The sequence below is a fragment of the Scardinius erythrophthalmus genome, assembly GCF_964197995.2.
Source record: "Scardinius erythrophthalmus genome assembly, chromosome: 19".
Taxonomy (NCBI): Eukaryota; Metazoa; Chordata; class Actinopteri; order Cypriniformes; family Leuciscidae; genus Scardinius; species Scardinius erythrophthalmus.
Genome location: NC_138239.1, coordinates 11,221,429 through 11,365,607, shown reverse-complemented (window position 1 = coordinate 11,365,607; position 144,179 = coordinate 11,221,429). Strand labels below are relative to the sequence as shown.

General features: G+C 37.0%; 11 protein-coding genes across 14 annotated transcripts in view; 8 read left to right on the top strand and 3 right to left on the bottom strand.

Annotated features, from left to right (window-relative positions):
• dnajc27 (DnaJ (Hsp40) homolog, subfamily C, member 27) overlaps window positions 1-5,348 on the top strand; it is a 10,193-nt gene extending 4,845 nt beyond the window's left edge. Inside the window, exons 7-8 of one of the 2 annotated variants that reach the window (XM_081394238.1) lie at window positions 2,777-2,905; window positions 3,238-5,348. In XM_081394238.1, coding sequence (XP_081250364.1) covers window positions 2,777-2,905; window positions 3,238-3,268 — 160 coding nt within the window. In that variant the 3' untranslated portion in view covers window positions 3,269-5,348. The remainder of the gene's footprint in view (window positions 1-2,776; window positions 2,906-3,237) is intronic. The other variant, XM_081394239.1, reaches the window with a different exon arrangement.
• A 1,817-nt stretch (window positions 5,349-7,165) lies between these two features.
• On the top strand, window positions 7,166-18,367 carry LOC308707652 (adenylate cyclase type 8; the record flags this gene model as incomplete). The annotated part of the gene is made up of 18 exons (XM_081394268.1): window positions 7,166-8,041; window positions 8,376-8,525; window positions 8,606-8,736; window positions 8,829-8,940; window positions 9,168-9,295; window positions 9,765-9,923; window positions 10,009-10,240; window positions 10,860-11,048; window positions 11,132-11,232; window positions 11,340-11,541; window positions 11,628-11,720; window positions 11,842-12,014; window positions 12,672-12,753; window positions 13,662-13,820; window positions 14,033-14,179; window positions 14,414-14,506; window positions 15,764-15,878; window positions 16,488-18,367. 18 exons carry the CDS (start codon window positions 7,166-7,168, stop codon window positions 16,892-16,894), a joined length of 3,549 nt encoding a protein of 1,182 aa, XP_081250394.1. The 3' UTR covers window positions 16,895-18,367.
• A 4,300-nt stretch (window positions 18,368-22,667) lies between these two features.
• xdh (xanthine dehydrogenase) lies at window positions 22,668-43,443 on the top strand. The gene is made up of 36 exons (XM_081347201.1): window positions 22,668-22,825; window positions 22,972-23,029; window positions 24,060-24,156; window positions 25,030-25,138; window positions 25,326-25,452; window positions 25,555-25,616; window positions 27,095-27,172; window positions 27,555-27,650; window positions 27,750-27,891; window positions 28,384-28,476; window positions 28,703-28,854; window positions 29,320-29,413; window positions 29,908-30,017; window positions 30,386-30,570; window positions 30,672-30,846; window positions 31,882-31,971; window positions 32,047-32,216; window positions 32,439-32,565; window positions 33,651-33,773; window positions 34,808-34,904; window positions 35,691-35,815; window positions 36,636-36,769; window positions 37,433-37,520; window positions 37,608-37,694; window positions 37,803-37,994; window positions 38,069-38,214; window positions 38,945-39,026; window positions 39,106-39,201; window positions 39,319-39,447; window positions 39,866-39,940; window positions 40,331-40,383; window positions 40,535-40,649; window positions 40,780-40,845; window positions 40,929-41,117; window positions 41,203-41,370; window positions 42,068-43,443. Exons 1-36 carry the CDS (start codon window positions 22,745-22,747, stop codon window positions 42,116-42,118), a joined length of 4,062 nt encoding a protein of 1,353 aa, XP_081203327.1. The 5' UTR covers window positions 22,668-22,744; the 3' UTR covers window positions 42,119-43,443.
• A 1,434-nt stretch (window positions 43,444-44,877) lies between these two features.
• LOC308679630 (Golgi resident protein GCP60) lies at window positions 44,878-50,794 on the top strand. Its single transcript, XM_081347199.1, has 8 exons — window positions 44,878-45,167; window positions 45,458-45,599; window positions 46,631-46,771; window positions 46,870-47,028; window positions 47,402-47,564; window positions 47,665-47,830; window positions 48,839-49,111; window positions 49,193-50,794. Exons 1-8 carry the CDS (start codon window positions 44,954-44,956, stop codon window positions 49,405-49,407), a joined length of 1,473 nt encoding a protein of 490 aa, XP_081203325.1. The 5' UTR covers window positions 44,878-44,953; the 3' UTR covers window positions 49,408-50,794.
• On the bottom strand, window positions 50,749-59,593 carry ect2l (epithelial cell transforming 2 like; the record flags this gene model as incomplete). The annotated part of the gene is made up of 21 exons (XM_081394321.1): window positions 50,749-51,465; window positions 51,619-51,791; window positions 52,027-52,115; window positions 52,291-52,356; window positions 53,290-53,446; window positions 53,532-53,605; window positions 54,221-54,473; window positions 54,772-54,977; window positions 55,048-55,146; window positions 55,236-55,339; window positions 55,427-55,603; window positions 56,392-56,484; window positions 56,612-56,740; window positions 56,986-57,154; window positions 57,230-57,314; window positions 57,444-57,562; window positions 57,844-57,947; window positions 58,097-58,349; window positions 58,515-58,677; window positions 58,774-58,886; window positions 59,423-59,593. 21 exons carry the CDS (start codon window positions 59,591-59,593, stop codon window positions 51,335-51,337), a joined length of 2,928 nt encoding a protein of 975 aa, XP_081250447.1. The 3' UTR covers window positions 50,749-51,334.
• ccdc28a (coiled-coil domain containing 28A) lies at window positions 59,423-64,371 on the bottom strand. Its single transcript, XM_081347200.1, has 6 exons — window positions 64,089-64,371; window positions 63,320-63,482; window positions 63,059-63,222; window positions 62,836-62,990; window positions 62,242-62,264; window positions 59,423-60,661 (listed from the first exon to the last, which is right to left on the bottom strand). Exons 2-6 carry the CDS (start codon window positions 63,463-63,465, stop codon window positions 60,607-60,609), a joined length of 543 nt encoding a protein of 180 aa, XP_081203326.1. The 5' UTR covers window positions 63,466-63,482; window positions 64,089-64,371; the 3' UTR covers window positions 59,423-60,606.
• Window positions 64,372-64,666: 295 nt separating this feature from the next.
• LOC308679629 (synaptosomal-associated protein 23-like) lies at window positions 64,667-75,544 on the top strand. Of its 3 annotated transcripts, none has more exons than XM_081347197.1 (8): window positions 64,667-64,830; window positions 67,238-67,352; window positions 69,761-69,802; window positions 69,936-69,984; window positions 70,095-70,212; window positions 70,414-70,587; window positions 72,532-72,676; window positions 74,050-75,544. In XM_081347197.1, exons 2-8 carry the CDS (start codon window positions 67,296-67,298, stop codon window positions 74,107-74,109), a joined length of 645 nt encoding a protein of 214 aa, XP_081203323.1. In that variant the 5' UTR covers window positions 64,667-64,830; window positions 67,238-67,295; the 3' UTR covers window positions 74,110-75,544. The 3 variants fall into 3 exon arrangements, with proteins under 3 accessions (XP_081203323.1, XP_081203324.1, XP_081203322.1); XM_081347198.1 differs by having other exon boundaries at window positions 64,694-65,104; XM_081347196.1 differs by having other exon boundaries at window positions 64,698-65,021.
• Window positions 75,545-77,368: 1,824 nt separating this feature from the next.
• Window positions 77,369-83,708, top strand: LOC308679677 (synaptosomal-associated protein 23-like). Its single transcript, XM_081347275.1, has 7 exons — window positions 77,369-77,993; window positions 78,337-78,378; window positions 78,545-78,593; window positions 79,520-79,637; window positions 80,867-81,019; window positions 81,142-81,286; window positions 81,790-83,708. Exons 1-7 carry the CDS (start codon window positions 77,937-77,939, stop codon window positions 81,844-81,846), a joined length of 621 nt encoding a protein of 206 aa, XP_081203401.1. The 5' UTR covers window positions 77,369-77,936; the 3' UTR covers window positions 81,847-83,708.
• A 3,273-nt stretch (window positions 83,709-86,981) lies between these two features.
• rin3 (Ras and Rab interactor 3) lies at window positions 86,982-101,978 on the top strand. Its single transcript, XM_081348009.1, has 10 exons — window positions 86,982-87,285; window positions 88,666-89,326; window positions 89,996-90,110; window positions 90,984-91,056; window positions 91,156-91,247; window positions 92,149-93,579; window positions 94,571-94,879; window positions 99,590-99,721; window positions 100,453-100,616; window positions 100,701-101,978. The coding sequence occupies exons 2-10, from the start codon at window positions 88,727-88,729 to the stop codon at window positions 101,025-101,027; spliced, it is 3,243 nt and encodes a 1,080-aa protein (XP_081204135.1). The 5' UTR covers window positions 86,982-87,285; window positions 88,666-88,726; the 3' UTR covers window positions 101,028-101,978.
• Window positions 101,979-106,692: 4,714 nt separating this feature from the next.
• On the top strand, window positions 106,693-107,705 carry pth2 (parathyroid hormone 2; the record flags this gene model as incomplete). The annotated part of the gene is made up of 2 exons (XM_081394290.1): window positions 106,693-106,802; window positions 107,339-107,705. 2 exons carry the CDS (start codon window positions 106,693-106,695, stop codon window positions 107,703-107,705), a joined length of 477 nt encoding a protein of 158 aa, XP_081250416.1.
• Window positions 107,706-110,791: 3,086 nt separating this feature from the next.
• Window positions 110,792-111,742, bottom strand: tmem121aa (transmembrane protein 121Aa; the record flags this gene model as incomplete). The annotated part of the gene is made up of 1 exon (XM_081394256.1): window positions 110,792-111,742. The coding sequence occupies one exon, from the start codon at window positions 111,740-111,742 to the stop codon at window positions 110,792-110,794; it is 951 nt and encodes a 316-aa protein (XP_081250382.1).
• Between the last annotated feature and the right edge of the window lie 32,437 nt (window positions 111,743-144,179).

The following is a 144,179-nucleotide window of genomic DNA, read 5'->3' as shown; positions in this document are numbered from 1 at the left end:
ATCGTAAATATCGAGATATCGCCCACCCCTTTTTTTCCCTAAACCTAACTATTCTGGGGCGTCTCCAAATCGACACCCAATTGATCTTACTATCTGTGGCGTCTCCAAATCGACACCAATACCTTTATCTATGGAGTCTACAAATCGACACCCAATACCTTTATACTCTAGCTCTTGCGTCTTCAGTCGACAACTGGCAGAGTCCTACTCTAACTAACTCGCTTTCCTGACTTACTTGTTTTGTTGCTGCGCAGCATAAATTACAGACAAACTCTAGCAATTGTCTTTTAAATGCATTAATTACGGCCAGGAGAGTTTCTCGAGCAGTTCTCAGAGAAATCTCAGCCATATAGAATAATACATCAGTTTTTATAGGATAAAGACATGACACATAGAAACTAAATTACATGCCTAACTCATGACTTTAATATTGTCACCTATTAATATGAAGCAAGCCCCGTCCTTTTCAACCTCTGTTAGTGGCCTATGCAAAAATAACACAAGTAAAGGGTTAAGTTTTCTGTTGATTACTCAATATGTCATGGGACAAGATACAGTATATTTTTGATTTTGTTATAGTCAGCACTAGACAATTTTCCATAACTCAAATAGACAAAAACAGAATGTTTTAGTACAATGTGTTTCCCAAGTATTAGAATGTTAGCCCTGAAAAGAGGAAGTAAAGTTTATGTGTTATTACTGTTAGAATCATGGTTAGTTTAAAATAGTTTTATTATTTTATTCATTAATTTTCTACCACAGTATCTACTATGTATATATGCATTTGCCTGATGCAGCATATTGACAATGTTTAAACTTATTTATTGTATCATTTCTGATTTATTGTATAATATAAATTTATTTGATGGTAAATGCTTTGGAATATAGACGTAAGATTGGTCTTGTTTTAAAGAAGACATTTGCCAGTTTTTTTAGAAGTGAAATAAATTTAGAAAGTGAAACAGAAAAAAAAGTTATAGAAGTTTGAGTTTATGAAAATGTACAATGTGAAAATTTAATTATTCATATTTTATATAAAAAAAAATATTTTCAAAACAAGTTGGACTCTAAAACTGCAAGAAAATGAAAGCCTAAAATCTGAACAAGTTGTGTTTCAAATTTTAGGTTGATATCTCAAAAAATTAGCTTTCGGTAAGATTTTGTTTGGGCGCAGTACCAAACTTTTTCACTATGTGACAAACAGACTCCATTACTGCCCATATAAGGGCGCCTACATTTCCATATATGTTTTGAGTGATCTTCTGAACCATATATTTCCACAATTTTCATACAATTTATGAAGTAGACATCCTATTCAGAAGTAGTATGGGAAGTTTGGCAGATTTTGATATGAATTCAACCTCTAATAAACACTTAAAAAGAACATGTATGTGATTTATAGCTCACTGTCACATCACAAATGGTGAATCTATTATTTTTTTCTTTATATTTAAAACATTTTCAGGATGTTATCTTATGAACTCTTTCCATGAAAACAAACTGAGATTTCTTTCATGATTTTTCAAGTTCATTACCATTTCAAAATAAAGGTCTGAACACGCCTCAGGAGTATGAAAATATTCTTGTTGCAAATTGATAAATTACTACTCCTCTGTAATTTATTTTGAAGATCAGTCAGCAATTGTAAGCTTTCAAATGATATATAGTTTGTCAAGATTAGTTTAGGTTTAGTATAGGATATTACTGTTTTAAATATGTAATGCCTTTGGGCCCACTGGTGGGCCGGTGACACTTAAGGTAGAATAAATAAATAAAATGATAATCAATTTATTTAAATAAATGGCTAATTAAATGTTATGTTAAATTCAATTTTAAAATTAAATCAAAACTAAATGTTAAATATATTACTGTATTCATATTGGCCACTGGGGTTTGTTCTGTAAAGTTGTTTAATCAGTCCTAAACAGCTGTGTTGGTTGTAATAAACTAGACTTTATGCAGTCAAAAATCTGGCATGCGGCATAAGTAACCAAATATGAAATATGATTGTTGAGCAATCATTTAAAAATAGCAGATATTACTAGTGCAAGCTAGCCTGGCTAACGTCAGACCAAGTCTCATTTGAGACTTGGTCTGGGAACCACGTGCTCATTTTCTCGTATTTGAGGCGTGGTTTACGAATGCCCAGAGGTTTAACTTTTGGCCTTCTAGTGATTGAAAAACAAAACAGCATGCATTTTGCGGAAGAGTATTGTTTTGGGTTTGCTTCAGCTGACTGTGCAGATGAATATGATCATCTTACTGCTCATAAATCATTCACTACTTGGCTTAAACAACAAAAACACGTCACGTGTAATGACTCATTAGTTAAAGAAAAAAAAATTACATAGTGTACCTTTTAAGAAAGCCAAAGCTGTTTTCTAGAATGTTTAGTAGAATGTCAGAACAAACAGTTAATTCAGTTTGATACACTTTTTTCCCCATTTAATTATAGTGTTTCAACATGATGGTTTAATCATGTGGGTCACGATCATTAGAGAATACCTGCAATCCAATTACCATCCCTAAATCCTCTCCTGCCAGCCTCTTTGAGATCTCCCCAACACCCTGAGAAGCCAATCATGAGCTTGTGTCATTCCTCGTGCCTGACCAATCACAGTCCTTGTACAGGCCCAAGCCTATCTTCATTAGCTGATTCTTCACTGTGATCCCTCTTTAGTGAGACCACAATGTTTTGCTATATCAGCATTTTAAAGGCCTGTTTGATGTGTGGAAACTGAGACTAATAGGTTTTTTTCTCATTCCGTCCTCATAGGGAGGAAGTCAACAAGGCATACAGGAAATTGGCTGTACTGTTGCACCCGGACAAGTGTGTGGCCCCAGGCAGTGAGGATGCCTTTAAAGCAGTGGTTAACGCTCGCACGTCCCTGCTCAAGAATATCAAGTAGGAGCGTGTGTCCACACACAAGTGCATCTCACATGGTTTCCATTACAAACATACTCCTCATTATGTCTGAGATATGCCATAAAACATATTTTTTTATCTTCATTGTGCCATTGAAACATTATTTATTTCAAATTTGTTTATTAGATTGCTTATACTGTGGTGTTTTGTTTGTTGAATTTGTATTATATATTTATTTATTTATAATTTTGATTATTAATTGTGCTTTAAAAACCTTGCGTGAGCCAGGGCAGTTTAAATATGCTATCACAATATTTGAAGTACAACATTGTAACACCACAAATGTGTTTTGTTTGTTTTTTCGCCTCAAGATTTCATCAAAAACCAACAAATGACCACTAAGACCCTTTAAGGCTATCATAAACTTAACCATGTTCCCTTGTTTTAAGTTGATCAGCTTCACATTGCCATTAGTTGGAGTTGGAGAGTTACCTCGCATTTGCAGAGTTCCCTTCTCAGTGAAGATTACGCTTAAGACACACGGAGAAGCCTCTGGACTCCAACAAAGACTCAGTTACAGCTGAGTTTGATGTACAGCTATGACACAGTCACCACAGTTGTTTACTTTATAATGTAATATACATGTTCATGTCAAGTTGTAATAGGGAAAAATGCTCTCAGCCCAGATCATATGTACGTCACATCACCTTAGAGCATGAGAATGACTTTGGTGTGGACCCTTCCTTTTCCCAGTCTGTCCTGTGACATCTGACTGTTGTGCTGCTTTGCTCCCATAGACGTACAGTTGAAAGACCTTTTATTTTCCTACTTATTTGTGAGTCAGATTTAGCATTCAAATGCTGTTGTTTAATCCCAATGCATCTTGCAAGGATACCATAACTTACATGGGTGATTCCCAGTTTTTCCTCTGCTTCACCTTAGTTCACTCCAAAGAAGAGGAAAGCACCAAACATGTACTGTAACTTAACCAATATCTTTGCTTCAGTGCAATTTAACAGTAGAGCTGGGTTTTATAAAAATCCCAAGTCATATTTGATGCTAGATTCTGCTAACAAGTCTTTTGAAGAGAATCAAATTTCATACATTTAAATCAACCTGTTCAAGAAACATGGTATGTCATGCAAATGCAATTTGTTAATTTGACTAAAATTATGTACTTTTGGGTACTATATAGGCTATAGATTTTTTTTTAATAATGGATTTACCAAACATACACTACCGTTCATAAAGTCATTACATTTTTTAAAAGGAATTAATTAAGAAAGGATGTGTTAAATTGATCAAAGGTGAAAGTATATTTTACAAGACATTTACATAGTTACAAAAGATTTCTATTTCAAATAAATGCTGTTCTTTTTAACTTTCTTTTCATCAAAGAATCCTAAGAAAAATGTTTCATGGTTTCCACAAAAATACACTGGTAGATATTCAGCTTTTTTTCATCACAGGAATAAATTGCATTTTAAAATATATTCGAATAGAAAACATTTAGCAATTTACTGTTTTGACTGTATACTGGATCCTGGATCAAATTAAATGCATCCAATACTTTTGAACGGTAGTCTATGAAATGTTGTGGTCACTAGTGCCAAGACTATATTAGTGTATAAGAGTACCGTTTACCAGTCTTTACAAAACCTTTGGGGGGTTTTGCAAAAAAGATTGATTGCTGACACATATATATGGTTGTTTTCTCTACTCTGAACTGTATTAACCATGAAAGGGACTCTCTGTGAATCTGTCACAGTGATGGTATCTGATCCCAGGATAACGTAAGAAGAAAGGAGCTTTGTTTACACCAACATTGGAATAGATAAAAATAACGGAGATAAAACTGTTACATTAGCAGAGCTGTGTAGATGTGCCAACATGCATTAGTTCAACAATGTTTTGTTTGGCCCTTGTATATTAATAATAATCAATTTAATGCAAGTATATCAAATGTTGTATTTTTTTATGGAACCGTGGTGTTTACAACATGATGTGGGTGTACATGTGCAATCTAACCATTATTTATATTTTTAAACAAGTTCACGTTTTTTCCTCTATTTCGTTTTTATTTTGAAGGGCATTTCATAATGTGCTGCCTTATTCGCTATGTTGGACTATGTAATGTATCTGAGCAATGTTTGACTTGCATCATCTGTAGATGTGAAAAGATGAGTTGTATTGCTAAATGTTTCATTAGCCACCCTTACTACACAATATTGAACCTTTTAACTGGAATCACTTTTGTTTCCACCTTTTGTTTCATTGTGTGACATTGATATGTCTGTGTATAAAATGTGTTAAAGCATGAATAAGAAGCATGTTTGTGATTATGCAGAATAGAAAGATGAGGCCAGTGTAAATGAATGCCAAGGCCACTGCTCAATGGGGAAAAGTGTCTCTGTTTTATGCACAGAAGCATTTACTTTCTTCATTCGGCTTATATAGCGTAATAAAGGAATAATTTTAAATCACTTTTGGTCCCTTTTGATTTTCAAAATTGCATTATTAAATCACAACATTACAAACTAATCCAGTTTCACAAAAGCAACAGAGTTATGGACCATTAATACAGAAATTATTTTGCGTTTAAAAATAGAGATGCGTTTTTAAAAAAGTTGGACTTTTTTTTACCTTTTAACTAAAGCACCATGTTTTCAGAATGCTGTGTAATGTGTGAGACACTTCAAAAGACGCGAACGCAACGGTCAGATAACTAGAAAAAATAGAAAAGCAGAAGTGGAATGCAAAAACGCGTTCTGTGTGAATGGCCCCTGTTGTACTACTGTATATAATACTACAAAAATTAAGCCAGTGTGCAAATGCAACTCAACATTGTTTAGCCCAAGTCATCCACTAAAGTGACGGAAACAGATGGTTCAGTCACTTTCTGACCTGGCACATATTGTTGGTAACCAGATCAGTGAGAAGCACTTTATCCAGCTTACTTCCCACATTCCCTGAATCAGCGGCCCAGCCTGCTAACTAAAACCCTGCACTGTGTCTGCTCAAAAGCAGATATCAACCAATCACAAATGATCGCCTTTTCTTATTATTAATTCTAATAATGTATCTGGCCAAGATGGACTAGATATTGTGAAAACAAAAAAACACTTTTAATCAACTATTTGAAATATGGAATAAACAAAACGGGGCTTTCCAAAAATAAATTTCCAGAGCAATTAGATTTTAACCTAGCTCTTGCCTCCACACATGAACTCACCTGCCATGGACATTATCCTGTTAGCTGTGACCGTGAGGCCTTAATGGATCACGTGCGCTATTGCTGAGTAGATAATCCCTTATATTTCAACCTATTACTGTGTGTGTATATCTATGTGCATCTGCATCCCAAACTCTTCTTTCACTGACTGTGCTGAGTTCAAGTCCACTTATTTTTGCCTCTAAACATATCCATCAAGAGTCGAGATTCTTCCATAGGATAAGCAGATTGTGCTCTGCTACCTCTGCGAAGGTTCAGGACAGCTTTTCAGACCATCTGGCAGAGCAATCACTTCATTACCTGAAGACAACACTACTCAGCTCTCAAGACAGAGTCAATCATCCGCAGACAGGACATCATTTAAACTGGAGTGAGGTTGTCTTCATCCAATGCTGAGGTGATGGATAATATGGTTGAATGGTAACATAATAGGACAAGTCATTTACATCGCTATGCTTTGCATAGTTATGGTGAATAGCATGGCAGAAGGGAAAACTGTCAAAGAAAATTCTGCACTCAGCTGCTGAGCATTACACCACTGAGGGACAAGAATGTGCCATATTAGATGTTTGCTTGTGTCTGGATCAGTACCTGGGCTACTGTTCATGGCGGAGCAGATGCATGCATTGATACAAGATTTATCAAGCTTGCAGCACCATATCAATGGCAAGTATCCTTCCATTTCCATTTTTGCATGTGTTTACGTAGTTTTAATCTATTTTGTTCTTTGCAAATTTTTATTATTGAACTCATTTTGGGGATATTGAACTTGTTCTAGGGGTATTTTGGGGGGTATTGAACTTGATTTGGGAGTCTTTGAGTGTATTATTTTTTTACAGTCTATGTATTAAACATGTTTTGGATGCATTTTGAGGGCATGTTATGGGTAATGTGCTTGTTAGACGTGCATTGTCATTTTACATGCAGAGTTAAATCATTTTAATGTTTGTTTTTGAGTTTCATCAAAAGATTAAAAATGTATTCTCTGTTGTTTCAGGTTTGTGCAGTTGATCGAGGTCTTTATCTGAGTTTTGGGATCTAAAGCCTGTTCAGATAAGATTCAGAAAATGGCTTTGAGTTCTACAGAAGTCACTGCTCCACCTAAGGTATGCACATCTGCGCCTCCCCCACTCCACCTAAAACGCAAGCAACTGATGTGGCAGAATGCGGTACGTCACATTATCGACCAACGAGGAATGCACCACGAGGGACGAGCAGCCAATTCTCACAAAATCATTGTTACTGATGCCTACATCGATGACATCAACAGGCAGATTCGTAACAAAGCTGCACGGGGCAATGCTGGCATGCACAAGCGGCGCTCCTCTGCGGCCCGCATCCATCCATTACGAGAGCGCAACTCCACCTCCACTCGGCAGTCCACCGACTCGCTCAGTGACGCAGACTTCTTTGTAAGCTGGGGCTCCACGGTGCGTGGAGTCTTCCTTCCTGCTCTCCACCACAAGTTTAAATCTCATGATCTCGAGCGTCTGTACCAGCATCATTCATCTGGTCAGCGCCGAACTTCCCTTGTAGTCACTAATGTCATCGATATCCTTACCAAACTCTATATTCTCTTCATATACCTGGCAGTGGCCCCTGAGATGGTGGACCTTCAACAAGGATGGTTTGCTGGGCTCTTCATGGGACTTGGAGCAGTTATATGCGTCTTAGTTCTGACCTATAAAGGATTGATGTGTCCAGATTACCTGCGCTATGCTGGGCTGGCGAGTTGGCTGTCCCAGACTGTTCAGGCACTGGGTAGTTTGGTATATGGATTGGAGAAGGACCAGTCCTGGTATGTGCTCTTCACCCTGTTCGCCACCTACACGCTATTGCCCCTACCTCTTCTGTGGTCCATCTGCACAGGGTTCCTCACCGCTGCCTTGCACCTTTTGGTGGATGCCCTTAGGAACCACAATGACACAGCCATTGTAAGAAAGGTAAAAAGGACTCAAGATCAAAGCTCATCAAACTTAAAAGTTCACTTTTGATTTTCACCTTAGGGTCGAAAAGTAAAAAGACATTAATGCCTAATCGAAATTGAAGATGATCACGAGAACTATCCTTGAGATTTTGAGTCAAGTTTGTGTTTTTTTTTTTGGAGTTGTGCTTGGTCTTCCTTTTGATAAACGCTCCATTATTATGGCACAAGAGCACACCAGTATCAGAATCTCAAGACTCTTCAACCACTTGTCGACTTGAGAGATCAACTAATGAATCTTGTCTTGTTCATTTCAGTTACTGTGCTAACTTTTACCCTTGGTTTTCATCCAGTTACTAGCGAAAGGTCTGTTGTACATGGGTATGAATACTGCAGGACTGTTCATCCACTACTTATCGGATCGTGCACAAAGGCAGGCCTTCCTTGAGACGCGGCGTTGCATTGAAGGACGAGTCAAGATGGAGCAAGAGAACAAGAGACAGGTTTGTGATTCTTGACTTAATATGATATTCATAGATCATTAATATGAAACCTCAGGAAATGAGAAATCATTTTGCGTTAGGAACGCTTGGTGATGTCCATTCTTCCTCGGTTTATTGCTATGGAGATGATTGGTGATATGACTTCCATGGATGATGAATCACTTCCTCAACAGTTCCATAAGACCTACATTCATCAATACAAAGACGTCAGGTACACACTGCTTCCTGTGCAGTACTACCTTCCAGCACATTTATACCGCGAGGATGGTTCATGAAATGAACATATATGTGCTCTTGTCTCAGTATCCTGTTTGCTGATATAAAAGGCTTCACCTCTCTCTCCATGACCATGTCGGCTCAGGAATTGGTGCGCACACTCAATGAGCTGTTCGGTCGCTTTGATCGCCTTGCTGAGGTGAGAGAGATTAACCTTTGAGTTTTACAGGCAGTTGGAGAAAAGGGTTTTGGTCAATGTGTGCCCGACTGTAATTTACTGTATGAGCTTAGGAATCATTTTGTTGTAACTACTGTAAATATCACAACAGTCACAATTAGTTTTAGTGTCAGATGTGTTATTTTATGCCAAAGTGTAGAAATGTGTAATGTTAGAAGATTATTAAAAGATATCTTATGATATTTTAGGAGAATAACTGCATGAGGATAAAGATTCTTGGAGATTGTTACTACTGTGTGTCTGGGGTCCCAGAGCCCCAAACTGCACATGCTCGCTGCTGTGTGGAGCTGGGTCTGGCCATGATAAACACTATACGGTGTGTATTTTACGTGTTAGACACCCCCACCCCCAACCCAAAGGGTTTGTGTCTAATTCTCAATATTTTTCCTATTCCAGAGACTGTAAGCAAGCCATTCAAATGTTGATTTTCCCCCAAAGACTTGCTCTGTCGTGTCACTAAATTTGTTTGCAACAGTTTCTAATTTTGCTCTTGGAGGTCCACTGTCCTGCAAAGTTCAGCTCCAATCCTAATTAAGCACACCTGAACCAGCTTGTCGAAGTCAGGATTACTGAAAGTTTCATGTTGGGGCAGGTTTGAGCTCTGTTGGAACTCTGCAGGACGTTGACCCTCCAGGAGAAGGACTGGACACCCCTGATCTTTTGGAACATTCATATTCTATTATTTCCAAGTTGCTCTATAGCGATTTAAGTCTATTTCTGCTGATGACATCAAAAGAGATTATCAAAAATCCGAAAAATGTTATTCTTCCCTCTCATTTTGTCAGTTATGTAAGTAAGGAGTTGAAGACAGATGTGGACATGCGTATCGGGATCCACTCCGGCTCGGTTCTGTGTGGGGTTTTGGGTCTGCAGAAATGGCAGTTTGATGTGTGGTCTTGGGACGTAGATGTTGCCAACATGTTAGAGGCTGGAGGAGTCCCAGGGTAAGTACACGGATCATTAGCATTGTCATATGTTTAACTAAATGCAATTGATATTAGAATAATAAAACAAATTGTATAATATTAGGAGGATTCATATATCACAAGCCACCTTGGACTGTCTAGAGGGTGTATATGAGACAGAAGAAGGTCAAGGCCATGAACGGAATGAGTTTTTACGCAAACACAAGATCGACACTTTTCTGATCCGCCAAACCCCACAGGAAGACAAGGGGCTTCCTAAAGTCCGACGAACCAGCAAAGTTGAGACTACATGGAGTGCTGAGCTTCCTTTTGACAATGTCATTGGAATGAACTGCGTGAGTCTGAGCTGGCCTCAAAACCTTACATAATCTTACTTCTCTTTCTAGTTAGTGATAAGATGTAAAGTTATCAAGCCTGTTAAATAGTGCCATACTATGTTATTCATTGAATTCTTTAGTACACTAAAGGAATGTTCCAGAATGGATACAAGTTAAACTTTATCACCAGCATCAGTGGCATGGCAGATTACATTAGAAAATTATTTATTAGAGACTAATCTCTTATTTTTAAAACTAAACAAAAATCATGTTAGTAAGCATTTATTATGGTAGTCTGTGCGCAAGGCAAAAATATGTTATTTCTAGGGGTGTAACGATACCCTCATGTCACGATTTGATACATATCACGATACTGAACTCAATATGATAAATAAATTAAAAATCTCCAATTTTGGGCAAAACCAGACATCAGTTCAGTTTATTTGTCCCCATAGAGAAAGTAAGTTTGTTGCATATTCACAAAGACATTTTAAAAAAACGCAATTTGATATACATACATACAATACATGTGTATGTGTATGCCAAGTACATGATACAGGTCATCCATCTCTTGGATGTAATAGTTGTAATAGATTTTCTTTTCACTTGCTGTGCTTTTTGTATTGTCATCTTTTAGATCTTAGCCACTTTCACCAATGGCTCCCTGATGCAGTTGCCCAATCAGATTATTCCCCATTGTGCCGGGTCTCGAGAAATCAACAAGAGAATCGAGCAGGCCATCGAGGTGCGCAGTAGTGAGCGAATGCGCAAGGAGCACATCACACCCTTCACGTTGGTCTTCAAAGACACACACATTGAGGGAAAGGTATGGACTGCAGAGGAACAGCTTTTATACGTCATAAAGCACTTTTGCTTACAAGTAGGCCCACACAAAATTTGCACTTTCAGTTTTCTCAGATGCGAGATGAGATGTTCAAGTCCAACTTGGCCTGCTCTTTCCTCGTGCTCCTCTTCATCATGGCTGTTCAGGCCCTCATCCCCTCACCACAGTGAGCTATTATTATTATTATTTCAAAGGCCTAATGTGGACTTTCATTGAATTTTAAAATGTGTTAAATTTTCGATATATCGCTCTGAATGCATGTGTCCCCCACAGAATCTGTCCTATGGTAATCCAGTTTTTAGTATTCCTGTTTGTCTACATGCTACTGCTTCTGGTCACACTGGCTGAGGAATTTAAGCGCTCCCCACCATACTTACAGCATCTGTGCTGCTGGATCCACGAGACCAAGAGCATCCGTAATCTGCTCACCCTCACCGCTATTACTATTAACTTCGGTGTGGCCTCCTGTGATATTGTGAGTGCCAGAATTGATAGTTTCTTGGGCCAAATTAAAATGCTTCTCTTAACCCAACTATTAATTATAATTTTTTTGCTGTACAGTTGTGGTGTAACACAGTTGGAGAGGATGAGGAAAGCAACAAGATCTCCAAACAAAGCTCACAGTTGACTGTGAACATCTGCACCCATCCTGAGGTACGGTAGATACATATTAAATACAAATGTGTCATTAATGCTTAACCTGGTACTTTTTCATGAATACCATTCCTGTGACTACACTATAAGGCATACTATAAAACTCTCTGTCTTTCTGCAGTTCTTTGTTTTTAGTGGTGTGTTGGCCATGGTGACGTGTGCTGTGTTCCTCAGACTCAGCTGTCTGTTGAAGCTGGCAGTACTGATGTTAGTCATTGCAGTTTACACATACCTCATTGAGGTAGCCTTCCATGTGCTCTTTATCCGCCAACACCAAAACGGCCAAATTCAGAGGTACGATATTTTGCTTTATCGGAGAGGCCATATCATACCAAGTTTCTGAATGTGGTAATGTGTTTGATTTTAAGACACTTAGGCACTTCAATGATGAATAAGCCATTTTTGCAATGTTTTTATTATTATTGTTGTTGTTTAGAGTAAATTTACAGTTTTGAAAGTAACAGTATATTTACGTCAAATTTAAAATATAACAATTATTATTATTATTTTTTATTTTTTACTTTTTTTAATATGAAAAAGCAATATTAGTTGAGACTAACACAAAGAAAATTTGGTAATTTTCATAACTTGGTGATATTTATAAATTTAAAAGTACATATTAAGAATTTTTTCTTTTTTGATTAATGTGCATTTAAAGTGTAAAGGATTTTTTTTATAAATATATATACCTTTTTAGAGCTTTTAAATTTTAGTAACATTTGAAATTGTACAGACATTTTTGTTAAATGTAAAATTGCATATGTTTAAAATGCAGATTTTTCCTTTTCATCCTCTTGGTCATCATTGTTTGTCACTGACCCTTATATAGTACATTCAACTTTTTTTAGAAAGTCAAGAACATTTTTCATGACATGACCCCAACGAATTACTTCCTGGACTGTTGAATTGTTGTAGCCCCTCTGATGTGTGTATATGTGTGTTTTTGCCCAGATCTCAGTACCTCAGACGCAAAGGCATTTCTGTGCTGCTAATGGCCATGTTTGTTGTGGTCGTCCTTTACAACAGTAGACAGGTAGTATATTAACATCCTATTAAAAAAAAATATTATAGGAATGCACATACTAGTGATTTAAATAATAATATAATAATATAAAATGATTACATATTTATTTAACAATTAATAAATATATTTATTTTTAATTATATAAATAAATAAATAATCAAATCACCACTTGATCCCATTGTAAAATAACTGAAACAATCAAAGCTGACATGCAATTTTTATTTTGTGTTTTAACCCTCATGTTGTTCCAACCCCGTAAGACTTTCGTTCATCTTCGGAACACAAATTAAGATATTTTTGATTAAATCTGAGAGCTGGATCACTCCTCCATAGGCTTCTATGGGATTGAAACTTGCCGGCCCAGAAAGTTAGTAAAGACAATGTTTAAAATAGTCCAAGTGACTACAGTGGCTCCATTTTAAGTTTATCAAGTGACGAGAATACTTCGCTTCTGGGTTGTACGTCAAAACGTAGGCTCACTATTGGCCAATGCTGGTCATGTACAACCCAGAAGCGCTGCACTGTTACACTACATGAACTCACTCAGAGGCCTACACAGAAGAAAATTAATAGTTGAATAAAGTCGTTATTTTTGTTGTTTTTTGCGCACAAAAAGCATTCTCACGCTAAACTTAAGGTTGAGCCACTGTAGTCCCTTGGTCAATTTTAAACATTGTCTTTACTAACTTTCTGGGCCGGCAAGTTTCGATCCCATAGAAGCCTATGGAGGAGTGATCCAGCTCTCAGATTTAATCAAAAATATCTTAATTTGTGTTCCGAAGATGAACGAAAGTCTTACGGGGTTGAAACAACATGAGGGTGAGTAATTACTGACAGAATTTTCATTGTTGGGTGAACTAACCCTTTAAGTTATATCAGTATGATTCAAGAAATTATTAATGCTTTTGAACCTACAGTTAGAAACTACAGCCAGGCTTGACTTCCTGTGGCGTCTGCAGGCCAGACAGGAAGTGGAGGACATGAAGGAACTGAGGGAGCATAATGAGTGTCTGCTGTACAACATTCTTCCTGGCCATGTAGCTCGCCACTTTCTCGAGAGAGACCGGAACAATGAGGTAGTTGCGTAGATTATTAATGACAGACCCTAATAGTTTAAACTTATAACAAATAATAATGTAAGTAATAACATTGTCAAGCTGTTTTCAAAATGAAGGTCTATTTGGTGCATTTCAATTGTTCCAGCAGCTATGCACTAATCTATGCACTATGCACTCTTCATTAATCAAGTATAACAGTAACACAACTGTATTAACTCTTTGGCTTCAAGGACCTGTTCTCTGAATCGTACGAGCGAGTTGGGGTGATGTTTGCTTCCATTCCAGACTTTACAGATTATTACGAGAAGAAAGAGTTGATTCATCAAGATGTGGAGTGTCTGCGTCTTCTTAATGAGATCATCGCTGACTTTGATGAGGTACGTGGATTTGTGCTTAGTAATCCTCTTTGTAACAAATGTCGTCAAAAGTCCAAGCCTGGACATGCTCAGTGATTTAACGGCTAATAGCAGCTCAGATGTTAATAATGGAATGTATTGGCTATGTGCAAACACTCACTTCTTTTATCATTAGTCATTGTTATAGTGAAATATTTCAGAGACAGGCTTACTTAATCTTTTTTTTTTTTTTTTTTTTCTCGGTTGTCTCCTTAGCTACTGGAAGAGCCTTACTTCCAGGACATAGAGAAAATCAAAACCATTGGCAGCTGCTACATGGCTGCTTCTGGACTGTCTCCTGAAAAACAGGTGAGTGACACCTTGACATGTGATTTCAAAATGTATGCCTGCCAAATATATGCAGATGCATGAAATATAGGCTACTGGTCAGCCATATTTGTTGTTAATACTATCCGCACCAGTTTTATTAGGTCAATATTGGAATCAGATATAAATATACAAGAAAAAAATATATAATATAATAAGAATACAGTTCAATTTGAAACTTATTTACTCATAAGTTTTCATAGCCATTGTAGAATGTGCAACGTATTTATTTTATTTAGTACTGTCCTGAATAAGATATTTCACATAACAAATGTTTACGCATTGTCCACAAGTCAGAAATAATAATTGAATTTATAAAAATGACCCTGTTCCAAAGTTCCCACAGCTCTTGTTTTGTGATGATTGTTCATAAGTCCATTGTTTGTCCTGAGCAGTTCAACTCAGCTTTGTTCTTCAGAAAAAATCCTTAATGTCCTACACATCCTTTCCATCATATCCTGAATATTTGACATTTTTCCAAAAGTGCGGCCTTGAGCATCAGTGAATGTTTTTGTAAAAGTTGTGTACAGTCCTGCGGTTGTCCTCAGTGTGTAAAATGGATTTCAAAATCGTACAACTGCTTTTGGAAAGGTTTGCAACATGCAGAAGATCCAAGATATGATGCAAGATCCAGATGTTTTTCATGTTTTTCATGAGTCATTTGTTTTCGGAGCACTCCCCTTCAGAAAATTCCACAAGGATATTGCAAAATTTTCTGAAGGCGAGTGCTCTGAAAACAAGAGACTCATGAACAACATCACAAAACATGTGGATCTTGGATCATCCAGAAAATAACACACAGTATTAAGATTCAAGGGTATACAAACTTTAGAACATCATTTTTATACATTCAGTTATTATTTTATCTTGTGGACTATATGTAAACATCTGTTATGTGCAATAGCTTATTCAGGACAGTACTAAATAAAAAATATCCTGCATTTTTTATGATCCCTCTTATTTTGTTAAAATTATTACCATTTTGCATATTCTGCTAAGGGTATGTAAACTTATGAGCTGAACTCTAAATTATAAAAAAATAATAACATTTTAATTCTGACCATCATGTTGGTCAGAAAGGATATAACAATCCTTTTAAATAAATGAATAAAAACATAATAAATGTTAAAAATTCAATAATATGAATTCATAATAATTAATAGTAATTAAATAGTTTAGTAACTGAAAAGTTGCATTTTTGTAAATTAAGGCTCAATTGTATTTGTGTGTATTTCATAGGAATGTGAAGACGAGTGGGCTCACCTCAGTACGCTGGTTCTGTTCGCTTTGGCCATGCAAGAAACTTTGAAAGAAATAAACAAACGTACCTCAAACAACTTCCAGCTGCGTGTCGGTAAGATTGTGCTTTTCTCATATAACTTCTCTACTAGTAATACACAAAAATCAAGTGCTTAGATTCTTCTTATTTTAAAGATAAGAGTATTTTGTATTCCCAAACAACTTTTCTTAAGAATTTTCTTGTCTTTTTTATTAAATGTAAAGGACAAGCTTAAGAAGCATATTTCCGAAAAGAATGCTCTTAAAAATCATCATAAATAACTTCTTAAAGTTAGGATAACCTCCATCCTGTCATTTAGGCTGCCTACAACACTAGCTACATATAATACAAATTACTACTAGGAATGTGGACGAGTAGGCTACACTGAAGTGACACCGTTCGATCATGAAAATCAATACTCTAGCAAGAACTAGCGAGGCAGAACGCACAGATGAAATAAGATGGAGCGCAAATTAATCCATTAACTCCAGTATATAAAAATGAAATAATACAAGCTTTCTGGACAAAAAAAAAAGTATAATTTTAGGGATGGATTTGTTACAGAATGCGAGGAGAGGATGAGAGTTAACTTTTGCCTTGTAATCATTGCAAAATGTTGTAACAACATTAGCTCTTCTTCTGAAAGACCCTTAATGTGCATAAAACTGCTCCTCTATCACACAGGTATTTCTCATGGGCCTGTAGTCGCCGGGGTGATTGGCGCCACTAAGCCCCAGTATGATATCTGGGGCATGACTGTGAATCTTGCTAGCCGAATGGACAGCACAGGGCTCAGTGGGCGTATTCAGGTCCCGGAGGGCACGAGCCGTATCCTGGCCGACCACGGCTTTGTGCTACAGCTTAGAGGAGATATCTACGTCAAAGGGGTTAGTGAGCGGCGGGGAGGGGTCCGCACATACTTTGTTAGCAGCAGGGAAAAGAACTCAAGCTACGGCGAGAGGATCACCAGCAGAGGGATCTCTCTCGGGAGGAACACCCTCGCTGCTGTGGTCTTTTCCCTGGTGCAGGCCCGCAAGAAAGAGGAGTTACGAGAGGCCAGTGGAGGCTTTCATCTCATGGAGATAACATGAGTTTTGATTGAAAACTGGACAGGAACCACATTCAATACCTCTTTTAGAGACTCATTCCTCTAAGTCATTGCCTTTAAGTGATTTTCCATTTTCTCTGTATTTCTTTGTAAATAGTAATAATTTTATTTCTCTTGTGGGATTTCTTCTGATTTCCAAAGTCGTGTTCCTTTTGTCCTGAAATGGCCCGGTTTCACAGACAGGGCTTAGATTAAGCCAGGATTAGGCCTTAGTTCAGTTAGTGCATTTAAGTAGCTTTTATAAATGTGCTTTAGAAAAAAAACATTACTGGTGTGCATCTTGAGACAAAACAATATATGACATATTTTAAGATACAGTGCAAGTTGCTAGACAGCTCAAACATGCATTTTAGTCTGGGACTAGGTTTAAGTCTTGTCTGTGAAATTCCTAACTTTAACCCCAGGTTTCAAAGGGTCAAAATAGGCAGAGCTGCAAATTAAACATCCCTCATCTTGGAACAAGACCAAAATAGTGTACAGAAGCTATAAGGAACTCTGGATTCAACTTATCAACTTATTAGACTGATTATAACACTTCATTTAATTGGAGGTCATATTCATATGCGCTCTGATGCTCAACTGCCCTGATTCAGAATAAATGTGCAAATGAAGAGTAAAGTACGGTGGCCGGTAGTGCACAACACAATGAAATTTAAAAAGCAAACATACGTTCACAACACAGCGGAAATGAGCCACAACACAAAGGAAATTGTTATTGTGCCACAACACAATAGAAAATAAGCCACAACCCAACAGAAATTAGGCACAATAAAACGGAAATGCTCCCGACCACTAGAAGGCTTTCGGAGCGCGGTAAAGTTAGTTTTCCTTGCCATTGTTCAATAAGAGTCGGCAGTCTTAATATATCAATACCACGATTACTTTTAACAGTATGCAACCATTGTATATCGACATAAAATATACTTCAAAATCACCTACTTGAATTATTTATACTCGAAAATGCTTTGACGCACAACCACACTAAGTAACACAGGCAATTCCACTAAGTGGTTAAAACGTATAATTTTTTATAACTAGTGCAAAATGCCCGTGCAAAATCAGTTTTTAAGTGTGTTTTTAGTAATTGTTGGTTTGGTGTGTTTGAGTGCTCATTGTTACAATTACACAGCAAAAGTTCAGTGACATTTTTATTTGTGCATGCTAGAAAGCACAAAGTGAACTCACAAAGTGAGTAGGCTACTACAAATGATGGCCACGAAAGAGAATGTGAACGCATTGAAAAGGATATGTTTAGTTGGTGAATAGCATAGGCTACTATTACACAGTAGTGATAACGTTAAGCGCACCAGAATGAAATATAATATTCAGAAGTAAACAGCATAGCTGACTTATAGATTCAGTTTACATCCACAAATGAATAAGCACGTCGATTCAGGGAGCAGTGCAAAGTGCCCGTGCAAAATCAGTTTTAGGGAGCTGATCGCCGTCAAAAAAGGTCAGGAGATATTTCTTAGCGATGGCTGATTTCAACAGTTTCAATATGATAAAAAATAACTTTTATATTGATTCAATGGATTAATTGCATTTTGAAAAAAAAAAATGTCATGAATTTATTGCATTTTTGGGAAAAAATAATCCGTTTTTATAATAAATCTTTGAAAATCAAAATCTGGATTTGAATTTTTTATGTTATTATAACCTAAAGATGCTATGTGAAAGTTTGAAACAGAAAATAGTGGTTTTCATCTTGCCACTTTCTTGGTAAAGAAAACACATTTTTACTCAAATTAATCAAAATGGATTTATCACGTTTTGGAACCAAACTATAATATTCAGAAGTAAACAGTGTAGCTGACTGAGGCCCCGTCCACACTACTGCGTTTTTGTTTAAAAACGAAGACCTTTTGCTACGTTTGCACCTCCCGTCCACACTAAAACAGCAAAAACGGAGACCCAAAATGGAGAAGTTTAGAAACGCTGCCGACCCGTTTTTCGTTTTGAATCTCCGGAGGGCGTTTTAGTGTGGACGGGTCAAAACGGAGGACTTTAGAAACGATGGCGTAGTACACATAGACATCATATAAGTAGACGCCCTATCGACCGCTACTGCCTATTGGCACGGACGAGCCGTGGGGCCGCCATCTTAAACCGGTCAACCGCTCCGCTCAGTGTAATCTGTTTGCCAGGTGTCAGCACATTTAATTAATCATATCTCACTGAATACCGAACCGATTTTCACGCGGGTTTTTTTGCTGCAAACGTCATACATGTAGCTATGATACAGGACACATTGAATATTTTATTCACAAAATACAATCAATAGTACGGTAATGTTAAATGTTAAATCTAACTTGTGAAAAGTAATCCCAGAGCGATGGTCCGCCGATTTGAGCAGGAATATGCTGCACAGTGCTCTGGCGTCTACTGCTGCTATGCAACGCAAATAGGAGTATGACCGGTTTAAGATGGCGGCCGCATTTTTTGCGCCCAGCGGCCAATAGGGCGTCTAGCTATATATGATGTCTATGGTAGTACAGGCTCACGCTCGGCTCTATGATTGGGTGTCATCAGTCATGGCGTATATCTTTGCTAGCAGCTGTTGTCCAAGTAACACTGTAGGTGATTTTAAATTAATAAATGTTGACATACAATGGTTTGCTACATACTGTTAAAACTAAACGTGTTGATTTATTTTTTAGACTGCTGACTCTATAGAGAGCCTAAGTCCCTCCCCTTCCGGTCGACCACCATGGGACCTTATTTCGGAAAAATATTGTATGGTAGTCAATGGCGAGAGACAACAAATATTTTGATCTCGTTTGAATTGTGCCCTGATTTACACATATGATGTTTATCAATTTAAAAGATACATTTTAAAGTCAAGAAAGTCGCAGCTTGATGTAAAACTGCTGAGGTATAAGACTGTGAAAATACGTAATTAGAAAGACTACAAACCCAGAAGGCGCGCATGCGACGTCATGCCTTTTCTCTCAATGAATGAAGCTAACTTTACTGAAGCTAACGTCTGTCATTTTTTCTATAGTCTTACCTTATAATCGTAACGCAACGCCGTCATGCCTGAGTGTTTTGAGCCAGAATACACACATACGAGCAACGGATCTTGTGAGGTACATAGTGCGAGACGAGAGATGTAGTTCATTGAGCGATTTTCACATAAAACTAAACGTTACTCTTCTGTTTTATGACAAACTGCGACTTTCTTGACTTTCATAATTACCTTTTAAATTGACAAACATCATATGTGTAGTTCAGGGCACAGTTCAGACGGAATAAAAAGATAAGTTATCTCTCGCCATTGACTTCCATACATATTTTTTCCGAAATAAGGTCCCATGAGCCGGAAGCGGAGGGGCGGGACTTAGGCTCTCTATAGAGAGCCTAAGTCCCTCCCCTTCCGGTCGACCACCATGGGACCTTATTTCGGAAAAATATTGTATGGTAGTCAATGGCGAGAGACAACAAATATTTTGATCTCGTTTGAATTGTGCCCTGATTACACATATGATGTTTGTCAATTTAAAAGATACATTTTAAAGTCAAGAAAGTCGCAGCTTGATGTAAAACTGCTGAGGTATAAGACTGTGAAAATACGTAATTAGAAAGACTACAAACCCAGAAGGCGCACATGCGACGTCATACCTTTTCTCTCAATGAATGAAGCTAACTTTACTGAAGCTAACGTCTGTCATTTTTTCTATAGTCTTACATTATAATCGTAACGTTACGCCGTCATGCCTGAGTGTTTTGAGCCAGAATACACACATACGAGCAACGGATCTTGTGACGTACATAGTGCGAGACGAGAGATGTAGTTCATTGAGCGATTTTCACATAAAACTAAACGTTACTCTTCTGTTTTATGACAAACTGCGACTTTCTTGACTTTCATAATTACCTTTTAAATTGACAAACATCATATGTGTTGTTCAGGGCACAGTTCAGACGGAATAAAAAGATAAGTTATCTCTCGCCATTGACTTCCATACATATTTTTTCCGAACTAAGGTCCCATGAGCCGGAAGCGGCGGGGCGGGACTTAGGCTCTCTATAGAACAGTGGCATGGAAAACTAACTTTATCGCACTCAGAGAGCCCTCTAGTGGTCGGGAGCATTTCCATTGTGTTGTGGCTTTATTTTATTGTGTTGTGGCTTTATTTTATTGTGTTGTGGCTTATTTCCGTTGTGTTGTGGCTCATTTCCGTTGTGTTGTAGCTTAGCTAACTTAATTGCCTGATACATTTGTATTACTAGTATTAGTAGTATTAGTATTAACACTCTGGAAAAGCTATAAATCCCAGGATTATTGTTCCAACATATCTGATTTTCTATGAAAAGCAGGTAACGCATAATATTTCAACATTTTGTAAAATGTTTACATGGTGATAAAATGAGAATGCCAAAAAAAATTGTCTCTCTCTCTTTCTCTTTTGTCAGTACACTTAGATATTTCTGGGACACACTACAACATGTAGGCCACCAAATGATGTTGCAGTGTTTCTAAATATTCAACATTGTTTACAATTTTGGAATATATATATATATATATATATATATATATATATATAGGGATACTTAATATATTGGTGACGGGTTCATAATATCTTCTAAAATTATTTTCAACATTTGTCTAATTAGGCCATTATTGAAAGCAGATAAAAACAGACAAACAATTGAAAAATGTTTATAATACTAAATCATATTAGTTTTTGGCCAACATGAAAATAATTCTTTGTTATCTGCATAGTGAATATGTTTATGTCTATATATTAATGTTTATGAAAGGTGTATGTTATAGGAATGTGAAAATAAGTCATATCTCAGTATGCTTGTTCTGTTTGCTTTGGCCATAAGCGACTCTGGAAGAAATAAACAAAAATATCTCGAACAATTGTGTGGTGGTAAGATTTAACTTTTCTTGTTACTTTAAGGTTGATGCCTTCTAAAAACAGTAAAATCATTGTAAAAAATAATTGTAATGTATCTTTGAATCATAATGTTTTCTTGGGGTGACTAGCCTACATTTATAAAACATCACCTTTTCATAAAAAGTTTCAAATAAATACTATTTAAAAAAAAACAAGCTGCCAACGTTTGTTACACTATAAGGACAGTAACTGTTTAATACAGAGAAAACCATCATCACCTCGTTTATAGATTCGCATAAATGTAATATAATGCAAATATAAATTTAAATCGTGTGAAAGTTGAAGCTTGATTAGCTAATCTACAAAGACAATGTTGGGTTACACTTATACAAATATCCTACTACTGAGTAGGCTAACATTAATTATCAACATACATAGCCTATATATATATATATATATATATATATATATATATATATATATATATATATATAAATTACAAGCAAAGCAAGTAAACCTAAACATGTATACTTAATTATATACCTAAACATATAAATGTTTAGGGTTACTTGCTTTGCTTGTAATTAAGTATAATTTATGTTATTACTTGTTTAGAAAGTACATGTAACAGAGACACTGTAAAATAAAGTGTTAAAAGTGTTACACAATTACAGACAGAAAATTCAGTGTAGTAGCCTAACGCCTGTCATTTCATGTTTCAAATCTATTGCACTTACTCAAGGTTTCAAAAATTAAACGTAAAGTAATCAATTCTCTTGACTACTTGTGAGCTGAAACAAAAATGTTTTTATTGTTTTATTTTTTAACCAACCTTCCCAAATGTGATTCTCCATACATGGGAATCATGTATTGATAAGAATCTGGTCACGTGACGCAGCGCTCATAGTTCGTCAGCTCATAACAGTGACAGTAGCGCTCATCTCGGATTTGATCTCAGGATACTGGGGGAAACACTGGGAATTAAAATGTCGATAACAGCGGACGAGATTAAGAATAAATTACATTCTTCAGGGGACGACCTCGTTTTCTTCGTTAATGGAAAAAAGGTAATTTGAGAAATGAATAATTAGGCTACACTGTTTTATGAGTTTCACTACGTATTTCAACTTTTTTTGCTTCTGCTTTTTCCCCTGGGTTAAAGTTGTCAGCCAGTACGGCCAAACATGTGTTTTTCATAATTAATTCTGTGCAGATCACTGAGAAGAATGCAGAGCCTGAGATAACCCTCTTGACATATCTGAGGAGAAGCTGTATCCTTTTGATCTGTTGCTCTGCGTAACAGTCTCTGTGTGTTGAAACTGAAAGCTTTTTGTCCTCAAATTTGTATTTTTTATTTTTACATTATTAGACCATAACCCCAGCATATTTCTGTCTTCTGGAGCTATGTTTTTGGTTAAACTGAATTGTTTGCTACCTGCTTGGGATAGCATCCCTTTGACTTATTCATGAGGTTTGCTCACATCACAGTCGGTCAGTTTATTTCATTGCATCACTTTCATTTTGTCGTCTTTGCTCATGAAAAGTGCTGATTTGTTTCTATATGTGATCAAGCCTGTCCCTTATTCTTATTTCTATACAGATTGTATAAAATACTTCAATAATGGAACTTTTTGAGAGAAATTTAATAAATTAACAGTTGTGGGGAATTTTGTTGATTTTATTCCCCCCTGCATTTTGGTAAAAACTCCTACATTTAATTAATATTACGGAATATGAATCAATTAGATTTTAAAACAACAAAAGTACTTAGTAAGAGTCAAACCAGGTACACTGTAAAAAAAAAAAAAAAAAAAAAAAAATTAAATTAAGTTTCTGCCTTTTTTTATTTTAAGTACAAGCAACTTGAATGTTTAAGTCATTTTAACTTAAATTGTATTTAACTGACTTTAAAAAAATTAATCTCGTATAACATAAAAAAGTTGAAAATTACTTATTTTGCATATTTAAGCAATTTTAAAGCAAATGTTGTCAAAACTTATGGATCATAAGTTTTTACAGTGTAGAAATAATCTGTAACAGCATTTTTTCAGCATTAACCATTGGTTAATTTTTGTTAACTTTATCAATCATTTACATTACACCACTACTGATGCAAGTGAGATTTATTGATCCAAACATGTCATTTTGGACTAAAGAGACTCCCATCTTATTGACCTTGAAATTGTACATTACCAACATTTTGTACATTGTAGTAATTTTGTACTCATTTAGGCCTATACTGTTTTGGTAAGACTGTTGTTTTTTCAGTGTGACTGTTTTCCTTAGTGTTGATGCTTGCAGTGGGTCTGACAGGAACCAAACTGGGATGTGCTGAAGGAGGTTGTGGAGCCTGCACTGTAATGGTGTCCAAATATCATCCACATCAAAACCGGATTATGTATCTTTTTATGTTCTCTGTGGTAGATTTTTCCCCTATGCACCTGACTTAAGTTGAACCGAGTGTCCCTGACACCTGAAAATATTATACTCAGTTGAGTTCACCTCTGACCTCTCGGGCTGACACCTAAGTGTAGCTATTCTGACCCCATAAAATGCCTAAGAATTATAGTTACCTGACCGTATTCTAACCCCGCCCAAGAGTCTCACAAAGAGTCGAACGACGTCGAACACTATCACTTGGGAATAAGGTCTAGTGTTCTTAACCCGCTCCACACTATCACTTGGGAATAGAAAGATCATTAGTGTTTTGCTAAATAGCTTGTTCCACTAACTAACTTGCTGCGCAGCATTAACTATACAGACTCCAGACAATGCCTTTTAGGATCTCAGACAAATATCAGAGAGAATCCCACCAGCAAAAAGAATACAACAGTTTTTCTAGAATAGGAGAATGGCAAAAATGACATGATAAATTACATCATTTCCCTACAATTTGATTGGTTCTTCATTTGCAAACCCTTCTGTTACTAGGAAGGAGCAAACTTGGATCTCAAATCATAAAAAAAGTTCAGTTGATTACTCAATATGTCATGAGGCTAGTATATTTTTGATACTATCTGATCAGCATCTCAGAATTGTCCATCGACAACAACATTTTTCAGAGAAAAATGAGAGAAGTAAGGGTTTAGAAAAGAGAAGTAGGTTTAAATGTTAGAATTATAATTAGTTAAAAAATCTGTCACAACTCCCATCTTGCAATAAGTTGGAATCTGTAACAGATTCATGATGATAACTGTTAACAATTTATACATAATTGTTAAAGGATTCTGAAACTTATGCCAGAGTTAAGTCCTTAATGACACTCTTTAAGTCACTATGCGGTTAATGCCTGTTTGGCTCCTCTATGCTCTGTGCATCACTGTGCAATAACAACCGTGGAGGGCATCGGCAGTGTGGCAAGCAAACTCCATCCTGTACAGGTCTCAATTTTATCTTATTTTCTCAGATAATAATGAGAGAAGGATGTCAGATTACATAACATTATAACCACTTTTCCTTCCTCCATTCATTATAGTTTCAACATTATCTGCGTAACTTGATATATTGCTGTTCTGCTCGCTTGTGGTGTAGTATCTCTGACAACAATAATCTTTTCATCTACTGTAGGAGCGAATTGCAAAGACTCATGGGTCACAGTGTGGGTTCTGCACGCCAGGAATTGTGATGTCTATGTACGCTCTTTTAAGAAACAATCCTCAACCCACCATGCATGACATTCAGGAGGCCTTTCAAGGTATATCAATAGGCATAAATTCTGCATTTTGTTAACTTTTATCCCTTAAGGTAATATATTTTTTAAATAAATCTTTTTGTTTTTAAAATTGGTTGCACACAGGCAATTTATGTCGCTGTACTGGGTACAGACCTATTCTGGAAGGCTACAGGACATTCACGAAGGTAAAATTAATAGTTTGTGGGAGTTTATGGGTGTACACTAAAAAATTATGTGTATGTGTTTGTGTTATGACGTATGTGTTTACATTGCTTTAACTCATCAATATATAATTTGTTTTAAAGTTGTACAAGATTCAACTAATTTTTCAGTCAGTTTAATGAAATTTAAGTTGATATGACTTAAACATCCATGTTGATTGTACAGGGTGGGCCATTTATATGGATACACCGTAATAACATGGGAATGGTTGGTGATATTAAAGTCCTGTTTGTGGCACATTAGTATATGTGAGGGGGCAAACTCCTCAAGATGGGTGGTGACCATGGTGGCCATTTAGAAGTCGGCCATCTTGGATACAACTTTTGTTTTTTCAATAGGAAGAGGGCCATGTGACATATCAAACTTATTGGTAATGTCACAAGAAAAACAATGGTGTGCTTGGTTTCAACGTAACTTTATTCGTTCATGAGTTATTTTCAAGTTTCTGACCACTTATAAAATGTGTTCAATGTGCTGCCCATTGTGTTGGATTGTCAATGCAACCCTGTTCTCCCACTCTTCACACACTGAATGGTCCCCAAGGTCTCCCGATCTGACCCCCTTAGACTTTTATCTTTGGGGTCATCTGAAGGCAATTGTCTATGGTGTGAAGATGATGTGCAGCACCTGAAACTATGGATACTGGATGCCTGTGCTGGCATTTCTCCTGCGGTGTTGCCATCAGTGTGTGAAGAGTGGGAGAACAGGGTTGCATTGACAATCCAACACAATGGGCAGCACATTGAACACATTTTATAAGTGGTCAGAAACTTGTAAATAACTCATGAACGAATAAAGTTACGTTGAAACCAAGCACACCATTGTTTTTCTTGTGACATTACCAATAAGTTTGATGTGTCACATGGCCCTCTTCCTATTGAAAAAACAAAAGTTGTATCCAAGATGGCTGACTTCTAAATGGCCACCATGGTCACCACCCATCTTGAGGAGTTTGCCCCCTCACATATACTAATGTGCCACAAACAGGACTTTAATATCACCAACCATTCCCATGTTATTACGGTGTATCCATATAAATGGCCCACCCTGTACTTTTTTTGTGTGTGTGTGTGTGTGTGTGTGTGTGTGTGTGTAAGAACTATCTATTTTGACATATATCCAAATGATAATTTGCCCCAGAGTGCAGCTAAAAAGGGCTTAAAGGGATAATTCACCCAAAAATGAACATTCTGTCATAATTTACTCACTCTCAAGTTTTTCCAAACCTGAATGAGTTTCTTTCTTCTGTTGAACACAAAAGAAGATATTTTGAAGAATGTTGGTAACCAAACAGTTGACGGTAGCCATTGACTTGGCTTATTTCAAGTACAATATTAATATTTCCAGGTAGTCTGAGCTGATTTAAGGAATATTGCTGTAAAATAATCAGAATTACCATTGGCAATATCTTTTGTTTAATATCTGCCTCTTTTAATTTCAGGATGGGGGATGTTGTGGTGGGAAAGGACAAACAAATGGCTGCTGTATGACTAATGGATACACACAAGAGCATGTCAATGTGAGTAGAACAGGCATCCAGACACTATGCTCTATTTTCTCTGAGCACAAGCACGTTTTTGTCCTTAAGTCTTTCCATTCATGATAAACATATAGCATAGTTGGATATGAAATCAATGACATGGCAGCCATTGCATTCTCATAAGAAACCAGTCACATGTTTGAACTTGCACTCATAAGCATGTGAGGTCAAATCTACAACCGTGAAACAAACAGACACACTTCAAGATCACTGTTTCACAATCACAGTACTGCCTATCAGTGCTAAATGTTATCTAAGGACTTTTCATCTGCAAGGTATATCTCTATTAGGGATCTGAGTGGCGCCAGTTGCCCGTTTGTACTTTCACAAATATATTTTACATTTCTTTCTCTATTTTTAGGACAATTCAACACTTTCAGATCAAAAATTGTATGACCAATCAGAGTTTATGCCACTGGACCCGACACAAGAGATCATTTTCCCGCCTGAGCTCATGGTGTGTATAAAATAAGTTTGAATGACCATCATAGTAAAATGGCTGATAACTGCATTAAATGGATGCATCAACAGTTTAAGTTATATTTGTGCTCTACAGAGTCTGAGTAAACAGCCCCAAAGAGAGCTGAGGTTTATAGGGGAAAGAGTGTCTTGGATTCAACCCAGCTCCCTCAAGGAACTCCTGGAGCTGAAGGCGACCTATCCAAACGCTAAACTAGTGGTTGGGAACACAGAAGTTGGTGAGGCCCACATACATTAAGATGAAAATAGTATAAATTATACAGTTAGTTCCGGTCCTTGAATTTGATTTTATAGTAGTATGAATGTAATCTGGATGTACTTCATTCGTCATGTTTTCATTGGCACGTGACCTACAGTGTCAGTTGCGTCGCTTCACTGCCATTCACAACTCCTCTTCTGTAGCCTCAAGTGTCCATCAGATGCGTGCTTCAAAATCTCGCCAGAAATATGTCCAGAAACCATTCTTTCTGCATGTTACATTGTTATGCCAGTAGGTGGCGACAAGTGACTATTTAATAGTGAGTCATTTAATCATTCACTGTTTTGTTCAAAATGTTGATTAATTCGGAAATAAAACAAGTGTCTTAGTTATTCACTCGACCGCAAGGCAAGGCAAAAATACACACATTATTTCTTTGTGCAGTAATCAAAGAACTAAATGCAAAACATTATGGGATCAAGTTTTTAATTGTTTTGAGTCTCTGTTCTAGGCATAGAGATGAAGTTCAAAAACCTCCTTTACCCTGTGATTCTGGCACCAGCTTACATCCCAGAACTGAACATCATCCAGCACACTCAGGATGGTAAGAGTCATAAACCTAATGGGATGCTGTCAATGTATGTTGTTCGATAATTTGAAACAAATATTATTTGTCAATACAGTGCATTATGAGAGATATAAGACATTATAGAGTCAGAACTGTATGTGCATTCATCTGTCTTCAATCTAGTCTTGCAGTGGCATTTCACTGCTTAGGTTAATTGATAGTTGATGGTTAATCTCGGCTGTAACAAGCATGTGGTTCACAGGCATCCAGGTTGGCGCATCAGTGACGTTGACTGTGTTGGGGGATGTGTTGCATGCAGCGGTGAAGAAGCTGCCCGCTCAAAAGACGGAGATCTTTAAGGCTGTTCTTGAGCAGTTGCGCTGGTTTGCAGGACAGCAGATCCGAAATGTTGCGGTATGTCATGTTCCTGAAAACAAAAAGTGACACAGCGTTGGTTACACTTTATTTTGATGGTCTCCTTTAGACATTCTGTTGACTGTAAGTAACATTGCACCTTCATGTCAAATAACTGATTAGAGTATTAACTGATTATTAGTTGGGTGGGGTTAGGGTTAGTAGAATAAGGTGAAATGTACTTGCAAAGATACTTATAGTCAGTAGAATGTCTGTTCGGGAACCATCAAAATAAAGTGTGCAGATATTAAGCATACAGTCTACTGATACTCTACTAATACATCAAAACAAAGTTACTTAATGGCTGTTTAACTTAATGAAATGCCTAACTTGAACAATAAAACATAAATGATTATGAATGTATAAGTCACATGGTTGGTGAATCATGCTTTAATCATCCAACCTGTGATTTAAAGATATCACTGATTCATTTCAGTTACTTAAATATAATTTTAATGCTTTCAGGCTGTTGGTGGCAATATTATGACAGCGAGTCCCATTTCAGACCTCAACCCTGTGTTTATGGCTGCTGGCTGCAAACTCACGGTGATGGCCAAAGGTACAGCACCCCACCCCCCACCCACCCCCTGATCGAGGATCAAAGGTTGTAAAAGTTCTAGATCTGATACAGAATACAGAGAACAGAGAAAACATTCAGACCCAGTCTATGGAAATATTCTATTCCACTCATTTTACATGCATTCCGACTGGAGTCTGAATGTTATGGTGTTAATTACTGTAGTAGTCAATAGCAATTCTATAGGAAATTAGAGATACTATCAAAAATGTACAGTTTCCCAGTGTGTGGTATCCGATTTAATGGTTGTGGTACATGGGGCAGGGGTTAAGGATACTGGAAGCTAAATAGGACTTTATGACAGTCTAGTTTATGAGTAACATGTACTGTAGGGTGTTGAACTTGTATGTTTTCTTGACATAGTCCATGTTCTTTGTTCTACAGATTTTATGATAGCAAAAATACATTTTTGTATGAACTTAACTTTTAATGTATGTTTTAAAAATTCTACAAAAACCTTTTTCTGATGTTTTAAGGGGAGAAACGTGTTCTTGAAATGGATGACAAGTTCTTTCCTGGTTATAGGAAGACCGCTTTGAAGCCAGAAGAGATTCTGTTGTCCATTGTGATTCCATACACAAAAAAGGTTTGCAGATTCTTTTCAAAATAAATGTTTTAATTGAAAGTATGATCATTTTGTCATCTATTACTCACCCTAATGTTGTTCCAAACCCATAATATGTTCTATCCTCTGTGGAATACAAAAGAGATTTTGAAGAATCATGGCTACTCTTTCACATAATGAAAATGAATTGTGATCTGGACTGTCGAGCTCCAAAATTTATCCATATGACTTGTTCGCTATATTGGAAGTTTTCTGAAGTCATACCAGAACAACTCTTCTGCTTTTGTGTTCAGCTGAAAAAAGAGAAAGTTATACTTTGGAAAGACATATTGATATTGATGTCGGTATCTCAGTGTGATGAATCAGGCATTCTTTCAATTCATTTTTAGGGCCAGTACTTCTCAGCCTTCAAACAGTCCCCTCGCAAGGAGGATGACATCGCCATTGTCACATGCGGGATGAATGTATTCTTCAAGGAGCAATCCAGTATAGTGGAGAGTATCCGGATAAGCTATGGAGGAATGGCTGCTGTGACTGTCCTTGCCACGGCCACATGCGACAGGTTGCTCAACAGGTAGAAGAAATTTTTGAAATTACTTTCTGACAATCAGCCTCATTCCTGAATCATGAGCAGAATGACTGCATCATTTTCACAGAATTATTATTTGATTGCAGGCAATGGAACGAGGAGCTTCTAGAGGAAGCCTGCACCTCATTGGCGGAGGAGATGAGTCTGTCTCCCTCAGCTCCTGGTGGGATGGTGACATACAGGCGCACACTGACTATCAGCCTCTTCTACAAGTTCTTCCTCACTGTTCAGCACAAACTGGCTCTGAACCTGCAGATGGAGGTTTTTTTGTTTGTTTGTTTTTTGCACACTTACACATTCAAGACAAATTTCAAAACAGAAGTACCGGTAATTTAAATTTATATTTTGGGCCTTTTTATACCTTCATTGGATAGGACAGTGTAGAGATCAGACAGCAAAACAAAGGATGGAGAGAGGGGAATATGATCGGCAAAGGACCCCAAGCCCGGAAACAAACCCGGGTCGTACATTACTGTATATAAGTCGGAGCGCTGCCCACAAGGCTATTGGCTCCGACGTAATTTTAATAAATTACTAAATAAATCAATCATTTAAATACAAATTAGTGCTGTCAATCGACAAAAAAACAACAACAAATTAATCTCACATTTTTCTGTAATTAATTGCGATTAATCGCACCTAACATTCAAATGTTAATTATAATTATATTTTTTGTATAATTTCATATTGAAATGTAGAAACAACATAAAGATGGTATATTCTATACTGAATAGAATGAAGGCCAGTATCACAGATACCAATAAAGCTACTGATGAAATGGATTTTTCTCAATTTCTGTGGATGAAATGAGTAATTATAGCCATTCAACATTACAGTATGAGTGAGAGCCTTCATTTTAACATTTAATATGCTTTAAAATATATAACAACTTTTAATTTAATCCGATTTTTACCTGCTGTGCCGACAATTATATATATATTAATCCTTATTAAAGCTACAAAAGTGAATCAGTCAAGAGCTGTGAGTTATTTTATTTTTGTCTTTTGTTGTTTGATTAACATTAATGACAGACAGCAGCAGGAATATTAGGCTGCCGTCACTTTAAGAGCTGATGCAAATGATCCAGATCTGACACACATCTGATGTTCTCACAACTCTTTGCGGTTATTTAAGAGGCTGCAAGAGGGAGGGGAAGTTATTTTGATTAAAGAATATGAGGGCACATGAATTAAAAATAATAATAATGATGTGCACGGATAAATAATTTATAATAAATTCTGTAATATTCCATAAAAACCAAGAATTTTGATTTAATTGTAATCTGTGTCTCCACAGGGTGTGAATGTGGAAGACATCAGGCCTGAGTATGCTACTGCTACTGAGCTCTTCCAGTTGGACTCACCATCCAGTGTACAGCTCTACCAGGTACATATAAATAAAGCTTTGCTTTATCTGTGTATTGTTTTGGCAGATTGCTTAACTTTATTTCTTTGTTTGCAGGCAGTTCCCCCTGGTCTTAATAGTGGTGATATAGTGGGGCAGCCGATCATGCACCTCTCCGCTCTTAAGCAGGCCACAGGAGAAGCGATCTACTGTGACGACATACCCTGTTATGAAAATGAGCTCCATTTGGCTTTGGTCACAAGCACTAAAGCTCATGCCCTCATAAAGTTAGTTGAAAAAGGACACACGTCATGTTTTGGAATGATTTAATATTGAGTTAAAACCATCTATATGACTTATCACATGCACAGTGATGATGTTAAATAGAGCCTACGTTGTTTTTATGAACCTCATGTCATAAAAAGGTTCAGTTCTGAACTAGATTGTTGTTATCTGAGACAATGTTTATCCAATATTGTTAACTACATGTGTACCTGTTTTTAATGTAGGTCAATTGACACCTCTGATGCAATAGCGGTTCCTGGAGTGGTTGCATTTATCTCTGCCAAAGACATTCCTGGAAGTAACATGACAGGACCTGTCTTCTATGACGAGACCGTTTTTGCAGATGAGAAGGTGGATTAATCTATATTTTAGTGCATTTTCTGTGCAATATTTCTAATGAGAGACGTATTGTTTGCCTCTTATATAGAAGTCTGTTTGTTATGATGCAGAGTAAATCAGGGATTAGGCCACCATAGGACAATTGCTTTTACATTTCTCTTGCAAAACTGAGTGTATCATTCAGAAGTTGTAGCAAATGACGTCATGCACATGTGACAGACGTACAGTATAGTAGATGGATCCCCGTGCAAAATGTTTCTCACATGCATCTCATTTGATTGCAGACTGGCTTGGCTATTGTATGATCAAGCGTCTTTTAACGGCATAATCATTTATATTTGCTGTTACACTTTGACATGTTCTTTAATGGTTAAGCAACTTGGACGTGGTACAGTAATAAAATGGCAGACATTTGCAGCAAAGACCTTTATTGGCTTATAGTGAAAAACTAAAGTTGTTTTTGAGGTAAAAAAAAACAACAACAAAAAAACAGTCACAATTATGAAAAATTACATTGCAATTGTTATGTTTCACAATTATCTTTTTTTTTTCTTCCACACACTTAACGACTGTTAGACCGATTATGAATGTAATTGGATACTTATGACTGATCATATGTGTCATTTGACAGTATACACTACAGTAAGATTTACAATTTAAAGAAATTAATACTTTTTACTGAGCAAGGACACATTAAATTGATCAAAAGTGAAAGGAAAGACCTTTTAAACACATTTCTATTTCAAATAACTTCTTTTGACGTTTCTATATAGAGGTATCACGGTTTCCACAAAAATAAATCAGCAATATTAGAATGATTTCTGAAGACTGTAATGAGCAATAATGCTGAAAATTCAGTTTTGTCATCACAGGAATTAATTACATTTTAAAATATATTAAAATAAAAACATTTTTATTTTATCAAATAAATGCAGCCTTGATGAGCATAGCTTTCTGTCTAAAAACATTTAAAAAAATCATACCTGCCTCAAACTTTTTATAGTTAGTGTGTGTTTGATTAGTGTGTGATATTTGTCACTATTATTCATTCATGAAGAGTTCATGGTTTTCTTCCCCACATTGATCTTTCGTGCTAGGTCACATGTGTTGGACATATAGTGGGGGCCATTGTGGCAGACACACAGGCTCATGCTCAGAGAGCAGCCAAAGCTGTGAAGATCAGCTATGAGGAACTGCAGCCTGTGATTGTCACTATTCAGGTTTGTATTTATGTGCGCACATACACACAATAGAGTTAAAGAGGTGACTTAAAGGGATAGTTCACCCAAAAATTTTAATTAGCCCATGACTCGCCCTCAAGTCATTCTATGTGTATATGACATTCTTCTTTCAGACGAATACAATCGGAGTTATATTAAAAAAAAATTCCTGGCTCTTCCAAGCTTTATAATGGCAGTGAATGGCTGTTTCTGTTTTAAAGTCCATAAAAGTGCATTCACCCATCATAAAAGTGCTCCACATGGCTCCAGGGGGTTAATAAAGGCCCTCTGAAGCGAAGCGATGCGTAAAATAACTAGCTTCGAACATACGGATTCGACTTAAGTCTAAACAAGTAATGCGACGTACTGCTGCTATTTACGCTACACCATGAAGCACTACGCTACTTCTGACGTCATAAGTTTCTTAAGTTGCACATTAGGCGTAAGTAGACTGCGTATAGCCATTTGGCTGGAAGCTAGAATTTTACTTTGTAATATGAATATTTTTCTCACACAAACGCATCGCTTCGCTTCAGAAGGCCTTTATTAACCCCCTGGAGCCGTGTGGAGCACTCTTATGATGGATGGATGCACTTTTAAGGACTTTAAAACAGAAACAGCCATTCACTGCCATTATAAAGCTTGGAAGAGCCAGGAAATGTATTGCAATATACTGTCATATACACCTAGGATGACTTGAGGGTGAGTAAATCATGGGCTAATTTTCATTTTTGGGTGAACAATCCCTTTAAAGTTGCATATTGTACAAAAGTAAATGTTTAAAATTTCACCTCATTGGCAACAGCTCACTTTTGGTTTTCGACCCAGTACCACTGATCTACAATATTATTGCAAAACATTTGGTTATGTGATCTGACCTCTCACCATTACTTAGCGCTTTTCCTGCTGTCATCATTACATAACAGGATTTTTTAAGGTTTTCAGAGCAACAAGCTTGTAAAGTTTTTTTACACAGCGCATAAAGATAAACTTGACTGGTTTGCTAACATGTTTGCGTTCACTCTTTCAAACAGGATGCTATTACCAACAAATCCTTCTATCAGCCGGTGAGAAGTATAGAGAGAGGAGATGTTGCACAAGGATTCAAAGACTCTGATCACACACTGAATGGTATAACCATGTTTCTATTTAACCCTAATTCTCCTGTACTTGTAACAAAAGAGTTCCTCACGGGTCAAAATAACCCAAAGCCCTAAAAATGTAACTTTTTTTATATATATATATATTTTTGGTCCAGAAAGCTTATTCCATTTCATTTTGATAATATTTTTTCTATTTTTAATGTAAAAATTTTAATTTTAATTTTTTTGTTCAACAGTGGATGTGATTGGATATCTGCACTAACCAGCAGACTAACCACATCACAGCATCTTGAATGTAGTTTTATTTCTTCTGAAATGCCTGAGCCAAAGTCTGTCATCAAAATAATTTGGTTTAATTCCCAGCCAGAAACGCCTCACATGATTTTGTTCCCAAACACCATCATCTGAACGCAAAATAACACGACAGCATTTATTGCGTTTTGTCTGTGTGCTCTTCCATGATGTAGGAAAAAAGAGTCAAAGGCGTCCTTGATTGCAGCAACTTCCGTTTTTATTACAGATATTTTGGGCTAATTTCCAAGGAAGAAAAAAGTTGGAAACGATGCTTTATTTGCGAATGTTTTATGCGATATTCCAATATTTGCGCATTCACAACTTTGGATGGAAACATAGGTAGTGATAAACTGCATCAAGCCTCTTTCTGAATAAAGAAAGTATCTAATAAAAGAGTCATATTATTTAAAAGCATATGTTTATTAATGAAACAGGAAGTCTGTACCTGATTATAAATGTGCACAAATTCTGTGGTCATGTTTCTCTTTAATTTGATGACTCCAAATATGTGATTCTGCAGGTGAGATGCACATTGGAGGACAGGAACACTTTTATCTGGAGACTAATTGCATGCTGGCTGTCCCTCGTGGAGAGGATGGAGAAATGGAGCTGTTTGTTTCCACACAGGCGCCCTCCAAGACTCAAGTAAACATATAAAAAGAATTACTTTCTGTAGGGAATTCTCAATCTAAATGACATTCTCAATCTAAACTGAATTTATATGATGGCATAAGACATAAAAATGGTGATGGTAGCTTGACAAAATATTGTCTGAAAGTTTTTTATGAAAAAAAAATTAATTGAAATGAATGAAACAATAATATTTGATTAATGTAAATTTTATCTAATAATAATCATAAAAATTATTAATAAATAATATAATTATTTAATTATAATTAAAATGATTTATATTGTTATAGTTTAATAATAATCATAAAATAAAACTTAGTTAAATAATGGATGGATGGATGGATGGATGGATGGATGGATGGATGGATGGATGGATGGATGGATGGATGGATGGATAGAGAGACAATCAGATAATTAGATAGATAGATAGACAGACAGACAGACAGACAGACAGACAGACAGACAGACAAGCAGATCATTAAACAGACAGATAGATAGATACACAGACAGATAGATAGATAGATAGATAGATAGATAGATAGATAGATAGATAGATAGATAGATAGATAGATAGATAGATAGATAGATAGATAGATAGATAGATAGATAGATAGATAGATAGATAGATAGATAGATAGATAGATAGATGGATGGATGGATGGATGGATGGATGGATGGATGGACGGATGGATGGACGGATGGATGGATGGATGGACGGATGGACGGATGGATGGTTAATTGATTAGTAACAAAAATGTGACTGGATTATTAATGTTGCAAAATATAATGTTCATTGTACTGTCCTTATGGAAATGATTTGCTGTGTTTGGCTCAGGCCCTTGTGGCTAAAGCTCTAGGAGTGCCTGCCAACCGGATCGTGTGTCGTGTAAAGAGGATGGGAGGAGGATTTGGAGGGAAAGAGAGTCGGAGCACCATTCTATCCACAGTGGTTGCTGTTGCCGCGCATACGTATGAAAACTCAATATAACAATAATACAACAAAGTTTGTTTCTAGAAGAAAATTTCGTCATCGTCCACCTTATGTAAGGCAGATCAATAATATTGTTGAATATTAAATGTCCCTAAATAAGCAAGCCAAAAGCCAAGCCAACAGTGGCAAGGAACCAAAACTCCATCAGTGACAGGATAGGGAAAACAAACCTTGGGAGAAACCAGACTCAGTCGGGGGCCAGTTCTCCTCTGGCCAACAAACGAACAGTGTAGGATTATGATCCAGGCAGCATTTCAGGTCAGAAGTCAGATTGGATCAGAACATTCACAATATTTATCCAGTTTCATCTGGTTGGAGGTCGGAGTCATCACGCCGGTATGGAGATGGATTTGTTGAGGTGTCCATGAGGCCTTCACAGGGCTGATGAGGCTTGCACCTCAGGGATGCATTGTGGTCGTGTCCAGGCGCAGGTCCACCGTCTGATCTGGATACGGCCCGGGTCCGGCTGACTTCAGTAAACCTCGGAATAAACGGAAAGACTAACATAAGCGTAGATGCCATTCTTCTTATGATGTAACAAGTACATTGGAATGATGTAACGAGTACATCAAGTACATATAAAGGGAGGCTATATGTCACATTGTGGAAGTTGAAGATTTTGTTTTGTCTTTTATTTCCAGGGTCAAACGACCGGTTCGCTGCATGTTAGATCGCGATGAGGACATGCTGGTCACAGGTGGTCGGCATCCATTCTTTGGTCGTTACAAGGTGAGAAATGTTGCAAATTAGCCATATATTGTCCTTGTCCTTGTTAGACTTTTCTCAGACACGATCTCTCTGTAATCATATGTCTAGGTTGGTTACATGAACAGTGGAAGAGTGATGGCACTTGATGTGACACTCTACAGCAATGCAGGCAATTCACAGGACCTGTCATTGTCAGTGAGTAGGCATCCCAAAGTTTTGAACATCTGTTCCCCCTGGTGGTCAACGAGACACATTACAAGAAATTCTTACCCTCCAAGCCTAAAATTGTGTCTCAATCCACAGATCATGGAGAGGGCACTGTTCCACATGGAAAACTCCTACAACATTCCTAACATTCGTGGCACAGGCTACATGTGTAAAACCAACCTGCCGTCTAACACTGCGTTCAGAGGCTTCGGTGGGCCGCAGGGCATGATGATCGCAGAGAGCTGGATGAGTGATGTGGCTTTGAGCTGTGGTCTGCCGGCAGAAGAGGTTCATACTGCAATTCTCTCTCTCTCACATAGTCCACACAGATCACTTGTAACAGGATCCTTTACTAATTCCAGGTGAGGAAGTTGAACATGTACAATGAGGGAGATATCACGCCCTTTAATCAACGTCTGGACCAGTTTACCATTAATCAGTGCTGGGAGGAGTGCATGCAGATCTCAGACTTCAACAAGCGCAAGGATGCGGTGGAACAATACAACAGGTCTGAAATACTCATATATATTAAGCTGAGAGTTTGAGCTGTTTAACGAGACACGTTTTCTTTGATATTTTGAGATAAGTGTAGTGGAAATGAAATTAAACAGTTTTTGGTGCCTTTCTGACATAAAAAATAAATGAATAAAAATGTAAATAAATAGTAAAAAAAATAATATAAACTCAAAATTTACAAATAATACAAATTATGATGTAAAATGTATAATAAGAAAATCTATAAATAACTAATGAAAAATAAACAGATTAAATACATTTTGATGTTGATCATATTCAATACACTTCGGTGTCAATAGAGCAGCGTCAGAGTTATTAACTAAAGCTAAAATACATTTTTAAAAAGTAAGATCATGTTCGTTACTTGAAATAAAGCTAAAATAAAACTACTGTAATATTAGATGACAAACTTAACAAAATTAAAAGAATGATAGGAATGTGTTGGCATCTAACTGAAATGAATAAGTTTGAGTTGAAGAAATAAATAAATTAATAATGAAAAAAACTAATAAGCACTTGTAAAAATTACTAAAACTTAAAACTAAAATGAAAACTAGAAAAACATTTTTTATAAATATTATTAAAGTATAGTAATAATACTAAACTGACATAGAGCAGCAAATTATGTAATTTTTATGAAGGGATTTTATTTGGATGTTACTGTAAAGTTCAGGTACTGCAAATCTTGTTGGGTAAGAACTGCTGTAATCCTTTCATTCCAGGCAGCACCGTTGGACCAAGAGAGGGTTGTCCATCATTCCCACCAAGTTTGGCATCAGCTTCACTGCTGTCTTCCTCAACCAGGTCAGTCCTCTTCCTCTCAGGCTCCAAATAATTCTTAGAAAGAGGTTATATAAGTTTGTGATGTACATTTCTGATTCAGGCAGGAGCATTAGTACTTGTGTATTCAGATGGTTCTGTTCTACTAACTCATGGTGGAACAGAGATGGGGCAGGGCCTGCACACTAAAATGGTCCAGGTAATACACACACACACACACACACACACACACACACACACACACACTATATATATATATATATATATATATATAATGTTGATCAGAGCTTTTTATATTAATCTTTGTTTTGTGCAGGTGGCCAGTAAAACTCTTGGAATCCCCTGCACAAAGATTCACATCTCAGAGACCAGCACTAACACAGTTCCCAACACCAGCCCTACGGCCGCCTCTGCCTCCTCAGACCTTAACGGCATGGCCGTCTATGTAAGGCTCATGCACCAGAAATTCAAATTTATGATGCGTTTTATGTGCACTGCCTTTCAAAAGTTTGGGGTCAGTAAGATTTTATTAAGTACATTAAATTTATTAAAAGTAACAGTCAAAATTTGTACGTACTTCAACTTTCTATTCATCGAAGAATCATATAAAAAAAATGTTTCTGAAGAATCATGTGACACTGAAGACTGGAGTAATGATGCTGAAAATTCAACTTTGCAATCACAGTCATTTTAAAGTATATTAAAATACAAAGCAATTATTTTCAATTGTGATAATATTTCATAGTATTACTGTATTTTTGATAAAAAAAATTCAACCTTGGTGAGTAAGAAACATTCCAAAAAAATTCAAATCAACATTTGTCATAATCAGTAATTTCATGCAAACCTGTTATGTCCCATAGAATGCTTGCCAGACTTTACTTCAAAGACTTCAGCCTTACAAAGACAAAAACCCCAAAGGCTGCTGGGAGGATTGGGTCAGTATCACATTTTTTCATGTAATTTTTAATGTAAATGTTTGAATATATATATATATATATATATATATATATATATATATATACTGTACATGTGTGTATATATACTGTATGAAGAGTTCAGATGCAAAAGCCTCTAAGTGCCATCTGAAATTTTCTTCTAGAATGATCATTTTTATCAAGCTTGTATATTTAAGTTCAGTAATTTCTCTTAAATGACAATTCATAGGTAATTTTCATTGCCATTTAAGTGAAATTACTGAACTTAAATATACGAGCTTGATAAAAATGATCATTCTAGAAGAAAATTTCAGATGGCACTTAAGAGGCTTTTGCATCTGAACTCTTCATATATATATATATATATATTTTACATTATGTCTATTGCAGGTGAAAGCAGCCTATTTTGACAGAGTAAGCCTGTCTATCAATGGATTTTACAAGTATGTTAATTTCTTAATATTTTCTTCAACTAATTAACTCATCAAATTCTAATACATTTTAATAAATTTGATCATTGTCATATTTTACAGTGCTAATCATGTTGGTCCTCATATAAATGAGAGTTATAATTAATCTGATTATATTTTATAGGACTCCAGATCTTGGCTATGACTTTGACACAAATTCAGGAAGGGCATTTAACTACTTTACTTATGGCGTGGCCGTCTCAGAGGTGGAGATAGATTGTCTAACTGGCACACAGAAGGTAATGCCAATGTTAATTGTGTCTTTATTATGTTCAAATGCCAGTTTTACTAACCACAGGACATCTGGTCTACATAACAAATAACATATTTGCATAGATGCGAGCTAAAAAGTTAAATCTCTCCTGTCAGAATCTTCATACATCCATAGTCATGGATGTGGGCAAGAGTTTAAATCCAGCATTGGACATTGGACAGGTATTTCATCTAAAATGAATAAAGCAGATCACTCAATTCTCATTTCATTATGAATATTATCTGATTTATGGCTGCGTGTGCAGGTGGAGGGCGGGTTCATGCAAGGTTTAGGTATGTTCACGCTAGAGGAACTACGCTACTCTCCTGATGGTTACCTGTATACTCGCGGACCTGGCATGTATAAGATTCCCGCATTTGGGGATATTCCAATTGAATTAAAGGTCTCACTGCTCAGAGATGCTCCCAACGAGAGGGCCATCTTCTCCTCAAAGGTTGGTCGCACCACAACAAGCGACTTCACACAGTAAGATCATAGTTTGTGTCTGTTAACCTTTAAGGCTGTGTGCTTGTGCTCAGGCTGTGGGCGAGCCTCCTCTTTTTCTGGCAGCCTCAGTGTTTTATGCCATTAAAGATGCCATCACTGCTGCCAGGGCTGAGTCTGGCCTGACTGGACCCTTCAGACTGGACAGCCCCGCCACGCCTGAGCGGATACGAAATGCCTGTGAGGACAAGTTTACTAAACTGGTATGTAGTAACTTTTTAATGCTCATAGAGCTGCACATTAAACATTGCATTAAATCTGAACAAGGATCATTTTAGACCTTCTCAAATCAAGTCAGACACTGCTGTTCAAAAGTTTGGGCTTAGTATGATTATTTATTTTTTTTGACAGAAATTAATATGTATTTTGTAATATGTAATATGTATTCAGAAAGGATGCATTTAATTGGTCAAAAGTGACAGTACAGACATTTGATTTCTGTCTCAAATAGATACTGTTCTTTTGAACCTTCTATTCATCAACGAACACTGAAAAAAATTTATGTAAACTTTTCCCCAAAAAGTGCGACTGTTTTTAAGTTGATAATGAGCAGCAGATCAGCATATTAGAATGATTTCATGTGACACTGAAGACTGGAGTAATGCTGAAAATGTTGCTTTTCCATCACAGGAATAAATCACATTTTAAAATATATTCAACACAGTTATTTTAATTTGTAATAATATTTTATGAGCATAAGAGACTTATTTCAAACACTTAAATCTGGTGGACACCAAACTTTTGAATAGTAGTGTATATATAAAATATATTTCAAATTAAATGTGATGTGGTTTAATGTTTGATATTATATCAAATGCTTCTAATAGGGCCTAATGAAGTGTTGTTGACCATTAAATACGTGTGTGTGTGTGTGTGTGTGTGTGTGTGTGTTTGTTTTAGTGTCCTCCTGCGGATCCTGGCACCTTTACTCCATGGGCAGTGCATGTGTAAGACACAGCAAACTCAATTTAAAGTCAACATGAAATCAAAATGGACCCTATGTACAATCTTAATCCACATTCTTTGTCTTGTGGAATGAATCATCGGTGCAAAAATGTAGTTTGTCTTTGTAATGTTCAAATCAAATTGTTATTGCTTACTGTTACCCTGAAACAACTTTCCTTTTCTGCTGGCAAAGGCTATTGAATAACGTTAACCATTTGCCAAATAACTATTTAAGCATTGCACATTCGGTCGACTTTTCACAATCCACTTACCGGTAATTCCTGATGGATAACTTCAAGTTCCATTCACACAGGGGTTGCATGTGGACATTTATGTTGACTTTAAAAGCTCTCAGCATTCAAAACGCACAATAGTGAACACAGACATTAAGTGATGAACGATAATACTGTGAAAAAAGGCATTTGTGTTTTTATCAGCTCTCTGTGCTCTAAGCGAATATACTAAAAGTGTGCATTAATAATTTTTTCCATGTAATCCCATTATAGAAATACACATTTGTCACCCATTATAATATTTTTTTTTTTTTTATTGAATAGTGGGATAACAAGATAAAGTGAGTGGTCTGGTCATGTGATCTCAACATGATAGAAAATGGAAACCACTGTCATGTAGAATCAAACAGCTTTTCTAATACACTGGTATTACTGTATCTTCAACTGTGAGTGTACAGTACAGCACAAAATAAATGCGTAGTGCCACTTTAAATACTAATACCACCCATCTAACAAAAATGTTCTAAGAACGTTTTGCTAATATTCCTATTAAGTTCCCAGAAATAAAACTTTAAAACAAACTGACCTGTTTTTAAAATGTTTTTAAAACGTTTTTTCTTGGTTATGTGAACGTTCTTCACACATTCTGAAAATTTTCTTTTTTAATCTTTCTGAAATAAGTGGAAGCATTTAAAAAGGTTTCCAACTAAAACATTTCAGAAAAATACTCCACGAACAACGTATAAATAACGTTTATCTGCTAAGGTTTTGAGAACATTATTAAAGACCAGATACGTTTAAACAAACATTCTATTAATGTTTCTGAAGGAACTAAGAGAACCTTGCCAAAACGCTGAAGTTCTAAGAATGCTCCCTGTTAGCTGGGTAAGATGATATAAAATTAATGTACTTATGAAAATTTAACTCAATTATGGTTTGTTACAATATAAATAGTAAATTTTATGTATGATACAGGTTAGACTGTTGCCATATTCATTTAATTTAAATAGTCATAATACGATTGTTGATGAATGATTTATGTATTTGAAAAATGCAAAACACCACACAATATTAAATAAAAGCCTGTTCTGACATACAGTTCTTGTTAAGGCTGATACCTTATTACATTTTTTATAATGATGTTTGTCAATGAAAAGCTCTCTCCTCTGAGAGTGACCATGTATTCGGTACAATCTTGAGAGATTCTGGACATTCTTTGTGTTCCCTGTGACCTCATTCCAATCCCACCATTAGCTGTGGAGGTCTGTGATGGCAGAACAGGGTGCTTTTGAAAGCCTGATGCAATGACTTCAATCTGTAAGTGTAAAGGAGAGGATTAAACACTGAATTTGCATGGAAGAGAATGGTTGTTGGCAAAATCACAGGACAAAAGCTTGCCAGATCCACTTTAAAACATAACAGACTGGAAACGCTTGTTTCTGTTAAAATTCTGGGCGTTCCAGTTTTTCATGAGGTCTGCTGGCATTTGGACAATTGTTTTCATGTATTTAAAGGGATAGTTCACTCAAAACTGAAAATTTTGTCATCATTCCATGCCTGTATAAATTAAAATTTTCTGCTGAACACAAAAGAAGATATTTTGAAAAATGTTGGTAATCAAACAGTTGATGGGCACCATTGACTTCCATAGTATTATTTTCCCCATACTAAGTGAATGGGGCCCATCAACTGTTTGGTTACAGACATTCTTCAAAATATCTTCTGTTCAGCAGAAGAAAGATATTCATACAGGATTAGAACAACTTGAGGGTGAGTTAACTTTTCATTTTTGGATGAACTGTCCCTTTAAACATGCTTAATGGATTTCTCAGGTGAGATTCAGTTTAATCTGCACAGTTTGGTAAAAAGTTTGTGAAATAAAAGAAAAGAGTTTGTTTTTTAAATGCTTTAAATACATTTTAAAGACTGTATCAACCCAAAGTTTCTTGATGGTTCAGGGTTTTGAAATGATATTTTTCCTTGCCAAAATGCTGCTATTTATTTGCTTATTGAAGAACAATAAAAAAAAGGCTACAAACCAAGCCTCCCATACACATATGAATAAGTTACAGAAGAAAACTTCACACTGTTTAACAAATTACAATAACAAAGCAAATTCAGTTAAATATTAACATTAAAACATTTATGCAAAAAATTGTTTTATGTTGCTATATGAAATTAAAACGGTGCAGTTAATATCTAGCCTATGATATATCTTAATATATAATAAAACTGCGTGACCAGAAAACTATATATAAAAAAAAAAAAAATATCTCAGAGTCATAGTACTTTGAAGTGAAATGTGTCTCAGTTTACTAGCTGCATTACGACTAGTTGAGTCAGGTCGGCTAACGTATGCTCAGGTAATGTTCATGTCCAAGTGACATTTTAGCCTTAAAACAAAGCGAAAATTCGTCGGAGAACATTTTGGGTTTTATCTGCCCAGTTACAAACGTAACTAAAAAGTGAATGCGGTGTCAATGAGCTGAAATTACCACAAATATCCGGGATTTCCGGTGGGAATATACGGAAGAGAAGTGTTTTCTGCGCTACGTGGCCACCTGTGACAGCAGCAGCAGCAACAGCTCGTAGTGACAGTTTGTTTGACATGATGGAGTTTGACAGAGAAGAACATGGCAGCGAGACGACCGATAAAAACTGCGAGAACGGTATTATTAACACGGAGACTCACGCGCCCGGCACTGAGGAAGACCATAAATCATGTGAGGATAATGAAGAAAATCAGACGACTTGGAGTTTGGAGAGAAACTGGGGTTTTACTTTACAGGAGCTCTTCGGACTTGCGCTGAAATTCTTTAAAGGTACATATAATGAATTAGCCTAGACTTTCACTTTCCCTTTTCTGTTTGTCCAGTAAATGTTTACAACTTTATACTGTACCGTCACAACCTGCAGTCATGTACTGTTTATTGGTAGCAAAACAGAATTAAAGTCCCTTTACTGTGACTCATCGTCTAGATACATTGTAACAATAACTCAACCCATTCAGAAACTGGAAATGCCACTGATAATAGTAGTGATTCAGGATCTCCCAGATGTTGTCGAAGAGTATTTATTTCATGATGATTTCTACATGTTTTGTCCCACACAGAGATGAATGGGAAAGCCTTTAATCCAACATATGAAGAAAACCTTCGTTTGGTTGCACTACATAAGCAAATCACTCTTGGCCCTTATAACCCAGAAGCATGTCCAGAAATTGGGTTTTTTGACTGGCTGGGAAACGACAGAAGGTAACAGAGGATTATATATGTAATTACTGTATAAGGCCAGTATAATTATCTCAGTACAATAAAAATGGCATTACCCTGGTATTCTTTTACCTTGGAGTAAATTCCATGAAATTTGGTAGCATGATATACATACACACATATATTTGGTAGCATTCCATTCCATATATATATATTAATTTAACACACATACATACATATTAAATTCAGCATGAAACGGAAGTTGCAATCGTTTTTGATTTATGCCCAAGAGAAATGGCTTCAGTAAAGAGATAGTGTGCACATCCAGACACTTTTTGGCAGGTGCTCGATCAAAATAAATCATCAAACTCAAAATAAACAAAAATGGCTTCCCAACAAGAAAAAATGTAGGGCGGGACTTGCTTTTGTCCATGGGAAGTTGATTGGATGGTTGTGGTTTGCTATTGCTGCGATGTCATGTGAGTGACAGGTCAATCCCGCCCTCCCACCAGTAAATACATCATCAAAGAGAAGAGATGTGGCTGCAAGGGGAGGGGGAGTTATTTTGATTAGAGGATTATGAGGGCATAATAATTAAAAATAATAATAATGGTGTATAATAATGGTAATGGTATAATAATGGTATATCGGCCAATAGCAAACTCAAAATAAACAAAAATGGCTTCCCAACAAGAAAAAATGTAGGGCGGGACTTGCTTTTGTCCATGGGAAGTTGATTGGATGGTTGTGGTTTGCTATTGCTGCGATGTCATGTGAGTGACAGGTCAATCCCGCCCTCCCACCAGTAAATACATCATCAAAGAGAAGAGATGTGGCTGCAAGGGGAGGGGGAGTTATTTTGATTAGAGGATTATGAGGGCATAATAATTAAAAATAATAATAATGGTGTGCACAGATAAATCATTTATAATAAATACTACATTGTATTTAGTATTTCATTTTATTCCATAAAAAAACAAGAATTGTCCATTTAGATTTCATGGTGACTTTAATGCCATATTGCACAACCCTACAATGTCTATTGACGCTTCATTTATCAACGCATTTTTCAGGAAAGAATGGCTACGGCTTGGCAGCATGGCCAAAGAGGACGCCATGGAGGACTATGTGAAGCTTCTGAACTCCTGTTGTGCTCTGTTTTCACCATATGTGACGTCACATAAGATTGAGAAAGAGGAACAAGAAAAGAGACAGTAGGTTCTGTATTAGTTAAAGTGCCTGAAGCTTCTCATAATGTAGTCTAATAAGAATTGTAGGAAGCCCTTTTTATTCTGTGTGTGCGTGTGTTTAGAAGAGAAGAGGAAGAACGTCTCAGACTGGAGAGAGAAGAGCAGGAGCGACGGCGGCTGGAAGAAGAAGCACGACGCAGAGAAGAAGAGGAGATGAGGATAAAAGAGGAGGAACAGAGAAGAAAAGAGGAGGCAGAGAGGTTACAGATAGAGCAACAAAAGTGAGTGCTGGTAATCTAGAGATTTTGAAAGTAATCTCTTATGCTCACCAAGGCTGCTTTTATTTTATCAGTATATAACAGATTGCAATTAAAAATAATAGTTTTCTATTTTAATATATTTTAAAATGTAATTTATTCCTAATGACAAAGCTGTCTTTCAGTATCAGTGTCTCATAATCCGTTAGTACTTGGTACTTACGTTGAATACTGAATACTTGAATACTTTTCCCCCCAGGATTCTTTGATGAATAGAGTTTTTTGAACCAATGATTCAGTGAGAGAGTTTCAGTTCTCTGTTGTTTCTGTGGGGATGACTGCTGCTTTAAAATGTGTTGATAACTTCTAATATAGTATATAACATCTGTGTGCACAGAGAGCAGATCATGGCTCTTCTGAATGCACAGACGGCAGTGCAGTTTCAGCAATATGCCGAACAGCAGTATCCAGACAACCCAGACCAGCAGCAGTTACTCATCAGACAGCTGCAGGAACAGCACTACCAGAAGTACATCCACCAGGCCCTCCACCTGCAGCAGGTACAAACACACCTGGAGACATTTACAGAAAGTCTGTGACTTGACTCAAGGAAACTTCTCATCAGGATCCTGGTCTTAGGTTGCTTCTTTATGATTTCAGATGGCCTCGCAGAAGCAGCAGGAAGACTCGAATGCTCTTCCTGCTCCTGTCTTAAATGAAGCAGTGCCCACCTGCAACCCCAACAACCAATCGAATTCATTAGAGAATCACGAACAACAGTCAGACTCAAAAGCCTTCCAGTTGTGTGTAGAAGGGAAAACAGGCGGTATGTTTTATCAAACTATGCAAGTTCTTGTCTATTTTCATTTTCTATTTGCAGCTAAGTTTGATTTTTTTTTTATGTTTTGGAAAGAAGTCTCTTATTCCTATCAAGGCTGCATTTATTAGATTAAAAGTTAACAGTAAAACAATAATATTGTGAAATATGAATAATATTTATGGTTTGTTTTCTATTTGAATATATTTAATGTAATTTATTACTGTGATGGCAAAGCTGAATTTTCAGCATCATTACTCATTTCACATTACACATTAGTCTTCAGTGTCACATGATCCTTCAGAAAACATTCTAATATGTTGATTTAATGCTGCGCAACATATTTTTTTTCATATTTCAAATACATAATGAAATAGTTTTTATTTATGTACATTAATAAAATGCTTTTACTAAATTAATATGAATATATTTATGAGCTTATATATACTTTTTTTTTACATACAATAATACAATATAAGGAAAATATATTTGTAAAATAAAAATAAAACAATTTGCTTTTAGTTTAGGTTCAGGAAGATTGTCTGAAATTAATATTTGAGAGTATGAGAGTAAAGATCTCTGTTTCAAATAAATGCTGTTCTTTTAAACTTTCTATTCATCAAATAATCCTGAAAAAAATATATTGCGGTTTACAAAAACACATTAAGAAGCACAACTGTTTTTAAACATTAATAATAAAAAATGTTTCTTGAGCAGCAAATCAGCATATTAAAATGATTTCTGAAGGATCAGGTGACACTGAAGCCTGAAGTAATGCTGAAATTTCAGCTTTACCATCACAGAAAAAAAAATACAATATTACTGTTACTGTTTTGTTTAAATAAATGCAGCTTTGCTGATCATAAGATACATAAAAAATGACCCCAAATTTTTGAACTGTAGTATATACTGTATATATATTACTCATTTTTTTTAAGTTGGAAACACTACGTTTATTCACACTTATAGTCATCATATTACTTGTCCTCTTACATTATTTTTCTTTCTTGAATGCAGAAGTACCTATCGTTGCTCCCTCTATGTGGACACGGCCTCAGGTTAAGGAGTTTAAGGAAAAGGTGTTGCACGATGAAGACTCTGTGATCACGGTGGGCCGAGGGGAGGTGTTGACAGTACGGGTGCCCACTCATCAGGATGGCTCACACCTGTTTTGGGAATTTGCCACCGATCACTACGATATTGGTTTTGGGCTGTACTTTGAGTGGAAGGACTTGACCATTCCAACAGACAGCAAAAATGAAGGAGAATCTACTACTGACGCTAATGAAGGTAAGAAGGTGGATTTCATAGACGCATAAAAAAAAATATTATTTCATATTTATGATTAATTCAATTCTATCCTAATTAAAGGCACAGCACAAGCTGAAAAAGAGAAAGTGACAGAACAGGGCAGACGTCCGCTGGTAAATGAGGTGGTTCCTGTTTCCCGTCGTGACAGCCACGAGGAAGTTTATGCAGGCAGCCACCAATATCCTGGTGAGGGAGTTCATCTTCTGAAATTTGACAATTCCTACTCCCTCTGGAGGCCAAAGGTTGTCTATTACAGAGTTTATTACACTAGATAAATGTCACCAGACAAGGTGCTGCATTCACTATCTCTACCTTTGAGAATATCGAGCGAGTCTTGATTCAACAGAGGCACAGTATTGTGCTGTTGAAATATAAGAAATATGTCGTTTTCTTCGAATGTCGTTTTCTTTTCTACTGAAAGATACATGAATCCTGTTTTTGGTGTCATGATCAAAAGGAAGTCCTGTTCTTTAGTAATGTATATATTTTTTCCATGCAAGAAAACCAAAATCTTATGTTTATTATGTTGAATCAATGAAGGAGTGGTGTATACATATATTTTTTAATTGATGTGATTCAAGCACTTTAAAGTTTGAAAAATTATTTACGGATCCTAAAACAGGTGATATTTCACCTCATACAGTAGTGGCCAAAAGTGATGTCTGGACTAGGAAAATTGATATCTTCACCTTTTATTCAAATTATAAGAAAAACTCTTAAAGATTTTGTAAGCATATTGCGTAGTTGTGCTCAAAATCATTTGTGTTTTTGTGATAATGCAATTAAACATGCCAAATTATGCAGACATAATTTTTGGCATGGCTGTCATACAAAGAAATTATAAACGCATGCTAAAACGAGAGAACAAACAAAATATTAATAACTGGTTATGTTGTAGTCAATGTTTGTTTTCCTTTGAGCTTTTTGTTATTCTATGCATTATTTGCATAGTTAACACCTTTTTTGCCAAATAATTTTGTTAGATAAATGCCTCAAGGTTAGTGCTTTATTCTTCCCTCATATTTAAAATATATAAAAATATAAAATATTTTTCTCATATTTTGATGGTTTAATCAAACTTGTAGGGTCATTAAAAACAAATCCCCAAACCAATCACTTTTGGCCACTACTGTATTTCTTTGGTGTGTAGGATTGTTTATCTTTTTATATTGTTTTGTGGGTTGTTAAATAGATCAAGCATTAGATATTGTAATACTTTTTATATTAAGGCCTAATCGTAAACATTATTCTTTTCCGTTTATATGTTAATTGAAACTGGAGGTTAGGATGTTATTGACCTCTTGAAAGTTAAATGATTTTTATGTCTGTATGTTTGCACACAATGTGCACTTGTGCATAAAATCAAGTCAAGAACTAGGACTACTACAACTACAACTAGACTCCGAAATGTCTAGTTCCTAACGACTTTGTTTGGCTTTCTAGTAAGGGTTCATATTATTATATTTTGTGTATTTGCTTGTCTTAAGCATACATGTCTATCCTGATGATACTGAAGCATATGAAACTATGCACACAATATTGCACACTACAAAGATGGAGAGATATTGTGTGTAGACACAGATGAAGAGGTAAAAAGACTCTAAATACTTTGGACTATCAGTTTTAAAAAATGTCATTTAATTCTTCAAGAATTATAAGTGGCAGCTAGGTTTAACCATGTCACATGGTGAGGGATTTTTGTCTTTTTAATAGTCTTTTTTGTATAAATAGGATAATAAAATGTGTCCTAATGATATCTGCAAGTGTACTGATGTGGGAAGTCCCACAACGCAATCAAAATCTTTAACACTGTGAGAACACTATTTTTTTTGTGAAATAAATGCTTTTATACCCTACATAAGTGTGCATGTAAAATATAAAGAATATTTAAATTGTAATTTGAAAATGATTATTTAGCCCTGTGTATGATTATCCCATTTTTCTGCATTGTTCCAGCAATAAAGTAAAAATTAAACATTCAAAATCACAAGGTCAAGGACATCCAGTATGCATAAAAATACAGATTTTTATATCTATGCATTAATTCATACTGTAATCAATCATAATCAGATGTAGTAATCATACCAATTCAATTTGCTTGGTAATAAAAAAAAAATAAAAAAAAAAATAGCAAGTTAAGAATTAAATATTTCCATCATAGTTTCATCATTTAGCTTACAGGAGTAAATATGATGTTCATCTTTAGTTCCGTGTTATAGCAGCACTCATAGCACTGCGTAAAGCACACAGCAGCCTGATCTTGTCCTCTTCTCTATCTGTAGCACAGATCCACTGCCGCTTTGGGCTCTCCAGCTGAAAAGCGTTTCGGACATCTGAAAAGATAATGAAGAAGTTAAAAGTGTATATTTAAATATATGTTATAATATAATATTATAATTGAAAGTGATATATATATATGTGTGTTGTTATAACTTCCTGTGTTAACCTCCTGAACACTGCATTACAGTACTAATAATAGCACATACACTTTGTATCTGTGATTTCCGTGAGATTTAGACAGTGCAGAGCCACAGAGGCGAAAAAGGTGTGAGTCGTGTTCTTTGCCAGACAAAACGGCGCGTTTGACACACTCTTCTCTGTGAGCACGAGAGCATCATTGAACAGAAACATTCCCAGGTCACTCACATGCTCATACATCCTGAGAAAAAATGAGAATAAATACATCACAGGTCAGTAGGGTTTACTTGAGTAAATCTGGTCCATTGATTAGAAAAAATATTTGTTGATTATACTCTAATATATTGAGTTTGATTTGAAACTATGCTGTTACTATTCATTTACAAAGAAAAAAAAAAAAAAGTAGACGTTGAAGTTGGCTTCAAGTAGACAGAGAGGCTTTTGTTTCTGTCATTTGATCTCAGGTCAGGCACTACCTGAGAGAGGAAGCAATGTCTCCATTAAGGCAGCTCAGTAATGCCACATCCTGTGTGGTTATCAAGTATCTGCTCCCCTCCAACAAATTCTAAATAAAGTACAAAAATAGTGTTATACTGTGTGTATGAGCATACAGTGCACTGCAATTGTGTATGGCTGTCTATCACAGACTTTTGTTTGTTTTAAGTACAGAAACCTTGCCTTGTGACCTTTAATGGCCTGTGAGAACTTGATCTCTGTGCGTAAATGACTGTGCAACTTACTGGGCAGCTTTGAATTGTGCTCTGTGCCTCCATGATTCTCAAGTCTCGATCCAGACTCTTTTTCAACTGGGAGTGGAAAACAAAGCACTGTTTAAAAAAAAGTGACTTGACTCAGAATACCCATACTCGGAATTTGTCCGCATTTAACCCATCCAGGTTAGTGCACACACATTAGGAGCAGTGAGTAGTGAACACACATACACTCTGCGAACCGTGGACACACACACCTGGAGCAGTGGGCAGCCATTTTGCTGTGGCGCAATTGAGAATCGAATCCACAACCTTCGGGTTACCAGTCTGACTCTGACTCTTCTCAATTAAAAATTAGAGAGGCCAATGCCATATTATGCCCTTTTACAAAGTCTTGATTTTGTTTTTGGGGTCAACTAGAATATGTTTTCATGCTTCAATGTAAAAAAAAACAACAACATTATTTTTCACATATCTTACATTGTTGCGGCACCTCTCTTCCCAGTCTGTCAGTAACACTCAAGTGTGCTGCACATCCTGAAAAGTTAAGCCACAACATGTCGATCGCCCTATGGTGGCTCGCTGGAGTATATAAGCCCCGCACTCTCTATGTAATCAAATGGGATGTAAGGCAAATTAAAGAATCCAATACTTCAAATCATTTTTTTCCGAAGATGGTTTCTGTCATTTTATATAGTTATCACGCTGATGTCCAGTAAGTTTGATTTTAATTAATTATTTGATGCAATAAAAACGGGCTGTAACATCATGATGGACAGCTGTACATAAAAGAAAACTCAAGACTACAAACGAGGCGTTTCAGGGAGTTCCGAAACAGTGCTTACTGATATAGAGACCCCCTTTTGAGTAGACTTTGTGCTTTGTAAACCTTTTTTTATACTCAAACATCAATATTACCGTACACACTAAAGAAAGTTACAAATGTAAACAAGCATAATAGATCCTCTTTGAGGTGAAAACATACATGTTCATAGTTATTCACTGAGCACTTTTTTTTTTTAATCACACCTTGTGTATGAAGTCTCTGTAAGTCATCAGCGAGTTGAGGGCAGATGATAACTGTGTGTAGTCTGGGTGCTCAGGCGGTGTGTGTAGCGTTAATGCCTGAAGCAAAGTCACATACTCCTCCACGCGTGCGGATGGTGTGAGAAACAGCTCCTGGAGACTGGACATACAATAGTAGTGTTGCTGAGTTGCTCTTGTACAACTTTTTTTCCCAGAAAACTAGCAGATCTGTAACTCTACTGTACCTCAGCATTCTGGTAGCAACGGTCCGGTCGTGTCTCTTCAGAAAGGTGCGGAATGCAGGAAGCATCTCGCGACACTACAAAACATATACAATATTACAGAACACTTATTTTATATTTACAATAAAAACAACTGTTTATTTTTATGTTTTAAAATGTAATTTATTCCTGTGGTAGCATCAGCAGCATTACTCCAGTCTTCGGTGTCACATGATCATTCACTGAAATCATTCTAATATGCTGATTTGATGCTCAAGAGATATTTCTTATTATTATCAAATGTTGAAAATACCTTGCCTAATATTATATGCTGCCTAATAATTTTTTTCAGGATTCTTTGATGAATAGAAAGGTCAAAAGAATATAATTTATTTTAAATATATTTTTGTAACAATGTAAAAGTATATAAGAGACCTATCAACATTGACACTTAGTCATGAGGGTCTGCAGGGATCTCTATGATGTCATTTCCTGTTTTGTTTCCGTACATTGCTCGTACCACATGACTCTGATATGGCAGAAAAGTTTTTCAAATATTTATACATATATTTATACCCCCCCCCCTTATTAAAAAAACTATCAAAATGCATTTTAATTTAGAAATTAAAAAATATAAAAGAGGTTTATTCAAGTCATTGTATACATTTATTAGGTTTTTTTATGTATAAAGAGAATATTCAACATTAACATACCTTGTCTATAGTTCTCAGAATGGTAGAATAGTTGTTGAAAAAGTTAGTGTAGACTCTTAACTTGGTGCAAAACTTGACACAAACATCCCCCACACACTGCAGCGGAGCCCACTCCTCCCACCTCTCAGTAAGCTCCTTCAGAAAAACACTGCAAGACCATTTGTGAAGGCCAGAGAATGAGAGAATAACAGAAAGTGAAAGAGAAATGTATGTGGAAACAGCACGTCCAGATTTTTCCGAGTTAGACGCGTTCCTGTATTTTGTTGATCCTGAAACAACATTCCTGTCTGAAAATGTAATCCTATCTATATGCCTACCCCTAAACCTACCCATAAGTTATCACTAAAATCAGAGGAAAATAAGTGAATAACACTGATGTAGAAGCACCTAACCTTGGTTGTAAGCCTAAACTTGACATAAACTGTAAACTTGTCCCTCAAATCTGATTGATTGATTGGAATATTGTTCCAGGACTAACAAAGATGTTGATCCAAGAACGTGTTGCACTTGGTGAAATCAGGTTCTGCGAGGAAGAATGGACTGTATTTTACTTGTTTGCCTCCAAAATGTCCAGCAGAGGGCAGAAGAGGGTGATGAGATTGACTGAGCTGATGATGGCTCGATTGGAGTCCAGTGCCGCTCTGAGAGGTGTGTAGAACACTGTGGCCACCGCTTGAAGATGCCTCACGTATGTTTTCTCACTATTCAAAAGCTCTTTGCACACAGCACTGCGTCTATCTGCATCACTTAACAAACCCTAAAAAAGACACATTTTTAAGGCATTTGGTAAACCAAATGTTTTAAATTATAGAAAAGTTAGCTCTAACCTTTGGAGATTCTGGACTGGGGAATGGATCGATGTTCTTCACACCACTGTTGACTGATGACCTTAGTAGAAAGTGTCCTAAGAAGTCTAAGGGATCATCCTACAGCATGACAGTAAAACAGTAAATCAGTGAATTCAATATAATGCAGCGAGATTTACTGGAACAGAATGGTTTTTGTTTTTGCTTACTGGAGTCTCGTTCATCAGAGCCACGAGCCCACGAACCAAACACTGCATGACCTCAGATTTAAAGGAAATGACAGGCATCTTTATATGATCCCAGAGGAATAGACCTGTAATAGCCACGCAAACAAAGAAAACGGTTTGGACACACACACAGGAAGTAAATGACGAAAGTGTGTTTTAATTTTTTGACTTACCCAGGATGCGGCCTCTGATCTCTTGACATATAAAGTGCAGCTGTGGCCCCAGCTGTTTCCGTAGTTCCTTACAGGCTTCTTCTATCCATTCAGCCTGTCTGCACCAGCTCAGGAGGAGGGTCTCATGCAGATACACCAACGGAGGAAACTCACCAGACCCGGACCACTCACTGAGAACTAACAGAAATATTGAGACCGCTTCTTTAAAACACTACGATGATACTTGACTGAATTCATGTTTCTCATTATCTTTTTATTTTATTTTATTTTTAAGTAAAATTAAACAAGAAAAAATATATAAAATAAAAAAAGTTAATGTTTTAAAATACATTTTCATAAAAATAATATAATTATTATTGTTATAATTATTAGTAATAGTATTGGTATTAAAATATATATTAGAATAAATATAATAGAATAATTCTATAATTAATGCTAAATAATAAACAATGCTAAAATTTAAAATATATTTGTAAATAATATAATATATTTCATAATCTTAACATGCACAAAAAAATCTAAAATGAAACAATATTTTGTTATTATTTTACATAAGAATTTATATCATATTTTTTATCAATAATGAATAATAATTGTAATTTATTATTTAATTAAACCTGATTTTAAGATTAATTAACATGAATGAAATGTAATTCAGTTGGGCTGACTAAGAAATTAAAAGCAGGTAACAAGTACACAGTATACCAGGGAACACATTCAATATTGATTAAAATGTATCCCAGGATGCACCTCATGAAGTTGGTTGAATGAACAGAGCTTGCAGAGCTTTAATCTCTAAAGGTCTTAGATATTCTTGATTTAAACTTTTTTGGTCACAACATAATTTTACTTCCATTTGTTGTTTCATAGGTTTTATGAATGTACTGTTCTAAAATGTGTCCAAACTTTCGTATAATACAGTAGATCACAAATGAAGCCACTCTCAAGACATATCTGAAACTCACTGTGCTGGTAGGAGCCCGTGCAGATTCCTGTGGGAGCTCTGACCTTCAGACCAGTCAAAACAGACAACTTCCTCATCAGATCCATCCCTGCAACTGAACGAGCAATACAGAACAACATCTGAATAAAACATATACAGTAAATGTCACATGGAATGACATCTCAATGGCTACAACCTGTGTGAAGCCAGTACTGAACTGGGACAAAACAGACAAACTTTACCAGAAGCTGCCAGCGGAACAAAGATGTTCAGACTCCCTCCATCTGAAGCAGGAACCACCCAGCCACACAGTTTCTCCCAGAACTCCCTCACACATGGCTTCAGCACTGTCTTCTCAGTAATGCTCAGTCCTGGGGATAAAACACAATATATATAATGCTATGTTATGCAGGGTGTTTTGCAGTGTTATGACAAAACATAATGTTGTTCACTGGAGCAATTGAAATATTTGGCATGAATTTGACAGTAGCTCTTTGTTTTAGGGTTTAAAAAAAAAATCTGCCATCATTAAGTTAGAGAATGTTCCAGAAAATCTATTCCAGCAGGCAAATATTCAATGTTAATGAAATTATGTTGAATTAATCAGGGAAATTACCATCTGTGAGAGTCAACTCATCTGTGCTTCCTGCCACCAGAATGCCGAGACTTTGCATCATCCTGCCTTGGATCACCCTTTCCGCCAGAGAGAGCAAAGCCTCCAAGGTCATTCCTTGTGAGTCATACGGCAAAACCACCACAGACACTTGCACCGCGGCCAGAAGCAGCTAGAAATATGAAGTGGAGATCCTTCAGTTCATAAACAACCGTCTATCACTCAGAGATGTAACTGAACGTCTTACTTCATATCCAGGAACTTTGGACGACACAAGCAGGAAATGAGGAAGAGGACAGTAGGAAGACTTGACTGGTTTGCAGAACAGTGAACTGTAAGGTAACAGCATTTTCAGGAATAGTTTTCCATTATTGTTGTTTGACAAATAAAAAAAGGTACTAAACATGATGCATGTATACAAATAATGCAGAGATTTCCATCTATTAAATCCTATTACTGACCTCATAGTTTTCACTACACTGGTGGCACATGTGCTCTCAAGAGTATTAGTCATCCTCAAATCAAGCCACGGTTCTCTTATTTCCACACTACAGACTGAATTTTCCAATCGACACTTTTCCTATGGGAAAAAAACATTAGAAATTACCATAATGTGTATATTTCTGTGCATGTAATACAAGACTAATATTGTGTTATATAAACGCATCTAAGATGAAGATAAAATTAACATAATAATGATCAAAATTATCAGTGATTTAATTTTTTTGTCAATTAGTTTCATCACTTTAAACCAGGGTTGTCATCTATATACACACACCGATTAAATATTTATTTTAGTATTATTTGGATGACATGCTTGTTGATAAAATCTTTTTTGCTATAATCATATCAGTGTCTCACCCCAAGCTGAACAAGAGCAGCAGTAAGACTCAGTGGCTTCTGTATAGATGACGTGCCCAATTTACTCGTGTTTAACCATGCCCTCCTGGTCTTCAATGCAGCCTCTGTGGAGAAAGCAGAAGGGAATATCTGCCATTATTGAAAATATGACATTATTAGCCTTAGATCATTTCCATTACATAAACCTCTTTAACCTCAATCAGATAATTTCATGAGGGCATTTACAAGCAATGCTGGAATCCCTGGTACTTACTTTTATGCTCTGCTATCTTCTCTCTGATAGTTTGTCTTATCTTGTGCTCTCTCCATCTATCCTCTTGCTCCTCTGGTGCTGTCAAACTCTCATTCAAGGTACCATAGACATCTGCTGCTTCCCGTGCAGTCAGGATGTCTAAACTGGCAGTGCAGGCCACATAATGTCTTTTCCACGCTCCATACTCATGATCTGATGGGCTGTAGGGAAGAAACCATCCCAGACGGATGCACTTCGGAGACCACAGACAGTCCTAGAATCACATAGAGATTACACTGTGAGTGAGTAACCATGTCTTTGACATTTCTGGCAGCATTCTGAAATTGAATTTCAGAAGATTTTCAGTAACAATGTTTGAGTGAAGAGAGAAACGTGATAGAAGCTCGGTGTCTAATAAATGAAATGCACGTTTTCGTACCTGCTCTGCCAGGAATCTCCAGTGCCAGCACACCTGTGCTGCGGCGCAGATGTCTCGAGGACTGAGGAAGGACATGATGTAGAGAGACAGAAAGCGAGGCAGCACTGCCGTGAAGTCCATTCGAGCGATGGGGACTGATTCTGCCAAACAATCACTGGTGAACCTAAAATCATAACCAAACAAAGTCATTGTAATTTGTATGAGAAAGTGGAATTCCTGTGCGTGGTGAGATATCAGATATTATGTACTGAAAATTTACTTGAGCTGAGTTTTGGAGCATCTCCTCAGCAGCCGACAAATAAATTCTTTTCTTTGACGGTCTGTCCACAGGTCAAACCAATGGAGGATGAGAGTTGTTCTTTCCTGAAAAAGCTGCACATTTATTTAGTTAGATTAAATGTTGTCTCATCTTAAAATAATATAAAAGTAAAAAATATATAATTGGTTACACTTTATTTTAAGGTGTCTTTGTTACACTATAACTTATACGGTTACACTTTATTTTAAGGTGTCATTGTTACAGTGTAAATATATATTTAAGTACGGAGTAATAATAATTAAATACATGTACTTACTATAGGGTTAGGGTAGGATTAGGGTTTGGTTGAGGGTTAGTTGCATGTAATTATGCATAATTTACTGTTAATACTATGGTAAGTACATGTAACATATGGTCACCGTAAAATAAAGTGTTTTACACTTTAAAATCGTAAAATAAAGTGTTTATTACTCAGCCTACTGAGTAATATTGAGTGATGTAGCCTACTCACTATAGGGTTGGGAGTAAGTTACATGTAATTAAGCATAATTTATAGTTATTACTATAGTAAATGCGTGTGTAACATTAACAATGACACTAAAAGTAGAGTGTAACCATAAGTTTTTTTTGTTTTGTTTTTTTTCCCGACCTGTTGGTTACATGCTTTATTTGTTACAGGCGTCCATGAACTGAATCTGGTTTCTGTGCCGTCGGACTGGGGTTGTCTGTAGTCACTTCCATTCATCTGCCAGGGATTCAGAAAATCCGGATTCCCGCGGTTTTTTGACTTATAACAGGTTCTATATTCCACAGACGTCATTTTAACAGTTACAATAGTTAAAATAGTCCAAAACTATCACTTTCCCGGTTTGTAAATAAAATTGCAGACGGAGACGTATTTGTTATATTTGCAAATGCGCTAATTATTATAAATTCTGCGATAATATCCGCTTATTATCGATTGGAGATTAGTTCTAAACAAACCTCTAGTGAACATCCAGGAACCAGCGCCATTTCCAGCTCGTTTCCCTAGAGACCACATAACAAATGAAGCTCTGCGAAATTCCTTCACACGAATCTTGTTTCTTTCAGCAGCTCCTGGACGGTCGCAGACAGTTATTCAACATATGTTTTCTTTTCTTTTTACATAAACGTATTGTTTATCTACGTAATTCATATGTGGGTCATAAAACTTGACATTAAAACTTGAACTTTATTGATAGAAGCATGAATAAAAAGTTTAATCATCAATCAGCCAGTAGGTTACACTTTACATTTCCAATGTTTTAAATCAAAATAAAATATGTAAATAGAACTATATAGTCTATAACCAAAAATATACAATGCAATTTTAATTTTATTCAGCAGTCTTAGTAGTCTCAGGAAACTGACATCAACTGACATGAAAATAACCTGCCATTATCTTTCTATTAATCACTTTAAGACGGGCATAAATAAATACAAAGTGAGCCAATCAGTTCCTTGTTAAAGTGAATTAGTGATAATGCAAAGGTGCTGCTATTGTACAACTCCAAGGCAACATTTAAGACATAAGATTAGATGTCATAATGTAATCGAACATCATCTTATGCACATTTATTTCTTGTGGTAACATGTGAAATGATCCGATGAGAAAGACAAGTGGGCAGTTCATCACAACTGTTTGGATTTGTTCTGTGATATCACATCTATAGAGTGCAAACAACCCAAGCTGACCAATTCTACACGTTTAAGACCACAGTGTCACCGATATGACTGTAATACTGGTGTTTCTCCATAGCAGTGTTGTGCTAAATATACACACAGTATTCTGCATGGTAGAGCCTTTGTAGTTCATATGCTGGAAGTTCTGGGGACATCTTGACTGTCAGCAATGTTAAGCTTTTGTCTAAGGAATTATAGTTAAGATTTCAAACTCAGTTTTTAAGGCATAAAAGAAATGACTTGTGTTAGAAAAACCTTTAAAAGAACTATTTGATTTTAAGGATGTAGCATGTTGCTGTTGTACTACACAATGCGTATGCAGACGAATTTCAAGATTGCATAATAAAGTTACCTGATCAATCTTAAAGGGATATTCACCTAAAAATTTAAATTCTGTCATCATTTACTCACCCTCAAGTTGTTACAAAACTGTACGAGTTTTTTTCTTTTGCTGAACACAAAGGAAGATATTTTGGAGAATGTTTGTAACCAAACAGTTGTGGGGCACCGTTGACTTTCACAAAAAATTTTTTTTTCATACTATGGAAGTTTACCCATATGGCTTACCCACTTTTAACATATGGTTACCCGTATTCTTAAAGGGGTCATATAATGGTACATGCACTTTTACAAGTTGATTGTACTGAAATGTGTGTTGGCAGTGCCTGTACACAACCATCATAAAATGCTAAAAATCCATCCAGTGGTTTTTTAAAATCTTCTTATATGTTTCCTCCCATCTCAAATCAAGCTGTTCGATTTTGTGACGTCACAAAATCGACGCCCCTCCCACGATGGTTGATTGACAGCAGCGTTTCAACACAGACCAGCCCTCGTGAGCGAGCTGTCAATCATAGCCCGCGCCAACCGGCGCGTTCATTGTTGATATCTGGAGCACTGAGTAGAATGGCGTCTAAAAGAGATTGTGGTGTTCTGTTCTTGGGTGTAATAAGGAACACAGCAGTCATGTTGATGTTCCTAAATCCAAACCGCTGAAGACGCAGTGGCTGAGTTTTGTTTTCGAAGGGAATATTCCCCACGATCAACGTCAATGCTTTCATGTTTGCGCGAATCATTTCACTAGACTGCTTTACAAACGAGGGTCAGTATAAGCTGGTTTTGCTAAGAAGCTGCTCCTGAAAAAAGGATCGGTACCAACTATTTGTGTTCCTGCTGCACCTCCAGAAGAAGTGAGTGAGTGTAACGTTTTATTGACCTTTATATTAATCTTTATATTGATCTTTGCAAATCGCTTGCTGCACGCTTCACGATGAATGCGGCTGTTTACACTCAGAGTACATTATGGCATGTTTTCTATGTATGACGTTCTCAATATAATTCATAATCCCACGTTTAACAACGCGTGATGGTTATTGTGTTACAAACAGTGTACGCACAGAACAGAGGGGCGGGGTGAGCAAAGCTCATTATCATTTAAAGACACATGCACTTAAACGGCGTGCTGAAAACAGAGATGTTTTTGACCAGGTATAATTAGTGTTTTCTTAAAATGCTAATGAGAATTTTTAATTAAAGTATATTAGAAACTTTTAATTTAGACCCTAAAGAATCATATTAGCTTGTACAAAAATGACATTATATGACCCCTTTAAAAATATTTTCTTTTGTGTTTAGCAAAAGAAAAAAACTCATACAGGTTTGGAACAACTTGAGGGTGAGTGATGAAAGATATCCCTTTAACTAAACACTACAATATCATCCAGTTGATTCATCAACATAATTGGTGAAACCATGAAAGGATACATTGAGGAGCTCAACTCTTCCAGCTGAAGGGGGAAACAAAAAGTGAACTTCATTAGACTGACTAGACAAATGCATAAAATAACTCATAGATTTCTGGTTTATGACTAAATATTTGGTCACACTTTATATTAGGTGTCTTTAACCACTATGTACTTACATAAAAAAAAGTTAGATACAATGTACTAGTTTTGCTCATTGAGGTGGGTTACGGGTTAGGGACAGGTTTCAGGGTACAGTCAGTTTTAAGGGTGGCAATACAGATTGTTTCAAAGCATTCAATGATGCAAACTTCATCAATTATGAGACGAATTTAAATTCTGCTGTTAAGCACCTCTACAGAAATCAATAGTGTCATTTTTCAGCTTGCGATTTAGTTCAGTTTAATAACTGTGTAAATGAATTATGAAATGAGTTCAGTTCTGCTGTAAACCACCTCGTTATTCAGCTCAGGCCAGTTCAATGTTGATTGTTCTTTAAATACAAGTACAATGTAAGTACAAGTGCATTGTATCATTTGATTCATTTAAATGTTAGTACATAGTATAGTTAAAGACACTTAACATAAAATGGGACCAAATATCTAATGTTGCTTACATTCGATAACAGTTTATCCATGTTAGTGTCATAAGCAGACTTTCTCTGGTCTTCTGGCAGCTCATCCACTTCTCCATAAAGGTCAAAGTGCAGGCGAGCCAGTGTTTCCTGCATTTCCCGCACATGCTCCATCTGATCGATTGAGCACTCGTTGCCTGATTCAGAGAAAATTTAGACTTCAATAAAAAACTTAACTATTTTTTACCGTGCTGTAGGAGCTTACCAAAGGCTTGCAATTTTCCAGAGTGGAAGTCATTGAGAAGGCTGAGCAGACCCTTCTCCATCTCCTGAACATCAGACACGTCTGTGAGAAACGAGTGCTGGATGTGGCCCGACTGGCTGCTCTTACCCGACTGACTCTGAGGCCTTGGTTTGTCTCTCACTCCCCTAACACCCCAAAACAAAATGAATAAAAAATAATGGCACAATATGACGATAGAAATATGAAAATGTTAATACCTTACGCAGTTTTAATGATGCTCACCTGCGATACTTTGACCTCTGACTGTGCGTGACCATACCACCAACACCGAACGATCTGCTGGATGTTGTCTTTCGAGCAGTGACTGGGGGAGGCGGCTGGTTGGAAGACGGTTTTGGGCTTTTACGTTTCTTATTCTTTTCCTCCATTGTGTCATCCAAATTATCTACAGAATAGGTAAAAGACATGAGCAAAAGAGCCTGGAAAATTAAGTGGTTTCAGGTCAAAGGCCCCCCATGTATGCCAATATACTTGCAAACATTCAATTACTAGAAACGGAGAATGTAAATAGATTAACACAATGATCCACAATTAATTTCCTGACATCAGAAATTTCATAAACTGCTTTGCTATAAAACAACAGCTGTACAGAAATGTTGTTGTACATATTTTTTCCCCGTATATAGCTTAGTAATTAAGTCAGATTCTTATAATTCAAATGTTATATAAAGTTTGCTGAGGCCCCCTAGTGCGTCTCGACCCAGGTTGGTTGAGAAAAACTAATCCGCGATTACAGTAGAATGTTGAACAGGCGACAAAATATTTCACACTGGTAAAGAAACATAACATAAACATTGTCCGATGATATTAAACCGTGTTATCACGCGCATTAGCAAGCGCGTCTGATCCTGTTTTACAATAACACGTAACATGTAAATAATATGCGACCGAGTCAAGGTGTGGCGTTAGTCGTGTACAACATGCCTAATCACGGAACCACTGTAGTAGCGCATGCAAAATATTATTCGACAACATATACGTATGATTTTACCGCATAAAGGAAGACTCCACTTTTTAGAAGGAAATATTATCCCGTCTGAAAGACATTCTCGATGAGATTAGACGGCTCTAAAGTTGGGTACAGCTGACCTGACTGCAAGTTTACATTAAGGCACTTCCGGGATATAGACGTCATCACGGTGATATCAACACGCACTGTACTGTAATTCAACTAAACAACTGTTACTCAAAAACAAAGTCAAATTTGACCAAGAGAAACATTTTTGTTCCAATACTAAATGGATGACTGCCTGAGTCTATTCAAATATTGTATAAGAAAACAGGAACAGAGAGACGCTTTAAGAATGTACTAAAATGTGCTGCAGTGGTCTTTTTTCATTGTTTAAAAAAATAAATAAATAATGACTCCTTTCGTCCAGGAACACATTTGTATCGCACATAAACTAAATAATAATAATAAAAATGGCTAAAATTGATTTTTTTCTATTTATTACATGATCTTCCAGAATGTTAACTACCTCTATTAAACGTTTTACCCCACTCAGCATCTTTTCTGTTGTTATTAATAATTACCTTTTCTATTTATACTCGCTTCTCTTTGACGCATGCGCACTAAGTCACCTGTCATATGACCGCACATGCGCACCACTGTCATAATCTGTCTGAAGGAATTTCGGAAAGAGTTTGGACCAGCACGGGAAATAAACATTTTCTAAACACTAAGACCGATCGATCCTCAGTCTTATCCTTCTCCTGCCCTGGAATCAACCTCAGTAAGTAGCGAGTGAAACGTTGTGCTCCAGGTTCTGTCCAGTATTTAAAAAAAGAGGATGATAAAGCGTTTCTACTTCCCCAAAGCGGAACTGAGTACGAGACCAACTTACCAACTACTGCCTTAAATAAACAAACACACTTTACCAGTAAGTTAGCGATAAAGAACATCGTGAAACATCATGAGTAAACCGTAAGTATAAAACCTAACCGTAAATAGTGGTGTTGGGATCCTGGATCATTGGGAAGATCACAAGGACTTTCTTCACTATCAAAGTAACGTAACGTTAACTTACTAACTTTCTTAACGCGGTAATTTATTTAACGTTACCTGACAAAATTGTGCTCTGTCCTTCTGGAGTTGGGTGTGAAAGGTAAATCTTGGAATCAGCAGCATTAAACATCGCTGTGTTGTTATACTCTCTGATAAGATCGGATTTTCTTCAATGGTTTCTGTGTATGGTTTCCTGAATGTTGGTGTAGTAGAGGATTTGTCAGATCCCAAGCATCATATAGAGGAAGCATGTTGTAGTTTAGTCCGAATTTGATCTTAATGCAAGTCCAGATGATGATTAGTGTATCTGATACAGAATACAGTGAAAATAGTGTAAGAGACATGATGTAATGACCTTCCCTCGAGAAACCGGTTTTTTGTTGACAAACTGGAAATGTACAATTCCTAAGGAGGTGTTTCTCATGGCTGGACTGTTCAATGGAGGAGAGTGAGTATCCTATGACTCTCTGGGTCATGTTAGCTCCCTTAAAAACACTTTCTGTTTTGAAAAGAACCTTGGATAAGCAAGTTTAAGGGATAGTTCACCCAAAAATTAAAATTCTGTCACTTACTCACCTTCAAGTTGTTCCAACCCTGTTTAAGTTTTTTTTTTCTTCTTCTGCTGAACACAAAATAAGATATTTTGGACAATATGGTAACTAAACAGTGGATGGACCTCATTGAATTCCAAGAAATACTATGGAAGTCAACTGTTTGGTTACATACATTCTTAAAAATATATTTTGTGTTCAACAGAAGAAAGAACCTCATACAGGTTTGGAACAACATGAGGGTGAGTAAATTATGACAATTTTCATTTTTGGGTAAACTGTCCCTTTAACACTCAGAGAAGGGAATTGAAAGAGAAAATTATATTCTTTCAACATTTAATCACCCTCATGTTGTTCCAAACCTGAATGACTTCCACAAAAGGAGATGTGAAGCAGAATTTACCTCAGTCACTGTCAACTTTCATTGCGTCTTATGTATAACAAAAGTGAATGGTGACTGAGGCTTTAATTCTGTCTCTTTTTGTGTTACCTGTTAGTGAACATGTTCAGAATGTAATTTCCCAGTTCAGAAGTGGATTTGTGATGCTGGATCTAGGGTTAGATGATATAGTGTGAACTTTTCTTTAAAGTTAGTTCTTCTTGTGGATTTTTCCTCTACCTTGCTGGCATTTGAAATAGGAAAAAGCTGCAGAAACAAAGGAAAGACATAAGAAATCTGTTTCCTGTGTACAAAGACAGGCTTATTACACACTCTGTCACACCATAAACACTTAGGCCTATAAGCACCCTTTTTCATCTTTTTACTGCAGTTTAGTTTTACTACAGTGCATGTGAGATTTTTACTGTAAGCTGTGACAGTTTTATGCTAGTCGATAATTGACCTCAGCATATGTTTATTCATTAATGTTTTATGTGTATTTCTGCTCTTTTGTTTAAGCTTCAAGGTTCTTTGCAGTGAAACACACTGCAAAATGGTGTGTCTTATGTTGACCACATTGGTCACAAAATCTTCATAGAAAAACATCACGCTTCTCTTGTATCTCTCTCACACCCATCTCACACCATTGTTAACAGTGCTTTCAACAGCACAGACATCATACGCATTTTCACTTTTAACATTAAGGCGTGTAATGGGCATTGAAAAAATGTGTTGTGTCTGTACTGTTTGTGTTCTCTGAATTGTAACCTTTTTAAGATAATATTTTATTAACTTTACTATTCATTTTAAAACATCTGACAACACACAACATTGTTAATCACTTTCATGCTTTTCTTTATTTGCATTATAGATATTTGAACTTTTCACCCAATATTTTGTCATCTACTTAGCCTCATGTCGCATAATTCTATGTAATACAAAAGTTAAACCTGACATTTTGATTTGTAAGACATTCAGAGACTTGTAAAAATAGCCAATGAGTTGAATGGACTACTTTATGGAGTTTCACCCAAAAAAATAATTTGAGCAACATGAGGCTGAATTATGTTGATAGAATTCCTTCAAATTCAAATTCAAATTCAGGTGATAGATTTCCATGGGAAAGCTTTTTCTTTGGGCATCTTTGTTTGTGTGCGTGTATGAAAATAGCCTCTGAACCTTGACCTCTCATTTCTGACCTTCAGACCCCAGAGCGTAGAGCTTAAGGCCACCGGAGGGGCACCAAACTTGGACACCAGCAAGATGGCAGACATGTCAGTGGAGGACATCACAATGAGAGCCAATCAAGTTACAGATGAGGTATGCTGATCATCTGTTACGGTAGTGATTATACTGTAACAGGATGAAAGGAATCATTTCTTTGTTATTAGATGCAATGTTTTCAAGTTCCTGTATACGTACAGACTCATTGTTTGTGACAGCAAACAAAGTTTTCTCTTACTCACTGTTATACTGCACTATTTCGCAACCTTATAATACATTTCTTGCACTAACAACAGTTGTAAAAAAAAAACTTAATGTCTTTTAATTGAATTTGCAAATAAGTGACTCTCTGTGCTAGTAAATCTTCGTTAACTATAACGCACTTCTTTCTTTCTTTACCCACAACTTTGTTTCTTTCTCTCTTTCTCCTTCTTGCTGCCTCTGAAGGGACTCACATGAGCCTGTGTGCTGTAATAAAGACTAATAGCATGAAGCGGCCTCTGTGCTCATGCTCAGCATGGGTGACTGGGGGTAAACTACAAATCCATGAAACATTCCCCACCCACCTTTCCATTCTAACATCAGTTTGTTTTTGTTTTTTTAACTGTGATTTTACCGTTAGTGTTTAAGTGCCCTCAGAATGTAATTTCCCAGGTCAGAAGTAGATTAATGATGGCTGAATTTAGGGTGATATATTGTATATTTACTAATACTATTACTTAATAATAGTTATATATTGCTATAGTTTGTGTGTGAGAGAGAGAGAAGTATGTAAATGATTCTTAAAATATTGTTTATGTAAGTATACATATCAATAAAATAATTATTTTTTTTTTTTACTGTTTTAGTTCTAGCATTAAACATAAATGAATGGCTATTTGGTTGGGAAAAAAATCACACTATTTTAAATAGGTTTAAAGCAAATGCATAAATATTGATAAATCCACAGGTGAGCTAAAACATTATGATAACCTGCCTATATGCTATTGGTCCTCTGCGTGCTGCCAAAACAGTGCCGACTCACCGAAGCATGGACTTTTATAAGACCCCTGAAGGTGTCCTGTGGTATATCTGGCACCAAGACGTTAGCAACAGATCCTTCAAGTCTTGTAGGTTGCAAGGTGGAGATGGATCGAACTTGTTGGTCCAGCACATCCCACAGATGCTCAATTGGCCTGAGATCTGGGGAGTTTGGAGGCCAGGGCAACACCTTGAACTCTTCACCATGTTCCTCAAACCATTCCTGAACAATGTGTGCAGTGTGGCAGGGTGCATTATCCTGCTGAAAGAGGCCACAGAACACCGTTGTCATGAAGGGGTGTACCTGGTCTGCAACAATGTTTAGGTTGGTGGCACATGTCAAATTTACTTCCACATGAATGGCCAGACTCAGTGTTTCCCAGCAGAACATTGCCCAGAGCATCACACTCCCTCCAGCGGCTTGTCGTTGTCCCACAGTGCATCCTGCTGCCATCACTTCCCCAGGTAAATGGCTCACAAGTTCACGGCCGTCCACTTGTGTAAAAGAAAACGGGACTCATCAGACCAGGGGACCACCTTCCACTGATCCAAGGTCCAGTTCTGACACTTGCGTTTCCATTGTAAGCACTTTCAATGATGGACAGGGGTCATCATAGGCACTCTGATTGGTCTGTGACTATGCAGCCCCATACGCAGCAGAATATGATGCACTGTGTGTTGTGACGCATTTCGGCCATAATCATTTTCAAAAATTTTGTGTGACTTGTGCCACAGTAGACTTTCTATTGACTCTGAAAAGACGGGCTAGCCTTCATTAACTCGTGCATTGATGAGCCTTGGGTGGCCAACACCCTGTCGCTGGATTGTGATTTATCCCTACTTGGATACTGTTAGTAAATTCTCACCACTCCTGACCAGGAGGAACCCACAAGCCTTGCCATTTCAGAGATACTCTGAACCAGTCGCCTTGCCATAACAATATGGTCATTGTCAAAGTCAGTCAGATCTTTATTCCTGCCCATTTCTCCTGCATTCAACATGTTGATTATGAGAACTGATTGTTTGCTTACCGTCTAATCTACCCAGATCTTAATATGTGGCCTTGTTAGGAGATAATCAACGATATTTGTTTCACCTGGCTGTGACTGGTAATAATGTTTTGGCTCATCGGTGTATAATGTTGTCAAATATCTAAAAAAGTCAAGATACAATTTGCTGGAAATGCCTCTCTATTGTGTTCCTGTGTATGTAGTGTGTTCTTTGCATGGCTTCATAGCATTATCTAGGATTTTCAGATTTCTTCATACATATTTCTGAATTTATCAGTGCGTTCGAATTAAAGTCAACTCATAAAGGTCTACACATTGTGGCTTTATGAGCTGAAAGTGTTAAATTTACGTTCATTCATTGTGCTTTGTTTTATTTGATGTTTGCATGCAGACCTGAAATATTGAATATCTGCTGTTTTCTTATTACAATAGTGATTTGATTACCTTTTGAATATGTGTTTCTTTTTCTTTCAGTCACTTGAAAGCACTAGGCGGATGCTACAGATGGCGGAGGAGGTAAGAGCTCCAGTGAAACCTGGAGGCTTCAGAAGCATGTTTGCTGTTACCTGAAGTCCATAATGCTTAGAACTACCCGTATTTGCTCATTAGAGTTATATGTAACCTGATATAAGCATGCATATATTTTAAGAGCCGGGAGACGGGGGTCAAAACAATGACCATGCTGGATGAGCAGGGAGGTGAGTGACTGCACCATTCCATCTCAATCTGTAAAAACTTAATTTAGGCGATGCTGACTAATTAAGACATTGTTTATTGATTGAAATCTGCTCTATTGGGTCTTGATCAGAGCAACTGAGGCGAGTTGATCAAGGAATGGATCAGATCAATCAGGACATGAGGCAGGCTGAGAAGAACCTGACTGATCTGTCCAAATGCTGCGGCCTGTGTGTGTGCCCATGTGACAGGTTCGCTATTAAAACTCAACTTCCAGCTGCTGGATTTAAAATATTATGCATTACGTTGTATTATATTTCATCATTCATCTTTCTGGGGTAAATGAGAGTATTAAAACCTCTCTTTCAGAGTGATCAGTATGCATTACGTTGTATTATATTTCATCATTCATCTTTCTGGGGTAAATGAGAGTATTAAAACCTCTCTTTCAGAGTGACTTCCATTGAGAATGATGGGAGATATAAGCGGACTTGGGGCACAAGCAGTGACAACACCAGCGTGCAGGGAAAAGAGGGCGGTGTGGTATCCAGCCAACCGAACGCCGTTCGCAATGGGCAGGCTGTTTCAGGTGGATCAGCAGGCGCTTCTGGCCCCTACATCAAGAGGTGAGGGCAAAATACACTGAGAATGATGGACATTGATCCAGTGTCAGACTTGGCTAATAGAAAGTAAACAAGAACATACAGTGCTATGCATAAGTTTAGACACCCATACTAAAGTTGACTAAAAAGAGGAATAAAAAATCATCTTTTGGAAACTGAACTTAATGCCTTAATTTAAAAAATTAGGAAAAATCCAACCTTTAAGGACACCAATTTTCTTTGTGAATGAATAATGTATCGTAAATAAATAAATGTTCTTCCTTAAAATACAGGGTGCATAAGTTTGGACACCCCTATGGTAAATTCCCATAGAGGCAGGCAGATTTCTATTTTTAAGTATTTTTTTTTTTTTTTTTTTTTTAGGATACTATGCATCCTGATAAAGTTCCCTTGGCCTTTGGAATTAAAATAGCCCCACATCATCACATAGCCTTCACCATACCTAGAGATTGGCATGGTTTTATTTCAGTTAGCCTAATAGCTAGTTTGATTTGCATTGAGAGATGATCTTATGGAAAGTACCCCATGCCAAACTCTAGGTATGGTGAAGGCTATGTGATGATGTGGGGCTATTTTAATTCCAAAGGCCAAGGGAACTTTATCAGGATGCATAGTATCCTAAAAATAAAATTAAAAAAAAATACTTAAAAATAGAAATCTGCCTGCCTCTATGGGAATTTGACATAGGGGTGTCCAAACTTATGCACCCTATATTTTAAGGAAGAACATTTATTTATTTACGATACATTATTCATTCACAAAGAAAATTGGTGTCCTTAAAGGTTGGATTTTTCCTAATTTTTTAAATTAAGGCATTAAGTTCAATTTCCAAAAGATGATTTTTTTATTCCTCTTTTTAGTCAACTTTAGTATGGGTGTCTAAACTTATGCATAGCACTGTATGTTGGGCTATATCAGGGATGTGATTTTTCCATAATTTCCCACTTGAAAAGTATGACCCATGTGAATTTCGTAAATAAAAGAGAATATAAAAGAGTAAATGCTACTTTGCTAGTGCTGAGTGTTTGAGACGCTTATAAGGAACGCAACCTGTGCCAACCATCTTCCCAAATTCGTAATGAGAATCGTTTAGAAATCTGTTGTTGTCAACAAAGAGAAGCGTTAAGGTCTCCCTGCTGTTTTCCGCTAAAGTAAAATAATGGTTTAACTTTTGAATGCAAACAAATTAGGACAAGCATAACCATGTTAGTATTGGAATTTTACTGTTCTGTAAAATAAAATATAATAAAATAATGATAATACCAATTATTAACAATATTAATATTAACAATTCTATTAATGCTTTTATTGTAAAATATTGTATTATAATATATTATTTTTATTATTATTAAATACTGTTTTTTTTTTTGTTTTGTTTTTACAGTGGCCCCCCACTGTAAAAAAAAAAAAACAACAACAAAAAAACAGTATTCAGTACTGTTAATACTGTTGCTTATTTTTTGTCATGTGCCTGCTTTATGTCCTTGAAATAGTCAGTCTTTTCAGACATTTGGTCTGATTAAAAATTCCAACATTAAAGCCACATTTTCTCCTAATACCTTTATTTTTGTAGAGCTAAACTGTTGTGCCATCATTTGAATAAGCTTCCATTTTGTTGCATGCTAGTGTGTTATTGTGGAAGCGTCGGTTTCAGATTTACCTACCCTTAAATGTTGCTAACAAATGAACAATGGTCATTTGTTGCCTTCCTGTCTAAGCAGGCAGCGCTTGACCTAGAATAAGCTACAATGTCTTTCTTCAATGCCGCATTAAGTATATTTTGGTTGGCTGGTGCATCTGAAGTGTGGCTCCACATGTATGTGGTCTTTTTTTTATTTTAAGATCTTTACAGCTGATTAATTCTCCTGATTATTCATTTAGATTAGTCACTTTTTGTATTATTCTGTGTATAATAAGATGTACTGTATGCGTTATCATTCCCAAAAGAGTAACAAATGATGCACGAGAAGATGAGATGGAGGAGAATCTGGAGCAGGTGGGCGACATCATCGGGAATCTCAAGAATCTGGCCTTGGACATGGGCAATGAGATCGAAAACCAGAACAAGACAATTGACCGCTTAACTGATAAGGTAAAGCCTCACTATTGAACTCTTAATATATTTCATAATGTATTTATTTTTATATATATATATATATATATATTAGGGCTGTCAAAGTTAGCGCGTTAATAACGCGTTAACGCAAAATCATATTAACGGCACTATTTTTTTTAACGCTCGATTAACGCAGCGCGTATTTTCTGTTTGACCCGTGGCCCAAAACCTAGTTGGAGAAATGGAGATACACATTGTTGCCAACTTAGCGACATTGCAGACCCATTTAGCGATTTTTTTTTTTCCCTTCAACAAAGCGCCCAAACCTTATTTAGTTTCTGAGAATCTACCGGTACCGCTCTCCCAGCACGCGCGCACGCCTCTCGCTCTCTCTCTGCGTCTCGCGCTGGAGAGAGGAGCAGCGCTTTAATTCAGTTAAACACAGATATGATGTTGCTTCTCTAATTTTACATGCAAGTATAGCCGAAATCGCAAAACAGATATTGTGTTTATCTTATGTGTATTTGATTTCATCAGACGACGGCTCGATTATCAGGATTTTTGTGCAGATTAACATCTTGGAAGGGAGAGCTGGTTATGTCTTAATGGGTCGCGTTTCAGTCACCATTTCATATTCATTCCGTTGTTTGACAACAGAAACAGTCAAATATACCAATGAAAACAGTTTTATTGAGAATTTAGCTTCATCAAAATGGGCACAGAGAGAGACAAACTATAATGTAGCCTAATAATAAATAATAAATGTACATTTAGCATTTTCAGAAGAGCTGCCCTGTCATGCAAAAATCTAAACATGTTTGTGTTAATTGCTCAGTGCAAAGAAAGAGAAGTAATGGGAACCTGGTATTTCTTTGTTCTTTCTACATGTGTCTAATAGACATGAACAAGTTCTTTGAAAAACATCTATGACCTTTGAAACATGTCTCGTCTTCATGCTCTATGTTGACTATGGTTTCAATAATAAACATACATTTGCATAAAGCATCCATATTTATCCATGCCCACATTGATTAGAGTATTACAAACTTGAAAAGTATTCATTTAAGGTACATTTAGAACAAATAAAAAAAATGTGCGATTAATCACGAGTTAACTCATGACAATCATGCGATTAAAATTTTTAATCGATTGACAGCCCTAATATATATATATATATATATATATGTATATATATATATATGTATATGTATATGTATATGTATATATGTCTATATGTATGTATGTATGTATATATATATATATATATATATATATATATATATATATATATATATGTATATATTATATGTATATGTGTGTATGTGTATGTATTTATTATATAATATGATTGTATAATTTTATATTTAATTTTATATATATAAAAATATATTATTAATTGTGTTGCCCAGGCTGATATGAATAAAGCTCGCATTGATGAAGCCAACCAGCGAGCCAACAAACTTCTGTAGAGAATGGACACTTCCAGCATCTTTCAGGAGCCTGATTGTTTGATCTTACCACACACTTACACACAAACTTTCTGCTTCACAGCAATGAATTGCAGCAAGTGAGTTTATTTTTTCCAATGCCATCTGTGCCTTTTATTGCAGTCTTTGTTCTATTGTAAATAGGTTGACACGTGCACACACAAACATATTAGAGCCTCCTGTACAATCTAGTCTTCACCCTTAATATGTGGGACAAATATGCTGGACGAACAGAGTGCAGTTGTTTTTGCGGCTTTGCTCACTGCTGTCCTGTCAGTCTGTAATGGATGGAGTCTGATCTCTCGGGATGGTGATGGGTTTTGTCCGTCCCTCTCTCTGGACTTGAGTCAACATGGCTAATTGTTTCACTAATCTGAATGAAGGGCCAAAGACTTATGACAGAACCTTTAATGTGCTTTTATGCTGCCCTTATAGCCGTCTATGTATGTTTGGGCTAATTAGATGTTTGGTTTGTATGTCATTTTTTTTCCTGATTCGGTTACTGATTATGCTCATATTTAATTATCTTAAGACATTAATAGGCCTTGTGAATACAGTTAGTCCTGTTCAATGTTTTGGGTAAAATTTGTGGTAGTGTCGTTTTTTTAATTTACCATGCTTTAGGAATAGGACATTTCACTAAGTCTATTTTATTTCTAATAAAGCCAGTATAATCCTTCCTTGGTTTTTTTCCCCTTTTTAAAAAAATATTCAGACCTGACTTGACAGCAGCAGGTGCTGCCACATTAGTTTATGCTTTTAAGGTGAAGGTTTGAAGTGTATAGGTTGAAGGTTTTGCCACAATGTATAGCTCGTTATGTGTTTTTTTTTTTTTTTTAAAGAAGTCTCTGTAACACTTTAGTTTAGGGTCCAATTATAACTATTAACTAGCCGCTTATTAGCATGCATATTACTAGGATATTTGCTGTTTATTAGTACTTATAAAGCACATAATAATGCCATATTCTGCATGACAATACATCCCTTAATCCAACCCAATACCTAAACGTAACAACTATACCTTACTAACTATTAATAATCAGTAATCAGGAGTTTACTGAGGCAAAAGTCATAGTTAATAGTTAGTTAATAGTGAGAATTGGACCCTAAACTAAAGTTTGACCGAAGTCTCTAATTCTCACCAAGGCTGTCTTTATTTGATCAGAAAATATTAGGGAACTTCATTTCTTGCTCAGTGACCCATTTTGTGTTGATTTTGATGTTTGCTTTGGATCTGTCCTGGTGGAAGATCCAACAATGGCCCACTATAAGATTTCTAGCAGATGCAGTCAGGTTTTTATTTTTTATTTTTAATCTGTTGGTGTTTGATAGAATCCATTATGCCATGTATCTGAACAAGAAGTCCAGGACCTCCAGCAGAAAAATAGGCCCACAACATTAAAGATCCTGCAGAATATTTAATCGTACACATGGGGTACTTTTTTTATCCCTGCATGCACCAAACCCATCTTGAGTGTGTACTTCAGCTGTTTTCTTACAGCCACTTTCTATTTTCAATATTTTGCTGCACATCAGAACTATATTCTTTGGATTTACCCATTGTGATAAATGATTAAGGGAATTTGACCTTTGTGTTTGTGTTGACCTCATATGCTCCTTTGAAACAAGAATTCATGGTCGAATAATTTCATGTTCCTAGTCACCCTGATGTGCTAAATTTTAAATATGAAAAGGAATATATTTCACACATATACTATAACTTTTTCTTTTAGTTCAGTGACGGGTTAGAATTTATTTTATTTATTTTTTTAAATGAAAGATAAAAAAGATAAGCAATGCATTGTTTGATCATATTTACCAAGGGTGCCAATAATTCTGACCCCAACACACACACAGCGCAATTGACAAATGAAGGCGACGAGCCTTGCACTTTAAATTGAAGTAGAGAACATTTTTATTTATTGGAAAACTATATTTATTGGATAGACGAAAATCACAAAGTTAAGGGGAATCTTTCCATGTAGGTCAAAAAACTGCCCTTTCCCCATTGCCAACTCACTTCCTGTTTAAAAAGGTTGCCCACAGTTAGTACTAAAGGTAGGTACAATACCTGTATATGAAATTATCTAATCATTTCATATATGTAACTCATGGGCCCCTACAGTTGGTTCATCAGAATACGTTTATTCCAGAACGTTTCATCTGATCTCAGTTAGCCTACTGTTTTATATTAATTCTAGCTTTCATATTTTTCATAGATACTTTTACTTGGACTGATTGTTCTCTGGTTTTCCTCAAGAGGATCACATAGTAGTTATTTGAATCATTTTAGGTTTCAAGAACTAGGACAGTGCCTCAGTTTCAACTCCCTTAGAGACTTTCTGTGTCTGCTGTCCAGGAGAGTTTACATATGCTGTGGAGCCTGAAGGAACCATCAAGTTATCATCCAGCTCTGATGCGTTCTCTGTTCCCTGAGAGTCTGAAAAACTGAAAAATGTAATGGCACATTAGATATAACATAAAAACAAAGTCTGCTGATAAAGTTTTTTTTTTTTTTTTTTTACATATAAACTCAATTGTGAGTTATAAATCAGAATTGCTTAACGTAAACTCGCAATTGTGAGTTATAAAGTCAGAATTGCGAGATACAAAATCGGAATTCTGAGGGAAAAAAGTCAGTTGCAATTCTGCTTCTGATTCAATTCTGCTTCTGACTTTATAACGCAATTGCGACTTTAAATCAAGCAATTCTAAATATATTTAAATATATATCGGAAATATATTTATTCAGAATGCAGTTGGTAAGTAAATATATAGGAACATTTCAGCAGGTTCAGGATAATTCATGTTAACGCAGAGAACATGATTTAATGTTTAAACCAATTGACAGCAATTAAATAGTCCCAATAATCAGCGATCACATGGTTAACTGTCTGTAATGTAGGTGATCTTAACCCTGTTACTGGAAACTTCCGAGTAGTAATATTCTTGCTAAATGCCCTCATTATACAAATGCCGCTGTCCCCGTTTCAGTGTTGCAAAGAACAATTTTTTTTTCGCCGTGAATGGTCGGGTTTTGAATGGCAATTGGCTGGTTTTTGTATAGGTACACCCATAACTCTCTCTGCGGAATTTTTTTGTGGTGCAAAGAGGAAACTTCGACATGTAGCCTACAACTGAATCATAACTCATCATCAGAACTCTGGAACGTCTTGAGTAAGTTCTCAGATACATATACACCTGTACATTAACTAAAAGAGGCACAAAAATATACTTTGTGGACAAGTCTCACTTGACTTTAACTTACACTTTTGTTAAAATTCTGCTGTGCTTGATAGCTTATTTAGTTTGACTTACCCTTGTGCTGTGTTTACCTAATTGATCTGAGTGTATTCGCCTCAGTTTTTTAAGGTCTTAAACTGAGGTCCATAAACTCAGATTATTTATGCCTACGATCAATCATTTCTAAAAAGAAATACAAAGCCTGTGCTAATTGAAAGAAAACAAGCTGATAAAAAGATTGAATCCAATATTTGGCAATAATATAGTATAACAAAAGATTTATAAGCAGTTTTTTGCTGGCCATTTTTGACTTGAACACCCATAACAAGTCTAACAAGGTGGGGTAAAAATTCCCCTCAAAAGTACAAATATTTTAAATGATTCTCTTCGTTTAATATTGTCTCATACAATCACGTGAAATTTAGTTGTATTTCCATGGAAAGCTCCATCTGTGGCAATCTTTGTTTATAAGCAAATGTATCATCTTAACTTTGACTTACTGTATAGGCTACTTTTCCCAAAGTGTATGTAAAGTTTTTGTGCCAGCAGAATCCCAATTCAGCAGTATGGCAGACATGTCAGTGGATGAGATCACAATTAAAGCCAACCGTGTAACAGATGAGGTAGGTTTGTGATATCATAAAATATCATTTTCTTCTTTTACATCCTCTTGTTCTTAAATTAGATGCTGTTTCTGTTCCTGTAAAATTCCCAGCACGTATGGAAGCAGCATTCTATTTCTCTAAACTAGAGATAAAATTCCTTCTTTGCTCCATCTTTCTTTCTCTTTTGTTCTCACTTGTATAGTGCTTGTCATTTTCCAGGTCAAATGTGGTTTATTGAGAACGAAACTCGTTTTGAACAACCACAGTTTATCAGAAGTGTTAATAAAATTTGTTTAGCAAAATAGATTTATCATTATGCTACAGTAATGTTTGACTAAGTTTCTTTGTATTTGTTTGTCAGTCAGCTGATAGTTGTAGAAGAATTTTACAAATGACAGAGGAGGTAAGTTGTCTTATTTCAACAGTTAAACCAATGACACATGGATGCTCCTTAAAAGCTTGTCCCAAATAACATATGCTGCTATTTGAAATGTAAAAATGCTCAGAACAATTGCAATTTGCTCATTGCTTTAAGTTGAACTTTACTTGAAGCTTGTGTGTATTTGCAGACTATGACCATCGGGAACAAAACAATAACTATGCTGGATGAGCAGGGAGGTGAGTCTGTTATCTCAATGCACCTGATTCCTGATGTCTACTTCAATATCTCAAAATCTGGAGGCCTTTTCACACATTAAATCATTTCTGAATATTCTTATGGATGGCATTTAGAGTATACTTTATAGTAATTAGCCATGAAATGCCTCTTAAAGGTAGGGTAGGCAATTTTCTGAGAGGTTAGCAATAGCAAGCTAACTTTGAAAGCATAAGATCCCACCCTCCCTTCAGAGCGTCTCCAAAGCCACGCCTCCTTCAAAACACATGAACGCGTACAGCAGGGGTGCAAATAAAAGCGTCACAAGACGGCGTTAAACTAGCGCATGTCTCAAAGCACATAACATTACAATAATAATGAACGTAAACACTGAGCTGTACCACTTGACTGCTGCAGATTCATTTCGCCGTTGATAGTGTTGCCATTTAAACGCATAAATTCAAGTCACAAACTGCTCGAAGTATAACGTTACGGTTTTCCATCTCTAACAAATTAACTAAGATAAGCAGGTAGGACATAGTAATGATTGAACAAACTTTTTATGGTCCTACACCTTCCACAGACGATATATTTTCATATAAATACATTAAGACCACGTAACTTATTGATTGCATTTAGGATGTGAATGTTAAAAATGTTTCTGGAACAAATCACCTTCACTGCCTTTAAGGTGCAATCCCATTCGCCATTGGTTGGCAAATTTTCACTTTCAAAATCCAGTCATCGAGAATTCCGTATGAAGGTAAAAAAAAAAAATCCCCATTCTGCACTGGGATCAGATTAATCATGCAAATTTCCTGCGGTGACCAACAGAAAGTTGGTTGGTTGGAAAGTGACCTCTGTGTGAGCCATGCTTCATGCATCACTATTGACAATGGACAGCAGACTGGTGACTACCACACCTTTATTCTCTTTCTCTCTATATCAGAAAAACTAAGGAATGTGAAACAGGAAGTGGGCCAGATCGAGCAGGACCTGAAACAGGCTCGAAAAAACCTGAACGAACTGTCCAAATGCTGCGGCCTGTGTGTGTGGCCATGGAACAGGTTGGTTAGAGCATCTACCTTATTATGTGACAATGAGTTTTAAATTTAAATTAGTTCGACTACATTTCTTGTCAGACTACAACACAATTAAGAAGTAAGACACTGAGGAATAATATTGGAATTCTTAGTGGTGACTTAAAGATGACTTAAGATGACTTTAAGTGATAAAGCATAAATTAAAGGTACACTACGTAACTTCTGGTGCTCTAGGAGTTAATAAACAAAATTGCATGTGTCTTGTTACGCAGGTACCGGGCTACAGTCTGAATATAAACACTTATTATAGGCGTACCGTAGTTATTCATAAGACAAAAACATGGGTTGGAAGATGGATTCATGATGTACTTGCTCAATTTATCATTTTTGAACAAAAAAAGTTACATAGTGTACCTTTTGTGAAGTGTGATTTCTAGAACTGGAAAAGTCATGTAAATTAATCAAGTCTTCTAACTCAAAGGGGTTTTTTATAATGACATTTTAAATACATTCTAGCTGTGTCAAGCTCTACAAAAGCTTTTTTTTAGAAATTCAAAAACTTGGCTACTTCTTTCTTTAAGTGTATTAGTCAGAAACAAAGGATTTCATGTAAGATGCTGAAAAGAACAACAAATGTTGTGTTTTGGATGCTAGTCCCCAAAGTGAGATTCTGGTCTACTGATATCCCCGCCAGGTTCTTAACTAGCTTAACCGTCAACCAGGAAAGACCATGCTGGTCCAACTGCTTAAAGGAACACGCCGACTATTTGGGACTTTAGCTTAGTCACCGTATCTCCCAGAGTTAGATAAGCCCATACATACCCTTTTCATCTCCGTGCGTGCCGTATCTCTGTCTGCAGCACCCACCGCTAGCCTAGCTTAGCATATTTTGTCACTTATTGGGAGCAGTATGCTAGCTGGAGCCACTTACCTCTGGTTTTTGCTTTGTGCTAAGCTAGGCTAGCGGTGGGTGCGTCAGACAGAGATACAGCACGCACGGAGATGAAAAGGGTATGTACGGACTTATCTAACTCTGGGAGATACGTGAATAAGCTAAAGTCCCAAAAGTCGGCGTGTTCCTTTAATCAACTACATTTTGTTGGTGAATTGCCTAGCTATACTGCTCCACTACCTAGATCAGCATTAAACCAGCACTGAATTGAATCAACTAAATAGGCACTTTTAGTTTGTGGTTTTCACCTCAGTGCTTGTATTTGATCTATTTCTTTGGATCTGAATGGCTCCTCTTTCAGAGTGAAGTCCTTCAAGAGTGGCAGGAGATATAAGCAGGGTAAGGAACCAAAAGAAAGCAAGCGGAAAGTGGTATCCAGCCAACAGAGTGCCATCCGCAATGGGCAGGCTGTTTCTGCTGGGTCAGCAGCCCCCTCCGGCCCTTACATCAAAAGGTGAGATTTGTGTTGTGCGTTGCCATATGGCACAAGCTGTTAATTTATATTTAGACACATGTTTATCTAATAAATGTGTAATGGTCTTAGCTGGAAAATTCAAGTGTTTTTTGTTCTGTTAGAATAACAAATGATCAACGAGAAGTTGAGATGGAAGAGGATCTGAAGAAGGTGGACGACAACGTTGTTATTTTAAAGAGCATGGCACTGGGAATAGCCGACAAGATCAGCAAACAGAACCAAGATATAATGGAAATCGCAGATGAGGTAAAGTTACTATTATTAAATCCAGAGGTGATTCATTGGGATAATAGTGCATTTGTGGCGCTAGAGATTTAGATCTAGCTGGCAATATACACTCTAGTGACAACTTCTACACGTATGTTTATGTTAATTAAGTTAACAAATATAATTAAAACACTGTAAGATTTAGAACTCAGAAAGGTTTGAGAGCTCAGTGGAGGAAAATATTGAACGACTGAAATGATCTGTGGATTTAACTTGTAGTGATGCTAGATAGATAGATAGATAGATAGATAGATAGATAGATAGATAGATAGATAGATAGATAGATAGATAGATAGATAGATAGATAGATAGATAGATAGATAGATAGATAGATAGATAGATAGATAGATAGATAGATAGATAGATAGATAGATAGATAGATAGATAGATAGATAGATAGATAGATAGATAGATAGATAGATAGATAGATAGATAGATAGATAGATATGTGAACTGACTCCTTTATTGCCTTTTTTTGCCAGGTTGAAAAAAATACACATGCTGTTAATGCTGCAGAAGAACATGCCAGGAAATGCTGACAGGACCACCACAAGTTTAAGTCAGCATGACAAAAAAAACATTTTCTAAATGCATGTTTTAGATTTATGTTTTACAATTATTCTTTGCATATGTGGATTATTTTTTTTTTTAAACCTTGTAACGTTTAATCTAAATAACTCAATCTTCTGGAGAAAAGACAGACTTCTCTGTAGTGACTTCTGCAAGACTTCATTTAGACTATCATTTAGTCAGTTTAAACCCCTGCCCTACAAGCTTCCGTTCAACTACCTCCAGTTTTGTGTGCGATGGACACAACTCAAAATCCAGTCAACAACCAAATGGATCGAATCAAGCCCTGCACTAAAAAAAAAGTTCTTATCCGAAAATCTGTTTCACTCTGATGTAGGCTACATCACAATACGGAAGAAAAGATCTGCTGTTTACATTTCCATTTCACTTCCATTTGTGTCTTTTTATTGTAATCTTGGTGTTTGTAAATAGCTGGACACAAGCTGTGTCATTAAATAATTTGCATAATAAGGCTTTGAGATGATTGAGCCTTTGGAAAGTGTGATTCAAGTCAACAGAAAATTTAAGTTGCAATTGTCTTTTCTTCCCTATTATGTCGTATATCCGAGTGAAACGGCTTCTTAAACGATAAAAAAATGTAGGGAGGGAATTAACTTTGTCCTATGAATTGATGGTCATTCATTGGATGGTCGTGGTATGCTATTGCTGTGATGTCATGTGAGTGACAGGTTGCCCCACCCTTGCTCCAGTAAACACGTCATCAGAGAAGAGAAGAGAAGAGATGTGGCTGCAAGAGGGAGGGGGAGATATTTCATAATCCCTTTATGTTGTACTTTGTGTCGAAATGACCAGCAGAGGTTGCTGTTAGACTGTTTTGAAATCTAACCACAAAAAGTGCTTCCTAAAATGGAGGCCTCAAAAAGCATAGTTTACTTATGTTATGTAGGAGAATTTTCTCAGAACTAATGACACTCTGACTCATCCATGAGTTCTAATACCTATTCTTATTGCTTGCTTTACTTCATCACATGAGTGTTTTTTTTTTCTAGTTATTTATGTTCTGTAGTAGTGTTATTGGGCCTACCACATTGTTTTCTGTGGCTAAGTGCAGCAGAGCTCGTTTCTGTCTTGACAGTTAGGCATATATCAAGCAGGCCAACACATGCTTAAGCTCTTTTGGACTTTTTTTCTTCGTTTTCAGGGATACCTGCTGGCAACTAATACAAACACTTTTGACTTTGCAGAAGTACATTTAGACTGCATTCTCGTATGAAGTGAAATTCAGACCAACAACACAACTTTGATATTTTGTATACAATGGTATAAAAAAGATGTTAATACTGAATTTCTTAGACACAAAATTGCCATTTACTCTGTTTTTGCTCTCAAAAATTACACAGTAGTGAGTTCAGTATTAGAGCCCCTCCCCCAGGGGGAACCTTGAGGGTATGCAAAAAATGCATTATGTAACGGAGTATGCATGTATATATGGAGTACATAACGCATATATGGAGCTTACCACAAAAAGAAGTGTTTTTATAAAAGGCGTCGCAGATGATTTTTTGACAGGTATAGTATTCGGTTTACAGCACTACTCGTTTATAGTAAAACAATTCCTATAGTCGTAAAGCAATTCAATGACATGGTAACTGTGATCACTCTCTAAACAATATGTATGAAGTAATGTCAAATGTCTCTTTCCTTTTAAGTCAACCAGGAGGCCGAGGCCCACTAGGGGGCCTCAGTAAACTTTCAAGGGGCCCTCACGATGACTTAAGATTTAAATTATGCACTCAACAACTGTCATTTTTAATGCAAAACCAAAACTGGAAAAGTCATTTGTATGCTATTTATGAGTAAAAATCATAACCATAACTAAAAGTGGTGGTATTTTTCTATAATTATTGTTTTCAACTATTTAATATTGCTACTCTTATTTTCTTATTTTTCTTGAAAATGAGCAGCAGAAGTACCAGAAATATATTTGGAGGTCTTTGAATATCATATTAGACAATGGGGGGCATGGAGTCAAACAGGTTGAGAACCACCTATTTAAAGGGTCGTCATCGGGGCCATCGGATGCCCATTTTCCACAAGTTGGTATGATTCTTTAGGGTCTTTATGTAAAGTTTGTAACATACTTTGGTTAAAATTCCTCAATGGTTGTGTAAAACAACACCCTTTTTACCTCCGCAAAAACAGCTTTGTTCACAGTGACCCGTTTTGGTGCATGTCTCTTTAAATGATAATGAGCAACACCCATCTCTTCCATGAGGGGTGACCACATAAGACACATAATGTGCTGCCTTGGCAACCTGCCTTGGTGGACAGTATAAACCACTGGCTGAGGGCGGAAACATGCTAATACGGGACAGTCTGTCAGTGTTTGTGGCTGGAGCATGAGCAATATGACATCATATTGCTCAGAAAATCCAAAGGCTTGATTATTAAGAGTGTTTAGGCTTTTTGAAGATAAGAGTGAATGGATTTTTTTTCATTATATGGTGGTTGTGTTCACACACTGCAAAGACACATTTATATAATCCAAACACCATAAGTGAATTAATTTTACATCCGATAACCCCTTTAAGATGTGCATGCTATTAATTTTTAAAGCTTGTTTTATTTGAACCCCTTATTTCAATATTTCTATTGTTTATCCGTGGTATTAAAATGGCGGACTGCTTGGTTCCACCCGGACCAGTTGTGCCATTTTACCGTTTCTACAGTTTAAAAGTGAGCAGCATGTCAAGACAACAGAGTGGTTCACACCATAAGTGCTCAGGTTCGTTTACTGTAATGATCTTTTTGCGCTACATCCTCTGATATATTTGTATCTAGAGCTATATACACTTCAAGCCCTTTCCGCTCTGTGCGCGTCGCTTCTCTCGCTCTCACAAATACGTAAAGTGCCACACAAGAGCTGCAGATGGCACGGTTATTATAATAATAGTAGCAGAAACACGTGAACAGCAAAATAGGTACTTTTGCTAAAATGATGCAGAAAACGAGAATGCAACAAATACAATTATATTTTATCTGTCATAAAGATCATGATTCCGACCGTTTAACTAAACCAGGTTTGTGACAAGTTAATGCCCCCCCCCCAATCCCATACATTTAACTTTATTAATCAGCATATTAAGAGCATTTCATAATAAACAGTGTTATAATTTGATATAATTAATTGAATACCCCTGGTTTATGTAAGGCCCCGATATACTCATGGAGATGTTCTTTTTCGTTCTTCGTTTATGGGTAAAACAAACTTCGAAATACACGAGCAGCTATATACTGTTATCGAACATCTGACGGATGTCTAACCTCGACCGACTGAACAGGCCAAATTAACCAGAAAAGATTTTCTCGTGAAAGAAGACGGAGCCTCCGCTCACACCTATTATCGCCATGGACCAATGTACAAAGCGAACTGTTCACTTTGGCAAGTTGTTTCGAACTCCCAAAACGAACTTTGTTCGGCCTGATTTTGTTCGAAATGACGTCATATCAGTTCGTTCTTCGATTTCGCTTGAAGTATATCGGGGCCTTAAGGCCGCAAGTGTGCCATTTGGGACAGGGCCAAATACGAAAATATCTGGTGGTAGGCTACTTAAAAGTAATTTCTGAATTAATCCGAAATGTTTAACGAATTGATTAAATAAATTATTTAATGACTCACTCATTAAGGCAACCATTTTGTTGCCATCTATTAGTGTGATGATGTAACCCGTAGAAAGAGTGACCGATAAATCTGTTGAACTGTTACATCAAGATGCCGCTCGGCCAATCAAATTCAAGGATATAGGACTTAATACTATTTCCAGTGTTCGTATGTATATTAGGCAAACAAATGTTGCTGGACTACTGAATTTAGAAATTCCTGTAGCTGTGTGAAGCTGTGTTATTCCTCTGAATGCAGAGCTACAGTGATTTGGGAAGTTTCATGCAGTGTTACTGCTGAACTGGCAGCAGCTGTGAGAGCCGAGTGGAAACAGTGACTGAGTCTCCTGGATGTGAGGAGTGAGTCACATCAACCCCCCAGCCCCACCCCTTCCAAGATTCCACAGAAGTCATCACTTGAGCTGAACCCAGAACAGCGTCGCCATTTTTAACTTGCAGCCAAAAAATCCAACTTTTGCTTGTTTGCACAACTCATTATGAGTCTTAAATAACAACTCTAAACATAGTTATCAAGTGACAATCAGTCAGTTACCACAATGATATAGATATTTCACAATAGAGAGTAAGATAGAGACGATCTCATCTACAAGCTTGACACTTAGGTTGCTTGGGTCAGGGACGATCGTGTCTTTTCTTCTTTGTGTTCACTCACTTGTGGAAGTCACACCTCACTAACAGGAAGCATCTGCTGTCAAGCTCACGGGTTTGTGAAGCTCTTACAAACAAACCTAGATGACTATACAAATTGATTTGTCATGCAAAACATCAGACTTCAACAGTTCATTTAAAATTCACTTTTTTTCATAGGACACAATTTGCTGGTCAGAACTTATATTTTCATAGTATGATCTTGATGCATTAACCTGCAAATGCTTCACACTCTTGAAAGTTTTCAGAGCTTTTGAGATTACAGTCAACTGCCTGCTAATGCAAGCGGAAAACTAATCGTTTAAAAGTGCATTATACTTGGCAGCATCACAAATATGTTCCCCCTCCTGATGGCTCTTGAACAGGTGGTGCAATGTAGATGTTCTCCATCAATTTGCTTTGAGGACGCTCTTTGCAAATATTATGGATCCAACGATTAGGAGCATCGAGGAGGGTGGGGTGGATGGGATGCCATTCGCTCCCAATGGTAAAACTAACCATATGTTGGACTGCAGACCTTATGGAACTTCTTTTGGGGTTCCTGAGCATCTGGAGTTGTTTAACTTCAGACACTTTCAGACTCTATGGGGGAGGAGGGAGGGAAGTTCACTCCTCACAGCTCTGTTTTTGGGGTAAACACATCTTCGGACATTGTTTATGCTGCGTTCACTATGAAAGCGAGACGGAGACGAGGAGAAGCAGAGTGTAGTGTGTTAATGTTTGAGGTTTATTTAGCTCAACTGTGTGTGTGAGACTGTAGGGGGGTGGAAAGGGGTTGGTTGACCACCCTGGACAGCCCCTTCCTGACTACATTGCTGACAGGAAGTTTAGAAAAAAAAAAGGGGACGTGAATTTTTCTGTTTCTTCTTTTTGTTTTTTTTTTCTGCATTTTAATGATTTCGGCCACCCTTATTCACCAAAGGAATACATTATTCGGAAAACGCACCAAAGAGAAAAACGCAAAGTGAAAGAGCTACGCAAGAATATGGAGGACAGCTTTTACTGCATATTTGGTCATTCTGTGAGGGATTATTTGTGACGCCAAAGGAAGAATGTTGAGTTTTAAGACTGAATGATGAAAACAGCTGTTGGGACTCGGAACACGGAGCATCCTGAGAGTAAGTATTGCCAGATACACCACAGCTGTCTTAGCGTTTTTTTGCTATTTGCTCTCACTGAGCAGAAAAGTTATTTGTTAAGTCCTGAAATTATGCTCACTTTTTGGAAAGACTTAAGGAGGAATGAAAACCACTGGAAAGCCGGAACAACTGGACGTCTTCACTTTTATACTTATTTAAAAGATGAATCAATATTTGTGAATTTCCAAACACTTCATCTATTGTGAATATCATGGATCCAAATGTAAACGCTTAAGAAAACCCCATTTTGAAAGGTCACTAACCTGAATATGTGGGAGAGATGTGGATATGTCTCCCAGGTCCAGATCTGTATCTTTTTCAAATACACTTAAAATATGTAATGCTTTTACTTATTTGAAGTGTTTTAAAAGGTTACTAATATAAAATATAGATTGCCAACAACGTGTGTGCATTTCAGCCAGGTAAATGTTGAGGAATTGCACAAACAACCATGTTGCTTGTCTCTGTGTCTTGGGTATTGTCTCTAAACCCAATGTCTCTTGATTTGATTCTTGATTCTTGTTTTATTTAATGGATATTATCTTTTTATTGTGTTTTGCAATAATTGGGCAGTGATGAAAAGGCCAGGTTACACTTTATTTCAAGGTGTCCGTGTTACAATATAATTATACATTTAAGTACTGAATAACAATAATTATCTAAATGTAGTTACTATAGGGTTAGGGTTAGGAATAGGGGTTGCTTTAGGTTTAGTTGCATGTAATTATCCCTAATTTAGTTATTACTACAGTAACTACATGTAACGTGTAACAAGGACACTGTAAAAGAAAGTGTTACCAAAGGCTAAAGAAATCAACTAGCCTACTTCCTGACAAATACAGCAGTGTTTAGTGAATTCATTCATGAGTTCTCATGTTCAGTTTGCAAGCAATAAATATTGATATGACTTGCTGTCTGCAATGGAAAATGAGTTACATACAAGCTGTAAAGTTCCCCCGAAGCATATGTCATATATGATATTACAGCAGCAATGCCAAAGGAGAGATTTTTGCAGGAACTGGAGGAGGGAAACATCCTGGTAGCCAAGAAACAGGAAGAATGGGAGACAGCAGCAGCTTAGCTGAGAGAACAGAGAACAAAACGGCTGCTATGATGCATAAGGCTTATTTCATCCTCACATGAAAATGCTGACACATTCCCTGTTGCACAACTTAGCCATGTTGGCACATTAATTACGATCATATGACATTCTGAACTGACCTCATGTTTTCAAAGGATAAAAAATAAAAAAGACTTCTGTTTTTCCTTCTACTGTATGATACAGTGGTTATCTTGTTCTCGAGTTTGTTGCAGTTTTGTTATACTGAGATTTTTTAATGATCTTTCTTGTTTCTGCAGGGTGATCTAAAAACATTTATCGAATTCTTCTCAAAGATCTGTGTGTCCTGCAGTATGCACTATGCTTTCTCCTGGCCCTTCCACAGCACCTCCAAGCCTCTCCAAACCCTCTTCCCCACCCATATCGTCACCTATTCAGGCATCTTTCCATTCACAAACCACTCCTCTTCCTCCTAGTCCTATTTCTTCTTCCTTGACTTCTTCAGCCTTCCCATTGGTTGATATATCTGACAACCCTTCCACTGACACCGCCTCCCTTCCGCTCCCTACTTCACACCCAATTTCATGTGTACAACCTTCCTCACCTCAGCTTAACTCCAAACCATCCTTACCTCCTCCCCACAAACCCATGTCGCCCCAGGCCTCAAAGCCACCCCTCCCAGCACAACTTCCCTCTGCTCTTCCGAAGAGCTGCTCCTCAGCCATGCCTAGACCACCTCCACCTCCTGCCATTAGGCCCTCATCTCCACCTCATCCCAGACCACCTCCACCAGTAGTCCCAAAACCATCAGTCCCCACATCTCCAGTGAGCAAGCCCAATAAACCTGTTCCTCCTAGTATCAGCATCCTGGAGAAACTGATTAAGACGTGTCCAGTGTGGCTTCAACTGGGAATGAAGCAGGACAGAGCCATGTATATACTGAGCAAGGAGTTTCATGGGGTGAGAGGAAAACACAGGAAATGATTCACATAGAATGCATTGTTTTGTTCCACTGCACTTTATTTATTTTAAGTAAAAATAAAAGTCAAATACCCTTTTCAAATAGCTAAGTGTTTGACAGGTGTGCTGCGTCTGGCTGCTTTTACTATCTTACAAGAGAGCACAAATGTCACAAATTCAAACTTAAAACACAAAGTATATACAAAGAATATACTAGCCTCCAAGTAGACCAATCAGGAAAAAAAAACAATCATGCTGCGTTCACGCCATACGTGAACGCAATATGGCTTGAAAGCAACTTTAGCTATGACGATTAAGTATTTAATTTTTATAGTTTTATTTAATTTATATAAAGTTTTTCATTTTAGAAACAGTCCTGCTGTTCAGTCCTGCAACATCTTTTATATATATATATATATATATATATATATATATATATATATATATATATATATATATATATATATAATTTTTTTTTTTTTTTTTTTTTTTTTTTGCCAGACACTTTTTCTCATAAAAGTGCTTCTCGATAGCCCTGCGTTTCGTAGCCTACTGTTTTACTATTCCCCTGCACTGCGTCTTGGTTTTTTAAAAGCAAAAATGCGTTGTGTGGTCCTTACAAGTTCTAGTACTGCCGAACTGATTGTGTCATTTGGTTTGATTTTGCAGATCTTTTTAGTCAGGAGGGATTCAAGTCAACAAACGATGGTACTGGCAGTACGTCTTCCTGACCAGCTGGGGGAGCCCCATGTCAAGGAACTGCCTATAAAGGAAGAAAAGTCCTGTGAGTTATTTAGCATTGAGAAATGCCTGTTCTTTCAACTTCACTCTAAAATGCTGGGTTGTTTCAGCCTATGTTTGGGTCGAATATGGACAAAACCAATGGTTGTGTTTGTCCATATTTGATTTAGTGTTAAGCGCAGAATGCCTTTATGCCATAGACAAACACATTTGCATACAGACCCTAACCCTAACAAACAAACGTGGATACATACCTGAAGTCATTCGCATAGATGTTTGAGTGCGTACAGAGATAAACAAACGTGGATACATACCTGAAGACATTCGCATAGATGTTTGACTGCGTACAGAGAAATAAACAGGTCCTTGAGGGTATCGAAGGTGTTTTGACGGTATGCTAAGGGTTGCGGGCCACAGGTTTCCTGTTCCCAGCCCTGCATTGCAGTAGTAACTACAGGATGTCCTGCACTGGCCTCTTATAGCTTCATTTCCTAGTGTGTGTGTGTGTGTGTGTGTGTGTGTGTGTGTGTGTGTGTCTGTGTCTGTGTCTGTGTGTGTGCTTAAGTGCATATGTGTGGTCATTTTCACATTTTTACAAAGCAGTCTTATTTGTCCAGCGGTTACAAAGCTGAAAAGTCTATTGTTTTCATCTTCTCTTTTTTTGGCTGAAATAAAAACTCTGTTTGCGTGGGCGGTCAGGACATGTTTATTTACACATCATCATTCATTATTATCCCACTTCCCACCCTTACAGATATCACACAGTGAGTTAGGTTCTATTTTAGTGTTTCTACGTCAGTAGGCAATAAGTCACACAAACAAAGAACTAGTGCCACCACTAAATCGAAGTATTATAGCTAACATCGGGGACCAGATATGTGCCTAACATTTACATGTCTGTTTTCATTCACTGCAGTGTTGTACCTTGAAGGGTCTGTGCTGGTGTTTGAGAACATTTTTAAACTCATTGCTTTCTACTGTGTTAGCCGGTAAGATAAACAACAAACAAAATCACAAATGCCCATTTTACTGCTAAATATTCTTTAAAAATGTCTAAAATAGACTTTTCATTTATCTTTTTTACTCAGGGACATCCTCCCTTTTCCTCTGAAGTTGCCTCAGGTAATTCAAAAGGTAGCTAAATATGAGGACATGGAGGTGATCTCTTCTCTAGGTTCAGGTAAGACGTAACAATAGTTTATCTTCTATAATTTTAGTTTGTTTAAAGTTGCACTCAGCATTTTTTTTGTCTGCAGACTTTCTGCGCTGATTTCAGAGTAAATCTGTGGTAAATATAGTGAAATGTTTTAAACAAGGCTCTTATTCAGTAGCAGCCCTGATTCACATGTTGCCCTAGATGAGAGGGCTGGGCAGAACAGAGAGTGGTTGCAATACTATGAAAATGCTGCAGTTGACTGAGTGTCTCATTGTGTGCATGTATACATGTCGCCCCAGAGAATATTTCGAAATGAATGTGCAGGGGGGTATCAGTATGTGTGGGATGCGTTCCAATTCTGGAGAAATCTGCAGAACTTCTGCACACATATTTTACGTGGGACTGCAGGTGCTATTGTAAAAAAATCAATGGTCTATTAGCAGTCAGCTATGATTAATTATTCCAAAGAACGAAAAGTGTCCAATAACAGGGGAGGTACAGAAAGTAAGTCATATTTGGCTGGTCATATGAACTTGTCACCTTCCTCACAAGACGCCCATCACAATGTAAATATAAAACAGCTTTTATTAGGGTACTGATATGACTCTTATTCTCCTTTGAGGTGATTTTTCGAAGCTCTATTCATATATATTTTTGTGTAAATGCTTACTGTACAAGCTGATAGCTAAATCACCTAATGGTAGTTAGTGGTATTAAAACTATTTGGTAGTGCACATTTGTACTTTATTTTTTACCTTTTGTCATCGCACCCTTAAGCGATATGAATCTCAATTATGAAATGGTGACAGTTCATGGGAAATAAGTGTAAATACCAATTGATGCTAGCATTTAATACTTTAGCATGTGGAAATTGTCTTGTAAAAGTTAAATAATGATAACATTCATATTTCTCATACTAACACAGAGTTCTGGAACTCAGCTCTGAATAGTCATGAGGAAGTGGAAAACGTTGCTGGTAGCTGTGGTGCTTTGGATAGACAGGGACAAAGCAGTTCCTGTGAAATCCAGCTTTCCATTGGCAGTGACCGGCTTTGGTATGTCAACCCAATTTTCATTGAGGAATGCAGCAACAGCTTGATGCCCACCTCCTCTACCCCTGTTCTGAGGACCCAGAGTCTCAACGCACCAGTCCAGGCTCCTCCCAAATTCAAAAGGCCGCCACCCCTACGCCCTCGTCCCCCCAGTGCACCTGAGTGCCCTCTAAACTATGCATTAGTCAAGCCTTCAAAAGGGGAGTTTAAGCCAGTTCTTAGTTCTCCTCCCCCTTCAGTCCAAAAAGGGGAAGGAAGTGACTGTGAGCGTGTAGACAGAGAACAAGAGCGACAGGGAACTCCTGTCCCAAGCACGGAGTGTGACAAGCCAGCTGTCTTACAACCAGCTCAGGGCAAAGAAGGAAAGCAACTTTCTAATACAGCTTCACATCGAGTTCCTCCAATTCCTATCCGAAGGAGGTTATCTGAAAAGCAAGCTTCAGAGGAACCAACGCAGAAGGAAGTTCACACCAGCACCTCCACAGAAGCAAAGGACGATATTCCACAAGTCCCTGTAGCATCTCTCATTTGCCTAGATGACGGTATAGAAGAAAGGGACACGCCCATGGACCCAGATACTCAGCAACTTCAGGAGGTGCCAGAGGAAGAGTCTGAAGTAACTAATGGAGCTCCAATGGTGACTCGAGAGGTAGCACCTAAACCGAAGCGGCCCATTGCTCCAGTGGCACCTCCCAGGAAGAAAAGACACTCTCAGAATCTGACGGGACAAGTCTCCCAAAGCTTTGGAAACCCACTTACGCCAATTCCCCAAGAGCACACTTCCATTGTTCCTTTGAACTCCAGCAGCCCCAATCTTGTCAGCCGTTCGCTCTGCATCAATGCCGGTCATCCCAAAGTCTCAGATGTTTCCCTATATTCTCCTGAAGGTGGCGCTCCAGCAGACCATGACTCCTACTCAACCAGTAGCACGGAGGAGGAGGCGGATACTGTGGCAACAGGTGCTGTGATGAAGAGGACATCAACAATTATGCTGGACCGTGCCAAGCAACGACTATCAATGGTGTCCATGGCGAACCTCTCCAATGTCCTCACAGGCTTCATGAATGCGGACCGCAAGTGCCAGAAACGCATTGTCGAAATGTCCCGGGATGGAAACACGTACTTTGGGAACCTTGTTAAGGATTATCGAGCTTTCACTTTGGACACCATGCGGAAACACACCTCCAGCACAGAGATGCTCCAAGAGATCCGGCAGATGATAACCCAACTGAAAAGCTACTTGATCCAGAGTGCAGAGCTGCAAAATCTACAGGAGGCAATCGCATACTCAGAGGAGAAACTGGGTAATTGACCACTGCTTTATATTTACTGCGGGAACTTCTTCTTTTTAGTTTCTAAACAATTAGTTGTGAAAATGTTAAAAAAAATATTTTTGCTTTTGAATAATTGTTCATCTCAGAAGTGTTCATAAATTCAATTTGCTTGGATGGAAACATACTGACATCAGAAGCTGCACATCTGATGTCAGTATGTTTCCATCCAAGCAAATTGAATTTATGAACACTTCTGAGATGAACAATTATTCAAAAGCAAAAATAATTTTTTTAACAAATAAAAACTCAAGCAAGCATATTTTTTTTATGCGCATTTTGGAAGTTTATTCACATCTTGCTGTATTCCATCCAGCATTTTATCATCCTAAAATTAGCAAGAATCCAAAATGTGCAAACAGAACTCATCTACTGTCTATTTTGTATTGTTTATGTAATTACTTTTTAAGCCTAGAATCATCTTAGCAAAGCACCTGAAAATTGTGCCTCCAACCTTACGTTAAACTTAATCGACCGTCTATACAGACTGAGCTTTCGCTATTGTGCTTCTCAGTCCACATAAAAAATTAAAAACAAAGTCCACAGTAAACCACAATAACGTTTATTATCAATTCACTGCTCGGATAGAAAGCCCAGGAATCTTCTTGCATTTGTAAAGCAGCATTAAGTCATCAAGTTTCTAACTAGTGATTGTGGGTGCATTATTAAGAAAGTTTCATATTTTTCCATGAGGAAAATGAACGCTCTTGCACTGAGACACAAGATAAGTTTGCTGCTTTTCCTTCTCTGTAGCACCAGAGTATTAAAAATGTATTAATGTCTTATGAAGACTTTCACAGTGATATATAATATTTGAAGCCATATCCTCATAGATTTCTATGATTAAAAGTCAGACACATATAAATAATGTATAAAGAATATATAAATTAATAAAGCTTATCTTGGAGATGGTATGTAATTTTCCATATGTGTTTATGTGTGTATGTGTTTTCCCCCTCTTCAGAGATCATTATTGAAGCGGCATTATGCAAAAGTGTCCTGAAACCCTTGCGGGAGGCTGTGTATAATGGACTTAAGGATATCCACTCCCGTGCGGGAAATCTGAAGAAATTAAAAGAGAACCAGCAAGTGGTTCAGGGGACCACCACCACAGACCTGGGGATCATTACAAGTGTTCCTGAAAATGCCATCATGGACAAAATTCAAACAAAGCTCAGTAACCTACACCAAGAATATTCACCTCAGAAGAAGATCGACCTGCTCCTCAAGACCTGCAAAATGATCTACGAATCCATGTCTGTGGGCTCTCCAGGTGAGTTTGATTAGAGATATAGTTGATCCTATACTTATATGATGCCTGGTATTCATGTTTATAAATATATATCATATCAATAATAATAATATATCTGCCTTCTAACATCCTCTATAAACATTCTCTAGAGTTCAGATACATCCTTTTTAGTTCTATTTCATATTTCATATTCTATTCTATTTTTTTCTATATTATATTATATTATATTATATTATATTATATTATATTATATTATGTTATGTTATGTTATGTTATATTATATTATATTATATTATATTATATTATATTATATTATATTATATTATATTATATTATATTATATTATATTATATTATATTATATTATATTATATTATATTATATTATATTATATTATCACCTGTCAGGGCTGCATTTCCCAAATGCATTGTAAGCCCTTTTGGGGAAACACAGCTCAGATTACTCATCAGTTCTAGAGAATATGGAGAAAAGAGCACAACCTCTGAACAGAGAAGTCAGACGGAAATCACGTAACCAATGTTTCTCTACAGCTCAAACTCCGCCTTTTCCTCTTCAACCCAAATTTAGTCCAGATTATATCAAAGCTGCCATTAGTGCCTCCAAATATGGAAGTGCTAAACCTGCAAAAGAGAGTGCTGGACATGCATAGTATTTATCATAATATCAATTCTCGAAGCTCTTGTCTGTTTGTATTATTCTGCATCTACATGCAGAACAACTGAAAGTAAGACTTGATAAACCACTGACCTGTTCTTACAGATCGCCCCCTCTTTTTTTAAGTTCTGTAAACAAAGCGCTTCACTTTCATGAAGTGATAGTGTTACAGTTTGCCATGCTACTATGTGAATTTGAACCAAAATTTGAGCTGAACTTCAGCTAGGCTTGAGTTATTTATGCTTAAGGTGTTCATTTGGTTTTCATTTGGTTGTGCTTCATGATCCAGATTTTACACTGGCCAAATAAAAGTGAAAATAAAAAAGAAAAGCCAAACAATATTCAACAACTGAAATGTATTAATAGTATCATGAACTCTTAACAAAATGCTATAATAATGTATTTACAAAACTGTCAATTTAATGTTATATGAACACACTTATTAATACATTAAATAAACTTTAATTGAATATATATTTTTTTTAATTAAATGTTAAATTTGAATAAAAATGTAATTTTAATAGTTTTCAGCAGCCAATAATTCACAGCACAAAACACAATGTGGTCGGCACAAGCCATGACCATGTTTCCAATGAAGCCATAATTAATGTAGTCTTGGTCATATTCTCTTTCACGTAATTACCTTGCATAGTTCTGCTTGTGGCTTTCAAACATGAGGGCGTGTCATGCAACCCGTTCATATTGGCATCTGTCTAAACTGGCTGCTTCTATCAAGTGACTGCTGAATTTGTGCAAAAATAACAGAGTTCACATATTCTCTATTTTACAAATGGATAAGCCTATTTATTTTGGTATCCTAACAACTCACAATTTTGCAGTTGCATTTGATCATTTCTAGTTTTCTCCTTGCTATCAGAACAGAGTCACGACTCATCTTTGGGTTGCAACACACCAGTTGAGAACCACTGATCTTTTTTATCCTTTCATACACACCGTTCTTGTTTCAGTGCTTTCTTTAATAGGTATTCATGAGCACTGAGATTAGCCCAGATGAGCTTTGCTTGCAGATCCTGAGCTATTATTCAAGTGTTATTCAAAGAATTATCCATCTCAAAGAACAGTCACAAATGAAATCCATTTCCTCTATTACAACTTTCAAACCACAATCTTAAGCAATGGTTTGGCAACACTTTCACATGTCTCATGGGCATCAACAACCCTTTTCTGAAGTCCAAAACAACAGCTTTTGCTCAGGCACATTACATTATCAGTATAATCAACAATGACATGTTTCATTAAATCTTTATTTTTTATTTTTTTATCTACTAATTAAACTTAATTCAAGTCAAATTAATTGAACTACAGATAATTCCAATTGGTTTAACCCTACTAAGTTAGAAAAGATAGAACTTTTGATTCTGTGGTTTCTATTACTCTCATTTAGTTGATTTTATTATCTTAAATGAACCTTACTGTTTCACACTGCAGGTGCTATTTTTAGATCCATAATAAAAGGACTGGGTTTCCTGTGGGAATGTAATACTGAAGTAATCCAATTTACATCTAATGAGACAATTTACTTGCATATAAATCAGGACGTCGCCTCTAAATGATCAAGATTAAAATTCAACACATTGCATTGCAATTTTGTTTTGAAATCGCATTGCTACTTCATTTAAATGCAAAGCACTGTTTTGAAATGAAAATCGGAACAGATGAACTCACAATGAATCATTCTTTGAAAGCTGAATGTACTGCAGTCAAGTTACATTGTTGTGTGCTAGCCTTTGTATTATCATAAAAACATTTAATAATTTCAGCGTGAACAGGTAATGCAAACTGATAGCCATTCAGTATTTGGGAATTTTTGATGTTTTAAGAATAATGGTTTTCATTTCTGAGCAAAATAATGTCTGTTGTTAATATTGCTTGATGAGACCTATTTGCATTTTGACAAATTACTAAATATGGACAACAACTTTAAGGATGTGGGGGGATAAAGTTTGATTGTGTCTAAAATGGACGTCCTGATTTTGCCAAGTTAGTTAAACATATTTTGTTGATCCTGGAACCACATTCCTCTCCGAAAATGTAATCCTAACCATATCCTTACCCCTAAACCTAACCCTACCCATAAGTTATCCCTAAAAAAGAGGGAAATTATAAGTGATTAACACTGATGTAGAAGCACCTAACCTTGTAGTGGAGCGGCTAAGTGATATAATAGTTCAGTTTATGATACAAGCGTGAAAATTGGCATGAGCAGTCTCCATGGGTCACTTGACAAGAAAATTGTCCGAGCCACTTGAAATTTCAAGATTTTTCATTTTTCAAGATGGCCGACACCTTAGTGGAGCAGTTAAGTGATATAGTGGTTTATTTGGTGATAGAAGCATGAAAATTGGCATGAGCAGTCTCTGATGGTCACTAGACAATAAGCCACCCACAGCTACTTGAAATTTCAAGATGGCGGCCATTTTCCAAGATGGCCGATACCTTAGTGGAGCAGTTAAGTGATATAGTGGTTTATTTGGTGATACAAACATGAAAATTGACATGAGCAGTCTCTGATGGTCACTAGACAATAAGCCACCCACAGCTACTTGAAATTTCAAGATGGCGGCCATTTTTCAAGATGGCCACCACCTTAGTGGAGCAATTAGGCTCATGGCAATTTTCATGCTTGTATCACCAACTAAATGATTTCTTAAGCCTAATTGCTCAACTAAGGTGGTGGCCTTCTTGAAAAATGGCCGCCATCTTGAAATTTCAAGTAGCTGTAGGTGGCTTATTGTCAAGTGACCCACGGAGACTGCTCATGCCAATTTTCATGCTTGTATCACCAAATAAACCACTATATCACTTAACTGCTCCACTAAGGTGTCGGCCATCTTGAAAAATGGCCGCCATCTTGAAATTTCAAGTGGCTCGGACAATTTTCTTGTCAAGTGACCCTTGGAGACTGCTCATGCCAATTTTCACGCTTGTATCATAAACTGAACGATTCTGCCAAACATAAGCACTTAGCCGCTCCACTATTGGTTGTAAGCCTAAACTTGACATAAACTGTAAACTTGTCCCTTAAATCTGATTGGGTAATTGGAATATTGTTCCAGGACTAAGAAAGATGTTGATCCAAGAACATGTTGCACTTGGTGAAATCAGGTTCTGTGTCCAAGACAAGAAAATCACTTCAGCAAATGTATACCACAGACCTTATTTTACTCAAATCTGACAACCACTACTCTGAAACACATTTAAAAAAAATCCTGAGGGAACCCAGGGTGAATTAGCCTTCCAGTATGGCCAACAAATTGACTGCTATTTTATTTACAGTCTACTTCACTGCACCAGTGATAAAGCTAGCGCAAAAGCAGACTCAAAGCGACAGGTATAGAATACAGACTTCAGACTTCATCTTTTATATTCACAGCTCCAATGAATGTTTATCACTATTTAAATGAGACCGATGTCAGTTTATTGTTGATTATATAAGTATGGACAGCCAGCTCATGGGTATGCAGTTACAGTACAAACCAGTTTTTACATCCAACATATGTTTCTGTATTTTATTTAATTTTTTTGACATATTCATTGTCAAATGTCTGAAGTGTTAAAATGATTTGGCCCTTTTGCTCATACAGAATAATGTCAGTCTTGTTACGCTTTTAGTGTACAGCACAGCTCTCTCAGCATATTCTGGATTGCAGTGTATTGGCGGCACTCCAGACGCAGTCAAGGGTGCATTTCATTCCTGCATATTTCTTGTTCTATATACAAATAAAATACAGGGAGCGCAAATGACCAAACAGGAATCTGTGTAGAGTTGCGTTCAGGAATGAGAAAGCGTTCCCTGTTAGTGGCCAGCCAGCACATTGATCTGCCCCTTAACAATGTGGCAGCATTATCCACATTCTCAAAGCAACGGATTGCCACATATACTGTGAGATCGAATTACACTAATAAGACATATTTAGAAATAACTTGTTCTTAAAGTGAGCTTGTTGTATTATTAATGTGATATGAATGATTTAAATGTTTTTTTATATTTTATTAATGACTGTATTTTGATTATTTCCTGATTGGTATGTAACAGGAAAGGCTCATGGGGCTGATGACTTCCTGCCTGTGCTGATGTACGTCTTGGCTCGCTGTAACATCAGCGCTCTGCTGCTGGATGTAGAGTATATGATGGAGCTAATGGATCCGGCTTTGCAGCTCGGAGAGGGTGAGGACACACACACACACACACACACACACACACACACACACACACACACACACACACACACACAGTGAACGTCCAAAAACCAGTGGATGTGATCATGTGCATAATGGATTGATTGCATACTTCAAAGAAGAATTATGCCCGTCTTCTTTTTGAAAATCAAGAACTTTTCCACCACATCTTAAATGCATCGAGTTTAAATGCATTCCGTGGTGCAAATGACATTTTAAGCATTTTTGGAGGAAAATGTGACAGATAGCATTTAATGTGTTATAAATACAAAATATGAAACAATATTTGCACACTTTTTTCCTAATTTGACACTCAGTTTGATTAGAAATAATAAATTAAAACAAATATTTTGTCCACTGGTGATATTTATCTTTGTTTTCTTTATTTCTTTACTCATGGTCTTATTGTTTAGATTTGTTCAATCTTTTGTTTAGATCGTCAGCTTCTACAATGTAATCATTTAATTCGTTTTCATATTTTAAGATTACAAGATTAAAACAATAAAATCTACTAATAAAATGCATTTGAAAAGTAGCAAATTTGTTAGTTTCAATAAAAATCAACCTCTGGGAGAGAAGATTGCCATAGTTGAAGACCAATAAATAACATATTTTACAATTTTCTATCATTTGCTTTGGTCACAAACAAAGTAACACTGAATGTCAGCTAGCATGTCAAAGTTACTGCTATATCACCATTATATATCTATATTCTTCTAGGTTCATATTATCTCACCACCACTTATGGAGCTCTGGAGCACATCAAAAATTTTGATAAACAAGCTGTGACCAGACAGTTAAGTTTGGAGATCCAGGACTCCATTCATCGTTGGGAGCGTCGTCGCACCCTAAACAAAGCCAGAGCGTCACGCTCCTCTGTACAGGTATAATGGCAACCAAAATGGCAAAGGAAAACCATTGGTCAGTCAACGTGAGTATTCATTTTTCTCAAATTTCTTTCCTGTCAGGACTTCATTAACGTGTCCTTTCTGGAGGCTGGCTCCAACACCAAGACCCTGGGAGTGCGTCCCAACACTACCGCTCAGGACCTGTGCAATCAGTGTGCGGACAAGTTTGAGGTATTGGATCCTGAGTCCTATTGCCTGAGCGTGCTGGTTGAGGGCCATTTCAAGCATTTGGCCCCTGAAGAGTTTCCTCTCATGATCAAATCCACCTTGCACCACAGTGAGCCACGCATAGATTATTATTTCGTCTACCGCCATGGTCGCTGGCCAGATCAAGAGTCTGTGGACCAGACGCCAACTACACCAACACCAGAAGAGAGTTTGATATGAACTAATGCGTTTGTGTACATGTGTGCGCATGATGTGTCAGTAAAAGGTGAGTCTTTATCAGGGGGTTTGAGTTGAGTTTGAGTTCAAAAGAATGTAAGCTAAAATTACAATGCTTAACCACATAGCAGAATGTGCTATTTGCAGAGGGAAATTACATGAGTTCAAAGACTGGCTTACAGGGTGAATGGCATTTGCTTTAAAACGCTTGCTGGAAAGGTCCAGGTCTGGAATCCGAAAACTGTTTTGAAAAGATCTCATTTTTTTCTCCTAAAGGCGCACGGTGATCATAAAAACATTGATTTTGTGAGACTCAAGAATAGCAGCGCACACACATCAGATTCATCCTTCACCTTTGTTAGCCTTTACTTCAGCATATCTGATTTTCCCAAGCGTTATACAGTCCTTGAAAGTTTCATGATTTATAAATGAAACTTTAAACTTTCCAACAACGCAAATCCTTTCACATCTCAGGGCTCAGCAGATTGTGACTCATACCCTGTTTTGGTGCTGATTTCTTCATTTAAACGTTTCTTAAAGCAATGCATCTTTACAGACCTTGAACTGGTTATGCACCTGCATTGCTTTCCTATTATGTACTCAGTAATTTACCGTACAGATACGCTTTCTGTGTTATATTTTCTTCATATTTGGTTCATTGTTGCTGCATTTTATATCTCACAACATATACAATAGTTTAGACATAAGCTCTGACTTTGTGGCAAATTATTCTAAGCAGCATGAATGCATATGTATCACATTATGTGAGTGTTTCAATGATCACAACACGATGTTTGTTATATTAAAAATGTATACTGATGATAATAAACACTTTTTACATTATTTACAGTGTGTGTTAAGAACAACTTTAGGGTTCCCCTTCAGATAAAACACTTTCCTCTTATGTCTCGTCATCTGCACTGTATATAATATGATCTGAATATATAAATTAGCAACAAGCTATGAGAGGCTGTGCATTGCAGTGGTTTTCGGTGTTCATAGAAACACAACACAAAGCTAAGCAACACCAATATTATAAAAGATTTTGTGATATTTTTAACACACTCATTAATATAAATTTCAATTTATGTGCCCCATTGTGCGGTAGCAGGTACATGGTTTTCAACTATTTTACAGTCAAATCAGATTATGTTGAATCTGTTGTGTAAGAGTGAATTTATAGGACTTTACAACTACAGTAACTCATCAAGTTGCTACCCTGAAAATTTTAATGTGATCCGAAACAATACTGCCCACAGACAGTTTTTTAAGGAAACCCTCACATATTAGTTAGTGAGAGATTCAACAATAGCAACATTCTTGTTTGTGCATGAACAAAAATAGGAGGGGGTGTATGAATACCTGTCATATTTAAGACGGCACCAAAGATTTAGCTTCAGGGTGACACGTGTGGGAAGGATATTTGCGGTTTTATCAAACATTGGAATTCTGTGTGGTGGAGCCTCTCTGGAGGCAGATGAGCTCAGCTATGTTTATCGCATATCAATGATATGGGAATGCAGCGGGGTAAAAATGAGACGTTGATGCTGACTGTTATACACATGAGATGATTGCAGAGGTGTATGATGCAAATGTGTGATGTCATGCTGTTCTCCTCTTGCAGATGTGACAGTTTCATTAACGCATCTCTGTAATCTTTGCCTGAATACAGTGTCATTCCATAAAACCCATGAAACCATTTGATGGTGTACTAAACACAAAAATCTACACTAAAAAATGCACTCATAAATTGCTAGTAACTGTTACAAAGAAACAGGTCTGTTTAGATGTTGTTTAATGTGTTAATTGTGTTTTTAAAAATACATGTTTTTTTCTTATACCATATAGAAATTCTCAAAATTAACACTAAAACGCATAGTGACCCGGGACATCATTCACCACCCTCCCCCTCATTCATTTTTTAAACTTAGACATCAACCTTTTTAGTATTCCTCAATCCATTCATTATAAACAATATAACAAGTCAAAATAATAAAGAATTACAGTTTTCCCATTCCTTTTTTGTTGAAATGGTATAGGGTCGCTACGACCCGAGGTGTGTAACAGTGTAAGTATATGTTTTGCTTCTATACTCTTTGCTCATACCCTGCATCCCAATATCCATCCTAAATTGTATGTGAGAATAAGTGTGTCCCAAAGCATTGTATGTTGAAAAGAGTATGTCAAAAGTCCCTAGATGTTACCTACTATTTCCGGTAGTTTTTTGAAGTGTGGATCCGTGACCACAACCCATTGCTTTGGAGGAGGAACTACAAACATGAGTAAAAAGTGTTAAAAAACTACAAAACATGGCAGATATGCGCGACCGACGGTGGTTGATAAAGGGTCGAGTCAAAGTTTAACCTGATAAAAAAATGTTTATTTAACGTTATCAGAATTATAAATTTCATCTGCAATAACAATGTGGACTTTTATAAAGAACCGTTTGGGCATTAACTTTCAAATGCGTCATACTTAAAATGAGGAGAGTTCTCCGCATGAAAGACACGCGACGGCAGATCAACGTGCTACTGCATTTCTCTCTGAGACGGTAGGAAATAAAATGAAATGTGGAGGATTTTAACTGTGACAAGATGATTGACAGGCCAGTTTACTGTGACAGGATGCGACAGAGAGCAACCGTTAAAGACGCAATTGTAGGCCTATGACGTGATGATAGGCTATGTCACAAAGCTTGTGTACTCTTTTGCTACACACTCAAAAGTATCTAGTTTTTCTTCACAAAGAGAGTAGGCTACATACTTTTAGGGCGTAGTATAAATAGGTGAAGTGAGATTTGAGTAACAGTAGCCTATGAATCAATGATGCCACAATATTGCCTAGCTTCGGGTCTTGAAACCACTGAGACTTAAATTCCCGAAGAAATGGGATAACCTTTCACGGGTGAGAATGTGTTGGTTTGTGTATGTATGTTTTTTTTGTTTGTTTTGTTTTTTTTTTACAAAAAAAATAAAAATCATCAGCTTTCTTGGATGAATCCTACAAATGTGCCACCCACGATCACATGATCATAAATGGCACATTACTTCCCTAAAATGAATGACAATAACATGTCTGGCTGACTTCCTTTTAATGGGTGCTTAATTTGAATAAAAAAGGGATTTGCTTGTATATTACTGCACATAATAGACAATTTTTACTATTATAGACTTTTAAAAAGAACTAGACCATATTATTGTCTCAGGGAGGTCAAGGTTTGGCTTGTTAACATGGCTGCTGTTAGCACCTGCCTGTGGATCACTTAGATAATCTGGCAGCCAAAAAAATCTTTCTGTGTTGGCTGTAGAATGCTAATGATAGGAATGCTAATGTTATCATAACCTTGATAATAGGAAAAGCAGGAGCCATTTTTAAAATGTTTCACCGTCACATTCCCCTCTTGAAAGTACAGAATATTTATTTGTATGTTCAGAACAAGTAGATATTAATGTTTTGGTAGATAGCTACAGTGTATCTTGTGACAACATAGTTTATTAAAATTAGAGTTTAGAATTTACTTTAACAATAATAAACACTCCAAAAAATCTCTCTTCATTTGTATGAACAGATGGCCTTTAAGTAAAGTTTTCTCTGAGATTTTTCACAGTTTGTGAGCATGAAAAATCCAGAGGTTTGTATGAGGATATGAAAGACAAGGAGGTGAGGAATAAGAGAGAAGAGAGAGTGCTTGCTTGTGTAAAAAGAGCTCATGACTCACACTCGTGGTTGACGGTGGATGTTAAAACTTGCAGATCTATGGATTACAACCAACATTGAGGCCAGAGTTTACTAAACGCTTCAGATCATTTTCGCCATCACATTCGCCGCCGAATCCCCTGACCTCATCTTCCTCACGCCCTGACGCTTTCATTCTTGTCCCTCCACTCATGTCCGACGTGACCGGTCCACGTCGCTGTTGTCGTGCTCTATAATGACTGTCAGGACCTGCTTGTCTGAACCTTGCACTCACAACCGCTGCCCATTATTTTAAATGAGACCTAGCTAAAGTCAGCTTCCGTAACAAGCCTCCCTGTGCTGAATGAAAATGAGTGTTTTCTTTCGGCGGATGTCACCTATAAGTTGAATGCGTGTTTTTTCCACGGTCTGATGAATGTTTACATTGAATAACAATGAAATATGCAATCATTTTCATTAGAAAAGAAGATGCTCCTTATGTGTTGTCTGCACATGACTGTTTTAGCAGTTTGTGTCGAGTGTTTCTGAAGCAAAAACCTACCCGTGGTTGCGTAAAATGCGACAAATTGTCTTGTGGGGGATTCAGTGTGTTTGACAAGACCTTTCAAATTTAATGAGAGTGACGTTTTGCTTGGCCTAGAATCCAAACGTGTGCGTGGGCTACATGAGGACAGCAAGCACGTCACTTCAAATTTGGTTCGGGATCCTCATTATCGACCCTTATCTTGTAACTCGTGATCCTATAGGTTACGCCCAGTGACAGGTAGGTCACGCGCTTGAGTCAAGGTTATTATATGCCATAGTATGGAAACGCTGGAACAACTAGTTTTGATCATGTGGCACTTTCCAGATTTATCTTCTTCCTTTTTTGAGACATCATTAAGATGTTCTGACGTCCAAACTGTTGTCTTTTCTCCTCTGATTCTTTCCTCTATTTTAAGGCTCCATCCAAACAGGACATTCAGGGGTGTGGCCTTCTCTGTTTCAGCTCGGTTTCCTTTTCAACAAGGAGAATGACACATGCCTTTTTATCTTTTCTGTTTCCCCCTACAACTTCTGACAAAAAGAGAGGTATATATAATCCCACACAACCAAATCCTGTATATATTCACACTGACACTTGACAATGCACAATAGAGTTTGGAGGTAGAGCTACAACCAGAGAAGTTGATAAAGCAATACATATAAAGAGGGACCATCGGCAACTTCTCAACAATTAATTACCTACCTAGAGCGTTAGACAGAAATATTGGACAATCACAAACCTCTTTGAGACATTGCATGGACGATTTGCAAACCAGCTTGGAGTCACACAAGACTGATTGGATTTTTGACTCCACACACTGGAGACAACAAACTTCACCACAGCAACACACAGCCAAGAGGAAGAACTACTCCACAAAGGTACCAAAAACATAAAAATTCATTTGACTATAATTGCAAATCATAATATTTTCAAGTATACATGAATACATAAATATATAATTTAATGCATGTTAATTTAATGATAATGTATTACTATTTTACTACATTTTTAAAAAGGTAGATCTATATTGATTTTTTAAAAGATTTTGTAACGGAATAGTTTTTTCCTCTAGGTGGAAACTTTTTATCCATTCAGATTTTATCATTTTGACATATATTGCAAAGCAGAAGATAAGTTAAAACTGTCTTGTATTTAAAAATATAAAAATGCAGCTATTAACGTACCTTTCTGGTCTGTTCTGAAGTACTGCTGTATAATGTGAGTGAATAAATAATGTATGTAGACATCTGAAATATACTTCTGATTGGCTGATATATGAGTTTAATTTCAAAGTTGCCTCTAGTCAGAACTATCTTCTGGCAATAGTCAGCATCCCTCATAAATTACATTCAATATCTACATTTTAAATGTAGCGCATGCATATCCTCTCCCTCTCACAGAAACATTTTACTAATATTATGTCTTGGTCAATATATTTATCTGTAGATGGTGGCTTTATCCTTGCCTCCTCGTCCTGCCCTGTTGTTCTTAGTCCTCATGAGTGTGACTCTGATGACATCTGCGTTTCCCCAGCCTCAACTTCGACCTCTGCAAAGGTATAACTGTTCCTCAAAAATAGGAGATTTATTATTATCATCACTGTTGTTGTTATTGTTGTTATACCTCAATCTGAACAGCTGTAGCCTTGTATCCCTTAGGTGAAAACTCACCAAATTCTGCATGCATGAAGAGTTTGTTTTGAATATCATTTGAATTAATTATGGGATAAATTAGATGTGTGGTTATTTATAAACTAGTGGTTACATTAGCAAAACTCCATTTGAGCTAGAGACTTAAAATTTCACATGGAAGGCTTTCTCCTAACACAGAAAAAAATAGTTCTGGTTAACCTTAAAAAATATATATATGTTTGTCATTTTTGGAGATAGCATTTTTAAACCGGCTACATTTAATAGAGTTCTAGAAATTGCAGCCCCAATTATAGGTGTAAAAAAAAATGAAAACAGCTGCTCTGTAACAAAATTATAAATCATGTTTCATTGTCCATTTAGAGTTATCATTTCATGCTTGTCTAGCGAGCTTCCTATTGCTCGCTGGACAAATTTCTGACACATCTCTCTCTTCTAAACAGCAACTTGCCTGCTATTGGTCAAGAGGATTCCAAAGGTGAACAATGGGAAGTGCTGTACCCCTCCATCTCGCTCCGTGATTGGAGCATTCAGATGCTGAGCGCCCCAGATTTTGGAGCAGCAAAGGCTGGGACAGAACAGCTGGTGCGGGGTGATTGGCTTCCGCTCAGCCAGTCACAGATGGAGGAGGAGCTGGTGAAGGGCTGGCTGGGCAACTGGCCTTCACGGGTGGGTCACCAGCAGAAGAGAAACATAGTGGTGGCAGATGACGCTGCATTTAGAGAAAAGAGCAAGCTTTTGACAGCAATGGAAAGACAGAAATGGCTCAATTCCTATATGCAGAAACTCTTAGTAGTTAATTCAAAGTAGTTATTAATTAAGTAATGTAATTGTAAATATATAAAATATTTAGAAAATCTTTGTGTTTTATGTGGGAGAAAAAAGCATTTGATCATCACTACATGAGATAATGTAACCGAGTTAAAGGGTTAGTTCAACCAAAAATGCTCTCATCATATACTCATTTTAATCCCATATTATTTTTCTGCATGGAACACAAAGGGATAGTACAATGCTTCTGCTGCTTTTTTTCTCAACAAAAAAGTAAATCATACGGGGTTGGAATGACATGATGGTAAGTAAATGATGAGAACTTATTTTTGGTTGATCTATCCCTTTTAAAAATCTGAATGTATAAAGGTTTATTTTCTTTCTTTTTAGATGATCTTTGAATAAGGAAAATGCATGATGTGTTTGTTGGTCTGATCTTGATATGAATAAACACCTGAAAACAATCTGATGACTGTTTGAGCAATTTGCCTTAATTGGATTCACATAATATAATATAAGTTGCCATAATAGATTTCATATAGGCACTTTGCTTTACTCCGAAACGGTGAAAGTTCTTCAGTTTATTAGTTGATTAGTTTCAGTTAATTTATTGTAAAATACCAGCAAGCTTTATTTATAAGCTGTCAAATTTACAATCAATTAGTGAATATTTTGATGCAAATCTCAGAAATAACATTTATAGGTATAAATCAGTGTAACGGTTCCTGGTTCATTTAACATAACTGAAAACGTACATAACTGTAAAATGAGTTCAAATGTTCAGTGAGAGAATCATATTGACCTCAGAGACAGCTTTTTTTGTTAAACATTTTGACTCATTCAGTAAAATTTATTGTTGCATGAATCCAATGTGGCGGCTCACATATGTTAGTTGATTTTATTGATTAAATGTTGTGATAAAATGACATATGCTTAAACATAAAGCTTTCTAATTGCGACTAGATACAGTTACAGAGAAAGATCAATGTATCGACCAAATTGTTAATGTTATTTAAAATTTTGAATAGGAAAAGTGTGTTAGAAAACACACTGGTAACAGGTTGCCTACATGTTTGACGATAGATTACATTATCTTGATAAATAGATTTTTGAGGCACTGTAAAGGTACCATGAAGTGAACCAAGCTGGTAAATTGAGCTGTGTGTCAGAGGAGATAAGACCTCCCATGATAATATTAGTAATTTATCGCCAAGCCGAATTATGATGTGCTTAAAATGGAATTTTTAATGTTCTGACAGCAGAAAATTAAATAGGGCCATGGTTAAATACACCCTCATGACCTCATTAGCCTCGAGCTAGCAGGCGATTAATCAACTGATTGGAGAGGCTTTAAGTATGAGGAAATCTCTGACGGCAGACACTGCGACAGCTGAATCGCTGCTTCAGGTTATTTGTTAGAATTTTATAATGTTTTTTCCCTTTACCTTTCAAAATGGCTTTACAAAGGTCAAGTCTTGCGAATAGTGCCTGGAGGGGCTGTTAAATAATATCTTCTCATGAATCCTGTATGGATGGTTATGTATTCAAGAAGTCCAAGAAGTAATTTATAGGCTATTTGTTGGGAGTAATACATTTCAGAAGAAAGTGATTGACTCACACAGTTGACCATTTATCTCCAGTTGTCAAAAATATCTAGGAGTCAGTTCAGAAGTGCAATTTATTGCTCTTATGGAACACTCCTAGAAATGGCATCTCTGTTAGGACTGAGAACTGTGCTATAGGAAATCTTCCTGCTGCTCAGGCCTCGTGGTGAGGAAGCCTATAGAAACTCTATAACGGTGAGATGGATGAGAGGGCTGAGGATCACAGGAACTGTAATTTATCACTCCCTACAGCTGGCCTACATGGCAGCCAGAGCCAATCAGCAGTAGCCAAATTGCTTTCTGCACCCCATTCTCACCAAGTGGAACTGCGTCTCAAAGCTCATGTAGAATCACCCAGTCCTGCTGTTTCTCAGCGGTTCTGGCACAAGTGTTGGCTGGGTGTGGGAGTAAAGACTATGTGTTTTGTGTTTGTGCTGATGATCAATGTTAGCTGGATCTACATATTTCAGCTGTCAATGTCAAACACACCACAGTTTCAAGATTATGGAGGTTTTATTACACTTTGCAACATTTAAAATGTCACAGCTAAAAGAAAAAAGAAACAAGATAATAATAATACAATGATCCTCTTTAAAAACGTGACTGAATTGTATATTAATTCATGTATTTTCATCCAATATGATCTGTTTTTTCTAATGAACTCTCTTCCGTCCTCTCTTCCATTCTATCCACCCACACATACAAAACTTATAAAGGCTGAAAACTTTCCATTTGAATACCCAGGAAAAGAATTCCGTGAGAGTTGTTTTGCTTTAAAACGTGCTCACATCTTATAATTTTCATCTTCAAATCACATCTTGAAAACATAATTTGAAGTTCACTTGAAGTTCACGTCTTGCCTCAGATCTGTTTACAGAATGTGGTAAGACGAGTGGACTTAACTTCTGAACCTGGTACGTTTCGTTTCTCATTTTTCACTCATCAGCAAGCCCAGACGGGAATTTCCTCAGATTTTATGCTCAGATTTCCGAGGGAAAATCTGCAGAATTGTGTGAAATTGATTTAAACATGGTGAGATGAGAGTACTGCATTTTGATTGACTGCTTAAAGCATTTTCAAACTAGCCAAAATATGCTGTAAATGAACACACAAGGGGCAGGGCAACTTTGAAGAACTTTGAAAATAACAAGCATTCAGATTCTACAGAAATCAGTGCAGATTCCATATGTGGAGCAAGGTGAGCCACCACCACTCAAATCTCTTTAAAAACAGCCCATATCTAACATCACAAAACAGCTGCTTGAAATTACAAAATCTGGTTAAAATCAAGATCTTGTGAGCTGCCATCTGTGCATCTGAGCATCAATGGCATTTGAACACTTAGCCTAGATGAGTAGCACTTTACAAAATATTCTTTAAAATAGTAAACTTAGGGCTGAACTCCTTGCTCAGTAGTAAAAGGACCAGAAGAAAGATGCTTCCTCTTTTCCCGGTCTGAACTAACTAAGATTTTCTTCTTTCCCCCTAACACTAAAGTCTAGACATTTTGGTCAGCTCTGGTCACGTGTCAATGACCTCACGGGCCGGTGAGGGCTCCTCTGGAAGGGTGGTCGTGGCGTTTGGTAAAGTTTGATTGTGTGGCACAGAGTTGTGCTGTATCTCCATTGCAATCCCAGCAGGATCTTGCGGGGGGAACTCCTTAACTTGTCGTCGGTACTCCAGGAAGGTGCAGGCCTTAGTGGCGATGGCAACGACATTCTTCCCGATGAAGATGGTCGAGACTCGGCTGTCTTGGAACAAAACCATGTTGACACCTCGGATGAGGATGGTGACTATGTTGATGGTCACCAAGCTGAGGACCGGGTAGAGCATCATCTTCTGAGGCGACACGTGCTCGCCCTGCACGCTGATCTCGCTCAGAGAAACGCAAGGCAGGATGAGCAGCAGGATGTAGCAGTAGAAGAACATCAGACCCTCGGCCCAGATTGGCAGACCTGTCCGCTGTGGCTCCCAAAGGTTAGCCTGGATGTCCAGGACATCCAGAAGGTCAAGAGCCACCCAGAAGAGACGACCCCGCATGTCCTCCTTCTTCCGGAAGGTTCTTACGTACTCCATGCTGTCGAGTGCGACCAGGACGAGGTACAGTCCGGGTACGCAAACCGATAGCAACAAAGTCAATGCTTTCCTAGCTACCGTCTCCAGACTTTTACGGTCGGCCTTGTAGTTCTGGAAGACGAAGTAGAGCTTGATTTCCAGAACGAAGATGTAAAGGAACCAGAGGATCATGGCGTAGCCACGCTTCGCAGTCCTTACCTCAGCACCCACCCACACCGCCACATAACGCAGCACTATAAGAAAGCAAATATCTCCGACCAGGACGATGATGCAGACGCCGATTTTGCGTGGGCCCTGGTTCTGCTCCACAAGGTAGGCATCCATGAAGGCCATGCTGGTCATGATCACAATGGTGGTTAAACACACATGCCGCTTGTCGGGTGGCGGCAGAACCATGGTGCTATCTGTTTATCGAAGTAAAAAACGAACAAATCGTATCCTTCAAAAAGTAGCAAGGTTAGTTCATGGTGTGCAAACTGTTGTCCATCGATGCTGGTGACTGAGGAGCCCGTTTTGCAAAGCTCCACACAGTCCAAAGACCACTCTTTAACGCATTTTTGTGGCTTACATGGCCTCCACACTAATTTAGTATGTCAATATCTCTTTGATTCAATGTGACCGTATTGTATAAATCTGTATGTGTATCCACTGCTGAGGCAGATTGTGTCGATTTCCTACCGACATGGGCCTGCTTGTCTGTGTCAGCTGACCCATATAAACAGCATTGCTGGACACTGTGCCGTTCTCTTGTCGTTGTCGTCACTTACTCCTGCATCGGAGCCAAGGGTGCACAGGAGTATCGTCAGTCGTGAAGACGGAAGGGGAGGTCACAGGTCTCTTTCTCCTCTGCCGGCTTGAAGCATCTATTAATTAAAGAAAGAAAAAAGTGTTCACTTCAGAGGATGTTTTTGACCTTGTTCCAACTGATGAAGCTTTAAAACAAAACACTAGGGGTCACTGTGGTAATTTAGTACCATCAGGTGTAACTAACCATCCCATGAGTCCTTGGGTTTGTTTCACATTTCTCTAAAGCCTTTTATGTTGAAAAGGATTTAGCTGTTTTGAAGGGCACTGAATTTGTCATGTTTAAATATCCAAAAAGGAATGTGTTTCTGTGTGTAATAGTAAGTCACTTAGAGTGCATAGAGCGGGTTGGCGGACGCAATATAGCCTGAATTATGATTTCAATGTATTTTTTCTTAACATCTGACCTCATTCCTCAAGTTCTTACCGTGATTTAACTCTTTTGAATACTTTTAATTGAAAATTCCTTCTTTTTCTATGAGTTCTATAAGCTTGATCTCGCTATGCTGCATTATCCATATTTAGGTATGACAGTGTCAGCTTCTAGAATATCATTCCCTAATATTCCTATGAGCTCTGAGTCACCAGCTTCCATAGCAACGGTTTCTATTGAGAGAGTGATAATAAGTGATGATGAGTCGAACACAGCAGGGAACCCTCGGATTTCTGGAAAGCGAGATGTTATTGGATGTGCAACAGGCAGAGGGTGTGCACTCACTCTGATATCTTGGTGTGAGGTGGCCTGATGTGAATGACAATAATCCCCCAAAAAATGTCAACTGATTCTTTGCAAGTTTCTGTATGCACTGTGTTCTTATTAAGACCCAACTCACCGTCACATCTGGATGTTACTGTGACAAGATTTCCTCTTCAGATGGAACATTAAGGAACAACACATGAATTTAAACAAGGGATTAGCGTTGATCTAGTGTCTTTTGTATGAAATTCCAATCACAACGACATTTGTTTTGCACACTACTTACACAGCGGTCCTTCACAATCCCCTATTGCTAGTTAGTTCACGTCAATGCCGCTCATTTTTGATATATATGGAAGCAAACACAGACTATTTGCTCATACGTCTTCTCAAGTGATTGATTTCTATCTCAAAGAGATAAAAATCATGCACAATAAATCCGTACACTGAGAGAAATACATGGATCCACAGAATAAAATATAGAGTGCATGTGGCAGTATATCTTCTAATGTGTATCTGCTGTTGTAATTTTTACCTACATTTATCTTGCATCTTGAATGCATTTAGCTTTAGATAGGAATTCTGGATACACTGATTGTAAATTGTGCTATGGATCAATACCTCTTCTGCAACATTATGTAAAGCGACATGATGGCCAAGTGCACATGCTCAGAAAAATTGCCTTGTTACACATAACTGAGTGACAGTTTAAATCAAGTTTCGTTTTCTGATCCCACCAATATTAAAATAGAACAAAGTAGAATTTCTTTTTTTCCGATGACATCTGCAGTAACTTAATTGGTCTGTTCTTTTAATATGACTGCTCTTTTAAATTCCTCAGAACAAAATTTGGTTATGCATTGTGCCTCTACACTGCTTCCGGCCTCCTTCTACTTCCTTTCTTTTCTATTCTAGTGCACAGATTTTCTTTTCTGACAACGTGACACTTTGAACTTCTGAACTCTCATCTGTTCAGTTTCAGAACACGCAGCTGAGCGGAAGATTGAACTATTTATTTTGGAGAGGGTGGAGAGAACCACAGATTGAGACTTTAAATACATCACACAAAGCATGATTTCTGGATTAATGTTTAATGATGTATTCTGACATAAAAATACTCTGAATTAATTGCCAGATACTACATCAGTCCTAGAGTATAATTGTTGTGGCCAGTCTGGACTGGTGAACACTGAGAATAGTTCCCACTCTCCACCCCATTATTTCCAGCCCTGTCTCAAATGAATCTTGAATAATAAAGAAGGATGTCTCAAATAATATTACGGTACATGTACTCACACATATGAAAAAGGTATCAATGTTAAGCTTCTTTGAATATGACATTCTATATTTTATATGTGTCCAGATATTTGGAATTTTTTTCCTTGGGTTGTCCGTCTTATTTTATGACAGATCTCACATACCTTGCAGTATTTTCTGCACTTTCACATGGACGGGATGGAAGTATATTTATTTTCGAATAGAAATCTTTGTGATGGTTTGTAATGAGAAAGTGTGTAAATCTGTTTCTGACTACTTTGAGAGATGTATCATCAACACTGTATTCAATTTGTATAGCCAGGTATGGCAAGTCTATGTCCAAATAGTCAATCCATATTTTCATGACTTTTCTATTGTCAGTGTTAAGTATCAAGTCTCTTTTATAGTAAATTTAGAGTCATATAATATTCCAATTTGCTCCATTGTGTTGTAATTTAAGCCAATGTTTTAAATACTTTTCTATTTAGTTTGGTTTAATTGAGTTTTTATCCTTTATAAGATTTGGTTTCTATGGAAGTCTGTTTCTGCCTAAGAGTAAAAAAGGTCATTTTGAGATAAGTAAAGCTGTGAAATATAATTAGGAGATCTAAAGTTGCAGTTACAAGAAAAAAAGTTTCATCTGTGAGAAAGAACCAAAGTCACAATTATGAGAAACAGTCACAATTGTGAACATATAAAGTAAAATTATAAGATATAAAGTCAAGTTGTGGATATGAAGTTTTACTCAGAGGTGGAAAACTGTCCTCCATAGGTTTTTTAAACACAAGCATAACAACAATATTTAATGGCATCTCATGGTACAGTAGTTCAGGGCTTTTGGTAGAAGATCTTGCTTTTCCATTGCTGGTTCTGAAATAGTTCTACAGACACACAAGCACATGCACACACATTCCTCCGCCAATGTACTGTACTGTAAGTGAAGAGAGAAATGGAGTGAGAACATTAAATCAAGAGTTTAATTAAAGTGGCAAAACACATGGGAGCAAATAAGTGTCTGGAGTAGTAGAGAGCTCATCAGGCCAATCAATACACATATGAGGAATATCCCCTCCTGTGAAGCAGACAAACCCTAGACACTCACAGGAGCCAATAAGGCAAAGCATTACAGGAAGTGCTCTAAGTTTGCTATTGGCTTCAAAATGCAACACAGTTGCATAGAACATAAATTGTACATGAAGTTACTGCATTGCAGCTGCAACTGGTATAAATAACAAATGAGACCTCTATAATATCTCAGTCGTTTCTCCTAGACAGCAATGGGAATAAAGGATGCGCAGTCCTCCTTCTCAGATGTTTCTTCTGAGAAAAAGACCCCAGTGATATCACATGCATCTCCACTTGATCTCAACACCTTTACCAAATACATCGAGATAAGTCTGCTGAGATTTCAATATGAACTCAAATAGTTCTTATCAATTCTTATCAATTCAAATGATATGAGATATGCTTTTTACATTTTGTAGTACAAAATGTTTATTTCTTCAAAGGAATTTTTGGTGAAGCATCTGAGACATGTTAATATATGTAAGTTAATAAATATATATACAGTATAATACTGTAATACATAATTAAATATATAATACAATTAAATTAAATATAAAATAAAACATTATGGCAGGCGCATCACATTTTAAACTGAGCTGTCTGGCACCTTCTCTGGTTATGTACACCTCTGTTTTTCCTGGCTGATACAGATCTAGTGACTGACACAGATCTAGTGACTTCCAAAAAAGCTTAGCAGAGAAAGTGTGGACAAAGCTTCCTACCAGTAAACAGTTTAAACATGGGGTGATTTGCATTCCGCATCGCGCGGCGCCGGAGACACTTTATTAATTTTCAATGAGCACACAGCAAACTTTCCCGAAATATATTTTCGAGAGAAAGTTTCTAAATTATGTTAAATGTTTAATTTCTCATGCATACTTAACAAATAGAAAAACAAAGTAGTTTATTTAAAAGCCAGAAGCCTGTGGCTCTGTCACACATTCACTGGAAGCTCTGGAATTAGTGAGGAGCTGAATATACAATGTGTGTGTCACCATTATGTTCAGTTCAGTTCAAGGACTTTTAGTTTGTATTTCTTCAGTTCATGCTTTCCCTTGTTGTTTTCCCACCACTAGTTACTATGGTCACCGTCATTATGAGTTCTGTGTTTCAGCTGTGTTTGACTAAACTGCGTTTGCTTTATAGCTGTACCTTCACAGTCACTCTCTACTGTTATGTTTAAAGTGTTTGCTACTGCCTGCCTCTTTGGAATTATTATAAAACCTTGAGTCGTTTGGAACTTTATTCATCTGCCTTTGTCTTCCTGCAAAAACCGTCAGTATATAGGCATGTGTATATGTATATATGTACACTCACCTAAAGGATTATTAGGAACACCATACTAATACTGTGTTTGACCCCCTTTCGCCTTCAGAACTGCCTTAATTCTACGTGGCATTGATTCAACAAGGTGCTGAAAGCATTCTTTAGAAATGTTGGCCCATATTGATAGCATCTTGCAGTTGATGGAGATTTGTAGGATGCACATCCAGGGCACGAAGCTCCCGTTCCACCATATCCCAAAGATGCTCTATTGGGTTGAGATCTGGTGACTGTGGGGGCCATTTTAGTACAGTGAACTCATTGTCATGTTCAAGAAACCAATTTGAAATGATTCGAGCTTTGTGACATGGTGCATTATCCTGCTGGAAGTAGCCATCAGAGGATGGGTACATGGTGGTCATAAAGGGATGGACATGGTCAGAAACAATGCTCAGGTAGGCTGTGGCATTTAAACGATGCCCAATTGGCACTAAGGGGCCTAAAGTGTGCCAAGAAAACATCCCCCACACCATTACACCACCACCACCAGCCTGCACAGTGGTAACAAGGCATGATGGATCCATGTTCTCATTCTGTTTACGCCAAATTCTGACTCTACCATCTGAATGTCTCAACAGAAATCGAGACTCATCAGACCAGGCAACATTTTTCCAGTCTTCGACTGTCCAATTTTGGTGAGCTCTTGCAAATTGTAGCCTCTTTTTCCTATTTGTAGTGGAGATGAGTGGTACCCGATGGGGTCTTCTGCTGTTGTAGCCCATCCGCCTCAAGGTTGTGCATGTTGTGGCTTCACAAATGCTTTGCTGCATACCTCGGTTGTAACGAGTGGTTATTTCAGTCAAAGTTGCTCTTCTATCAGCTTGAATCAGTCGGCCCATTCTCCTCTGACCTCTAGCATCAACAAGGCATTTTCGCCCACAGGACTGCCGCATACTGGATGTTTTTCCCTTTTCACACCATTCTTTGTAAACCCTAGAAATGGTTGTATGTGAAAATCCCAGTAACTGAGCAGATTGTGAAATACTCAGACCGGCCCGTCTTGCACCAACAACCATGCCACGCTCAAAATTGCTTAAATCACCTTTCTTTCCCATTCTGACATTCAGTTTGGAGTTCAGGAGATTGTCTTGACCAGGACCACACCCCTAAATGCATTGAAGTAACTGCCATGTGATTGGTTGATTAGATAATAGCATTAATGAGAAATTGAACAGGTGTTCCTAATAATCCTTTAGGTGAGTGTATATATATATATATATATATATATATATATATATATATATATATATATATATACACACACACACATGCTTATAGGTTGCTGTGGTAACAGGCATCCATCAGACCGATACGCCAGACCCCCATTAAAAGAAAACAATAATGAGTGTGACACTTATTTCTGCTCAGTATAATGAAAACTAAAAACAAGACCCTCTGTGCTTCAACTTGAAGTAGAGGATTTCATGCTCTTTCCCTCTTTTCATCTTGGTGTTATTACATCAAAATACTCTTAGATCAGACAAACCGTAGTTTTAAAGCCTTTTCTGTGGAAACACAGAATGGATACATGGCGTGGTATTGCAAAACATAAACACAGACTGCTGTCTGAACATTACCAGCGCATGATCTGTGTTTTCTGACGCATCTTCACTGCGAGTATAAAAAGAGATTCGACTAATCATTATGAATCAATTCAATGGTCAGTTATTCTTATAGAAAGTGATTCAACCATCAATTATTCTAACAGAAATTGATTTAACACTCAGTATTTCTTACAAAAAAGAAAGAATCAACAGTTAATTCTTATAGATTTCATGAGAATGTGACTTCTGTCATATACAAAATGAGGTTGTCCTTGTATCTCTTCGCCTCTCTGCCCACCTTTATCTGGTCCTTCATCCCCCAACCCTCATGAGCCAGGTCTCTCATCCTCCTCCATCTCTTTGGAGTCCTCTCCAGAGCTGTTTCATACTCTCTTTCAACTCTCCTACTCATTGATTGACCTCTCTCCCTCTTTCCACTGCATTCCTCCCCCTCATTCACTTAATTAAAACGGCGAGTGTCTGAAAATCTGAGAGGGGCTTTGTAAGGTAATGAATGAGCATGCATTCTGCTCTAGTTGGGAAAATCTTACAAAAAAAAAACAAATCCTGGTCACATTTCACTTCAAAACAAAACTGTAAGATATTTTTGCAATAAGAAAATAAGGCCTATTATTATTTTTGCTTTTTATTTTAATTTTCTAACATTATTTTTGAGATAATTATGTGCATTTCTCTCCCAGATTTATTCCCTTCCCAATTTTGCATCTGTATGCTGTACTATTGATTTTTTAATATAGTTCAATATACAGTTGTTTTTTTATTTAATTTAGTTTTGTTCAGTCAATTAACAGCTGTGAATGTTGTCCAAGAGCCCTAATAACATCATCAATGGCACAGTTATATATGCTATATAGGAATATTTTCATGTAAAGACTTTTTGTTCTGTGAAATTTAAATTGTGTAAATTATTATTCCGAATATATTTATTTTCAATTAAACTGACATTTTATCTGCTTTGTCTCTTATAAGTCAACAATATATATATATTTTTTTTTTTCCTCTCAGAATTTCTGAGATATAAACTCGCAATTGCAAATCATAAAGTCCGGATTGCGGGATATAAACTCGCAATTGTGAGAAATAAATTGAAAACTGCAAGATATAAAATTGCAATTCAGATTTTTTTTTTCATTGCAATTGCGAGTTTATTTCTTGCAATTCTGACATATTTTCTCAGAATTGCGAGATATAAACTCACACCTGTGAGTTATAAAGTCCAATGTTTTGTATTGAGAGTTTATATCAGAACTGTGACTTTACAACTCACAATTGCGTGTTACAAGTCACAATTGTGTGATACATACTCGCACCTGCATGTTTTACAAGTCAGAATTGCAAGTTAATATCACGCAATTCTGAGAAAAAAAGGAGAATTGTGAGATAAAAAGTCACAGTTCTTGCCTTTTTTATTTTATATTCCGTGCCGGAAACAAGCTTCCATAGAAAATCCTGCTTAAATGTTATGAAAATAATCCCACAATGTAAAAAAAAAAATGAAAAACTTAACTGGCTCACTTTTTTTTTTTTTTTTCTGATTTTGAGGATGAAATATGTCCCAGGCACGTTCTTGACATTGGTTTCCTCTGTAATTTTTTCCCATGTGTCTGTGTATATATCATTGGCACTGTGAATGGACTCTGTGAGTAGGTCAGTCAGGAACAGACAGGACCGGAGGGGAGGAAACAGAGCTCAGCAGAATCAGATAGAGAGCTTGACGGCCTGAAGGCCTCTCCAGTAATCATATCAACATGTTCATCCAGCCTGGCAGCCGCAATGAGCAAAAACTCCCCGCGGAGCTATATCAGCAAGAGCAGTCTGAGCTCAGCAACACAGACTCATAACGCTATCTTGTTTCTGCTCAGAGACAGGCCAAGACCCATCCTTTAAGACAAAGAGGAGGCCAAGTCCCCTCTGTGGGTTTGGCTATTTTAGTGAAACGTCAGTTCATCTTCCATTTGATGTTTACATGGTTTTTAGCCGTATGAAACAGCATTTGCACTATAAGCTACCAACACTGTAATGTTTGTGCATACTATCTATCAAAATCACATCACATCAAAGCAGTGGAGGCTGGTGGGTTTTCAAAATAGAGGAGGCACACTAAATTGTAGCAGTGGGGATCCCCTCTTGAGTTTTTTTTTTTTCCCTTAACTGCTTTAAAATGGCTTTTTGGGGGTCATTTCTTTTCTCTTTTTGGGACCTTCTGTCCTTTTAAATATCCGTGTTAAAAGAGCATATTTCGGCTGTTTGTTGAAGCAGATTGCTGTCGCCTATATGTCCAATTACGACATGGAGTCTACCTTCATTTTTAATTTGTTGCTGCTGTTCGAATGGTAGCTTGGTAAATTTGCTGGTGATCAAATATCCAATATCTCTACTCTCCATAATTAAGGTATTGGTACATTATCAGCAGAAGTTCAAACTAATATGTAATTTACATCTCTACATTGATTAGTTGATATACCAAGGGAGGCTAGACTCTTCTGCAATGTATTTTAGCTTCTTTTTTTCTTTTCTTTTTTACCAATGGAGGCAAAAGTATCTGGCTGTGGATTTTGCCGCCATCCCCTTCTCTATCCACTCAGACCTTAGTACAGTTTTCCTGAATGATTGTAATTACATCGGCAGATTTGGCACGTTCAGGGAGGAGAAGTTGGGGTTCCGACCTCAATCATATTTTATGTTGTTACAGTTACAGTAGTGAAATTACAAACAATAAATACACATACTGATGCATGAAATGAATGGGATTTTTATTAACATTACATTGTATGCACCTTAGTTTTTGAAAAAAATCACTTTAACAAATCTGAGGTGCATTAGCTCAGATCAATGAGGCCTACAACCAATCAGCTCTAAAACAAATATAAAATCTGCACTAATTGAAAGAAAACAAGCTGATAAAAAGACTGAAATCCAACACTGGCAAAAACATAGCATGACAAGAGATTTACAAGCAAGGCCATTTAAAAGTCATTTTTGACCAGAGAACAATACATTTTGGGAAGTCGTAATACCATCTGTAAGCAAAGTCAGTAAGTTTTAGTCCAACGCGACATTAAATTAGCATTTTCGGGGAAAAAGAAAAACCTCTCCAGGTCGAAATGACCAGACCACAACATGATATAGAGACTGTTATCCTTACATCTAGTTAAAGGCTTGATTTTTGTAACACTTCAAGGCCAATTCACTCTGCACCAACTGACGCCAACCAACATGGACAATCACCAGATTACAAATCACTTCTAAGACAATCCACGACCAGACAAAAGCTGATTCAACATGTTAAATCGGCAAAACCAAGCTCTAACAGTCGACAGGGGAAACACACTGATCCGACAAAACCCTATTGCCGTCTATCTAGTGCAGTGTGAATTGGTCTTCATTTGTTGAAATAAATCTTAGCCTCACTTCATTGGTTACCAGTAAAATACACAATTGATTTTAAGATTTTAGTATTTGCATTTAAAGCTCTGAGTGGACTATCCCTTCTTTTTATTTTGGATCTTCTTTGTCTTTGTTCTTCTCTAAGAACTCTTAGATCCTCTTCTCAGTTGTTACAAACTGTTCCATAGTCATGATTAAAAACCTTAAATCCTTTTCAATACTGGCACCAAGGCTTTGTAATACTTTACCCATTTCCCTCACAACATCTACATTTGAATCATCTCTTAATACTTTTTTTTTTCTCAGGCTTACTGCTTGTTTTACCTTTTTTATTATATCCTGTTATTTTATTGAATGGCCATTTTTTTGCACTACGTCTAATGTGAAGCACTTTGGTCATGTTGTTTTAAAGTGCTATATACCTAAACATTGTATACTTTGCCTCAGTAGTAGTAACTACAATGATACAGTAAAAGCATATTACATATTAATTCTTACCACTGGACTTTTATTTATAGTCACCATATTTTTGGACCATTAGTCAACAATCTTCAGTCTGCTGGTATAAAGATAATGGCAGAAAATTGCAACTTTAGTTTAACAGCGCTCATAAGATCTCATCCTGTTATATACTGGTGATTATTTTCTCATATTGTTTTGAGAAGGCATTCTGCAATCTCAGAGAAAACACCTCCGGCATGTACACACTGCAAAGTTGAAATGAATCAGCTAAATTACTGTGTATGTAAAGAACAAGACCAAGCACGCATGTACAGTAATACTGCACATGGCCAGAGAAAAGACACTTATGAAAGAGAGAAAGAAAGCAAAGGAAAGCCAACTGTCACCAAAAGCCGGATACATACAATTTTTTAAAAAGAACGCAGCTGTTCTCAGATCTGTGGCACGAGTTTCCGACTTGGCACAGTGCCTAGAGCTTTCAATATTTTGCACGCTGGAACACAGAGGAGAGTAAAAGAGAGTGTATTACGTCTGTCTGGGATGTGCCTCAAGCGCTACTTCTGCCTCTCTCTTTTTGCCGTGACCTCGTTCATTCTGTCCTTTAAATGCCTCACTTCCACTTGTCTCCCTTCCTCTTGTCTCTGTGGCTGCACTCAGAGCAGCTTCAATCCTATGAAGTGTGCAGTAACAGGATCTGTGGTGACTGGTTCTGTGAGGGGGACCCTTAGGGGTGCTGCTTACTACTGTTGCATGTTCAAAGCTCTCTCAACAGCCTAGAAACAGCAGACGTGATGCCATGTTGAATCCTTTTCCGCGGTTTAAACACCGAACGCCGCTCGTCATCTGCCTAAATAATCAAAGTAAGACCTCCCCGGATGCCGACCAAAGCTGTCTGACGGTCCCCATGGCGCCTGAAGATGGTTGACCTTGCAGCATCTGCTGGAGCGAGGAAGAACGGGAAGGTATACACACTGTGATATAAGACGGATCTAAAGACTGCATCAGCATATACACTCTCAGCAGGACCAGAGGGATTGTGCGAAGTGCGCAAAGAAACCAGACTCTACAACCTTGTGTAGCACAGAAGGCAACAACCAGCATATGGATACTTAATGATACTATACTCATTCATGTCACACAGAAAGTAAGCAAACATTAATATTGTTGTCACTAAATTACCAATACTTACAAATATCCCTCAAATGTACAGTACTGTTTAAAAGATGTTTTTTAAAGAAGTCTCTTATGCTCACCAAGACTGCATTTATTTGGTCAAAAATACAGTAAAACAGTCATATTGTTAAATATTATTACAATTGCAATACTAATTTATTTATTCCTGTGATGGTAAAGCTTCAGTGTCACATGATGCATCAGAAATCATTATAATATGCTGATTTGGTGCTGAAGAAAACAGATTAAACCTTTTATATTTTCAGGAGTCTATGATGAATTGAAAGTTCAGATGAAAAGGATTTAATTGAAACATAAATCTTTTGTTACATTATAAATGGCTGTGCTTTTACTGTTGATTAGTTTAATAATTGCTTAACAAAAGTCTTAATATCTTTCCAAACTCCTGTGGGTCTTTTATGAATAGTTCAGAAAGACGAGTAGTTCAGAGAATACACTGCCCTATATAATTAACAGCATTATTTAGGAGAGAGATTTTTTTGGTCATTTTTTAAATTCGAATCTGTAATGAATCACAATCAAATAAAAATGTATTTTTAGTGCTTCAGAATATCAGCATCCCACAGAGCTTTTGTGTTCAAGGCTGTTGAAACAGATTCTAGCTCATTTGCCCAATGCATTGTTACAACCAGAGGAAAACATCACCGCCATCGGACTGCTCACTCGACCACGTGGAACGTAAATATCACTTAACCAAACCAGAGACCTTGGCATTGTTGTATATTATCAGTATATGATTTTCCAATTTACATTAGAGGTCATTCTAGTTAGAGCTGATTCTAGTTAATAACAAATAATCTTTCGTTTATTTGTTTGATGCATAATAAGATTCTTCACCTTATTAGTTTCAGAGACACAATAGTTTACCTTTCCATAAGATAACGTAACTCTGCCATAGCCACAATCAACTTAATCCATTAGATGATCAAAAGACTTGCGGGTTTGGAACGACATGAGGGTGAGTAATTAATTACAGAATTTTTGGGTGAACAATCCCTTGAAGTGACGTAATTAAAACTCAAAATATTAATTTGGTGCCAAATCCGACCAAATCCTTACATTCATGGTACCCATTTTAAGCCTAAATCACTACACCCAGCCCTAGACTTGATTCATATCTAACAGAATATCATAGAGATTTTAGACTTTTATGACTTTAGCAACCACATTACTATAGCAAGCACTAAAAGCATTTATAGTGCAGCACTAAATTTCTTCAAATTTAGTGGAATAAGTACACTGAAGATGTATGTAGACAAGAATCTGGGCATCAAAATCACAAGACATGGTTAATGAACTAAATCACAAAAGCACTTTCTTAAAGCAAAATCAGACAAAGACATTTCATACCATTTAACCAAAAAAAAGTTTTGACAGTGGTTTTTTTTTTTCATAGAAAAACTGAAAATTCAAATTCCCTTATTGCAACAATTTATTCGCAAAGTATTTGACACTTCCTACATGAAAATCGATCAAGTCTGAATGCAGCCCTGCAAAGTAACGGCTTCCAGTGACAGTTTTCAAGTCCATGGAGAGCTTTTGTCAAAAAACTGCTGTTTTTCTTCTCAACTTAGCATTTACCCCTAAACCTATTGATTTGTCTCTTCGAATGCTGCCATTTAATTTCACTGGAAGTGGAAACACCCATCACAAGCACCTCACTTAATAAGCTGCCTTCATGCTGTGCACTACTCTGTGGAAAGAAAAAAAAGAAAAAGAAAAAAGAGAAGGGATTTCAAAGAAAGCATATAGGTGTTGGGCTCTCTTTGGTGTTAAGAATTTGGTTCAGATTCTTATTCTAAGGTAGATGACACATAAAGAGCAGACCACTTTCACAGTGAAGGATGTGCTGTAAAATTTATTTAATTCTCAGATTTTCAGAACACTTCTTTTTGTTCTTATCTCACTCCTCTCTCTGATACTTTTCCTTTAACGTCTTTCCTTTGCAGATTGTTCTTCTTGACACTCCAATTAATCCTAACATCACTTCCTTGTTACAAAGTATTCTCAGGTCAGCCCTTGTCTAATCTGTATCTCTCTCACATTCAAAATCTCTGTTTTCAGCTTTTTAAAGTCTTCTAAACCAGGAGTTTTCAAACTTTTTGATGCCAACAACCATCAAATATAATTATCCCCTTGTAAAATATAAAGAAAGCTATATAGTTTTATGCACACAAATGAAGACAATATAGCATATGTGTGTGTGTATGTATGTTTTGTCATATTTTGGAGCTCGACATTCATTTTCATTTGAAATAAATAATAAAATGTGTAAAAGTCTGTAATAAAAAGTATTCCACAAAAAAAGAAAGTCATGCATACAACAAAATCAAGATGAGTAAATGATGACAGGATTTTCATTTTACCATAAACTATTCTTTTAAAAGCTTTATCTTGTCCAGAATAGCGAATCAAGCTCTAAGATCACATTCAGTCGAGAATTTTCCTTACAACTTCATTCTGACATATTAGATATTAGAATGCAGACCCAGTCTCACTGGCAGGATTTATCTTTTAATTTCTCAGCTGCATTGTTCTACTGTCTCAGTCATTCCCATGGGAATCTCAGCCACAAAATCAGGCAAAGGCACGAGGCGAGACCCAGAAAGCTCTAGCGTTTACTATTTATGTCTTTCTGGTTAGAGATGACAGGGAGGCTTTAAACTGCAGAACTTTGGCAAGCCGGGCATTGGGAGTCTTCTCACGTCCATGAGATTCTTTATCTCAGCGTGACACAACTGTCCCCAGTGCTGTACTAAGAAGGAGAAGAGAGTATCTCTTCTCTTCCACTCTTGTGCCTCCTCTACTCTGTTCACATAAGAGCTGGAGCTTTGAGCAACCCAAGGTGTTTGCAGCACAACAGCTTTGACACGTTAAAGAGAGACAGGGGACTAGGATTGTGTAAAGCTGAAAGACTAGAAACCGATACAGCCCACAGTGACTGAGGAAAATAAATGTGACCTTTTAGTACAACTATTAAATGTGCAGTTACTTTTTTTTTGTTCAAATTGAACTACATTTAAATAATCCTTCTTCCAGACGTGTTTTCGTCTTACCCTAATTCACTATGGTATGCACATTATAAGTGTTTATATTTTAGACTAAAATTGCGTACTTATGTCACTCATCTGTGCGTGTCTCGTTATATCCATAAATAGAGAAAAATTGCTACAGCTACTTTACACAACGAGCGAGAAAGGTTGACAAAGAGCAAGTATTGTGTCTATTAATGGCTATTGTGTCTATCTTCAGCTAGTGCGCCAAAGTTCCTTTCCACCTAAACTGGTTATCTCTCTTAACCCTAGTAGCCTAGTAAATGTTTTATGATCAGTAATTCATCCAAACAGTAATGCAGAGCCGAAACACAACCAAAACAATGTTCTTCTGCAAAATGCATGCAGTTTTGTTTTTTAACCACTACAGCGCTACAAAGTTACATAGTGTACCTTTAAAATCCAAAATCATTCTGTCATTTACTTCACCTCAAGCACAAAACTTAGGTTTCTGCATTATGGGTCACATTTACATTTCTTGCCGAAGGGTCTAATAAAAAGTGTTTTAATTATATTCATGATATTTACCTAAGCAGGTGGCTAAGGATACAGAATTAATGTTTTAGGTGCATCATATTTTATTAAACCACATTGGGGGAAGTTATGTGTATGGAATTATACTGCAATACAGATTAATTATCAGAAGCCTGATGAATCTAAGCAAATATTTAACGGGTAGTTCACCCCAAAATATAAAGTTTTTTCATAATTTTCTCAACCTCAAGTCAATCTATAATTGTATGACTTTCTTTTTTCAGTATATAGACCACAAAAGGAGATGTTTGGAAAAATGTTCATGCTGCTCTTTTCCAATGGAAATGTAAGAGGACTAGGGTTTGTCAAGCACCAAAAGAAATGACGAAAAAGCATCATAAAAGTAATCCAAGTCTTCTGAAGCAATATGATAGCTTTGTGTGAGAAACAGCATGAAATTGAAATTATTATTCACTAAAATGCTTGCTTGACAGCTGTGGTCACCATTTAATTTAACTGTATGGAATATCTTAATATAAACTCTCTGATTGTGGTCCACAGAAAAAAAGAAAGTAAAACTCAAAAGGGTTAGTAAATAATTATTATTTATCATTGGGTCAACTGTCCTTTTAAGCATCATCATTTGTACCTGGATTCAGGAACATAACCACAATATTCCTTCATATTCAGATTAGCAGACAATTGATGTTTTTTCAGTGGTTTTACATTTTATATATTTTTATATTTTATATTGCATTTGTTCTCCTCCTATGTTGATTATGTTGGTTCCCCCGATACACAAAATAATAGAGTATATAAATATATTAGAATCATAATTTTAGCGTGCAAAAATTGCAAACCATTTGCAAAGAATTAAAAGCATCTCAGCAAGCTTAGAAACAGGCTCATGACCACACAAGTTTTACCATTTTCATGCTTGCTACACTGAGAGACAACAAATGGAACGACTTAGAGCTCCAAATCTGCTACAAAAGAGGCAGTAACCAGTGCAATCACACATTGTGGCACATAGATGTTATCTTTGCAGCCTCTCTCTGTCTCTCTCTGACTCACTTTATCTTTCCCTCTCCCTCTCTGAAAGGTGATTCAATTCAGGCCCCACGCGCTCTTAAGCGGTTTGCTGCTCTGAGGCTCCACGGTCTCTGCCTTTATGCTGCTGTTATAGAAGGGCTGTCCTCTCCTGTCCAGGTACATCAACAGAAACACCACACAGTCACACTCTATTCAAGTGTAAAACTATAATAGCTATATTTTAGGTGACTCTGAAAGGCAGACCCATAGTGCGCAGTAAGGCAAGACATGGTGTCATTGTGAATTTTTATAGTAGAAAAAAGTCAGTCTGGAAGGAGTCTTTCAAGCCACGTGGATTCCCATGTTGATTTCATTGTGAGATATTTCTAAGGTAGAATGTGTTACGAACTGTCATCCAGCATCAAGGAAGAGGACCAAACCTTACTAATATATCCGTCACAGCAGAATACGTTCATCACACACAGCACACGACACACAAAGGCAGATGCAAGCCGAGTCGCTATGAGCTTTTCAGCTCTAAAATGACATCTCACACACTGAAAAGAACTCCATTTGCTTTGGAACATTTGTCATGTGAAAGTATGTTGGCTACTGTACCATTGTCATGATGCCAGAGAACTAATAGATGACTAGGTTGTCATGGGAACTAATGCTCAGTTGGGACAATGAATTACTCTGCTAAAATTGGGCACAGTAGATTTTTTTGGGTTCAGACTAATGCTATTGATTACGGTGCTTGTAAAGCAGCACAGTATTGATATTCTTAGACATTTTGTTGTGGGATTTTTCTAAATCCCTAACCCTAAGTATTTCATATCTGCAGTTAATTCAGCCCAAACCACTTTACATATAGACATTTTTTTTCCCCAACTATGGGCACTTTTGGCCCTGAGGACTTTTAGAAAGTAGACTCGCTTAAAACATACGGTTACACTTTATTTTAAGGTGTCATTGTTACAGTGTAATTATATATTTAAGTACTGAGTAATATTAATTAACAGCATGTACTTACTATAGGGTTAGGGTAGGATTAGGATTTAGTTGAGGGTTAGTTGCATGTAATTATGCATAGTTTACTGTTATTACTATGGTAAGTACATGTAACATATGTAACAAGGACACTGTAAAATAAAGTGTTACCAAACAAACTCTCACACGTTTTGTCTTTTATCTAAAAGTTATTTCAGTAGCCATTTATTTTACTGTCCTGTTCCCTATGTACATACTATGCACTTATTATAGTTATTACAATAACTGGGTAATGATAACCAACATTCTTCATAATATCATCTTTTGTGTTCAACAGAAGAAAGAAACTCATACAGGATTGGGACAACATAACGGTGATTAAATGATGACAGAATTTTCATTTTTGGGTGAACTATGCCTTTAAGTTTGGATTACCTGGACTTTCAATTGAGGGACAGAAACCTCTCAAGTTTCATAAGAAATATTTTAATTTGTTTAGAAGATTAACCAAATCCTATAGGCTTGGAACAACGTGAGGGTGAGTACATTTAAAAATGTTGGGTGAACTATCCCTTTTAGGCTTATTTTATTACTAGTATTTTATGTATACTAAATCCACAAAATCATGTTAAACAGAATTCTGTGATGGAAATTCGATTTTTTTTTAAGGATAGGGAAATGCACATTTTATTGTATCCCACTTTGTAACAATTAAAATGGCGAATGATTTGAAAAATGGTCAGAACATTTTACCACATCAGTTCAACTACTTAAAGAGGTGGTTGATTATGATTTAACTTTTTAACTTTAGCTAGTGTGTAATGTTGCTCTTGAGCATAAACAACATCTGCAAAGTTACAATCCAAAGTTCAAAGCAAAGGGAGATAATTTATTTTACAGAAATTGCTTTTTAAGGACTACAACAAATGACTGATAGGGACTACAATAAGCTTCTTCATGAGTTTGTGACATCACAAACCCTACAATTTACATAAACTCCGCCCCCTGGAACACGCACAAAAGGGGTGAGTCCAGTGTTGCCAGATTGGGTGGTTTTGAATTTGATTGTGCGGGTAAAAAATTGTTTGGGCGGGTGGACAAAATTTGGGCTGATGGTGTTTTCAAACATCTACATTTTAAAATCGAATTGGTTAAAAAACAAAACTAAAGTGTATGTAGTCCATAAAATCAGTCATCTTGACATTACTAAACACACACGCCCATGCAGAGTCAGCTGGCGTTGGTGTTGATGTCACAGATGAGCACGCACTTTTAACCAATCAGCGATCAGCAAGCAGACTCGATTTAGCGTGATAACTTGTAGCTGTATATTCAAGTGATCGCAGTAAAGTAGCTACAGTAAAGAGTGAGATAGTGAGCAACTCTAAAAACGTGGATTACACATGACTCGATGGTGAATATAACTCCGAGAGGAGAGCACATTTGAATGACTTGAATTGAAATCGAATATGGGACGACTCCTGTCCATGGTCATACTGGCCTAACCAGACATCTGCAACTTTTACACCGTCCAGACTGCACTCTACTCGTCCCTGACAGCTGCAGCGATGAATCAGTTTTGACTACTAAATTCTGCGTTATGTTCTGCAATGTGTATACCCGAGGGTTAAAGTCATCGGTTAATTTCTTGATTGCCGTTTTGACAGTGTCCACCTGGACATTTTAGTCATATTTGCTAATTCTTCTTTAATTATTGCCCTATTTTAATCCGTTTTCCTGGGAATTTTTTTTATTTATTTTTTTATCATCGTTATTTTGTTTTAAGGAGATGGTGCTTATCAACCTTGAATGACATGGCAATAAAATTATATCACATTGTTTTGGCTGTAAATTTTTGGCCGTTTTCTTCTTGGAGTGGGCGGGTTTTGGTGAGCTTTTTGGCTGGAAATCACCATCCCAATCTGGCAACACTGGGTGAGTCCATGAGAAGAGGAAGAGTTGTTGTAGTAAAGCACATTTGGGAGACGGCTCAAGCTGTCGCATCCGTCTTTTCACGTTTATTGCAATACTGTACGCAACACAAATGCAATAGCATCTCACTCTGTAGGCATCTTACAACAGTTCCCACACTAGCGATTTCAATGACTTGAATATAGTTAACTCCACATCAGCTACATAAATTCATCAACTAACCATTCAGAAATGTCCTGTTGCATTCTACATGTAGTCACTTCTTCTTGGGTCTCTCCATCTTTGTCCAACTTCGGTTTAAATATTAAAGACAGAACATTTTCTGACATTTTAGTGTTTGGTGAGGTCATCGGAGCTGCTAAGGACACGAGCAGTTGAAGCTCCGCCCTCTGTGCGGGGAGCAGCAGCTCATTTGCATTTAAAGGGACACACACAAAACAACGCGTTTTTGCGCAACCTCAAAAAGGCAAAAAATTTTAACATGCTATAAAAAATATCTATGGGGTATTTTGAGGTACAACTTCACATACACACTCTGGGGACATCAGAGACTTACTTTACATCTTGTAAAAAGGGGCATTATACCACCCCTTTAACAATGCTTGATTTAAATGACGATATATAATGATGATGATATATAAAGTTACACATAATTTTACTACATTTGCCAATGTATGTTATTTAGACTGTGTGTCCCAGTTTCACAGACAGGGCTTAGATTAAGCCAGGATTAGGCCTTAGTTACATTTTAAACATGCCTTAGCAAAAAAAAAACATTACTGGTGTGCATCTTGAAACGAAACAAGGGCAATGACATATTTTAAGATATGTCAGTGCAAGTTACTTTCAGTTAAAACACCTCAAACATGCATTTAAGTCTGAGACTAGGCTGTCTTTAAAATTGTGCAAACATGTGCTTATCTAACTTAAACGGTATGCACTTCACCAATAAATTCTGAACATAACAGAATATTTAACATTCTTCTCCTGTACTTCAGCACTGCATAAACTGTGTTCATTGGAATTATGTAGGTTTACTGTTACCTAGGGAGCAACTCACCATGTCGCCTTCCTTCTAAGAAGTTGTTTACATGGCAGATGAACTCAATTCTGATTCTGATATAGCTAACAGTGCACTGGAGGCATATGTGATCACATGAACAATCTAGAATGACAGCTACCCCTTAAAAGTCCTCCCAGCATAATACAACACACACACACTCTAGAGTAATCCAACTATCTCTAATGAGCAAAACCAGTCCATCTTAACCATCATTCCACAGAGCTGAAGGGCTGTGTATGTACATTTAGAATGTTATCTCATGGGCACTGCTGCAGTGTTTGATGTGGGTATCCAGGACTCCCACTGATGCAAAACTCAGTGGAAAGGACTCCATCCAGCTAACCCCAGTCAAATGCTTCACTTCACAAAATGGCCTTGCCAGCTGTCCATGCTGACATTGTGTCAGTAATTAGCCAGTGGGGGGTTTGGACTGGCAGGGAGGCAGCTATGCCTGTCTGCCTGCAAATGGAGGCGGTCATATCACACTCATGAAACCCCAAGAGAGATTGGAAACCTGCAGGTGGACGGGGTGAGAATGTACCGGTCATACTTATGTCCTGATAATGGACAGACAGGATAGCTGAGGGGGGTGTGACACTCTGAAAACCCAATTCAGTTTTTATGCACAGGAAGTGAGATAAAGTACTGATTTGCCTGCAGCAAAGCCTTGGCAATTTTGTGTGCCATAATCAGATCAATGGGAGAGGTAAATTAAAGTCATCATGAAAATTACCCTGTGTATGGTGTCTTTTCTGGTCTAATTGTGAGCAATTCATATTTGCACATTATTTCAAAGAAAAATTATGTTTACCTTTAATCTTTTTTCAAAATGTAATAACTTTCCAGCCTTGCTCGTTCAATCACCTGGCTCTGATCAGGTAGGCTATATAACGGCCAATTTTCAAAATCCAATCAATTTCTGATGGGGGAAAAAACAACATCCTATCCCACAATACTGTTTTTTCATGTTGAATTTACAGCTAAATCTCCAAAATATTACAGAAATAAAATGGGTTATGAATGCAATTGTAGGCCTAACTAGGTTTTGAATCAAAATTCCAATTACACAACTGTTAATGCTTTTGTAATGTATGTTTATTTCAATGTGTAGTTCAAAACATTTACAAACATTTGTTGGCCAAAACAACGGTTTGATTGTAGCCTATGCTACCTGTGTGTTTCCTGGCCAATAGGCTATGTTCAATAGCGTTTTAGCAAAGCCTAAGTTATAACTAAGATATGTGCCTATAAACAAACTGACTTTGAAAAAGCCACCTTGTAAGCAAGGCTGCCGATAAAAGTGCATGCATGGTCAAGAGGTGAAAGGGTTTGAGGATCCCTCAGGTTGTTTATGTGTCACGTGAGGCGCCTCTCGGCTTCCCACAGAACACACTGCAGAGCGCGTGAAAATGCCCGCGGGCTTCGAGCCAACATTGTAAGTGGAAACGGGTCTTTTGTAAAACCCCTTTAAACCCTTCGAGGTGCTAGAATGATATTTCAGTCAATGAAAACAGAAGCAAACTTCAAGACCATTGTTTGAAAGACTTCGAGAAATACATGTAGTGTGGAGAGTCGAGACTGGTATTTCGAGCCAGTGCATGGGTTTCCTCATGGAACGTTTATGAATGAATTTTTTAACGAATCGTTCTCGTGACCGTTTTTTTCTTCTTCCAAAAACTGACTTGAAACGGCAATTATAGTGGTGTCTCGTTCGTGACCGAACGTAATGAACGAGGTATCGCATTTGTGAACAAGGATCTACTGAACGAGGAACATGTTCGATTCGACATGAGTCAGTTATAAGAATGATGAAGAGTTAGTCTAAAAATAACTGATGAACATATTAAAAATGGCATAATAGTAGGCTACTTAATTTTATAGACTTTGTTATAGATTGATTAAAATCATGCCCAGCAGGTATAAAAGGACGAAAAAAATATTTTATATATATTATATATATATATATTTATATTTTGTATACAGTGTGTTTAAACTCTTTCTTAAGTCTTTAGGCTACAGTATACACTGAAAAAATGGCAACCTAAAAATTTGCTTCATGTACATCTAAATTAATCGGTTTTATTCAAATAAAATAAAAAAATAACATTACTGAATCAACATAAATATATTAAGTTACACCAACAAAACTAAATTTATGGGTAAGATAGCTCTTTAAAATTGCAGGTTACCACATTTTACAGTGTAAATTTGTTGATTATTGTAATAACATGTAAAATAAAACTTAATAAAAGGCAATTCTGAGTTGTTAAACGATTCGAGTGAAGGATTCAATTATTCGATCATTTCACAGTAGCCTAATGCTCACTTAGCGTAACGACTTAACCTCCAAAAAGAGCAATGAACAAATCCTTTAGGAGAATTGGATTCAAAAGATTCGTGTCACTTAGATGAATCAAAACCACCATCATGAGAGGAGAAACAGTTTGAATCGTTTCTCCTACAATCTGTAATGATTGTGAAACAATCTGTATTGTATAAAGCGCTATATAAATAAATGTGATTTGACTATTAACGAGATTCACACCCCAAACTACTCAAATAATCTACAATAGATAAAAATAACCTTATACGTTATTAGACAACAGTGACTTCTTTCATTTAACAATCATTAGCCGATAGTTTTGCAATCTCACAATCCCATTAGTTAGCTAAAAGTGCTAGCTGTCTCAATAATTCATGAACGGATACTTTAGCCACAGAAACTGCTCTAAAACTCGAACCTATTAGAAGCACCGACATAAATCACAATACTTTTTTATCCACACATGTACTCAGCCAGCCATTAACTAATTGTCCTTCATGCAGTCAGTTCAATTAAGTTGATATTAATTTAGGAAGCACAACGCGCCTTATGTGCTCGCCACAGCTCATTGCACAACGGGTAATTCATGATTTTGACAGGAAACCCTCCCTCATCCGAACAGACCGTTCAGCAGACTGTACCTCTGGCATCCGCTGTCCAAGGTGCTGATCCACTCTGAGGCGAGATTGATGTTTCTAGAGTGATTTAATCCGCATCAAGCTCGCGCTGATGGAAAACAAGAGATGTCGCCTCCAAAAGAATGCAACCCCTTGTCAAAACTAGTGAAACGCGTGTGCACCACACCACTGAGAGAGGAAAGAGACACGCGCGTGCGGGCCGGTGCTCGTCAGTCCGATCCACGGTACTCTCTCTCTCTCTCTCTCTCTCTCTCTCTCGCTCCCTCTCCCTCTCTTGAATCAGTGATTCAGTCTCTTCCCTCACCCTCCCAGCAGAGAACATAATTTATTGGCAATTTGCTTATGTTGGGAGACCGTCAGCCCAATGCCTTCGCCCTTTATTGGACAATGCAACAGCTAAATGAAACCCCCACCAATATTGTGTGCACTTTAAAAATCATACAGTATATCTACTCAAACTTAATAAAATGCAACGTTTCGAATTAGTTATTTTCAAAAACTGAACAGATCATATATAACATTTATAACTGAATTAATTGGAATTGTCATGGGGAGTATTGTGATTATCTTTTATCTGTAATTATTGATTATCTAGGCATTAGTTAAAGGGGGGGTGAAACACTCAGTTTCAGTCAATCTCATGTTAATCTTGAGTACCTATAAAGTAGTACTGCATCCTTCATATCTCCAAAAAGTCTTTAGTTTTATTATATTTATAAAAGAAAGATAGGCTGTACCGAGTCTTTCCGGAAAAAAACGAGCGGCTGGAGGCGTGCTGTGTGGGCGGAGCTAAAGAATCACAAGCGCTGTTCACTGTTTACTTGCTGTGCTTACGCGCTGATAGCTAACAACACACAGACATTTGAAGCAGTTTTACTCACCGCCTGCGGTTCCAACGCACGACCGTGAACCTTTATCGTTGGGACTGCTCCAATCCTTAAGCATTAGACGATCTGCAAATCCGGCAAATACTTCCCTAAAGCCGAGCACAGCGCTTTGATGGGCATACTGCTTTCGCTCTCTCGCTCTGGTCTATGGGTGCGCGTGCGCCCTTCCGGGAGAAGTGCACTTAGGACCCATATAAGGAAATTCCGCCCCATCTGACGTCACACATGCCCATACTCGGAAAAAACTTTTTCAAAACTTGTGACAAACCGGAGATCTATACAGGTGGAGCTGGGGAAGGTGGAGGGCTCTGCAACAGCCACAGCAAATGCTGACCAAGTATTTGAAGGTTGAGCAGCAAGCTAATTGGCTACTGATATGGCATGAACCAATCAGCTGTGCTGCCCTACAAATAATGATGTGATTGCAATCAGCCTGCACCATCTAGAGTTTCATGACAGAACTTTGTATTTAACTACTGATAACATCACATGAACACTCATCATATGAGGCAATATACACTCATGAAATACCTTAACATGCCACAAGACACTAGACACACCAAACAATCTAATAATTGATCATTTTAAGAAGAACAAATGCATTCTGAGATTACAAAACAACAAACTACTAAATGTGACAACACAATCAACACCACCAACAGTATAAAGTAAACGGCAAATGGTCAAACAATGCAACTGCAATTACTAATGACCCAGAGCATGCTGGGAAGAAGGCAAATGGGACTTATAACCTTGATCTTAGTTTGGAAGCAAAATGCATGATTAGACATAACAGAAATGCTTTATAAATAACAGCTCATTCATGTTGGATTTACTCAATAATTAATCAGAATGATTATACCCTTCACAACAAAAGTAGATTTTTATCATTTTTAAATGAACTCAAATAGTCAAAAACATTTAATAACAAAAAAACTGTTAAATAGTTATGAAATATTCAAGAAATTTTCAGAAGCACTGCATAATTTTTATTTTAAGACATAACTATTTCAAGATCATTAGTTTGCGTATTTTGGCTCAGTTTCTCTGGAAATTAGGCACAGCTGCAGGGCATCAATTACACCAAAAGATGATTTTATGCCTTTAAACATCTTGTAAGGTTATTATTTCATATACATGCAACATTTGTGAGTCAGCCGTGATAATACAGCTACCTGGCAACTTTGCTCAATGCTCAGATTCTGCCTGCATCTGAAATATAACATTTCCCCCAAGACATTCGCTAAAGATAAAATACTCAGAAAGTTCCTTTCTTGGAGTATCATTGCACACAATTCTCTTTGCCTTATGAATTTTTCAAACGCAACTAATTGGATCTGTGTTAAGAAATAAATGAATAATGCATCATGTTTTGGCACACACGGACAGAAAGAAAGGCTTGGAAATGAAGTAACCCAAGAGACAAAGAAATTTCACTCTAAGGTTTTCCTAGAGAATCTCCACAAGATATAGAGAAGAATCATGACACTAGCACATTTGCAACAAAACCCGCTGTAATGAACCTTCTCACCAACTACATGAATGTAAACGTGATGCATGCAGGGTTGCTCATATAGAAGCATCCATAAATGCATACATAAGAGAGAATACACAATACAGTGACTTGAAGGCCTCCTCATATAATAGGAAAAAAAATGCATTCGTTTTGAGATTCTGCTGAAGAGAAGAGTGCATAAAGCTTTTAACAACTAAAAAAAAGACAGAAGAGAAAGAGAAATCAAGAACAAAAGAAAAAGAGTTGTCTTTCTACCCTAAGTTTAATTCAATATCGAACCACCTAACCACATGCTCCCTCATTAGGCGTCATTCTGATGGACAGGCGTTTATTGGGAGACTGTTGGACTGTTGTTGGGCTGGCAGCATTTAGGACATGTAGTTTTAATTAAACATCACTCTGATTTCACACGCTTGGCTTCCCCTTCGCTTGCTAACCCTGTAGCAGTCTGACACCGTGTGGCTCGCGCACCACCTCTCATTAGCCCTCTACAGCTCGGCCAAACTAATTAGCAGTGTGTTGAGAAGTTCACGTGGGCGTTAACATCTTCATTTGCTACTAAAATCGGTGGCCTTGTTAGTTCTGGCTGCTGAAGGGTGAAACAATGGCTCTATTAATATAGGAATTTAAATGGCTTACTGTTGCTTAGAATATATCAAATTGTACATATGTGACCCTGGACCACAAAACCAGTCACATGGGTCAATATTTGGCCGAGATACTACTATTTGAAAATCTGGAATCTGAGGGTACAGAAAAATCGAAACGTTGAGAAAATCGCCTTTAAAGTTGTCCATTTCTATTGGCGATAGTGCTGTATACCTTCTCAAAAATAAATGTTTTATATATTTAAGGTGGGAAATTTACAAAATATCTTCATGGAACATGATCTTTACTTAATCTCCTAATGATTTTTGGCATAAAAGAAAAATCAATAATTTTGACCCATACAATGCATTGTTGGCCATTGCCACAAATATACCCGTGCGACTTGTGACTGGTTTTGTGATCCAGGGTCACATATGAACAATCAGTGTGTAGCCTATATCGCACTTAAGTTCAAGAATAAATCATTTCAATTCACTCTGTCACATTCTCAATCTGTTTTTTTTTTCCAGTTCAGCATCTGAGTGATTCATTTCAAAGGTGTGTAAACTTGTATTCCCTCTCGTGCATTCTTGCTGTGAAGAGTGATATATTCTTTTGCCTTGCGTATAGAAACTCAAGGCCGAAAGGCATTGAAAAGCAATGAAGGAAAACAGTCCTTTCCGAAAACCTGCTTGGAGATCGAATAGAGATTTACTTCTAAATGCAGATTTACTTCCTACACATCTTTCATTTTAAAATATAGATAGCGGAGTTCTGGTTTATTCTTTGTCTAATGAACAAGTAATGGCCTTTAAGCTGCTGTCCTGTGAGCAATTCTTTCTCCCTCACTCACAGAATGCTAAAAGGCTTTGTAGGAAGGCTGTGAATTCACAGATAGATCAAATCGCTGATGGCTTTTGATGTTTGCTGCTTTATTTGTTCTGTCTGTGTGTGTGTGGATCAAAATATATGACAAGGAGACTGTTAATGAAGGAAGTATGAGTTGGAATGCTTGTGCTGGCCTGTTTGCATATGTCCAGCAAATTAAAAAAGCACAACAGTAAATGATTTCTACACCTTTCAGGTCCCTTCTGATGCCCCTCTTTCATGCATGGAGCTGAGGGACACGTAACACTCTTTACCATATCAAAGACTAGCTCAGGCCCTCTCTGCATCTCAGACTAGGTTCACAAATAGACAATAGGATTGTATAATCTTTGCTTATTCATTTGGCTTCACTGTAAAATGTTTATTTGTTTGCTTTCTAGAGAAAGGTGTTAAAATGAAATGAAATTTTCTGTTCTGTTTTTTTTTATTATTTTTTTATTGACAAAAGCACCATAACATGTTCAGTCTGTCCAATGGAGGGGAGGTTATATCAATACAGCTGACTGAATTATTAATTCAAACAACACTGATTTATTTAGGTACAAAACAATTGACTGACTGAATTCAGAATCACATATTAGCATAAGACTCTTATTTGTATACCATATCTTTTTGTGTGTGTATCATATCTATTATGTGGTTCCAAATTATTTAACTGTTATTATTAGTGAGACATTGGATCATTCACACAACTGATTCATTCAACACTGTGATTCTGTTAGAAAAATAAACACTACTGTGTGTTGCTGGTAGATCATTGAATCTACTTTGTTTTTGTTGGCGAAGCAAAGTGCCAATTTTGTGTCTAATATTTTACTTAAAGGGATAGTTCACCCAAAAATGAAAATTCTGTCATTGTTTACTCCCTCTCAAATGGTTCCAACCCTGTATGTCTTTGTTCTGCTGTACACAAAGGAAGATATTTGGAAGAATTTTTGTAACTTTTTTTCTAGTATTTTTCCCCCCCTACTATATAGTCAATGGGGCCCAAGATCTTGTTTGGTTTCCAACATTCTTCAAAATATCTTCCGTTGTGTTCAGCAGAACAAAGACATTTATACAGGGTTGGAACAACTTGAGGGTGAGTAAATGATGACAGAATTTTCATTTTTGTGTGAACTATCCCTTTAATATTAGTTATTTACTTCTTGTTTAATGGCAATATCATACTTGCAAAGGTACTGTTGATCTGAAACTAGCACTGATATCCAGAACAACAGCAGTATTGCTTGTGTGATATTGCTTACTGTAAATATTTTATAACAAAAGAAGATAAGACATTGTTTGCATTGCTCTGAACACAAAACAGGAACAACAAACCTAAACATAAGTTAATAAATTCTGTTGCGGTCATTTTGCATCATTCAATCACATGATAACATCCAAAGCTTTCCGAGGTTTGACAGAATCTCTGAATGTCATGAAAGTGACTTTTGCATTATGAGACTGCACTGTCTGAATGACTGAATTTACAATTGCATGGAGCATTTTATGTGCACAAATTGACACACTCATGACTCACAACACCCTTCGCGTAGTTCTCTCCAAAGAATTTCACTGTGAAATATAAATATTTTCACCATTCCCTCAAAACTGATGTCCAGGTTAAAGTGGTATTTCACATTAGGGACCCTTAGGCTGCATTTACACTGCAGTTCTTGATGCCCAATTCCGATTTGCTGACTATATCTGGTTTTTTTGACGACCCGCTTATCATCTTTTAAAAGTGACCAGTATCCGATATTTGCATTTACACTTATACACTGCTGAAACAACCCAGGCTGCGTTCCAGTCCACTTTTAGACACGCACTTGCGACTTCCCTAAGCACTTCCCCTCTGGGAATCCCTGCCACCATTTTGAAGTGCGTTCCACTTCGTGAAGTTTATGTGGACAGACCATCTTTCCTTCGATTTTGACAGAGGGAGCGAGTCTACTTCATATGTACACTTCAGGCACCTATATGTCTCACAATCAGAGCCGGATTAACGCAAAGGCAAACTAGGCACGTGCCTAGGGCCCGATTGGCGGGATGGGGCCCAGACAGAGGGACAAAAAAAAAAAAAAAAAAAAGTACAAATGTCCTATCTACAATTTATTTCAATATTTATTAATTCACTATAAATAGTGACGATGTTTATCTTAACCATAGACTGTTACATTACTGCAGTTAAACCAATTAATGTGTGCCGGCTTCTGAAAGTATGTGTAACGAACGCATCCATCAGATGCTGCGAGGCTAAAGCCTAATAAGCACACAAAGAAGCACAGCTAATAATGCAGGTGTGAGAGTTGTCGTCATCTATTTTGGAGTGATTGCAATGTATTCTAAATATAAACTTGTACTGTAGATCAGCGTCATTTCTGGAAAAATCATTCACCGCTTTATTACGAGTTTAAAAGAGCGCGAGCGTCATTAACGTGCCCAGACGCGACGCTTTGAATTTGCGCGTACAATGAATAACATCGCGTCGGGAGCTGACTAGTAAAAAAGCTACAAAATTAAAAGACAAGACGTCTGTATTCTAAGTTAAAAAGCCAACACACTACAACATTTTTAAATGTTTCAAATAGTCTAAAGGATATCATCTATGGGTCTATCTTCTAAATTCTGCTGATGATTAGATTCCTGACATCACGCCAATAATTTCACTTATATATTTTTTTTCTGCTCAGTAGCGATCGTGTCTTTCTCTTCCACTTGATTTGTGTATAGCATATTTAAGGTAGCAATGCAATATAAAAGCCCTTATGCTCATCTACTGAAGTGGGATTCTGGAACTGTGAATAAATTGAATAAAACAGCAAAATAACAACAACAACAATAACATCTTCATTAAACAAAAAAGAGATTACCGTAGATAAAGTTTGATTAATATGTACAGTACCGGTAAAAGTCTGGACCCATTACTATTTTTAATGTTTTTGAAAGAAGTTTATTATTATGCTCTACAAGCCTGCATTTATTTGATCAAAAATACAGAAAAAAAAATATATGTGTTAAATATATAAAAAGTGATAGTGAAGACTTTTTTAAAACAACTCTTTAATAATCAAAAATCCTGAAAAAAAGTATCACAGGTTATAAAATAAATATTAAGCACCATTTCTAACATTTGATAATAAATCAGAATGATCACGTGGCACTAAATTCAGCTTTGCATCACAGAAATATAAAGTATAGTAAAATAGAAAACCATTATTTTAAATTTTAATAATATTTCACTTTATTATTTTTCTGTTTTTTTTTTATCAAATAAATCCAGGCTTGATGAGCATAAGAGACTTCTTTCAAAAACATTAAAAATAGTAATGTGTCCAAACTTATGTAAGTAAAAATATACTGCTTTTAAAATTAAATGTTGTATAAATAAAAAGGTTAGGAATCATATTTGTTTCAAGTGTTTTTTTTATTGGGGGTGGGGGGCCTCCAACATGAATTTTGCCTAGGGCCTCCTAATGTCTAGAACCGGCTCTGCTCACAATGCAGTATGATTGTGACGTCGCCACATACCTCGTCTAATCACCACCACAACAAACAACTCTATGATATATTAATTATATATTTTTTAATTTAAAACAACACAAACACACCTATATACATTTGGATGCTGCATTAAACAAATTCTAAAAGGGGAAAATTCTAAATAATAAATAAACTCCATAGCTGATTCCAAGTGATCAAGGGCTTAGGACGTTCCAATTCAGTTTCCGCCAGTAGTGGGCACTCATGCAACGTAAGCAATGACGTACATCCGAGTGAACGAGACGGAGGGAAGTTAGCGAGTGAAGGGCATGACAATTTTGGACTGCAACGCAGCCCCAGTGTAGACGTTCTGACCCGGAAAAGGAAGTAAAACAGCGTGATATGCAATGGATGCAGATGCAGACAAAATTATTATCCAGTGTTTTGCTTTCCGCACTATTTTCAAAGGTCAGCAAAACATTTCTCTCATAAGGCGGAGAAAAAATTACACTGTGTTGAGCCTTCGTCCTCCATCGCGCCATTAATAAGTCATGTGATGTGATCACAGTTGGTGTCCACCTGAGTTGACGTCCCTTTTTTAATGACGTACGACTCACATTTACTGGGGAATATCCAGTTTGTCTGCTTACACTAGGCAGACGCAAATGCATGTATTCGATTCATATCAGATTAATTTCCACATATGAGTTAGGCCTGAAACTGATCTGAGAATATCGGAATCCATGTGTTTTTTTCCTGCTTACACATTTGCTGGTCATATCCGATCTGTGCCACATGAGAGGAAAAAAATCGGAATTGGGTCACTTGAACCATGCAGTGTAAATGGGGCCTTATTCTTCGACTGTGAGAGGAGAAACAGTAGCAGAAAAAAACATTGTCCTTTTAAATGATCTAATTGCCTTTCTCTTTTCTCATGGATGCACACATCACTCCTGATATTGCCTCTGCCATCATTGTGTGATAAGTTCTGGTTTCACTCAGCCACTCTGCTGGAATGCAGTAATTGTCTCTCGTCGGACTGTATTCTGTGTACAGAGGGCTGTTTTGCAATGCTGATTTGAAGAGGCCACTCAGCAGTATCCTTCTTCCAAAAAGAGTCCATTAGTGTCTGTAGATACAGTATAATGCTGTTGGTTTTCAGATCAACACAAAATATATGTAGCCGAATTAATACGGATAGTTCATACAACGCAAATTTCACTCCCTCAAAATACTGTCATTATCACTTAAAGCAAATAATAAATAATCTATGAGTGTTCAAATTCCATCTCTCTCACTGTCTCACTCTTACAAAGGCAGAAGCAAAGACAAACACACACATTTAAATGTGGAAGTGATAGGCTTGTTAGTGATGAAAGGGAGGATAAAAACATCCACACACAGCCTACTCATCTGATGTTGAGGTAGCTGGATGGTTAAGGATGTTTGCAAAGAGGCCAGTGCAGGAGTCACCTAAAAAATGACATAATTACAGAAATATGTCTACTTCGACTGCAACAAATTACTGATTTCAAACAGGTTCCCTTTCGAGTCGGTGTCTCGACACTGCTGCGGAGGGTTATCCCTCCTTCTTCGAATGTACTGAAGCCTTATAAAATCTCGCGGGCGAGTATACGCCCGCCAATGGCATTCAAGAACGCGAAATAGAGGCGGGCTCCCCCGCACTATAGGGTGGCGCTGAGTGCCATTGTCTCAGAATCTTTTCCCTCAGCTACAGGAAGCCAGCTCGCTGTTGGCGTACGCGCTCCTCAGGGTCGGAGCCCAAAAGGATTGCCGCTCCCCTGTAGCGTTGACATAGAATGACATATTCTATTGGGATACTCAAACAAACTTGCTATGTTTTGATAGCAGCATAGTGTTTGCACTTTTTAAGGGAAGAAAATTTGTTTTTGCATGTTAAACTGGGAAAGAAGAGAGTACTTAAACATTGAAAAATTACACATCACTTTAATCACTATAGTCCGTACAGGCCTGTAGTCCTCTGATAAGGACACAGTTTCAGGAAAATCAAGATGCGCTGTTGATAGTGGCCTTAAGACTGATGCAGATTTTACTGGTATTGACAGCAGCTATCATAGTGATTCATCAGCTCAAGCTGTAAACACAAGGCAGAGGCAGTCTTTTTTGAAAAGGACGTCCTTTAAGTCAAACTTTGCAGAGACTGTGAGAAGAGAAATCAAGCGTAGCGTTAGTTCTGGCAGGTCAGGTC

What these genes read in the sequence shown, in the direction of transcription:
- xdh (XM_081347201.1), top strand. Translation starts at nt 22,745, where the DNA reads ATGTCGATAACAGCGGACGAGATTAAGAATAAATTACATTCTTCAGGG. An exon ending in ACACACAAGAGCATGTCAAT is followed by an intron (nt 27,173 to 27,554) that starts GTGAGTAGAACA and finishes CTCTATTTTTAG; the next exon opens with GACAATTCAACACTTTCAGA. An exon ending in CATTCTTTGGTCGTTACAAG is followed by an intron (nt 37,521 to 37,607) that starts GTGAGAAATGTT and finishes TCATATGTCTAG; the next exon opens with GTTGGTTACATGAACAGTGG.
- LOC308679630 (XM_081347199.1), top strand. Translation starts at nt 44,954, where the DNA reads ATGATGGAGTTTGACAGAGAAGAACATGGCAGCGAGACGACCGATAAA. An exon ending in TGGCTGGGAAACGACAGAAG is followed by an intron (nt 45,600 to 46,630) that starts GTAACAGAGGAT and finishes CGCATTTTTCAG; the next exon opens with GAAAGAATGGCTACGGCTTG. An exon ending in TACTACTGACGCTAATGAAG is followed by an intron (nt 49,112 to 49,192) that starts GTAAGAAGGTGG and finishes TCCTAATTAAAG; the next exon opens with GCACAGCACAAGCTGAAAAA.
- ccdc28a (XM_081347200.1), bottom strand. Translation starts at nt 63,465, where the DNA reads ATGGAGGAAAAGAATAAGAAACGTAAAAGCCCAAAACCGTCTTCCAAC. An exon ending in CAGAGGTCAAAGTATCGCAG is followed by an intron (nt 63,223 to 63,319) that starts GTGAGCATCATT and finishes TTGGGGTGTTAG; the next exon opens with GGGAGTGAGAGACAAACCAA. An exon ending in TGGAAAATTGCAAGCCTTTG is followed by an intron (nt 62,991 to 63,058) that starts GTAAGCTCCTAC and finishes TCTCTGAATCAG; the next exon opens with GCAACGAGTGCTCAATCGAT.
- LOC308679629 (XM_081347196.1), top strand. An exon ending in TGCTACAGATGGCGGAGGAG is followed by an intron (nt 69,803 to 69,935) that starts GTAAGAGCTCCA and finishes ATATATTTTAAG; the next exon opens with AGCCGGGAGACGGGGGTCAA. An exon ending in TTGACCGCTTAACTGATAAG is followed by an intron (nt 72,677 to 74,049) that starts GTAAAGCCTCAC and finishes TGTGTTGCCCAG; the next exon opens with GCTGATATGAATAAAGCTCG.
- LOC308679677 (XM_081347275.1), top strand. Translation starts at nt 77,937, where the DNA reads ATGGCAGACATGTCAGTGGATGAGATCACAATTAAAGCCAACCGTGTA. An exon ending in TGTGTGTGGCCATGGAACAG is followed by an intron (nt 79,638 to 80,866) that starts GTTGGTTAGAGC and finishes CTCCTCTTTCAG; the next exon opens with AGTGAAGTCCTTCAAGAGTG. An exon ending in TCCGGCCCTTACATCAAAAG is followed by an intron (nt 81,020 to 81,141) that starts GTGAGATTTGTG and finishes TTGTTCTGTTAG; the next exon opens with AATAACAAATGATCAACGAG.
- rin3 (XM_081348009.1), top strand. Translation starts at nt 88,727, where the DNA reads ATGCTTTCTCCTGGCCCTTCCACAGCACCTCCAAGCCTCTCCAAACCC. An exon ending in TGAGCAAGGAGTTTCATGGG is followed by an intron (nt 89,327 to 89,995) that starts GTGAGAGGAAAA and finishes TTGATTTTGCAG; the next exon opens with ATCTTTTTAGTCAGGAGGGA. An exon ending in GATCTCTTCTCTAGGTTCAG is followed by an intron (nt 91,248 to 92,148) that starts GTAAGACGTAAC and finishes ATACTAACACAG; the next exon opens with AGTTCTGGAACTCAGCTCTG.